At 41.5% G+C, this 131,426-nt stretch overlaps 1 protein-coding gene across 4 annotated transcripts; it reads left to right on the top strand.

The window, feature by feature from the left end:
- The first annotated feature begins 37,483 nt into the window (after positions 1-37,483).
- Positions 37,484-104,288, top strand: RNASEH2B (ribonuclease H2 subunit B). Of its 4 annotated transcripts, none has more exons than XM_027064781.2 (11): positions 37,484-37,617; positions 61,508-61,576; positions 63,460-63,567; positions 68,003-68,079; positions 72,624-72,738; positions 82,357-82,421; positions 84,004-84,109; positions 86,436-86,517; positions 88,087-88,129; positions 92,330-92,410; positions 94,123-94,572. In XM_027064781.2, exons 1-11 carry the CDS (start codon positions 37,566-37,568, stop codon positions 94,228-94,230), a joined length of 906 nt encoding a protein of 301 aa, XP_026920582.1. In that variant the 5' UTR covers positions 37,484-37,565; the 3' UTR covers positions 94,231-94,572. The 4 variants fall into 4 exon arrangements, with proteins under 4 accessions (XP_026920582.1, XP_053070946.1, XP_026920581.2 ...); XM_027064779.2 differs by lacking the exon at positions 37,484-37,617 and adding an exon at positions 37,731-38,221; XM_053214971.1 differs by lacking the exons at positions 37,484-37,617; positions 92,330-92,410; positions 94,123-94,572 and adding exons at positions 37,717-38,221; positions 104,161-104,288.
- Positions 104,289-131,426: the final 27,138 nt, after the last annotated feature.

Here is a 131,426-nt window from a genome sequence, read left to right as displayed (position 1 = left end):
ATGTAACCGATCTCTTCATATTGCTTTTGTATCCTTTGACTTTACTGAATTCATTCATCAATTCTAGTAGTTTCTTGGCAGAGTCTTTAGGGTTCTCCCTATATAGCATCGTATCATCTGCAAATTGTGAAACTTTTACTCCTTTCTTACCGATATGGATACCTTGGTACTTCTATTTTTAATTTTTTGAGGAAACTCCATACTATGAAAATAATTCTTCCAAAACACGAACAAAGTCTGGAGTCAGGCCGATATGGAGTTAGGCCCAAAACATCTATCACTAGCTGCGTAAATTGAGGAATTTATTTACTCTCTGTGATTCAAGTTCCTCATCTGTAAACTAAGAGTAATATTAGTTTTGTATGAATTAAATAAGAAAAAAAATATGTAAAACACCTAGTACACAAAGCAATCTCTGAATTCTTTTTTATTGTTTTTTCCCCTCATAAATTTCCAGTTGCACTCTTTATAGTGGCTTCTTTCCATCAGATATGCTTGTTATTTTTCACATCTTAAAAATTCCATCTTCCCTCAGTCCAGTTTCTTTTCTTCCTTCACCTCTGCTATTTCAGAATAGCAGAAAGACCTGCCTATTCTCTGTGTGCTCACGTCCTCACTTCTAACTCTGTTCCCATGCTGCAGGGATTTGCCTGCCAAACTTCCTCCACTCCAGAAACAGGCCCTCCCCCAGGTCCCGTCAGCCTCCTGTTGTCAGTTCAGTGGTCACTTGTCAGTCTCTTAACCTTTCCATTCTTGGAAAGCTCTTTTCTCATGGCTTCTGCTACCTTTGTGTATGGATGCTCTCCCAGATCTCAGGTTGGGCCTTCCCAGTCGTCCTTGTGGGATCCTGTCTCTTTGGCCTTTAAAAGCCAGTCTTCCTCTGGCTTCAGTCCCTGGCCCTCTTATCTCATGGCTCCAATAATACAACACCTCCTCAGAGAATTCCTTCCCTAAACACCTGATCTGAAACACAGAGTCATTCACTGTCATATTTTTAGCACTAGGACGAATTGAAAATCTTATTTATTGATGCGTTTACATGTTTATTTTCTGTCCCCAGAGGTTCCCCCTCTGGATTGTAACTTCAGTGAGAAACAGATCTTGCTTCTTCAGTGCTTTTTCCTAAATGCTGACAGTGAGTGACCAGGTTGATGAATGAATGAACTCTACACATTCTTTTTGAGCCATTTCTTTACTTCAGGCATTACCTGCTACCTTTATGATAATGACATCCCAAAATAAGACTCACTTAGCTCTCTCTACAGTTCTGTGGATGAATATCAACTTGCCATGAGACATCTCTCCCTGGATATATCATGATCACTTCAAACTCAACTTATTCAGGACTGACCTAATTTTCTTCACTCTTTGTAACTACTCTTCCTGCTGTGTTTCCAGCTCCTCTTCCAGTGTCCCAGACAAAAAACTAGATGTCATTCTTTACTCTTCCCTGTCCTCACCTTCTCCATAAACTCAAGCCTTGTGATTTGTCCATCTGCCTCTGAAATATCTCTGTAACCAACCCACTTCTCTCCACCCACTACCTACACCCTACTCTTACCCATCATCATCATCTGACATCTGGGTGGCTACTACTTTGTCCTGTTTTCTCAGCTTCTGTTGTTACTACCAGCTAACTCATCTTCCGTATGGCACTCAGAATAGTTTTTCTAAAATACAATCCAACATTTAGAAAAGCAAATGTTCACTAGCTTCTCATTACCCTGAAGATAAAGTATGAACACAGTAAGACAGCTTATATGATCTTCATGAACTTGACCATGTTCCAGCATGTGTCAGTTTCCAGCATCATGTCTCTTTCTTCCTCTTTCTCATATTACACTTTGGCCACTTAGTGTCCCATTCACACTCAGCTCTTCGGATTCAGTATACTTTCTCTTGCCATTGGAGCTTTTTCCTATGCCGTTCTTTTTGTCAGGAGCAGGGAGCCATTCTCTTCCTAGTCTAACTTCTATTTCATCGATGCTTAACTTAAGTATCACTACTTCCAGGACACCCTCTCTCACCTTCTAAGGATGTCTAATTGTCTCTTCTATATACTTCAAAAACCCCTATCATACCATTATATTAATTAAAAGCTAAAACAAGTAAATTTCAAAAATTCAGTAGTTTAACACAATAGCAGTTTGCTTCTTCCTTCATTGACTGTCCAGTGAAGATGCTCCTGGTTAATGGGGACAAGAAAGAAGGGCACTCACTCTGCACTTTAGGTGCCAGTGAAGATGAGAGCTGTGGAGATTTTTAGCACCCTCAGTAACTTTGAAAGCTTCACAAGAATATAGCACGGATTTCCATCTCAGGGATGCCATTGTTGCATTTTGGTCCTGCAGGGATCTGAGGACTTTCAGTTATGAAATTTTAGCTCCAACCTAAAACTTTAGTCTGTGTTGTGGTTTCATGGCTAAATATTTTGCGTAAGATAGGATGTTGAGCATTATATGGCTTAAAGAAGTATCAGTCAGATAAAAGTAATACCCCTCACAAAGGAAAGATAAGTGTATGTGGCAGAGTGGGGTAGGATGTTTTCTTTATCCTCATCAATATCACCTCTAACTTGCTAGTACCCTGGGTTCTCACAAGGCCCGAGGTCTAGCTATGTCTCTGTAACTCATCATATGTGAGATCTTGAGCAGCGAATTAACTCTTTGGTCTTCGTCTTTCCGATTTGCAGCCTTTACATGTGTGATTTCCAAATATCCCTGCTGGTTCTGATTTATATTTTGTTAATTTTTTCATTCTTTTATTCATTCACTCAACAACTATTACTGAATGTCTGTTATGTATAAGGCATTGTTCTGGATATAGCAGTGAACAAAACCAGGCAAAATCCATACCTCTTGGAATTTATGTTCTATAAATCTGCTTCTTTACCATTAATGCAATAAAAATTATAAGTGGTCAGAATGCAAATTTGTTGATGCCTTAGTTGATTGTGACTTACATTTCTTGATTTTTCTGATTCTAAGATGAACCCTCAATTGATAATATCCTGGATTAGTGAGGATGTAGAAAACGGAATGAGCAGTCTCTGAGCCTATAGGTACAATGTAAATTAAGTCAGCCATTTTAGAGGATGGTTTGGAGGTATTATTAAGATGTCAACCAAAATTTCAAATGTACATATATTTTGATCCAGCAATTCCCCTCTGTGGAATATTTCTTATGTACACACCATGTTACCATTCTAAAAGAGGAAAACTATATGATTGTATCAACAGATACAGTAAAGGTGTTTGACAGAATCTCACATCCATTCCTGATAAAACTTGCAGCAAACTAAGAGTGGAAAGGAATTTCCTTAATCTGAAAAAGTACATCCTTGAAAAACTTACTGCTACACCATATGAATGGTAAAAGACTGAAAATTTTCTCACTAAGATTTGAGATGAGGAAAGGATATTATTCACTGTTACCACTTCTATTCAATATTGTTCTAAGAGATTCTAGCCAGTGTAATAAGGCAAGAAAAATAAATTATGCATCTAGTTTGGAAAAGAAAAAGTAAAACTATTTTTCTGTTTGCATTCAACATGATCATCTATGTAGAAAATCCAATGGGAACCTATTAAAAAATCACTAGAAGTAACATGAATATAGCTTATTTACAGGATAGAGGTCAATATTCAAAACTCAATTGTATTTTTATACATTAACAACAAATCATTAGAAATTGAAGCTTTAAAAGAAGTGTCATTTATAATACATCAAAAAGTAAGAAATAACTAGGGATACATTTAACAAAACATGTACAACACTTGTGTGCTGAAAATGATAAAACATTGATCAGGGAAATTAAAGAAGATCCAAATAAATGGAGAGATATGCCATGCTCATTGATCAGAAACATTAAATATTATTAAGATGTCAACTCATTGTAAATGGATATACAGATTCAACACAATCTCATTCAAAATTTTAGTATTTATTTGTATAAATTTACAAACTGACACTAAAATTTATATGGAAATGCAAAGGCCTAAAATAGCCATAATATCTTTGAAGAAGAATAAGGTTGATTTCACAACTTTTTGTAAGCTACAGTAATCAAGACAATTTGGTATTAGAATAAGCTAGGCAAAGAGATCAATGAAACAGAATAGAGTCCAGAAATGGACCCACACATATAGTCAATTGATTTTTTGACAAAATTGCTAATGTAATTATGTGGGGAAAATCATTTTAACAAATGGTGTTGGAATACTTGCAAAGGATTTATAATAGTGAGAATTAATTCTGAAAAAGAAGAATGAAACTATAGAACTTCTATACAGACATTTCAGATAATTTTTTTGACAAAACATCTATCCATGGGGGAAAGGAAAGTCTTTTTACTAAAATAAAGTGCTAGAAAAAAATTGGATATCTATGTTTTAACAGCAAACTTCAACCCTCATGTCATTATAAAGAAGAAAATTAATTTAAGATGCACCACAGCCTTAAATGTAAATAATATGTACTTATACAGCTTCTAGAAAAAGAAATGTTCTTAGAGAGGGCTCCAAAAACACAAAAAATAGTTGCAAAACTATTGATAAAATGGACTTCATGAAAATTAAATTTTCTGCTATTTAAGAGCTATTGTTGAGAAAATAAATAGGCGAATCACAGACCGGAGAAAATATTTAAAATTAATATATGACAAAGGACTTGTATTCTGATACATACATGTTAATAATTGAGAAAATCCTATTTTTAAAATAGGCACAAAATTTGAACAGACATTTCACAAAAGAAGCCATTAATAGCCAACAGGCACAAGAAAAGTAGCTGAACATCGTTAGTCATCTGGAAAAGACAAATTAAAACCACAACGTGCTACAATTTCACACTCACTAGAATGGCTTAAAAAAAAAAGAAAGAAAGACTGGCAATAACAAATGTAGAGAGCATATGGCACAGTTGAAACTCTCATACATTGCTAGTGGGAGTGTAAAAAAATTGTACGAGCAACTTGGAGAACGGTTTGGCAGCTTCTTATAAAATTAAACATACATGTCCCCTATGACTCAGCAGTTACATTCCTAGGTACTTACCCGGAGAAATGCAAACATATGTTAACTAAAGGACTTATAAAATTATATTCACAGCATTCTTATTCACAATAGTCAAAAATTGAAAAAACACACATGTCAATCACAGGAGAGTAGATAAACAAACTATGGTATATTCGTGGAACAAAATACTTCTCAAGAAAAAAAAACAGTTTAAAACTATTTATGATTGCAAAATATGCCTAAATCTTACAGGTATTAATCTGATTGCAGCAAATGAACCAAAAAAGAGGACTCACCACAGGTGACGGAATTTTGTCCCCATGACCTTGGTCATATGGTTATTCTTGTGAATATGTTACATAACTTGGCAAAGGGACTTTACAGATGCAATTGAGGAAACTCATCTGTTGACTTTGAAACAGGGAGATGATTCAGGATTATCCTGGGAGGCCTAATTAAGCATATGAGCCCTTAAAAGCAGAGGCTGAAGGGAAAGTCAGAGAGGTTCAAAGCTTGAGAGGAACTCCGACTGGTTTCAAGGTGGAGGAATCCATGAGGAAACTGCGAAGGAATTGGATTCTGCCAACAACCAGCGCTTGGAAGATGACCCTGAGCCCCAGACGAGAACTCCCCTCAGCCAACACCTGGATTTTGGCCTTGTGAGCCCCTGAGCAGAGAATTGAGCCATGCGGTGACAGATTTCTTACCTACAGAAACTGTGAGGTGATAAATGTCTGCCGTTTTAAGCTGCTCAGTTTGTGGCAAACTTTTATGCAGAAGTAGGTAACTAACACGCTATGTGATTTCATCTATTTTAATTACTAGAACAGCAAAATGGATATTATCTATGATAATAAAAATCAGAAAATAGTTGCCTGTTAAAGGAGAGAGCTAGCTAAAAGGGGCACAAGGCAAATTTCTGCGGTAATAGAAATAAGTGTTCTATATCTTATTTTACACAGTGACTGCATGGTTTAGAAAACCTTCAAAATTCAATAAACTTTATATGTCCATCAAAAACAAAGAAACACAATGAGTGCCCACCAGAATGCCTAAAAACAAAACGAAACCGAAACCAACCAAACAAAATACTGACAATAAGCGTTGGCAAGAATGTGGAAGAATTAGAACTCTCCGGCATTGCTGGCCAGAGTATAAAATGGTACAACCAATCTGGAGAATGTTTGGAGGTTTCTTAAAAAGTTAAATACACATTTTCCCCATAACCCAGCAATTCCACTCATAGGAATTTACCTAAAAAAATTAAAACTCTGTCCACAAAAAGACTTGTGCAGGAATGCCTGGGTGACTCAGTCGGTTAAGCATCCGACTTCAGCGCAGGTCATGATCTCGTGGTTCATGGGTTCCAGTCTCAGGTCAAGCTCTGTGGTGACAGCTCAGAGCCTGGAGCCTGCTTCACATCCTGTGTCTCCCTCTGTCTCTGACCCTCCCTGTCTCTCTCAAAAAATAAACTGCTCACACTGTCTCTCTCAAAAAATAAACACTAAAAAAAATGTTTAAAAAATATATTTGTGCATCAATATTCAAAGCAGTCTTATTCGTAATAGCCACAAATTGAAAAATAACCTAACATTCACCGGTGGGAGAATGGGAAGACACATTGTGGTATATCCATACCATGAACACACTGTATACTAAGTGGCAAAGAACGATACGGCCACATGGATGAGTCTTCAAAATGGCATATTGAGGGGTGCCTGGGTGGCTGGCTTAGTTAAGCATCTGACTTCCTTCCGCTCAAGTCATGATCTCGCGGTTTGTGAGTTCGAGCCCTGCGTCGGCTCTGTGCTGATGATGGAAGCCTCCTTGGGATTCTCTCTCCTTCTCTTTCTGCCTCTTCCACGCTCTTTTTCTCTCTCTCAAAAATAAATAAATCAACTTTAAAAAATTTAATACTAAAATGGCATAGTAAGTAAAATAATTTCGGCACAAAAGAATGCATACTGTTGATTCAATTTATGTGAAAGTCCGTGAACAGGAAAAACTAACTATGGTGATAAAAATCAGAAAATGGTTGACTCTGGGTTAGGGGGATGGGTAATGAATTGGAAAGGGCCAGTAAGAAACTTCTGGGGTGATGGGAGTATTCTATATTTTGTTTTGGGTGATGATGACACAGGAGTAAGTAATTATTAACAATTATTAGACTGATAGCATAATGTATAAACTTGTCAAATCACTAAATTGTACACCTGAAACTAATGTAACATTGTGTGTTAACTATACTCAGATTAACAACAAAATTATTGGACCGAGCACCTGAGTTCTGTGTATTACATGTCAACTGTATTTCATTAAAAACGAAAAAAAAAAATCCTAAGGAGGCAGGGATAGTATTTATTTAATCAGCATTCACTCTCTTACATAGTTAATTGAGTCCCTTCTATCTGCCCAGCCCTGTGCTGAGCTTTGCATTGGAAGACCATTTTGTTTTGACATTCTCTGTCCTGTTTTCCAGACAGATGTGCCTCACACCAGACATATTCCCTTCCTTAATGGCAATTTCATAATTTCAAACAGATCTCTATCACATCCATAGTGGAAAGCTACACATTATAAATACACTACTAACATGTAACATTTGTGTTTCGCAACAACTATGGTATGAAACAGGACGTAGCTTATTTTCCTAGGAAATGGAAATTGTGTATCTGTGAAATGATTTGATTTAGAATTCTGGGTCCAAGCAAACCTTATGGGTTTGAAAGTTTTGAGATTTACGTGAAGGAAGACAGTGAGATTTATATTCCTTTTTCACCTATTTTTATGCGGCAGGTGTCTACTATGGATTATTTATTTACTGCTTCCACCTTTGCTGATACCATCCAAGATGTTTTTAATATTATATTGCAGTGATTATAAAGATTTGAAAGTTTGCTGCACAGTAGAGGGATTATTACAGAGATAGAAAGTTTACTTAAAAATTCCGCTCAGCCTTTGCAGAGCATTTTGCTTCAAAATTTAAAGCAGTTCAGGAAAGGAGAAATACAAACGATTAATAAACCTATGACAGATGTTAAGGTCTTCCAACAATAAAAGAAAACTAAATTACGAATTGGATACTATTTTTTTGCCTCTCAAACGATCAACGATTTTTAAAAGTGACATTATTCAGGTTTGGCTGGGATGGACCATAGGTTGCATCCTATGGTACCACTTTGGAAAAGCAACCTGGCATGTGTGTCTGTAGCCATCCGAAGGCAGGTGGCCCTCTCTTTTGCACACTGTTGTGTGACACTGAAACTCAATCATATAAGAACCATACAAAGTGAGGGGTGTCTTCACGGCTTTAGACACAAAAACCTCCACCCCCAAGCATCTGTGTCGAGGTATTAAATAGGGATGCCTGAAAAGATTAACTATATTTATTGAGGCATTGTTTATAATAAAAAATGGGAAGTAATCCACATGTCCAACAATAAGGAATTGGTTAAATAAATTCTGATGCTTCCATACAGTGGAACAGCACACTTCCATAAAAATCATGTTTTCAAACAACAGCTAAAGACATTTGGAAATGCTTATGATACAGTATTCAATAAGAAAGCAGGATGCAAAAAATTACATACAGAATGATCTCAATTTTATGTGCATCCGTGCAATCGTGCTCCCAAGGAATATACACACATGATACTATTTTAAATTGAACCAAAATGTTAAGAAAGCTCTTTCTGAGTGATGAGATTATGGGTAATCTGTAATTTTTCTTATAAGTTTCTGTACTCCCTGAATCTTTGTTATGAAACCGTACCTTTTATAGTACATTTTAAAAATCTGGACCTATACAGAGTAAAAAGTTCAAATTTCCAGCCTACCTCCCTGTACAGAGGTGATGGTCCAAACCATTTTCTATGCTCTTGCATATGTCTGAAGTTGTATATCCATATTAAAAAATGACTTCAGTGAGGTATAAGTTACATATAATAAACTGCAACTGTTTTTAGTTAATTTATTAGCAGAGGAGACAGCATGAAGGGGAAGATCAGAGAGACAGTGAGGAGAGAATCCCAAACAGGCTCTGCTCTGTGCTGTGAGCACACAGCCTGAAGCCAGGCTCAATCCCAGGAACCATGAGATCACAACTTGAACCAAAACCAAGAGTCGGACGTTTAACCAGGAGCCTCTAAACTACATCTATTTAAATTGTACAGTTTCATAAATTTGACAGATGTGCATCCCTGTTCAACTGGCACCGTAATTAAAACATAAAACATTCCTATCACCCCCCCCCACAAATTTTTTCACGTCCCTTGGCAATCCAATGTTCCCTCCACTAATCAATTTTTTGCTACCATAGATTAATTTTTTTCTAGAACTTTATAGAAACGAAATTGTACAGTATTTAGTCCTTTGCATTTAGCTTATTTTACTCATCATTATGGTTTTGAGAGTCATCTATGTGGTTGTAAGGGACTCCTCTTCTAGAAAGTACCTGATTCTTTCTAACATTTAGTTAATTTAGTTATTTTTGCCTCACGAATTCTCTGATGGGTATAAAACAAGTAAACAAAAACAGCAACAAATCCAACTATGATTTTTTAGCATTTCTGGCCTGTTCTTGTTAGGGTAAGAGTGACAGACTTGAGGGGTTCCTGAGTGGTTCCATCAGTTGAGTGTCTGACTCTTGATTTCAGCTCAAGTCATGATCCCAGGGTCATGGGATCAAGTCCCATGTGTGGCTCTGGGCTGAGCGTGGAGCCTGCTTAAGATTCTCGGTCTCTCTTTCTCTCCCTCTGCCCCTCTTCCCCACTCACTCTCTCTCTCTAAAAATAAGATAAATTGTAAAAAAGAGATGAGTGACAGACTTGTAACTTTCTGCATCTTATACAGAAATTAAGTCTTGTCCCCTCATTAGATGTGCATTGTCCTCAGGGGGTAGGTTGTATACCTGTCACAAGTTTACCTGAAATACACACACACACACACACACACACACATTCCTTTTAAAAGTGGCTAAACAATGCTTTAAAGCCTCAAAGTTCAACATCCATACTAATGTAAAGGAGCTTAAACTTCCCTTTGTCTTCAAAAATGCCCTCTAGAATCTCCCATATTAGTGATGGACTTTATTCACATAATTCTTTACCCAACAAATGCTTGTTGTGTGCCTACTGTGTGCTGGGGGCCATCTCAGGGCCTGAAGGTATAGGATAAAAGTCCCATGGAGCTTACATTTTAGTGTGCTTGTAGAAAAATAAAAGGATCATGATTTAGATGGGAGAACTCCTACAATATACAAGTTCACCATGCTCTAACATTGGAAACAGCCATTTCAGGAGCCAAATTATTAAGGATAATTTATTCCAGATCTCTGCTGAAATAAACAATGCTTCTGAGTTCTGTACAAATGTGTAGCCAGCAGGGAGCCGCCTGACTCCATCAGTTTCTAGGCATCTTTCAGCAAAGTCAGAGCTCCACAAGGAAAGCCGAGTATTCAGGGCCTCTGTGCATATGCAGGCATGCCCTGGGGTCTCAGGCTAATGAGGGGATTACACTCTTCTTTGTGTGCCATTATTTCATTGGTGACAGACTTAATGTGGACAGTAATGCTCACTTAATAAGCAATGCAGTATAATTTAACAGGAGTTATGAGTGTACGTTAAAGTGAAGCTTCATCTGCAATTTGAAGAGCTTCATGTCTATGACAGAACAGTGAATGGAGAACTCACCTAAAAATAGTGACATCCCGAATTATGTTATTACATTCAGTTCTTTTACTTAAACTTCTTAGACGACGAAAAGTGGAAAAATATATTTCATGATTCGGGTATAATACTAAGAGCTTAAACCAGAAGATGGTACTATTCACCGAACGTATCACAAGACATGAAAGCATGTTTACTCACACAGTTTTAGCTTACCAACTGAATCAGGGTCATGCGTAATTTGTATTGATCCATAGCTGGCTACAGGCAGAAATCAGTGGCTGTGTGTTATGCATAAAATATGACTCTATCATGCAGATATGTATGCAGACGTACATGATGGAATTTATGAGTGAGTATCATATCAGTACATAATGATGCTGTGCCTGAAGGTAGTCAGGGAAATAGATTTTCAATAGACTCTGATGTAGTAGCTTTCCTCTGGGTGGGGAAGAATTAATTAGATTAAGGTCCCTTCAAAGTTAGAGATGTTTTCAACACCATTCCTTCATCCGGCCAGCACTGGTGTTGTTCACATCATGCTAGGATCTGGGGATTCACAGATAAATAGAAAACAGTATCTGCTCCCAAGGGGACACAGTCTAGTGACAGCAAGTGATGAAAAACTAAGACTTAGAGGGATCTGGTAAGTTCCGTAGTAAAAGCATGAGCAAGGTACTCTGATATGGAGAAATGGAATCTCTCGACTTTTCCTGAAGATATTAAGGAAGACTTTGTGACAAAGGTGTCATTTATTTGGTCTTACAAGAGTCAGTATTTGCCAGGCAGACAAAGGGAGTAGATAATTTCAGACAGGCGGGCAAGTTCATGTCTCTTTCTTCACTTTCCTTAACTCCCTGCCATTTGGCTTTTGTCTCCGTACCTTAAAGTATTCTGTCCTGAAGGACACCAAGCCATTAACAGTTTCTCGGGCTGCATTCTCTCCTTGACTGTTCTGTCTCGTTTCACTTTATTAACCACCATCTCCCTCACGCTTCTTTAAACAGATTCCTCCTTTTGGAAGATCACTTAACCTGAAGTATGAAAATGACTGCAGGGAGTATTGGTTAGGATTTTATTGTGTTAATCAAAGTGAGAAATGATAGGGCCTGACCCGAGACTTGGAGTGCTAATACAGAGGGGGAATAGGTTCTAGAGTGATTCGAAAAACAGACCCTAGGGAGGAAGGGCAGATTGGAAGTACACTGTGGGAGGTGGGTAGGGTATGACCCCACCAGACTGGACTTAATGTCTTAGAACCTTGACAGAGCACTTAACTTCTCTCTCAGACGGGCTGTCATCCCTGGACACGTTATAAAACGGCTCCAAAAAATAATGTTACTCATTTCTTTAATTATTTTTAAAACTGTCTTAAAACACACATAACAAAATTTATCACCTTCCCTATTTTTAAGCGTGCGGTTCAGTGGCAACAGTTACATTCACATTGTTGTGCCACCATCATCACCATCCATTTCCAGAACTTTTCTCGTCTTTTACAAAACTGAAACCCTGAGTAACTCCCCTAGCAACCACCGCTTACATTCTAGCTCCATGGATTTGACTGTTCTAGGCACCACATATAGATGGGAGTCATACAGTGTTTGTCTTTTGATGACCGACTGATTTCACTCAGCACAGTGAAGCCTCCTGGTTCATCCGTGCTGTGGCACGTGTTCAAATTTCCCGCGAAAGCGGAACAATATTCCATTGTACCTATTTAACGGATTTTGTTTACCTGTTTAATCATCGATGGATACTTGTGTTGCGTCCGCCTTTTGGTTATTTCCTTGCTTCTTAAGGCTGAAAATAACATTTGAAAGATGCTTATACTATTCCACACTGAAAATATCTGCAAAGTACCCATTCTTTAGAAAAAGCATAAATCTGTTATTTTTTTTTCTTACTAACTCACATCATGGAAAAAAGAGGAAAGCACCAAGTTTGATCTCAACCAGCACAGATTTCTCAGGATCTTCACCTTCTATTGAGTCTTTCTGTTCTTCTCTCTGCTTTGCCCTTTCTTACCTTCTATGATATCGTTAAGAAGAGATTGGCTGTTAAATAATGGTTGGAAGAGCCGACGTGTATTATGATCATTGCTTGATGGTCGGTGCTTGTTTGTTTCAGTTACATCTTTGCCAAATAAAGCAACGATGCACAGCTTTTCTTGTATCTTAATTCTCTCATCTGGTTTCAATTTTCTTCTGCCAGAGGGGTATCTTTCACAGTAGTTCTTTTAGCAAGGATCTAGTAAATGTCCCAGGCTTTGTTTCTCTGAAAGTCTACTTTGCCCTCGCTCTTGAATGAAAATAATAAGACCATAGCTAGACCTGTGACAGTGAAACTTCAGAACGCCAAAGACAAAGAAGTCTAGAAACTTAAGAACTTCGATATAGACATTTGAAACAGCATTACAAGTTAGCAGTCTTGAGGAAATTGGCTATTCAGACGAAACACCTAAACGTCAGAAAGCAATATTGTAAAAGTTTGGACGAGAATAGAAAAATAATATCTTTATGGCATTAGAATAGAGACGTAATTATTATGTAAAATTCAAGAGCATAAACCATGAAAAATATAATATACTTGAATATCTTAAACTTTAAAAAAATCCTCCACCCAGTACCATATAAAAGTAAAAGTAAAAACAAAAACAAAAACAAGACAAACAAAACAGAAGTAAAAGTAAAAGTAAAACAAAAGTAAAAGTAAAAACAAAAAGTAAAAACAAAAACAAGACAAACAAAAAGTAAAAGTAAAAACAAAAACAAAAACAAGACAAACAAAACAGAAGTGCAAAAGCAAGATGCACACTAGGATATTTGCATAGTACACAGAAATTGTTAGTATGTAAAGAATTCCAACCAATCAATAAAAAAAAAAAAAAAAAGCCCACAGCCCAATAGAAAACCTGGACAGAGGATGTGAATAGGCAATTTACAGAAGAAGAAACATGAGTAATCAGTAACCAGGTGAAACGATGGCTAGTCTCACCAGTACTCAGAGCAATTAAAACTAAAACAACATTGAAATGCCCAAGACACTCATTGGCTTGACAGAGAATACATTGTAACCTGACAACACAGAATGTTGGTGGAGATGTGGGAGAAGAAGAGCTCCTGAAAATCACTGGTTCTAGAGTAAATTGCTACACTCACTTAGGAAACAACTTAGCACTACCACAGGAAGTTTACTGGGGAGTGACCGCAGGATCGACACCTGTAAGGGAACGAGAGGCGCTGAACCGGCAGAGGGGCAAGTTGAATCGCAGCTCAGCTGCAAAAGAGTCTGTGTTAATTCCATGGGGTGGTCTGGAGCTGCCTCTCCCTTCAGAGTTCCCCTGCATTGAGGCAAGAGACCAGGTCTTTCCATTGGCTCTCCTCCCCCATTCAGATGCTCCCAGGCAGGAGGTGTGACTTTGGGCCAGGTATCCCCCTTTGGCCAATGGAAATTTTCAGAGAGGGAATCAACTATGGCCAACACTACCAAATAGAGGAAAAGTACCTTGCATCTGACTTCAGCTCAGGTCATGATCTCACAGTTCGTGAGTTCAAGCCCTGCGTTGGGCTCTGTGCTGACAGAGCAGAGCCTAGAGCCTGCTTGAGTTCTATGTCTCCCTCTCTCTCTCCCGTTCCCCCGCCTCAAAAATAAATATATTTTAAACAACTTTCATAAATAAAAAATAAAATGAGGATAATAATAATAATACCTATTCTATTCTACATGTCTCCCAAGGTTATAATGAGGATACAAAGAAGCATTGTGTGTAAAAATATCTGGTAAATGGGAAACAAATATTCTGTAATAGTACAAAAAGTTTTCCATTTGTAGTCAGCAGGGCAGTATTGGTGACTTGAAATCTGTTTTATCTTTTCTGAGAATGTATCATGACTATTGCAGCCTTCAGGCCTTCCCTGGCCTGGAATGGCTTCTCCTCTTTCCTCCACATAGTGAAGTCCTCAGTGTCCTTCAAGCACACTTTCCCCACTAAGGTGCCCTTCTTTTGAGCTTTTCTGAGTCTCTTTAGTGGAGTTTGTGGGATCACTATTGCATACTATCTTTCTCTGGCCATTGCTTTAAGTCTCTTTCTCCCTTGTCAGGGACATTATTTTATACACCTTCTCCTCCCACAGTACATGACAAAAACAGCGGACTCACAGTAAGCAAATGTTTGTTGAGTAGCGTTAAAAGGTAAACTGAGACATATCAAAATTTTTAAGAGCATGAGCCAAAATTAATTCGAATCAGGAGGTAGCCAGGAGGTGGAAAGGAACTCTGAGGAGCCATACAAAATGAAAGACTTTTACAGCCAATGTAGCAGGATCAAGGAAATGACACTAGGCAAAAAGGATGTTGGTGATTGCAAGATTATTTTCCTTTGGGGGAGAGCATTGTTCCATCAGGCAGCCTACCTAACTAGTACTGACCAGGTGATTCCTGATTGGTTCAAGATTCCATTTCTGGGAGAAGATTCCATTTCTGTAATTAAGTCTCAGTTTGGTGATGGGGGGCTTAGCATAAGCAACTCCATTTTGGATGTGTTGTTTTTAACAGTAGTTTAATAATCTCTGAGTTGGCTCGTCTCCATTCCCAAGAGCCCATTATGCATATCACTTCCCAATTTTTCACTTAGTGATGTCAAGTTGGTAGCTTGAAAGTGGCATTCTGGGAGTGTTTCTACCACAGGAATTGGCAAATGCTACAAATTATAGCCCCATGCTCTACCATAGCCAACTGTTGACATTTATCAGCACACCATCCACGAAGGTTCTGCATGAAGATGGTCTGCAACGGAGAAGAGAACACAGTTCCTAAGATGGAGTCACAGCTGGTAAAGGGTGCAGAAGGGTGGCCTGAGCCTTTAAAGATAGCCTGCATGGGGTGCCTGGGTGGCTCAGTTGGTTGAGCATCCGACTTAATTTCAGCTCAGGTCATGATCCCAGGGTTATGGGATCAAGCCCTGCATTGGGGCTTAGGATCCTCTCTCTCTCCCTCTGCCCCTCTCCTCGACTGTCATTCATATATATGTGTGTGTGTGTGTGTGCATATATATATATATATATATATATATATATATATATATCTCCATATTACAAGTACATGTGAGAAGGCTGCCTGATCTTTCTCCTTGAATTCCACTGATGCCCTCTTTTAATCAAGAGTATTACAACTATGATAGACATATAGGAATAGGGGAGGCAAGGTATTTTTATCATTACTGTCAGGGGTGTAGAAACAAAAAAGCAGTTTAAAAAAATCTTTAAAAATATAGGTGGGGGGAAAATATAAAGGTTTGACCAAACTGTACAATTACACAATTAGTTATGGGGGGAAATGTGATTGCTGGGTCTTCGTATTTTAGCCTTACTATTCATGGCATTGAATATGTTAGCATATAAGAGATTTTGTTTAGAGTGAACAGGAAGTGAGAGAGGATATAATCTCCTGGAGGGTCCAAATGACAGCCTAAAGAAGGAGGGCATGGCGACCAGCCTGGGGTGATCAGGAGGAGAGTAGGTTGGGGCATGATCCACAACCTTTTCTACTAGGTTTTTCAGTCCCTTTTCTTAATGCCAGTTATCCATTACCTAAGGCAAGATAAAATAGAGATTTTCCCCTCAAATTAGGGAATAGGGTTAATCTAAATCGTATGTTCCCCTTTTATGAATTAATACACTTTTTAAAGGCATTGTAAGAGAAGAGTACTTTTTGGCAAACCTCCAGCCAAATGCCTATCAAGATAATGCTTTCCACATAAGTTTAAATCTTCAGTCACCTGATTGATTTCAATGTAGAAATTACAGTATCATAACCTATCACCCTTAAGGGTAAAATCAAGAATAAATAAAGGCCAGCCTTTTGGTCCAACCACTTCCCACTCAATGAGTGATCTCATTATTGTCAAAATATTGGCCTACAGTTGTGGGCATCTGTGCTGCTGTGCACAGTCTCGTCCTCACTGCCACACAGGAAACAAGGCGGAGGGGGTGGTCCCTGGGCAGTGCAACATAGCGCTGGGATGGTGCCCGTTGTCTCCTTGCTCCTGCTCTGCTGTGTGGGCACTTGGCTGTAGCTCATTTTCTCTGGGAAATCTCATTTTCTCTGAGAAACCTTTCCCTCTGTAAAAGAAACATGAGTCAAAGAGCAGAAAAGAAATTGAGGTGATGGAGGAGAAAAGCAAGAAAGGGAAGATGAACTACAGAGTGTGGTTTGAAATGCAAAGCCTGGATAACAGAAAATTAAAACAGAATAGAGGAACACAAATTTAAAAGCTTTGGAACAAAGTAATCAGAGAAACCAAATTTTAAATCTGGAAAAAGAATCATCTGATTATAACAACGGGAGATGGAGACTAGAGCATCCTGAAGTCTCCTTGATTACAGAGAAGGCAGAACTGGACCAAAGCATTTCCGATGGTCGTTTTATGTCGTAAGGATGGTCACTAAAATTTTAAATGATGAAAAATAGCCTTGTAGAAGAAATCAAAGAACTCGTGTGAGTTAATATGGACCTGCCTGAATGAGTTAAATACATTCCCTCCCTCCTAGTGCCCTGCAGTAGTCAGCTTTCCAATTCTACGGGACCATGACAATCTCAGCTATGCTTGGGATTCTTTCACTTTATAATGTTGGTACCAAAGCCTTATAAAATGCTGTTTGTGTAGAGAACTCAGTGATGTTAAAAAAGCAATCATTCGTAAGAAAAATTCCGAAGGGAGCAGTAACACAAAATGATGAAAATGCCAAAGATATGAAAAATAAAGACAATTGTTACAAGACGCAATAGCTCTGAATGTTTGCTTTTATGTGACAGATGTTTTTAACCAAAGCTCAACGTTGGCTGTTTGAGTACACTTATGATTTTAATTTGTGCTCTATTCCCTTTTCATATCGATGTCTACTTACAACATCTGTGAAGGCTCTGTAACCTGAATTTGACAGGGGAAAGTGAACAGACTGCTTTTGGAGTGTTTCCATTAAGTCCACATAACAGACTGTTAACAAAAATCTTAAATAGCTATTCTAATCATCAACAGCAATCTTACACAAATTAAATTAGACCCAAAGGGCCCGATTAACTTTAAAATGCCTTACAGGCATGTAACATAAATTTAACTTTTTTTTTTTCCTTTGGAGAAGAAATAGGATTTTTCAGTGTGAGTCAGATATACAGTTAAAAAAAAAAAAAAAAAGCCAGCATGCATGTTAGACTCATAATAACGTGGAGACAGGATTTCATTTTCTTTATCAGGAAACCACACTTATGTGCATAGAAATTCAGTTAGGCCGCAACCAAGCTCCCTGTTTACATGCAAAGTAGGTGCATTGAATGAGGTCTTATTGCTGAAGAAAAGAGGCATGTATCAATTGGCCTTAACGTTAAAATGATGCCATGAGCAGAGGTAAAGCTGAGCCAGAATTTCTGCGGTTCGTCAACCCCACCTACCAAGAAATAGGCTGAATTCATGATTTAAAGCATAATTAGACCATGAATCAAGGAAAAACCATTAAAAAAGATATCTTCCCTTCTCTGCTTTAGCTAAATCCCCAGGGGTCTGTCCAAATTCATTTCTTGAATTTTCACTTATTCCAAATCCCAGCCAGCAGGTTCACCATCTATATATTTAATAGCCTCCATTCCTCACACATGTTAGATACCTTCTCTTAGGCAACTTCCTTCCAGCTGCATGAAACATGTGATTTCTGCCCAAATCAGTAGCAGCAAATGAGAAACTTCGTATTAAAGACCATAAACTGTCAGAATTACCAAAGCTACATTTTGGACAGCCTATTGGTTTGAGGAAACCATGTCCTTTCAACCCTTGGAAAACTATCACAGACAACCTCCTTGGCAGGCAACACCCCCTGTGTTCTGGTGCCCTCAAGGTAAGTGTTTTCAACCACTTGGAGATGCTCTCTTCTCCCCACCTCTCCAGATGCTAGGTAAGAGTCTTGGGAAATGTTCATTGCCTGCAGAATATTCATTGGTACCTTACAGTACAAAAGTGCTTTTCAGAAACCTACCCTCTCCCACACATTGCTGGGGTCTTTGACCGCCACCTGGATCATCAACAATAGAACCCGATTAGTTCAAGTTCACGTCAATGGCCGTCTCCCAGGCACTGTGTTGGGCACATAATCTGAGATGAGATAGGCATGAGGTATTTCATGCCTCAGATAGACCAGGAAGCAAGTAGCTCCCGTTGCCACTGGCAGCCAAACTGGGACTAGAAACAGAACCAGTCTTAGGAGGAGACTAAGGCTTCTCTACCTTCAGGATCTGGGTATAGAAATAAGTATTCTGGTTATTTATGCCAGGTGGAGTCAGGTATTTTGATTCCTCACAGTTGAAAATACTTGGGGCACCGGGGTGGCTCAGCTGGTTAAGTATCTGACTCAGTTTCAGCTCAGGTCATGATCTCATGGTTTGTGAGTTCAAGCCCCGTGTTGGGCTCTGCGCCAACAGTGCAGAGCCTGCTTGGATTCTCTCTCTCTCCTTCTTTATCTGCCCCTCCCTTCCTTGTGCACACTCTCTCAAAATAAATAAACTTTAAAAAGAAAAGAAAAAACTACTCCACTGATGTAAGTGGTCTTCTGAGCAATTTGCACACCAATATCTCAGAAGTTTTCCTAGAATTTAACCACGAGTCCCTAAGTGCTGGACCAAAGAGGCTCTAAATAGCAGACAATGCGCTTCGTATTGTCTCCATTCTCCGGTGTTGGGGAACTGATTGTGAACCGTGTATGTGCGTGACTCTCTAGGACTGAGTTCTTTCCCCAAGAGACTTCCTCGTGCAGCTAGACCTCTTCTGCCCACCTGTCAGATATGTCCAGTGACACCCTAGAATACGCCAGGTTAAACTCAAGCTAGAACCCCAGGTACATATAAATAAATATATTTAATGTATTTTCGTATCAAGTTTGAACTGAAAAATGTTGTTTTGTTTTGTTTTCCTTTATCAGACTTAATCCCCCTTCGTTTTAGAGAAAACCTAGACTGACTTGAGTCCGGAAACACTGAGGAGGCACAGAGGTAGGACAGAGCCCACATTTCCTGCTCTCCACTCAGTGCTCAGCCTGCTGCTCTGCAATCCTGCACCTTCGAGCAGAACCCTCGTGCCCTTTTCCAGTCGCAGATGAGCATTCTACAAGCATTTTTGGGGGGATCTGAAGTAAAACTGTTGAGGTTCTATATTTTAGGAAGTCTGAATTTTTCATGGCTCTGCCGTGTTAAAACTGTTACTGCTACTTTCCCAGAAATTGTCCTCGGATGCGATGAAAATTTAAAGAAATACTAACCGTCAGGAAAAGAGTTTTAAGCTCCAGGTTAAAGCTCAGACTAAACTGAATGATAAGAAGGTTATTCAATCATACCTCGGCTTCTTTCCTTCAGTGTGTTCTAAAGTAATTAAGAGTAGTCATTTAACAATAACAAAAATCCCAAGTTTTAACATGAAAAAGAAGCAGAGGGGCACCTGGGTGGCTCAGTCCCCGGGTTAAACTTCCAACTTTGGCTCCGGTCATGATCTCCCAATTCGTGGGTTCGAGCCCCATGTCGGGCTCTGTGCTGACAGCTCGGAGCCTGGAGCCTGCTTTGGATTCTGTGTCTCCCTCTCTCTCTGACCGTCTCCCAACTGTGCTCCCTCTTTCTCTCTCTCTCTCTCTCAGATCTCTCTCTCTCTCTGAAATAAGTAAACATTAGAAAAAATGCAGAAAAACATGCAGACCTTTTATGTTGTACCTAATCCATATGAAATATTTAACTGTGAAAATTGCTGTCAAATAAATCCTGGACACACGCTTTTCAGTACATCCCTGCCTGACTCAAGAACACACACAGGCTCCTTTCCCCTTCCATCCTTAATTCTAGAATTCTCTGGCTGGTTTCCAAAGCATTCCGTGACCACACACCACTAATCAACCATCTCACTTCATCACCTCCCATGTCCTCTGAAGCATCTGCACGATAGCCAGAAGCCTCCATGAACAACATTCTCTGATACTCATGAATATTCCTCCTTCAGGTCTGAGCCCACATTTAGCTGACATCTGAAATGCCCTCAACTCCCCTGTGATTGTTCAAGCTCCATCCATCCCATAGGGACTCATCATAAACCCCTCCTCAGTGACAGTGAACCCAGCCCATAATCTTTCCTTGCGTTCAGAAGTACTCGCCGTTGATTATCAGTCAGTGTGTTGTTTTTCTAATTATTTCAAACATACGAGTCCTTCCTAAGTTGAGCGTACACTTTTAAGGATAAGCAGTAATGTTACTCTTCCTATATTCATTCTGCAGAGCACTTTGCACAGTATGGATTTCTAACGCTCCTCTACAAATGCTTATTGATGGGTGAGTAGAAATAACCTGGAATACAGATGGAGCCACACCTTACCCTGCATCACGGGTCCCCCAGAGCCCTGGTCACCACTAGTCCGTTGGTGTATGACAGCTTGTCATTAATTAGTACAGGCTCTTATAAGGGCTGAGGACCAAGTTTCTTGTTCTCTTCCTCGGTGTTCTTCCTGCCTTGCTGTAGATTCTGAGATCTGTTGAGATCTTCATACCTGGAGAGTTCACAGACCAAATCTCAAATTTCAAAGGACACCTATGACATTGATAATCCTTTCTAGTTCCAAGTAGGCTAGGATCTCGGCTATTTCAGCAAAGCTCTTGTTCTCCAAATCCCCAGGCAATCTTGAATGTCTTGCAGAGATATGTAGTTATTTCTAATGTCTAATCTAAATCTCTTTGGCTGCAACTCAAGTCTGTTGCCTTTATCCCAATCCTAAGTGGAAACAGGGGCCAGGACTTTCTTTGCTGAAAAGCATGTCCACATCATATAACTGATTTCTTTAAATGTTATTTACCAGCCTGTCTTCTTTACAAATTAAGGATGTGGTATAGTGTTTTATATCTGGTCTCAGTTTTGTTTTTTTTTAATTTTTTTAAATGTTTGTTATTTATTTATGTTATGTTATTTATTTTTGAAGGAGAGAGAGAGAGAGAGCATGAGCGAGGTTGGAGCAGAGAGAGAGGGAGACACAGAATTCAAAGCAGGCTCCAGGCTCTGAGCTGTCAGCACAGAGCCCGACAGGGGGCTCGAACTCACGAACCGCGAGATCATGACCGGAGCTGAAGTCGGACATTTAACCACCTGAGCCACCCAGGCGCCCCAACAACAAGTTATACTTTAAAAAAATAATAATAAAATACAGTAAAATCTCGGGGAAAAAAAGACATTCTAAAAATTTGTGTGCTATCAACAAATTCTTCATTCTTGAGAAATCATTTTGTACTTTGTGCTTTAAAGGCTCAAAATCTTTGGATAAAATTGCCTGTTTAATCCAAAGTGAATCACAATTAACAATCACTAATGATTTTTCTTTTTGTAATTATTCTCAAGCAACTATTTTGGGTTTTTTTAGACTTTAAAAAATTTACTTCCCCATCCATTAACAAGCATTTACTGAGCATTAATTATATGCCAGGTCTTGCTATGGGAAAATAAGACAAGATAGACAGAGCCCCTGCCTCACGGAGCTTACAGACATTAAATAAATATGTAATCACAGGGCCAAGCTTTCACTACCACTGTAATAAGTGCTCTCCAGTGCCCTTCTTCTTAGTCCTCACGTAATGTGGCTTCTTTTCCTTCAGAATTTCATTGAAAATGTCATATCCTCTGAGAATCCTCTCCCTACCTGCCATGATTATCTGGTTTGGTTCAGAGCCCAGATGTAAGAAGCTTATCACAATTTACTATTATTGAGATTATTTATTCTAAAAAGTCCATCATCCTAACTAGACTATAAGCTCCACAAAGACAGAGGGCCTGTTTTATCGTGTTCTGCTGTCTTTGCTGTCACTTGCTAGCATGATGCTTGGCTCGCAGTTGGAACTCTAAAAAATATTTGCTGAACGAATGGGTAAGTGAACCAATAATAGAAAGAGACCTAAGAAATGAATAGGCTCTGGCCAAAGAAATGGAGGACGTGAGAGGCGTGTTGGGTGGGGGTGGAGAGAACGTTCCTGTCAGAAGGAGCAACCTGTGTCAGGTCCTTGAGGGTGAAAGGAGCATGGCATGTGGCAGGAACAGAAAGAAGACCAAGGAACCCTGGCATTACGGGAGGAAAGTAGTGGGCAGCTCAGCTCCTCTTGGCCCTGAATATCAAACTGAGGACTTCAAATTTTATTTGAATCATCATTGGAAGCCACTGGTGTGGTTTAAGTAGGGAAATGACTTGTTCAGCTTTTCTTTGTAAAGCTGCTCTATCCAATATGGCAGCCATTAGCCTGGCATGGCTACTTAGATTTAGATTCATTAAGAATAAACGAAATTAAAATTTCAGTTTCTCAGTCGTACAATCCACATTTCAAGTGCTCAAAAGTCACAAGCGGTTAGTGGCTATCTTAACAGAAAGCACAGTTAGAGTGCTCAGTGGTTCAGAGGACGATTCCAGTTTACTGTAAAACTTGAACCTAAAAACCTAAATGTGAGACGTGAAACCATGAAACTTCCAAAAGAAAACATAAGCAGTAATCTCTTGTACATTGGCCTCAGCAACATATTTATGTGTATGTCTCCTCAGGCAACAGAAACAAAAGTACAAATAAACTGTTGGAACTACAGCAAAATAAGGTTTTTTCTTTTATTTTTTTTATTTTATTTATTTATTTTTTTGCATAGCAAGGGAAACCAATATAAAGGCAACCTATTGGTTAAGAGAAGATATTTGCAAATGATGTATCCAATAAGGGGTTAACATCCAAAATATGTAAAGAACCTATACAACTCAACGCCAAACAATTAAATAAATAAAATAAATAATCCATTTAAAACTGGTTAGAGAACCTGAATAGACATTGCTCCAAAGAAGACATACAGGTGGCCACAGACCCATGAAAAGATACTCTATAACCCTCATCATCAGGAAAATGTGAATCGAAACCATAATGAGGTAAATCCTCTCACACCAGTCAGAATGGTTAGTATCAAGAAGACAAGAAATAACAAGTATTGACAAGGTTGTGGAGAAAAGGGAACCCTTGTGCACTGTTGGTAGGAATGTAAATCGGTGTTAACTACTATGGAAAACAATATGGGGTTTCCTCAAAAAATTAAGAATAAAAATGCCATATGATCCAGTAATTCACTGCTGGATACTTACCCAAAGAAAACAGAAACTCTGATTTGAAAGGATACATTCACCTCTACAGCATCATTTACAATAGCCAAGATATGATGATGAATACATAAAGAAGATGTGGTATATATATATATATATATATACACACACATATATATATACACACACATATATATATATACACACATATATATGTGTGTATATATGTATATGTGTGTGTAATGGAATATTACTCAGCCATCAAAAAGAATGAAATCTTGCCATTTGTGACAACATGGATGGACCTAGATAGTATTATGCTTGGTGAAATCAGTCACACAGAGAAATATAAATATCATATGATTTCACTTATAGGTGGAATCTAATAAAGCGAATGAACAAGCAAACAAAAAACAGACTCAACTACACAGAACAAACTGATGGTTGCCAGAGGGCAAATGGGTGAGAAGATGTGTGAAATAGGTGAAGGGGGTTAAGAGGTACAAACTTCCAATTGTAAAATAACTAAGTCACAAACAAATAAACTGGAACCTATCCAACGGCAAATGTAAGAACTTTTTTTGCAGCAGAAAAAAATATTTATAGCCCCGATTTAAAGCAAATTTTGAGTTTTGACAGAGCAATTTAACAGTTCAGAAAAGGACCAGTGCTTATAAGCTCATAAAAAGAAGCTGCTCTCAAACATGTTGAGAATCCGTCAAAACATCTTGAGATAGAGTTCTAAAATTTGTATTATCTAAAAACAAATACATCTAAAGACTGGTCTGGAGATAATGAACAGGAATCTATTAGCAAATTTACTAATTAGGGTTACATCTATGTTTTTATGGAAACACTAAACATTTGTTTATTTGAAGTCAAATCTCTTTAGCCAACTACCACGAATATTGGCTGCCTGTCAAAAATGATGTGCCCAAATTTCATATGTTTTACATCTCCTAGTAGTGATCCAGCCCACGCAGTATTTTTATATAATGACAGCTGTCATGAAAGCAGAATATCGTATATATACCTTGGATTTTGATTAATGAGCTAATGGTAGTTCTCGGTCAAAGTCATTAGGCCCTGTGTGGTGTCTGGCATGCTCAGAGTTGATGATGTCGAGGACGTCATCCATGTGTTAGGATGTAGCTAAAATGAGCACATTACTGACAGCCATGCTTTTTCAACGGCAGATCACAACCTATTACTAGGGTGTGAAATTAATTTAGTCAGTGCTATCAGGGTTGAATAAAGAACAGAAAACCTAATAGACTAGAATTAGAGTCCATAGAACGTAATGCAAGTAAGTATTGGTTTGGGAAAAGTTTCAGTTGTGTGTCTGTCCTGTGACTGCTGGGTCATACTGTAGAATGTATTTCTTACTGTGGGTTACAGTGAAAATAGTTTTTTCATGTTTATTTATTTTTGAGAGAGAGAGAGAGAGAGAGACAGACACAGCGCAAGTCGGGGAGAGGCAGAGAGCGAGAGAGGGAGAGGGAAACACAGAATCTGAAACAGGCTCCAGGTTCTGAGCTGTCAACATAGAGCCCAAGGCGGAGCTCGAACCCACAGACCGTGAGATCATGACCTGAGCTGAAGTTGGACGCTTAAGCAACGGAGCCACCCGGGAGCCCCCAGATGTTACCTTTTTTAACGAGGCCTGCTATGACTTCTTTATTCAGGACTGCAACCCTCCTCATACTCTTTCCTCGTAACCCCCCTTTCCCTGCTGATTTCATTCCTCCATTGTACCAGCCACCCTCAGTTGTACCATAGAATTTATTTATTATGTGTATTGTTTGCCTTTCTCCCTCTGCTAGATGTAAACTTCAGGAAGGCAGGTATCCTTGTCCCTTGTATTTACTGACAACCAGAGCAGGGTCTGGCACATAGCAGGTGTCAATAAATATTGTAGAATTAATTTAGATTGGGCCCACATCAAGAGAGACCAAGCATCAAATTCAAAATTACCAGATGGATTTTGCATTCATAGGTTATTTTCTGCATTTTATCAGAAACTTCTAACCCTTCTTAAAAAGCAGGCATTCTAACTTACATTTGCTCCTTATAAGGCTCAGTCCACATCTGGTTCTATAAGCCATTAGACCAAGAGCCTCCACTAACTTCTTAGAATCCATCCCAGAGGAGTATAGCATAAGAAATGAGCCTCTGGTGATAATTTATAGATTTAATACAGGTAATCTAGGTAAAATCATCAAAACATGTGCCTCTGCTGAATGCGCTTATTTATCCAACATGGAAAATGAAATAGTAAAGGAGGTCAGAAAATAAATTACAGTGTCACGTGGTTTACAACTTAAAACTTAAGGAGAAAAGTAACCAGATCAAGGTGATGGGCCCTGAAATTTTGGTTTCAAAGCCACCCAGTTCAGGGAATAAAGCCACCCAGTTCAGGGAATAAAGGTCCCCAGTTCAGGGAATAAAGGAGTTGGCTCTGCCACCCAGGTAGGAGGGTTATGTTCTTGGTACATTTCATTTATCTTTCACCTCAAACTTTCCAACATAGAAGCAGGGACTACTCCTGGCATCTAAGGGAATCACCAATGCCTTTTTGTACTTATTCCAAAACAAGTTACCTTGATCTGCTTAGTGTTATGAGCATCATATATGAAGTAGTTTCCATTTTTAAAAAGCTGGAAGATGGTTGGGGCACCTGGGTAGCTTGGTCGGTTGAGCGTCCGACTTCGGCTCAGGTCATGATCTCACCATCCGTGGGTTTGAGCCCCGCGTCGGGCTCTGTGCTGACAGCTCAGGGCCTGGAGCCTGCTTCGGATTCCATGTGTCCTTCTTTCTCTGCTCCTTCCCTGCTCACACTTTGCCTCTCTCTCAAAAATAAATAAAGATTTAAAAATTGTTTAAAATAAATAAGTAAATAAAAAATAAAAAGCTGGAAGATTGTGAATTAAATAAATAATTTCTGGAAGAAATGGTAGAAATATCATTTTGGGTTTGTGCATGATTGCAGTATGGATGCCATTTATAAAATGGCTCACAGAAGACATATTTGATGTTAGAAATAACAAAAGGAGGAGACTTCAAATAGATTGACATCATATAAATAGCAAAAAACTCCAAAACAAGGGCACCAGGGTGGCTCAGTAGGTTAAGTGACCATCTCTTGGTTTTGGCTCAGGTCATGCATGATCTCATGGTTTGTAGGATTGAGCCCCACGTCAGGCTCTGAGCTGACAGCACGGGGCCTGCATGGGATTCTCTCTCTCTCTCACTCTCTTTCTCAAAATAAATAAATAAGCATTAAAAAAAAAAAAACCTTCCAAAACAAAATATAACCAAACACTTCACAAAAGGGATGCCTACACATTTGGCCACTTATTTTAATCATTATCTTAATTTGTGCTTATTTATTTACCACACTGTTGTGAGACACTTAAAGCTATATTATTTTTCCTTTTGTCCCCAAATCTATCCCCCCTTCCTCCCAATCTGTACTGATATTTGAGGAATTTGAACATAAACTCAACTTGAAAGCTTTCTTCTATCTCAGTGTTTATCTCCAAAGCCAGAAGAATTGCACCAAATCTTATTCATACCTCTTAATATTGTTTTTATTTTAAGCTACATTTTAAATAAATGGAAACATGTCTGCATGGTTCCTGTCTACAAGAAAGATGACAGAATCTGTTTCATTATAGGCTTGTCACGGTTCAGTCAATATTGCCAAAGCTGTGGAATAAATATTGCAGCCTTTCAGGGTAGGGCAATTCTTTCACATCTTAAATCAATGTTAAACTTTTAAAATGTCTCTTTTTTTCCCAACTCCAGAACAAGGGGTACTTACTTGGTTACAAATTCTTCACCTCTTGGCATGATCTTGATAAGAAATACATGGGATTAGGGGCGCCTGGGTGGCTCAGTTGGTTAAGCATCAACTTCAGCTCAGGTCATGATCTCACGGCTCATGAGTTTGAGCCCGGCATCGGGCTCTGTGCTGACAGCTCAGAGCCTGGAGCTGTTTGGGATTCTGTGTCTCCCTCTCCCTTGGCACCTGCCCCACTCACATTCTGCACTCTGTCTCTCTCTCTCAAAAATTAATAAATATTAAAAAAATTTTTTTAATAAAAAAAGAAATACATGGGATTCATTTGTTTTGTCTAGAGGTCTTGATAGGGTTTTTTTTAGTGTGTTTCATATTTACACTAAAACATAGAAAAAATATATGAGCACTTTTAAAAGATAATCATTTTATTAATTTAACTAAGTTCTTAAAGAATTAGGGATATTTATGAACTAACAACATTCATTTGTTCTGTCTTGAGACCTAGATGATTTTTTTCATAAATTTTCTTCATGGTTATGCTAAAAATAGAGAAGTTATAAGCTCTTTTAAAGGACAGTCTTTTTATTAAGTTCTTAAAGGATTAAGGATATTTCATGGACTCTGAAGAAGACTCTAAGACCTAAGAAAAGTTACATAGTCAATGTAATTACAAAGCTTAATGTGAGGGATGCCTGGGTGGCTCAGTTGGTTAAGCATCCAACTTCAGCTCAGGTCATGATCTCATGGTCTTGTGAGTTCGAGCCCCTAGTCAGGCTGGGTGCTGACAGCTCAGAGCCTGGAGCCTCCTTTGGATTCTGTGTCTCCCTCTCTCTCTCTGCCCCTCCCCTGCTCTCTCTCTCTCTCTCAAAAGTAAATAAACATTAGAAAGCTTAATGTGAAATTAAATATCCTGTAGAAGATGCAGAAGTTCCTCTTTAATCAATATTACTAATTTTTGCTGTTGAGCAAAATGTCGGGTGGACGTCACACTACCAGGAAAATTGTTCATCTTTGGTGATGCATTAGTCATATTTGGCAGTTGCAGTTCCTGTTTTCAGATGGTTGGACAGGATGAGTTCCTAAAATATCTCATTGCTATTTGAAGAATATTTTACTTGTAGGCAGAGGGCAGCAGAAATGTACTGCTTTGATGTAATCAGTGAACGTGTATCCTCAACCCTCTTAATTGTGAGACCATTGGTAAAGGTAATCGAGACCAAAAGGGAGTAAGAATGTTATTCTTTAAACAGACTGGGGGGGGGGGGCCCTGGGTGGCTCAGTCAGTTGAGTGTTCAGCTTCAGCTCAGGTCGTGATCTCGCGGTCGCTGAGCTCGAGCCCTGCGGCGGGCTGTGTGCTGACAGCTCAGAGCCTGGAACCTGCTTCACATTCTGTGTCTCCCTCTCTCTCTGCCCCCCCCTCCCCAGCTCATGCTCTGTCTTTCCCTCCTCAAAAATAAATAGCCATTAAAAATAACAATTACTACAAAAAGAACAGGAGGAAGCACAGAGTAAAATGAAACTAGAAATTAATAATATATTTTTAGAGTACATTATTTATTTATTTAATTTCAAGTTAGTTAACATACAGCGTAGTATTGGTTTCACGAGTAGATCCCAGTGATTCATCACTTGCATATGACACCCAGTGCTCATGCCAACAAGTGCCCACCTTAATGCCCATGACCCATTTAGCCTGTCCCCCACCTACCTCCCCTCTGGCAACCCTCAGTTTGCTCTCTGTATTTAAAAGTTTCTTTTTCTTATATACTAAATATGATTTATTGACAAATTGGTTTCCATATAACACCCGGTGCTCATCCCAATGTATTTAAGAGTTCCTTAAGCTTTGCCTCCATCTCTGTTTTTATCTTATTTTTCCTTCCCTTCCCTTATGTTCAGCTGTTTTGTTTCTTAAACCCCACATGTGTGAAATCATATATTTGTCTTTCTATGACTGACTTACTTTGTTTAGCATAATACACTCTAGTTCCATCCACGTTGTTGCAAATGGCAAGATTTCATTCTTTTTCATCGCCAAGTACTATTCCTGCGTGTGTGTGTGTGTGTGTGTGTGTGTGTGTGTGTGTACCACTTCTTTATCCATTCATCAGTCAATGGACATTTGGCTCTTTCCATATTTTGGCTATTGTTGGTAGCACTGCTACAAACATTGGGGTGCATGTGTCCCTTCAGACCCGCATTTTTGTATCCTTTGGATAAATACCTAGTAGTGCAATTGCTGGGTCATAGTGTAGATCTATTTTAAATTTGGGGGGGAACCTCCATACTGGAGGTTCTGGAATCACATTCCAGAGTGGCTGCATCAGTTTTCATTCCCACCAACATTTCAAAAGTGTTCCCCTTTCTCCTCATTCTCACCAACATCTGTTGTTTCCTGAGTTATTAATTTTAGCCATTTTGACAGGTGTGGGGTTGTATCTCATTGTGGTTTTGACTTGTATTTTCCTGATGATGAGTGATGTTGAGCAGCTTTTCATGCGTCTGTTAGCCATCTGGATGTCTTCTTTGGAAAAGTGTCAATTCATGTCTTCTGCCCATTTCTTCACTGGCTTATTTACTTTTGGGGGGATGTTGAGTTTGATAAATTCTTTATAGATTTTGGATGCTAATCCTTTATGTGATACATCATTTGCAAATATCTTCTCCCATTCCATCGGTTGCTTTTAGTTATGTTGATTGTTTCCTTTGCTGTGCAGAAGCTTTTTATCTTGATGAGGTCCCAATAGTTCTTTTTTGCTTTTTTTCCCCTTGCCTCTGGAGATATTTCTAGTAATAAGTTGCTGCAGCCGAGGCCAAAGAGGTTGCTGCCTCTTTTCTCCTCTAGGATTTCGATGGTTTCCTATCTCACATTTAGGTCTTTCATCCATTTTGAATTTATTTTTATGTATGGTATAAGACAGTGGCCCAGTTTCTTTCTTCAGCACCATTTGCTGAAGAGACTTTTCCCATTGGATAAACTTTCTTGCTTTGTCAAAGATTAAGCTGGCCACACATTTGTGGGTCCATTTCTGGGCTCTCTATTCTGTTCCATTGATCTATGTGACTGTTTTTGTGCCAGGATCATACTGTCTTCATGATTACAGCTTTGTAATACAGATTGATGTCTGGAATTGTGATGCCTCCAGCTTTGGCTTTTTTTTTCAACATTACTTTGGGTCTTTTCTGGTTCCATTCAAATTTTAGAATTGTTTGTTTTAGCTTTGTGAAGAATGCTGGTGTTATATTGATAGGGATTGCATTGAATGTGTAGATGGCTTTGGATAGTATAGACATTTTAACCATATTTGTTCTTCCACTCCATAAACATGGGATGTTTCTCCATTTTCTTTGTGTCTTCTTCAGTTTTTTTCATAAGCTTTCTATAGTTTTCAGCATACAGATCTTTTACCTCTTTGGTTAGGTTTACTCCTAGGTATCTTATGGCTTTTGGCGCAATTGTAAATGGGATCAATTCCTTGATTTCTCTTTCTGCTACTTCAGTACTGGTGTATTAAAGAAGCAGATGCAACCAATATCTGTACATTGATTTTACATCCTGCAACTTCACTGAATTCACATATCAATCAGTTCTAGCAGTTTTTTGATGGGAGTCTTCCAGTTTTCCATGGACAGCATCACGTCATCTGTGAAGAGTGAAAGTTAGACTTCTTCTTTGCTGATTTGTATGCCTTCTATTTCTTTTGGTTGTTTGATTGCTGAGACTAGGACTTCCAGTACTATGTTGAATAATAGTGGTGAGAGTGGACATCTTTGTCATGTTCCTGATCAGAGGGGGAAAGCTCTCAGTTTTTCCCCGTTGAGGACATGGCCTTCGTGATGTTGCAATATGTTCCTTCTATCCCTACTTTCTTGAGTGTTTTTATCAAGAAAGGATGCTGTATTTTGTCAAGTGCTTTTTCTGCATCTATTGAGAGGATCAGATGGTTCTTATCCTTCCTTTTATAATGTGGTGTATCACATTGATTGATTCGTGAATATTGAACCAGCCCTGCAGCCCAGGAATAAATCCCACTTGATCATGGTGAATAATTCTTTTAATGTACTGTTGAATCGGATTTGCTAGTATCTTGTTGAGAATTTTTTCCTGCAGCTTCATCAGGGATATTGGCCTGTAGTTCTCCTTTTTCGTGGGGTCTTTGTCTGGTTTTGGAATCACGGTCATGCTGGCTTCATGGAATGAGTTTGAAAACTTTCTTTGCATTCTACTTTTTGTAACAGTTTGAGAAGAACAGGTATTAATTCTTCTTTAAATGTCTGGAAGAACTCCCCTGGGAAGCCATCTGGCCGAAGAGTCCTGTTTGTTTGTAGATTTTTGATACCTGATTCAATTTCTTTGCTGGTTATGGATCTGTTCAAATTTCCTATCTCTTCCTGTTTCAGTTTTGGTAGTGTGTAAGTTTCTAAGAATTTGTCCATTTCTTCCAGATTGCCCAGTTTGTTGGCATATAATTTTTCATGGTATTCTCTTATAATTGTTTGTATCTATGTTATTTGCTGCCTGTGTGGCTCAGTAGGTTGAGCGCCCAACTCTTGCTATCAGCTCAGGTCATGATCTCTTGGCTCTGAGACCCAGCTCCATGTTGGGCTCTACACTAGTGTAAAGCCTGCTCGGGATTCTCTCTCTCTCCCACTGCCCGTCTCCCCACCCCTCTCTCTAAAAACAAAATAAAAATTTTTAAAAATATTATCCAATTAAAATATTAATCGCACAATTTAGAAAATACACCAAAGAAAGAAAGAATGAAAGAACAACTGTGGTTAGATTTTAGCCACCAGTCTTTTATTTCTGTTATTCTTCTTAGTTGTGACCATACTTTCTGTACAAGTTTGTATCCTGCTTTTGAACATAAATATTTAAATGAAAAGTAGCCGATATTTGAAACATTTCTCAATTTATTGACTTGCTAGGTAATTCATGGCTTAAAAACACACATCTCAAAAGCATTGTACTGTTGAAATATTAGTATTATATGAGAGTAAATTAAATGAGTAATGAAGACATCAAGTTATCAAAATTTTCTGAAGTGTATGATAATTGCTTCGTCTGTCATGCAGCAAACTATGTAATTATCTAATTATCTGATTCATGTGATCACGGTAGCCTATCTTTACAGATAGTTCAGGCACAAAAGTATATTTTGGAGTCTGAGTTGCCTGAGATTTCTTGCTACCTTGATTTTATGTAAATATATATGATGTTTATAACTCTATATGCACACCCAGACTGGAATGTGTAAGCATAGTGCCAATAAGCTTCAGCCAAAGACTACTAGAAACACACCTGTAGTTGAACAAGTTCAACTTGTCACTTGTTGCAGGGAGGGTGAATACACGCCATGGGAAATCATGGGTCTTAGTAAGATAGTGTTAGAAGGAAGCTTCAGTTGTGTGACCCGGGGGAGAACCTAAGGAAGCAGACATGGCCTCCAGATTGGGTGCTGTTGGAAAGTGGGGCAATTCTGTGATTGAGGGTCTTAATTGAATCTCATCTACAGGAAGGGAAAACTGGAATGAGGATAAAGCTGTACATGGTAAAGAAGTAGCAGTCACTCATTTGGTCTAAGAGAGGGGAGGTGTGTGGCATTTTGTGGGTGGCACAGTGACCTGTTTTTGTCTGTGCTTGGGCCAAAACCATGAAGTGGTCTGGCTTTGTCTCATTTTCTTCTGGTTTCAGGGCAGGCTTGTGTGAGGCTGGTATTCTGGGAAATTGTTTTTGTCTCCTGGCAGAGTCACACGGTCCAGCTGTGAGCCCCGGGCCAGCTTCTCAATGTCAAGGGTGGTTCTTCTTCCTTTCCTAATAGCTTCAGTCATTTTTCTTCTAGAACTGGCAGATCTCACTAGTTTACACGTGCCACACTGCCTGTCTGCAACAAGTATAATCCAATTTTAGGTTGGGTTGGATAAGAGAGTGAACATAAAGGAAACATTCTCCCCAGAAAGGATGGTTCACTACTACTCATTGGTCCCCTTTGTAAACAATTGGCTCTTTTGAGAGCTGATCCTTTTCTCCTCCCCAGCTTATGCTCAGTGTTGTCTTCTCTGTTGTCACTAGATGAACACTTGGCAACAAGACAAAAACAAGGCAACAATCTTTTCTTATGGTAAAAGTGATGATAGATGTGAATTTTCATTCGCATTTTGTTTTGAAAGAAGCATTCTCGTAAGTTTTTAATAATCTCTAAGAGAAAGAAATTGTTTCTCTGCACCTTAGCTCAAGGATTTTGTGCTCTGGTCACCACTAAGCATTGCTACAGGTCATTTGATTCTGAACGTCTTCCTCCCAGTTCCTTTTTTTTTTTTTTTTTTTAAACTAGAAAATGAACATCTCTTGCTTTTGGCATTTAGAAGAGCTTCTGTGATTCTCTATTGCATTCTCTACTTGCTGTTTCTTTCTTATTCTTTGGAGAATGACCTGCTTGACTTTTTGCATGTTAGCATGACTAGTATAAAAATTAATTTCTGGAATATTTTTTGGTATATTGGAAAATCCATGTGTTCTTGTTTGTAAAACTTAGAAATACCAGAAGCCACACTGTTACCATAACTGCCTATTTATCTACATACATATTTATTCAAAAGATATATGCTAAGCACATGGTGTGCCCATAAGCTTCGTCCTAGACATTGGACACCAGGGCAGGAGGGAGGAAGGGTGAAGAGCCATCTAGCGGTTGGTATTCCTGCTCGGTCACTTGCTGGTTGGGCATGCTGAGCAATTAGTTATCTCTCTAAATTTACATTCTTCCTCTGTACAATGTGGGGATCCCACTAATACTTCCCCTTAAGGCTGCAGGAGGATGGAAAGAGATCATCTGAGTTAAATGTTTAGTGCGGTGCTGTCACAGTTAGTACTAAAAGAAAGCCATTGTTATTTTTTGAGGATTAAGTGGTGAATAACTAGATGCTATCCTTCCTCAAGGAACTGGTGGAGGCTTGGGCTCCCCTACCTAGTGATGTACCTGGGAAGACTGGAGGCATCTCACTCATTCTTGGGGAGGGTGTTGGGGGGCAGCAAGACGAGTGCTGTAGAGAAGGAATTGCCTAAATAAGACCTGGCGGGTGAGTAAAAGTTGGCCAAGTGGTGGTGGAGAGTGAGAGAGAAAGTGAAGGAATGCGGCTAGTGGAGAGCGGGGGGTCCCTGCAGTGGGAACACAGTGTCAAGTGCTCGATGTGACAAGGGCAGTTCCTTGTGGCTAGACTGTGGACAGGGAGGGAGGCAGTGGGAAGTGTGGTTGGAGGGGCAAGTGAGGACAAGATCTCAAGGTCCCTCTGTTCAAAGCTTAGTATCTTGGACTTTATTTATCCTGAGGACAATAGGACTCTGGAGTCAGTTTCCTATATCACCACTGGTACCCCTTCTAAGAAGGTACTCAAATTAAACATTTTAAGTGGATAAAGGAAATCGTTTAGAAATGTTTGTTGGAACAGATTTTTAAAAAATGTTTTTATCCCTGGACCGAAATGCCAGAAAGTAAATTATACTCTCATTCATAAAACATAGTGACAGTCGCCCATGTGTGCCCTGGCTCCTCTCTTATTTGACTTTTCTTGCCCCCTCATTCTTTTCTTGTCCCTTATCCCATTACCCTCCATTTTGAAGATGCCATTCCTTATGCGTTCCATCCATGGTCTTAAAACTGCATGTATCCTTTTAAAAGATACAATGTTTTAAGTGGGTTTTATTTTTTGATGTTTATTTTTGACAGAGCCAGAGAGCCAGAAAGCATGAGCGGGGGAGGGGCAGGGAGAGAGACTGGAGACACAGAATCTGAAGCAGGCTCTAGGCTCCAAGCTGTCAGCACAGAGCCCCACGCGGGGCTCAAACTCACCAACGGGGAGATCATGACCTGAGCCGAAGCCGAATGCTTAACCCACTGAGCTGCCCAGGTGCCCCTTATGTGGGTTTTTGATTTATCTACTTGGTATTCTATTAGTCCTGCATCTTTTTTTTTCTCTTGATATGAAGCATCCATGTTGCTGTGTGTACATGTAGTTCATCATATGAACATCTAGTCCATTGCTTTGAACCGCCGCAAAGTCCATGTATAGTATGCACTGTAGCATTATTTATAACAGTTTGAAATAACCTAAATATTGCCCACTAGGGAATGGCTAAGTAACCTTGGTACATTAGCAGTATGAAATAATGCCTCCTTTAACAATACTCTGGATGCCATGGGAAACATGTTTATACAATGCTAAGGGAGAAATGCAGACAAAATTGTCTTTACTCTGTGCAAACTACCTCCTGATAAATACATATTCATACAGCCAATGGCTGGAAAGGATCAGAGAATGAAAACAATTCTGTATGTCAGAGCAAGGGAACTGTGGGTAACGTTTCTCTTGTAGCTGTTAACAGCGATTATGGTGTGCCTGGGAATTTAGCCTTACACACGCTTTTCCCCTAGTATAATCTTGGGGGAGGGAAGAGATCAGAGCAATACTAATCTGCCGCCTGTCCCAGCGTTGGCATCTGGATGTCCCTCCTGAGGCAGAAGGGTGTGTCCTCCAGTCAATTTCAGCTGCATTTGCCACCACCACTCCCCATGGGAAATTGGACTGAAATTAAAACTCCTTTCAGAAGGCTGAGATAGATGGAGTTCTGCCAAAGTTAACTATCTTCAAGAAAAGTGAAGTGCATTAAGCTATGTAAAATATTATTCTTCCATTCGTGCAAAAAGACACGGACTTGTACGTGCATGGAAAATTTTTGGAAGAACAGACAAGAAACTGTTAACAGTAGTTGCCCATGGGGATGGAGATTGGGGATCTGGGGTAGGAGGCAGACAGATTTTTCTTTAAAGTATAAGAGAAGTATTTATTATTTTCTTTTAAGAAACCCTGTACCAGGTACCACTTTTTCAATTAAAATTTTATCTTTCAAAGTTTAAATCACCAAATTTCATGAACTTAACTTTTAAACATCGCTTTGATTAAAAAAAAAAAAAAACAACTTTTTTTTACTTTATTTGTTTAGAGAGAGAGTATGGGGGGGGGGGTTGTGCAGAGAGAGGGAGAGAGAATCCCAACCAGGCTCCACACTGCCAGTGCATGCAGGGCGAACTTACGAACCCTAAGATCATGACCCGAGCGGAAACTGAGTCCCACGCTTAAGGACTGAGCCACCCGGGTGCCCCTTAAATATTACCCTTTTAAAATGTCTTACATTTTTAACTCATTACAAAGATTCTCCCCAAATAACAAATTCGTATTTTGAGCACCTCTTTTTAGTGGTGAGAGCTAAGCCCAATTCGAAGACTACTTACAATGCATTATGAATCCACAAAGCACAAAATACTGTGACCTCAATTCCAACGCAGAATGCAACCGACAAACGAGATATACTAACAAGAATGACATCAGGATTAGAATCTGATGGCAGTTGTCCTTAACACGGATCTGCTGCAGGCTTTTTCCTCCACGCTTGTGTTCGCGCTCCCCAACCCTCCGGGTGCGGCGGCCTCATCCGTCCCGGGCCCCCCCCCCCGCTCCCAAGGGCGGGGGCCGGCCTCGCTCGCTCTCCCACCTGGGACTCCTTCCGCCGCCGGCCGCGCCACCACTTCAAGGGCCGAGGCTCCCCCGCCCGCGTGCCGCGTCACTCCGCGCCCTCGGTGAGGACCTACCACTGGCCGCGCAGCGGAGGGGAGAGGCCGCGACCCTTCCCCTGCCGGCGGGCGACGCGCCACCACTCGGGTCGCCTCGGCCTGGCGCTAAATTTAAAAACGTTCACAGGCGCGGCCGGCTGGCTGCGGAAACGAAAGTTAATTCGTCCCGCTGGCCGCCTCCCGGGCTCCGCCGGCCCCTCCGCGCGTCGCGCTAGCGGGGATACACCCTTTCCCCGCCATCTTCCGCCGGCTCCGGGCAGGTCCCGCGCTCCGCGGGTGAGGCCTGCTCGCGCCCCGCGAAGAAGGCGGGCGGCAGGGACGGCATGGACGGCGGGGATCGGGCTCGCGCCCGGCAGCACGTGTTCCTGCTTCCAGGTAAATACGCCCGCCCCGAGCGGCGGCGCGCCTCGCCCGGCCCTCCGCCCGCGCGGTCCGGCGGCGGCGGCGGCGCGCGGCCGGACTTCACCTGGGGCGGCGGGGCGCGCCCCACGTCTGCTCTCAGCGCTTGCGGCCCTGCGCGCGCACCCCAGCGGGTCCCACTCCCACGCGGAGCCCGGGCGCCGCGGGCACGGGCGCTGCGCGTCCCCGGCCCCCGGTGTGGGACCAGATTCTCTCCCCGACGCGTCGCACCCGCTCTTGGTCACTCCTTACAGCTGACTGCGGGGTTTGCAACCCAACGCCGAAAGCGCAGAAACGGGCCGAGCGTTATTTCTCCCGCTGCGGTGGGCTGCAAGGAGCGGCCCAGGCCTGTGGGTAATGACGCGGGCTCAGGGTCTCGCGGCACGCTGTGGGGCCCGGAAGTGTCTGTTTCGGGGGGCAGTTTGCTGTCCCCCTCTCTCTCCCCACTCGGCAGCTGGCCCAGCTCTGGGTTCCTACTGGATAGGATCCAGTGAGCCCGGAAAGGCCTCAGACGCTGTGCACCTTTCTAACAAGGCCCAGATGATGGTAGGGGTTAGGACAAGTCTTCAAAGAAAGTCAGGTGGGTAGTTAATGAAGTGATGGAGCCAGGCCCTTTGTCAGCTTCTGCCTAGGTGGTGAGGGGCCATCCGGGGTCTGCAGAGGATTGGAGAAATAGATACCGCACGCGATGGGCTCCAGTACGTGTACACCCCTGTAATCATCCCCCAAGTCAAGATGTAGAACTTTTTCAGCAAGCTCATGCTTGCTGCTGGATAGCCACGGGTCAGTGCTGACCTTTGTCACTAGAGATTTGTTTTGCCTGTTTGGGTAAGTGTGTACTCCTATAGGTCTGGCTTCTTTCACTCAGCAGTATTTCTTGAGATTCATCCATATTATGTGTAGCAGTGGTTTGGTTTATTGGTCGATTTGTGTTTTCATTGTTGTGTGTATTTTATTGTATGAATATCCATACTGTTTATTTCCTCTGCCGTGGGTGGACATTTGGATTGTTTCCACTTGGTAACTATTGTGAATTGCACTTTTTTTTTTAAGTTTATTTATTTTGGGAGCAAGCAGGAGAGAGGGAGAGGGGCAGACAGAGAGGGAGAGAGAGAGAATTCCAAGCAGGCTCTGCACTGTCGGCACAGAGCCCAATGCGGGGCTCAAACTCACCAACCTTGAGATCATGACCTGAGCCGAAACCCGAGAGCCAGATGCTTAACTGACTGAGCCACCCAGGCACCCCATGAATTACACTTCTAAGAACATTCTTTTATGAGGCTTTTGGTAGAAAGAGGCACTCATTTCCCTGGCGTGTGTACCCAGGAGTTCCCATTGCTTCATATCTTCACCAGAGATTTGTATAGTCAGTTTTTTAAAAATTTTGTATTTGAGAGAGAGAGAGAGAGAGAGAGAGACAGGGAGAAAGGCAGAGAGAGAGGGAGAGAGAGAGAATCCCAAGCTCAACATGGGGCTCCATCTTGCGACCCTGAGATCGGGACCTGAGCCAAAATCAAGAGTCCGACACTTAAACAACTGAGCCCACCCAGGTGCCCGGAGATGTATATATACTAAAACCATTAAAGCAAATTTCAGGGTTTTGATAGAATCTAGCAAAGGCCTACTCATATACATGTTTTACATTAGAAAAATCTTCTTGTTTTTGTCACATCAATTCAGTGAGATTTTAAGGGTAGGAACTCCAATTCTTTCACAATCAAGTGCATTATTATTATTTGGATACACACAACAGCTGCTGATAATTTGAGTTTCTTATTTTGTTCTGTTTAATTGGTATTGACATTTTCATTCTTGAAAATGCATATATCCTCATCGTATTAAACACAAAAACCTGGGGCGCCTGGGTGGCTTAGTCAGTTGAGCTTCCGACTTCGGCTCAGGTCATGATCTCACGGTCTGTGAGTTCGAGCCCCGCGTCGGGCTCTGTGCTGACAGCTCGGAGCCTGGAGCCTGCTTCAGATTCTGTGTCCCCTCTCTCTCTGACCCTCCCCCATTCATGCTCTGTCTCTCTCTGTCTCAAAAATAAATAAACATTTTAAAAAACCCACAAAAACCTTCATTAACTATTGCATCCCTGAAAATTAAAAAAAAAATTAATGTTTTACCTATTTTTGAGAGACAGAGACAAAGTATGAGCAGGGAGGAGCACAGAGAGAGAGAGGTAAACACAGAATCCAAAGCAGACTCCAGGCTCTGAGCTGTCAGCACAGAGCCCGACGCGGGGCTCTAACCCACAGACCGTGAGATCATGACCTGCACCGAAGTCGGATGCTCAACCGACTGAGCCACCCAGGCTCAGGAAATATATGCAATTTCCATATCCCTGAAAATTTTAGGTTTAATGTGTTTACTGCTGGACTGTGAGAAGTTCAGTCTGCTTCCCGTTCAAAGCTGAGATGTCCTGTGGCCTATGAACTCATTGGAGAGGGCTGAGCCAGCTGCTCAGGAGCTGCGTTGTCTGGCTGGCTTGTTCTTTACCACTACTTGAGCTTCCTGTTCCTGCCTGTCCGGCCGGCCTTTAGTGCCACCTGCAGGCTTTGAGCGTACAAACATTGGTGGTTTCACATTTCCTGCAGTGCAACAATGCCACTCAAACTTGAGGGCGTAGGTCACCTGGGGAACTGGGCCCCACCCCCAGGGTTTTTGATTCGGTGGCTCTCGGGAGAGGCCTGAGAATGTGCATTTCAAACAAGTTCCCAGGTGATGCTGATGCTGTCGGTCTGTGGACACCACTTCGAACCCCTGCACTGAGACAGCCCTTGGGAGTGGGTAGGGAGGAGTAGGAATGGCCAGCCCCAGGTTTAGCTCTCTTTTCGTGGGCCGGAATTTGTATCCTCAGGGGTGTGCGTGTAAGTCCAGGGTATGAGGCCCATCTTCACAGATACATATTTGTGGGTTTTTTCTAGCAGATGAGGAATCAGCTACGGTAAGCTATGCATTTGAGACGAGGAGACTATATCCTCCTTGGAGTGAGCACCTTAGCGCCAGTGAAATTGGGCCCTTAATTAAGAAAACAAAGATTATAGAAGATTTTTCAAGAATATTTGGTGGAAGCCGTTTGTACTCAGTTTTAGGAAATTTCTGGGATCGGAGGAACTTACTCTGTCACTGGAACACAAGCTCATTAGCCAACAGATGAATAGAACTTTAGAGATTTACCCATGAGGCAAATGCAAAGCCACTGGTCCTTGGGATGACACTTTTTTCTTGCCATTTAGTTCATGTTGTTTATCAAGTTGTCTACAATAACATTGTGTTATACGTTGAAGGATATATTAAAAAGGACTATTTAGGCCTCTTGCTTTTTAATTCCTCTGGAGAAGTCAAAATTCCCTGAGAAACAAAAACTGAAACTTGGAAAGGATACTTGTGAGGTAGTAAGGCTTAGGGCCTTGACTTTCATAGGCTGCCAGGGACAGAACTGCCTCCCATGCAAACAAGACAAGCATTTCTTGTAGTTTGGGATGGTCTTCAGTGTTTCTCCAAAAAGGCCTGTAGGTTCTAGCCTATTCACAGTTTTAGTTCCTGTAAGAGACCATTAACATCTCTATCTTTTAGAATTTGGTATAAGTTTCTGTCTTTGCTGCCCTAAAAATAAATGTTTAAGTCATATTCTTAATATTTTTCTCTAGTCTAAGTTTTGTACACTTGTCAGCTCTACTAGGTTGGGATGGACCCTAACGTGAAAGGTGGGCTGGGAACCGATTCACCAAGTATAGAAGTCTGTGTGGATTGTTTGTGTGGCTGCACCCTGTGGCTGGACCATCTCCAAGGAGATGTCAAAACATTGGAAAACCCTAATGTTGTGTGAGGGAAGAAAGGAAGGACAGAAATGATCTCAGGACCACTAAATTGATTTGGGTTAGCTTAGGCTGAAAGCATCCCTCATTCAGCCCCCTGATTAAAAAGCCCCCAGATCAAGGTAGATGCCACATCACATTTTCAGTTGTAGACAAGTTTTGAAATAAAATTATTCACCTTTATCTCCAGAAAACACACGTTCAAACGCATTTTAAGAAGAATTGTATTTGTAATTTCTTTCCCCACAGCATGAATAATGCCAGCTTTTGCACGGTAGAGGATGGGTTGCTTTTGGGGGGGAGGTAAGAATCACAGGCCGGCCGGCCTGCCTACCTTAGACATTCCAAATACATTAATGAGCCTTTTATGAGAGGCAGCATGATGATCACAAACAATACGATCCTCTTTGTCTCTCCAGATAGAATACAGAAATAGATTTGAAAGCATTGTGAGAATGCAGGCTTTAGAACCATGTTCTAATTAAAGGATTAAAAAAAATCAACTTTAAAAGGCAAAAGTAGTTTTTGTAATTAATGGTAGAGACAATTTATATTAATGTTATTTCTGATTCGAGTCTTGTAACTTTTTAATAAGCCCACAAGAAACACCTCTTATTTGAAAAAAAATAATAATAATAGTGTGAAGTATGTGGTAAAGGAAGAATTGCTATAGACCCAAGTGACTTTTTTTTCAGTGACCCTAAGACACATAAATAAATAAAACTTTTTTCCTCCTTTACCTAAAGGCACATGGTTAATGTCAGAAGAAAACTGTAAGCAGAGTTTTTGGTTTTTTGTCAACACTGTTTACACGTATGCATGTTTGTGTTTGGAAATCTAGCGTGTGGGCTGAAAGCTTCCTTACTTTCAGAAGAGCTTATTCACAGGGCGGGAACCTGTACTGTACTTGGTAGGAGATGGGGGCACAATTCCAGCACTGGTTTTAGACAATCTCTGAATAACTAAGCTCCGCTTCTTGGGAGATTTGTCTTTTACTGAATAGTCTTCCACAGGCCGTCGCAGCACGGCAGTCTCTGAGCTCCCCAGCATGGAGCATGTTTAACGTTTTCCACACAAATCCTGAGGCTGGTTTTGTGTTTACGAGGCTTTTTTTGGTGGCGGTTCCACCGACCTTTTCTCAGACGGCCACTGGATCTGCCCTATCTGAGCACACTCTGAAGCGGGTGGACTTAGTCGGTTGTCAGTTGTGCAGTCAAGCTGAGCCTGATACTGTCCCGCTAGTAATTGTCCCGAAAGATTTGGGATATTTATAAGAACTTTTAACTCTCACACATTTATCCTCCAGGGCAGAAAAGAGTTTTCATAAAAGGAAAGTAAGAAATGTTCACAATTTTTACTTGAGTACGGTTGTCACCTAATGTTACGTTAGTTTTAGGTGTGCAACATAGTCTTCCAGCCACTCTGTGCGTTATGTGTGCTGTGCCCACCACGAGTGTAGCTGCTGTGTCACATTGGCTGTCCTCCCCATACCCTACCTTTTATTCCCATGACTTGCTCATTCTGTAACTGAAACCTGGGTCTCCCACTCCCCTTCACCCCACCTCTTCTCCTCTGGCAACCGTCAGTTTGTTCTCTGTATTTATGGGTCTTTTCTGCTGTTTGCTTTGCTTTGTTTTGTTTATATTCCACATGGAAGTGAGATCATACGGTATTTGTCTTTCTTTGTCTATTTCACTTAGTATAATACCCTCTAGGTCCATCCATGTTGTTGCAAATAGCAAGATTTCATCGTTTTTATGGCCACGTAATATTCCATTGTGTATGTACGTATACACATACATTTTACACACACACACACACACACACACACATAATCACATCTTCTTTATCCATTCATCTATTGATGGACACTTGGGTTGATTCCATATCTTGGCTGCCGCAAATAATGCTATAATAAATATAGGGATGGTCATAGCAACCTTTTTCTAGATAGGTCACCTAAGGCAAGGGAAACAAAAGCATGTAAAATAAAAAGCTTTTAAAAAAAGTTTTGACTACATCAAAATAAAGAGCTTCTGCACAGTGAAGGAAACCGTCAACTGAATGAAAAGGCAACTCACTGAATGGAAAAATATATTTGCAAATAATATGTTCAATAAGGGGTTAATATCCAAAATATAGAGAGAACTTCTACAACACGACATCAGGAAAACAAATAATTTGATTAAAAAATGGGCAGGAGACCTGAATAGGCATTTTCCCAAAGAAGACATCCAGATGGCCAATAGACACATGAAAAGATGCTCACCATCGCTCATCATCAGGGAAATGCAAATCAAAACCACAATGAGATGTCACCTCACAACTGTCAGAATGACTAAAATCAAAAAGACAAGAAATAAGTATTGGTGAGGATGTGTGGAAAAAGGAACCCTCATGCAGTGTTGGTGGGAATGCAAACCGGTACAGCCACTGTGGAGAACAGTATGGAGGTCCCTCAAAAAATTAAAAGTAGAATTGCCATATGAGGGGCACCTGGGTGGCCCAGTCGGCTTAGCCTCCAACTTTGGCTCACGTCATGATGCCTGTGTTTGAGCCCTGCATTGAGCTCTGTGCTGACAGCTCAGAGCCTGGAGCCTGCTTTGGATTCTGGGTCTCCCTTTCTCTCTTCCCCTCCCCCACTGCACTCTGTCTCTCTCAAAAAATAAATAAACATTAAAAAAATAAAAAAGAAATGCCATATGATCTAGTACTTCCACTACTGTGTATTTACCTAAAGAAAACATAATTTTTTATTTGAATAGCAGAAAAGGGGGGCACATGGGTTTTTCCCATATCCTCTAAGCTTTTACCATGATGTTAAGACACAAACAACTTATCAGTATTTTCTAAAGTGTTGTAATAAAACATACCTAAAACTAGATTTATGCTATTTGTTGGCTCTATGTCCTTGGACAAATTGCATCTTCTTTGTAAAGCCTCAATTTCCTCATCTCTACAGTGGGGAGAACAGCTCTTTCTCCTAAGCTCCCCTTTGCACCCCAAGATCTTAGTCCCAGACCTGGGACAGAGTGGGCATTCGGTAAACATTCACTGAAGGATGCATGTCTCACGTGCCATTTTTTCCTGCAGTCTTTGCTACACTGCCCTTTGTCCTCCTTTCACACTTCTATCCAAATCCTACCCCTTTCTTCAAGGCCTGGTTCAAAGTTAGTTTCCACAAAGCTAAGCCATTTGTATAGACCACAAATGAATTCCAGTATTCTTCAATTTTTCTCATTTTTCTATTTCTGCCTTTATTTCACTCTGCACTCATACTACTCGCTAAAATACTCAGGGTTATTGGGGTTATACAACATATCTCTCTTTGAATGCCCGTGACTTTGGGTCTGCCTGGACTCTCCTGCCTGCTCATCTTCACGTTCTCTGCCTGGCAAATGCCTGCCTGTCTCTTAACCTCAGCCCCTGGCTCCTCCAGGCAGCCTTCCCTCCGAGCCTCTCCCCTGTGAGTGTGCGAGCTCGTGGTACCTTCTCGGCCACCTACGCATCTTGTGATTATTCTGTCCACTATCCTTGTTATGTAAAGACGTATTGAACCCCCAGTACATGCCAGCAGCTGGAGAGAATCCACGTGCGTTCTGCCTGCATCACCACCACCGGCTCCTCAGTGCTGGGCACCTTGGCCTGAGGCTCCAGAGCCCTCCCCTGCCCAGTGCCTCTGAAAGCAGAGGCGTGCCACTGAGGACTCCCAGCCTTTTTGTTCAGAGGTCCTTTATCTGTGCCTTTTAAATATCTGCCTTTCTAGGTATACCTTGCCTTTCCAGGTATGACTGTTGCTAAAGTGGAATGGGCTGCCTGCTGGAGTGGTCAGATCTGCATGGTCTCATGCCTGTTTTATCATCTGCCTCTGAAACGCCGAGGATCCAAGCTGGCCGAGGTCTCTAGGCGGAGCTAATTTCTCTGCAAGAGTCTAAGACATTTGGTGAGGCTGTGCTTTATCAGTATAGAATAGTATAGGTTAGACTATACTGCGCTATACTATGCTATACTATACTGTATATTTTAATAGTAGAATATTATTAGAACAGTAATACAGACCCAGTGCTGTATGGAAACTTTACCCAGTTCCCAGTATGGAAACTTTAGCGACGCAGAAAAATATAAAGAAGGAAATAATTTATCTATCATCTTGCCACTGAGAAATAACAATTTTGGAAATATTTCTTTCCAGTCTTTTTATATTGTATGTATCCTAGTGTGAACTCAGTGTTTTTCATTTTTTTTCTCATTTTTCTATTTTTAGCTTTATTTCACTGTTTATTCTTTCTACTTATACTATGAATTTATTTCTTTTTTAAGAAAAAATTTTTAATATTTATTTTTGAGAGAGAGAGAGACAGACAGACAGACAGAGCATGAGCGGTGGGGGAGCAGAGAGAGAGAGAGGGAGACACAGAATCAGAAGCAGGCTCCAGGCTCCAAGCTGTCAGCACAGAGCCCGGTGCGGGGCTCCAACTCACAAACTGCGAGATAATGACCGGAGCTGAAGTTGGACACTTAACCGACTGAGCCACCCAGGTGCCCCTGAATTTATTTGTATTGTAACAAATATACCAAATAAGTTTTGCTTCAGGGCACCTGGGTGGCTCAGTTAAGCCTCTGACTCTTGATTTGGCCTCAGGTCATGATCTCATAGTTTGTCCCTGCATCAGGCTCCGTGCTGTCAATGTGGAGCCTGCTTGGAATTCTCTCCCTCCCTCTCTCTCTCTCTGCCCCTCCCCTGCTCATTCTCTCTCCCTCTCTCTCTCAAAAAACAATTAAAAAAAAAAAAGTATTACTTCACAGCATAGACTGCATATTTTGAATGGATTATCTTTAAGAGTGGGTAAAGACTGAAAATACAAATAGATGCAGGAGAAGTGAACATAAATTCACAGAACTGTAATGGCCACAGTGGCAAGCTGGGATTCTTTGAAAGCCATTTGAGGTTGAGGTTTTTAGGACAACCATGGCCTCCTGCAAACATCCCTTGGTGTGCTTACCATAAATAGGATGCCAGTTTGAGTAGACCATGAATCTAGCTTGGTATGGAAATTACTATGCATTTAATGTTGAGACCTTCATCCTAATTGTGTTGCAAAACCTGGCTTATACTTCCTTAGGGGTTCCCTAGCCAGTTCATTGATCCCTGGGAAGGGCCGGCTGTGTGTTGGGGGTAGAGGCGGGGTGGAGAGTATACAAGCATTGGAACTAGGGTGTTGCAGCACTTAGAGGTCCAGGGCTTATGTCCCCCTGAGAGTTTACTTCCTCTGCTCAAACCAACTTCCTCCACTTAGTAGATAATAGGCTGCACGCTGCACCCACGCCTCAAATCCCCCAGTGTCTACTGGGAGAAGCTGCCCCTTTTCTCTTCTTCTCTTACAGCCTTTTGACTGGCCCCACTGTGATCACATGCAACCCCAGCCTCACCCCCTGTTAGCTGTAGCCTTGGAGGGGCAGCCTCCACTACAGCACCAGGTGGGAGACGGGGAGGACAGAGGGGTTCTGAAGGGTAGGGAGCACTTTTCCAGAAGAAGGAATGGCGAGGCTGGGCAGCGCAAGAGCTAGCTGCTGCCCTCACCCCCCGGTGTGCCTGAGCTCTGGCCAGAAGCCTGCACTGCGTGTAACGGGGTGGTCTCAGCCGAGCATTCTCAGTTTCCCAGTTCTTGGGGGTCTCTTTGGCTAGATGGCGTATAGGTGGGGTAGAGGTTTATCGTATGAAGAAGTAGATTTGGGCTGTAACTTGCGCTCTTCTTCGTTTACCCAAGGTTTGTGTAATTTCTAGGAAGCCCAACTTCTAGGTCCTGTGTCTTCTAGCTCTTATACCTTTGAGTACACTTTGATGTCTGCTGTTGTATTTGACCCTCACGATGGCCTTGGGAATTAGTCAAGGCAAGCTTTATCATCACCATTTTACAAGACTTGGAGAAGTCAGACAATCTGTCCCTACACCCCACAGGAATTAAGTGGCAGACACTCCAGGCCCTCCCTGGGTGTCTAGGACCCCTGCTGTAGGCCAGAGGCCACTCTGCTGGCCGAGTGGTGGCATCCCACCAGGATGGGAGAGGCGGGAGGATCAGAAAGGGCTGGGGTTCCCTCTGTCGTCAGTTTGATGACCAGGGACCAGGCACACCGCCTGTCCTGGTGCCAGCCCTGGTTATCAGCAGACATCCCAGTCGGATCTGTCCTTTCTGCCTCTCTAGAATATTCCTGCTTCGCAGATATTTCAAAAGCTTAGCTCCCTCTGTACGTGTCGTTGGTCTTCGTGACTCTGAATTGCCCGCCACCCTGAAGTTCTTCATCAGTTTCTTCTTCAGCGCACAGGTCCGTCCTAGAAACATGGCTATTGATAGGGGCAGCCTTGAGAAAATGGAAAGTCTATCTTCTGTGGCCTTGGTGAAGGCCAGTTTTTGGTTTTTTCTTTTTTCTTCAAAGCTTTAAAATTAAGACATTCTTAGAGGAACCCATTACTTGAGAATTATCTTTCTGGTGCGTGCCTCTGTCTAGCTTTCTTGGTTTGCCTCCTGTGGCATTGAAGGAAACAGAGTGCCCCAAAGCCAGGAAAGTGACCCAGATCTCTTTGATGGCAGTGGTTAACATCTTGGGAAGGGAAGACATATAGCTATTGCTTAAATTAACATTCCTGGAAGTGGCAAGTAACTTAAAAATTATGCTGATTTTTCTTGCGTGCATTGCAAGTGTCCTAGCCAAGTGTTCCCAAGGAGCTGTCCCTGGCGATCAAACCAAAAGGAACCAAGGGGGGTGAATATGTTCTAATGGCTGATGACTGCAAGAAAATGAACCAGAACCTATTTAGGACAAGGTATTGCATGAGCATGAGAGTGATGCTCTCATCTTTTTTTTTTTTTTTTTCCTATTAGATCTTCTTAAGGAAACTGAATAGCCTTGATATAGTATCTAAAAATAAATGGTGCTTTGATGTCTGTCCTTTCTTCCCCATGTAACAGCGGGTGTGTGTTTCTCAGAGCTTATCTGCTGTGTGCCAAAAATCAGACAGGGTCACGGACAAATGTCCGTTGCTTCCAAGTCGTAAGAACACTTGGCAAAAAGGTGGCTCTTTCTGCTGCCTCATGTCTTTGAACTTTAAATGATACGAAGAAACTTGTCTTAACCAAGAGAGGGATAAGAAAGAGCTGCCAAGTTTAAAAACTGGTTGATAAGTAACTTCGTATCAACGGCACAGCCCATACCATGTAGTCTGAAGATGAAAAATAATGTTGCGTTTTGGCTTCTACAAGACTTCCTGACTAACGTTTCAATATTACATAATGGTTAAGTCTGTGCAGTGATACATGCTGTGTACAGGCAAGTTTTCTGTGAAAACTTGGGGGTGTATGTAACTGTGTAGAGGATGTTATATTCTCCAATGGGAAGAGCAGTTTCCTTTTCTTACCTTTGGTCAAACTTCTTTATCTGTTTTTATCACCTGATGTTTCTTGTTTCCCACGACAGATTTCTCTCGTTTGTTCGTATATTTTTTGATCCAGCCCTTTTTGTCTCTCTCGCTTTCCCCAGCACCCCCGCCCCTCTCTTCCTTCTGCGGCACCCCTGGCAGTGTGGGAAGCCGGCTGGATTGGAGTGGGGGCAGCTGATTAGACGACCCTCTGGTCCTCAAAGCCGAACAGGACACAACAAGAGAAGACAAATGGGTCTGCGACGTCTTCATTGTAAGAGAACAGGCGTGCAAGATAGTCCCTGCGCCTCAGAGCTGCCGTTTGTGTTTTCTGAGTTAATGCGGATGGGATTTGAGATTAAGAGTTTCTCTCAAGTGTCTCTTAAATCTTGGCTCTCTGTCCAGCTACATAGCTCTGTGACCTTGAACAGGTTTCTTAACTTTGGGCAAGTTTTTCACCCAAAAGAGTGGGAATCAAAATAGCACCTACCTCATAGAAATAGTATAAGGATGACATCATGTAACTTGTATCAAGGACGTTGCCTGGTGTGGTAGATGCCCAATACGTATTAGCTATTATTTGCTGTTTTACATTCATCGGACACAGTTGTCTCTTGATCACTGGTATGTTTTCTTTAAAGTTCGAATGTCAGGAAGGTAGCAATGAGACTTTCCTTTCTGTTGAGGTGTTTAGATCGGGATGGTAAACAGATGGAGAATTTGCTGCTAGAGTTAATGGTGACCAGTGGGACATAAAGTTGGGTCTTTATAGAAAACACAAAGGCCATAAGAAAACTGCCGTGGAATTGGTTAGACAAAAGCTAGCAGGGCTTGAGACAATTGGCAATTAGCAAGTTTGAGATATCACTGAGTCCAAAATGGCCCAAAATACCAAGTACCTATGTCTGAATTTTTTTATTTTTCTGAAAACACTTTTGGCCAGCATGGCTTAAGTCATCTCTTACGTAAGAGAAAACAGTCAGAAAAAGAAGGGTGGGAAGCTTACCCTTTAAAAAATGCAATTTGAATCTTATTTTATTCAGTGTAGCTTTAGGTGTTTCATATGAGTCAATTTTCTAGATAAATGAAGTTCAACTTGTTGGGTATCAAAACTTGTTTTACTGTTTCTTACTGAGCTTTTTCTAAAGTCAAACAACACATTCATGTAACATTTATTGAGCACATTCCATGTGCCAAAAACTGCTGGGTACTTTACTATATATTGGATTATCTTCATTTTCGCACCTAAAATGAATATTGTGTTTTGGCTTTTAGAAAAGGATATCCTGGTCCTAACTTAGTCTCTTCTTAAAAAGCTAATCATTAAGCCCTTAGGTAATTCTGTGTTTAGAATTTTTAACCTTTATATTTTGATCTTATTATTCCCTGCATATTCTTAATGTTTCCATGTCACTGAGAGAAAGGGAACTGATTTTTAATTGTTTATTACATGCTCTAGGCACTTTGACATATATTTAAGCTTAAGAAAAACTTATAAAATTTGAGGGTGCCTGGGTGGCTCAGTCAGTTAAGCGTCCGACTTCGGCTCAGGTCATGATCTCGCCGTTTGTGAGTTCGAGCCCCACGTCAGGCTCTGTGCTGACAGCTTGGAGCCTGGAGCCTGCTTCGGATTCTGTGTCTCCCTCTCTCTCTGCCCCTCCCCTGCTCATGCTCTGTCTCTCTCTGTTTCAAAAATAAATAAAACATTAAAACAATTTTTTTCTTTAAAAAAACCTATGAAATTATTTTATAAATGAAACAACTGAGGCACACAGTTCATACTGTGTCCAAGTTCATACTGCTGAGCAAGAAAAGAAACTGAGAGTGGGTTATGCAGACCTCTCTGTCTCTGGATCTTGTACTCTTTTTTGTGCTGACATTATCAAAGAAATAGGCCTTAGTTACAACTAGGTTAATAGAGGACAACCCTTTTCCAACTCCCACTCTCATACACTTCTTATTCTTTCTAAAAGCAGATTTTTTTTTTCCTTCTTTAATTAGTTTTGCTATCCTTCAGCCGTGCTAGATGCAGGTAAAAGTTAGAAAAAAGATAGAACTTTTAAGCTTGTGGGTAAGGAAATAGTCCATAGGATGACCCAGAATTTTCCAGATTTAAATGAAAATAAAAAAACTGTAACTTTTATAGAGCCTTTAATTTATAGTCGCAAGTAACTTTGTGTGCCTAAGGCCAGGTATAGACTAAAGAATTTATCAGAAGTCTTATAGCAATATGAGTTCTTTCCTCATGCTAAGCCTTCAAGATTCGGTGGGGGTAAATCCACCCCTCCATAAAAGCAATGAAAACGTTGGCAAAGATGGCCAAAATCAACTTTTTCAAAACTCTTGAAATTAGCCAAAGTCTTCCAACAATCTGAGAAGTGTTTATTCAAGAAAAACTGCTGAATCTCATTAAGCAGGGTTTGTGGCATTGTAACTTGAACTGCTCACATCTCCCTCTCTCCAGGTCTACAGGAACCTTGAAAACCAACAGTCTTGCAAACATGGTACTTGTAAAAACCATCAGCATTGCAACCCCTGGATGGGACAGGCCTTGTTGGAGCTTCTCCAAATGTTCCATTCCCAGAGCATTGTCCCTATTTGACCTGTCTTGCAGTTCCCTAGAAAAGCTAGATTGGAGCTCAGAACTTGCTCTGCAAGAAATACCCTGTCCCCAGGGCCTTTGTCAAAAATAATCAGTGGCAATTGTTAATATATCAGCTCCTGACGGAGCAATAGCAGTTGGGCAAATAAGAACCTGGCCAAAAACTTAAAAGGAAGATATGAGGAGAAGATATCCATAAGGGACTTTGAAAAGCTCTGACATATTCCTAGGAAATTAAAAGGCCGAGCACATATTCAGGACGGTACGCATGCCCAGGAAAGACCTGAGAGGGCCCTAATCTCTCACAGTTAGGTAAGCAGTAAATAAAAGGTAAGGTAGAAGTTTAAATTGGTTGAGTGTTGAGGGCATGTCCCAAAACACATGAGAACTCCTTAGCAAATGTTGGAAGGCTTCTTTGTTCAAAACATTTAAGGGAATCTCTGACTACTCATTAGCTAACCACTAAACTAACTGAGACATCAGTGGTTACAAGCGTAACAGACTTTATAGGATTAGTCCAGGAAGGTCACTAAAAAAACAGCAACAACTACAATGATGACAAAAAGTAGCAACAACAATACATCTTAGGGACTTGGGGCAGGGGGTTCTGATTTTCAGAATTGTCACATCAATCATTATATTATCTAAAATGTCTAGCTTTTTGTTTTTTTTTTTAAGGGCATGGGACATCTGAAGAAATAGGAAAGTAGGTTTATACACAGGAGAAGAAAAAAGTAGTCAATAGAAACTGTCCCTGAGGGGGCCCAGTTGTTGGACTTATTCTGTGAAGATTTTAATCAGCTCTTATAAATACATTCAAAGAACTACAACCAATTATATCTAAAAAATTAAAGTATGGTAATGAAGTCTCACAAAATAAAGTATATCAATAAAAAGAGATAGAAATTATAAAAGAATATATAAATTCCAGAGTTGAAAAGTATAATAACTGAAATGAAAAATTCATGAGCAGGTTCAATAGCAGATTTGAGCTGACAGAGGAAAGAATTAGCAAAACTTGAAGATAAGCCAATTAAGATTATCTAGCCTGAGGAACAGAGAGATAAAAATATTAAGAAAACTGAACATAGTCTCAGAGACCTATAGCATACCACCAAGCATAGCTGACATATGTATAGTGGGAGTCCCAACAAGAGAAGAGAGAAAGAGGTAAAAAGAATATTTGAAGAATGGCCAGACCCAAATTTGATGAAAAACATTACATATCTAAGAATTTCAACAAACTCTAAGTAGGATAAACAGAAAGAGATCCATGCCTACACACAGCATAGTCAAACTGTCAAATGACAAAGAAAGAATCTTGAACGCATCAAGAGCAAGTGATTTATCAAGTACAGAGATCCTCAGTAAGATGAATAGCTGACTTCTCATTAGAAATCAAAGAGCCCAGAAGTTAGTTGGATGACATATTCAAGATGCTGAGAGAAAAAGATACTCAACCAAGAATTCTGTATCTGGCAAAACTACCCTTTATAACTGAGGGATTCTCAGATACAGAAGAACTGAGAGAATTCATCACTAGTAAACTTGACCCTCAAAAATCATGAAGTTAGTCCTTCCAACTGAAAGGAAAAGAGACTAGATGGTAACTTGAATCCACACAAAGAATGCAGAGCACTGGTAAAGATAAATATAGATAACTACAAAAGACAGTAAAAATGTACTTTTGTTTGTAAGTCTTTTCTATCTGATTTAAAATATAACTTCATAAGCAAAAAATATAAAATGGTTGATGGGCTTATCATAGATAAAGATAATTTGTGTGTATATGTATATATGTACACACACACATAGATATATGGCACATAGTAATAGCACAAAGGAAGGAGGGGAAAAGGAATATATTGTGGGAAAATTTCTAGATACTATTGAAATTTTCAAGTTAATATTAATTTGAGCTACATTGTTGTAAGTTAGGTTGCTAATTATAACTCTCAAGACAACAACTGAGAAAATTGCTCCCCCAAAAATACAGTAAAAGAAATGACAAGGGAATTAAAATAATGCCCTAGAAGATATCTATTAAACACAAAAGAAGGCAATAATAGAGGAATACAGGATCAAAACCATATGACATATAGAAAATAAAGTTAAATGGCAGATATAAATCCTACCTTATCTGTAATTACATTAAAGGTAAATGCATTAAACATTCCTATTAAAAGGCAGAGATTGGCACAATGGGGAGGCATGATGCAACTATATGTTATCTACCAGGTGCACACTTTAAATTAAAAGACACAAATAGGTTGAAAATAAACAGATGGGAAAAGGTATAATGCAAACAGTAACCAAAGGAGAGTTGAATGGCTCTGCTAATCATATGAAATAGACTTTAAGACAGAAATTGTTGCTAGACACAAGAGTGGATACTTTATAATGATAATAATGTTAGTCTATTCAATAACATATATACACCTAACAACAGAGCCCCAAAATATACAAACCATAAACTGATCAAATTGAAGGTATATATACACAATTGAATAATATTAGTGGGAGATCTAAATAATCCATTTCCAATATGGCTAAAACAACTAAGAGGAAGATCATCAAGGGAATAGAAGACTTGACCAACACTGTAAAACGACTAAAGAGACATCCATAGAACACTCAATAATTGTGGAATACACATTTTCCTTAAGTGAACATGAAACATTCTCCAGAAAAGACCATATCACAGGCCATAAAACAAACCTCAGTAAATTTAAAAGGATTGATATTATACAGAATATGCTCTCCAAAAACACTGAAGTGAAAATAGAAAGCAATAACAGAAAGAAATTTTGGAAATTCACAAATACGTGGAAGTTAAACAACACACTCTTAAAATAACCAATGGATCAAATGAATCGAATGAAAATGATACATTATATATCAAAAACAGAAGAGATGCAGACAAATGAGTGTTTAGAGTAAAATATGTAGTTGTATATGGCTATATCTAAAAAGGAGAAAGATCTCAAATAATCTAAACTTCCAGTTCAAGAAACTAGAAAAAGGAGAACAAACCAAACCCAAAGCAAGTAGAAGGAAGGAGATGAAGACCAGAGCAGAAATAAACAAAGGAGAGAATAGAAAAACAACATAGAGAAAAATCAATGAAGCCAAAGTTGGTCCTTTTGAAGAGATCAATGAAATTGCCTAATCTTTAGTTAGAATGACCACAAAAAGAGAGGGGAGGGGAGAGAAAGAGAGAGAAGATTCAAATTACTAAAATCAGGAATGCAAGAGGGGACATCACTAATGATCTTACAGAAATTAAAAAGGACCATGGGGAACGCTATGAACAACTGTATGCCCATAAAATAGATAATTTAGATAAAATGCACAAATTCCTAGAGTGGCATAAATTACCAAAGCCAACTCAGGAAGAAATAGACAATCTAAATGGACCTATAGCAAGTAAAGAAGTTAATAAATTAAGTTTCCCATAGGAAAAAAAAAAGCCCAATCCTACATAGCTTAACTGATAAAGTCCACTAAACATTTAACATATTGGGGCGCCTGGGTGGCTCAGTTGGTTAAGCGTCCGACTTCGGCCCAGGTCATGATCTCACAGTCTGTGAGTTCGAGCCCTGCATCGGTCTCTGTGCTGACAGCTCAGAGCCTGGAGCCTGTTTCGGATTCTGTGTCTCCCTCTCTCTCTGACCCTCCCCTGTTCATGCTCTGTCTCTCTGTCTCAAAAATAAATAAATGTTAAAAAAAAAAAAAACATTTAACATATTAATATTAATCCTTTATAAACTTTTCAAAAAAAAAAAAAAAAAGGAAAAAGAACATTTCCAAACTCATTCTGTAAGGCCAGTATTACTTTCATACCAAAACCAGACAAAGGCATAGGAAAAGTATAGATCAATATCCCTAGCAAACATAGATGCCAAAGTGCTCAACAACTAGCAAACTAAATCCAGGAGTATGTAGAAAAGGATTATAAACCATGAGCAAGTGGGATTTATCCTAGGAATGCACGGTTAGTTCAACATACCGAAATCAATCAATATACCATTTTAATAAAATAAAAGCCCCAAACCACATAACCATCTCAATAGCCACAGAAACAGCATTTGAAAAAATACAGTACTTTTTATGATTAAAAAAAAAAGTTAAAAAATTAGGAATAGGGAACTTTCTCAGTCTGATAGAGCACATCTATAAAAAACAGGTAACATGCTAACACATTTCACACGAAAGTTTTTTACATGTTATGAAAATACTTTAGGTATATTGGGTTAAATAAAATACATCATTGACACTCATTTTACCTATTTTTAATTTTTATTTTACCTATTTAAAATTTTCTAAGTGACTCACATTTGTGGAATGCATGTTATTTCTGTTCTGGACCCAGGGCCTCCAGGTTCTGGTACATGTGGGCCCTATCCCCTGTCCTGTAGCACTGGATGATCGAGAGGTTAAGGGTAGAGCATGGGGATTGATGAAATGGGGTGGAGAGGAAATAGACGGAGATAAAGGGGTGTAATGAATGCAGTCTTGCTCTGAGAGCCGGGGCCTTGTTTTATTCACAGCTGTATCCTCGGTGCCTAGGTTAATACCTGGGCTGGTAACAGAAAACTGGTAATAAAATAAAATAAAGATTGGCAATAAAACAAAAAAGATTCGGTAAGAGGGTGGTGTCTATTACCAAATGGTTATTCAGCACTTGATACTTGTTAGGTCCTGCTGTGGGTACACAGAATCTAGCAGACAAGAATGCAGTTCAGTGAGGACATATGTGGCATCTGTCAATGGTCTGACCATGGGATGGATGTACGAGCTGCCATAGGGGAATACGGGAACTAGAGAGTGGTAGTTGGGGTTTCACAAAGTTAGCTTGTTCTTGCCAGGTTTCTTTGATTGCACAAGGCAAAATCTTTGCCTAGTAATTTTTTTTTTCACGTTTAGGGAAAATATACTTAATTTGCAGTCTGCACTTTATGTAAAATCACCTGATTTCCGAATATTGGCACCTAAATTCAGATTTTTTTTAAAGGCGCACATCAAACAAAACCCTTCTGTGGCTTGGGTTGGGCCCAGGAGACAAGGGAAGATTTAGCTGGTGAAGTGAATGCATAATTCCTTTGACTTCTTAGCCATCAAAGCAAAGTACTTAACCATTGCTAGGCACCCGAGGCTTTAGACCTCCTTGTCTCTGTTGTTATCCTCTGTCTTAAGGTCTCAAGTTCCATGTCTTTTTTCAACTTAACAGCTGTTATATTTGGAGTCTGCATTTGTGTGATTATTTCACCCAATATCTTTCTCTTCCATGGAAAGTCCAAAAGCGTCTCATGGGTAGAGGCTGGGTCGGCTTTGCTAATCAATAGTTAATAAATGAATGGCTGAAGTAGGGAGGAGAGATTAGTTTTAAAATCCATTGTGTCGTTGAAGAGGAAAAACAACCTGAGTATAGCATCTCACTTGGAATTCTGTGTTGAAAGATTGAGTCCAACAGCAGTTCATTTTATTGGCACGACTGAGAAAAGATGACTTTTTTTCCCTACCAAATAGACATTTCAGCATTATCTACACTAATACCTCTCAAAGTATATTCCAGAGAACCCTGGCATTTGCAGCAGAACACATTGTCAGTATTTATTTGTACTTAGTAAATCCAAAGTTCTTACAGTTTGACATTTTAGGCCATACCTAATCCTCGGACTTAGTGCTCTTCCTGAGAAAAATGGAAACAGTGCTTCCCTTGTCTAGTTGTTAAAAATACATTTTTTGGCCCTTTGGTGTTTGTAAATTTTAATTATTTTAAGCTCTGCAGGAATGGGAAGGCTGAAGGAGACCTGGCAAGAATCACCACAACTGGCACTTTCTATTAAAAAAAAAAAGGGAACAGAAAAAATCAATAATGATTCACCGAGTTAACGGTGAAAGATTTACCGTGGTATTGATATAAAATAAAGGGTGTATTGCCGAAAGAGAGAGGTCGCCTTTTCTGTGCCTGGAGACACAATGGAGATAAGCGAGGCTGGGCAAGTGAGAAACGGCAGGGGCAAGGAGAGAAGCCAAAACCTGTTTTCGTTTTGTGGAAAAGTTTTTAACAGTGCTAAACTTTATCCTGTACATTTTTACAAGTTGCAGAAAGGAAAGTCTTAAAAGATTCTTAAAATTAAATCGGTATGGTTCCATTTGTATCACATTCTCAAAAGCACAAAACTGTAGAGACGGGGAACAGATTTAGTGGTTGCCAAGGGTTGAAGACGGGGCAGAGGGTTCTCTGAGGGTTAGCACGTCCTGCGGCTCTGTATTTGTGAGCATAAACATTTAAGATTATTTCCTCTTGGTCTTTTTCTCATTGTGAAATGACATGACCGGCTTTAAAAAAATTATTTTTTTAAATTCCAGCAGAGTTTTATTGGCACATACATACATTAGTTTCCGGGGTACAATACAGTGATTCTACAATTCTATACATTACGCAGTGCTCATCATAGTACATGTATTCTTTGTCCCCATCACCTATTTCACCCATCCCCCCACCCACCTCCCCTCTGGTAGCCGTCAGTTATCTGTAGTTCAGAGTCCTTTTTTTGTTTGTCTCTTTTTACCTTTTTTCGTTTTTTTAAATTCTAAATATGAGTGAAATCATATGGAAAACGGTATGGAGTTTCCTCAAAAAATTTAAATAGAATTACCATATGATCCAGTAATTTCACTACTGGGTCATTACTCAAAGAAATGTAAAACATTTACTCAAAGAAATGAAAACACTAATTTGAAAAGATATGTGCACCTGTATGGTTATTGCAGCGTTATTTACAGTAGCCAAGATACGGCAGCAACCCTAGTGTCCATCGGCTGATGAGTGGATAAAGAAGAGATGATAAATATATGACAGAATATTACTCAGCCATAACAAAAGAATGAAATCACCATTTTCAGCAACGTGGATGGAGCTAAAGGGTATAATGCTAAGTGAAACCAGTCAAATCAGTGAGATGACCTTCTTCATTCCTGGTAATATTCTGTGTCTGTTATTAGCAGAGCTATTTCATCTTTGTTTTTATAAGTAGCATGATAAGGGCGATGTATCTTCTTCCTTCATTGTAACCTGCTAGTGCTTTCAAGTGTGTCTCTTACAGGCAGCATATGGTATTACCTAACTTTTTTAACCAATCTGAAAACTTCTGCCTTTGAATTGGGGTGCACAGAGATTTATGTCACATGTGATGATTAATAGGGTTAGGTTTGAGTCTGTCAGCTTCTGTTTGTTTTCTCTTTATCTCATCTGCCCTTTGTAACTGCTTTTACTCTCTTTCTGCTTTTTTAAGACTGAGACGGCATACGAAACTCACAACAGTATGCTTTCATTTCCCCCATCCTGGCCTTCGTGCTACTGTCGTCATGTATTTCATTTATATGTAGGTGGTAAGCCCCACACTAACTTGTTATTTTTGTTTAGTCAGTGATCTAAAGAGATTCAAGTAATAAAAAAATTCTTATTGATTTACCCCTGTAGTCACCATTAACGGCACTCTTCATTTCTTTGTTTAGATTCATATTTTCATCTGGTGTCGTATTCCCTTTTTCCGGGACTTCTTTTAGCATTCCTTGGTAGTATGGGTCTGTTGGTGGTTATTGCTTTCAGCTCTTGCTGTCTGAAAAAGTCTATTTTAATCACCCTCATTTTTCAAGGGTATTTCTCTCGAGGATCATCATGTTTTCTTTCAGTGCTCTAAAGATGTTTCTATTGTCTTCTGGCTTGCATTATTTCCAACAAGAAATTTGCTGCCATTTTTAGTTTTGTTCCTCTGTACATAAATGTGTCCTCTTTTCTTCTGTCTGTTTTTAAGATTTGTCTCTTTATTACTGGCTTTGAGCTATTGATTATGATGTATAGTTTATTCCTCTTTCTGTCCTTTGGGTTTATTGAACCTCATGGATGTGTGGGTTTATTGTTTTCATCAGATTTGAAAATATTTAGCCATAATTTCTTCAAATATTTTTTCTGTTCCCCACATCCCCTTTCAGAACTCCAGTGACATGTATATTATTAGGATGCTTGAAGTTGTCCCACAGTTCACTGATACTCTATTTATTTTTCATTCTTTTTTCTCTGTGTTTTCATTTTACATAGTTTCTACTGCTATGTCTTCAGTTCATTAATCTTTTCTCCCGCCGTTAATCCCATATAGTGTATTTTTCATTTTAATTTGGGTCTTTAAAGAAAAAAAAACTACGTGTCTCTATTTAATTTTTTGTGCATGAGGAATACTGTTCTTATGCCCTTGCCTGTTCATTCTAACATCTGTGTCTAATATCAGTACCCTTCCCTCAATATTGATTTCTTTATTTTTCTCATTATAGGCCATATTTTCCCGCTTCTTTGAATGTGCAGCAACATTCAATTAGATGCCAGACATTGTGAATTTTACCTTTGTGGCTGATGAATACTTTTGTATTCCTATAAATAATCTTGAGCTTCATTCTGGAGCACAGAGGAGGTACTTAGAAACAGTTTGATCCTTTTAGGTCTTGCTTTTAAAATTAGTTTGCTGGGACCACAGCAGCATTTAGTCTAGGGCTATCTGCTCCCCACTGTTGAGGCAAGGCCCTTTTGAGTACTCTGAATTGTGAGGTTTTCCAGCCCATCTGGAATTTGGAGCCCTGAGTGAGTGTGAGGTCCTATTCCCTCTAATCCAATGCGGGTGGCTCCTCTCCTGGCCCTCAGGTAGTGTCATCATATGCATGCACTGATCAGTACTCCGTTGAGTACTCAAGCAGTACCTTTGCACATCTATGGCGTTTTCTTTCTTTGTAGCACTCTCCTTTCCCGTAAACCGCCCTGTGAACTGTAGCCGTGGTGTCTCTAGAACTCTCCGCTCCACCTCTAAAAGGGAGTCTGCCAGGCTTCACCTGGGGCCTTCCATTCCGCTCTGTAGACCGGAAACTCTCTCAAAGCAATAAGCTGGGGCATTCACAGGGTGCACCTCGGTTGTCTCCGGGGTCACTGTCCTGCAGGGTTCAATGCCCAGTGTCTTGAAAACAGTTGTTTCATGTATTATTTTATTGTTGTTGTCATTGTTGTTACTGTTTTGGTTGTTTCAGGTGGGAGGATAAATCAGCTTCCTGTGTTGCAAGTAGAAATCTCAAAATTAGGGTTTTTAAAGCTTTATACATTTAGTGTTACTATTATTCTAAGAAGAAAGTTGTATTTTAACCATGTATGAGTAAGCCGATTTCTAATCATGCTTGCTGTATTTAAGTTTATGAAGATCCGAAATGGGGTGAAGGGAACGTGGGCCACAGAAAAGAAAACACACCGAAGTGCCAGTCCTTACCCCAAAGCTCTCCCATTTGCTCTTTGGTAGGTTGTTGCTCTGCTCAATTAGTAGAGCCCCTTTGTTCCTTTTGGAGAGAGATTCTCCAAATGACTTCTATGAACGTGCATTTAAAACGTCTAGAAGAAATGTTATAAATAAAATTGTCATGATCTTTTGTGTTTCGATCTACACAATTAAAACTTGGACAGGAAAATATTGTAGAGGAAACATACTGCGAGAACTTACTTCAACAGGTAATAAAGTGCATTTTAAAGCTATAATAATTGAAATATTGAAGTAATAATGCTAAAGCAGACACAGATTAGTGGACCAAAATAGAATTTCCACAGACAGACTTATAAATGTATTTTAAACATTCAGCATAAAGGAATTGTTTCAGTAATGAGTCCTTCAGAAGATAGTGTTGGGACAACTGGACAATTCACTGAAAAAAAAAAAAAAAAGCTGGATCTCCTCTCCATATCTTACACCCAGATATATTTCAGATAGATTGAAGATACAACGTTAAGGTGTTTGGAGAAAATGCAGGTGATTCACATAAGCTTGAGGAAGAGAAGCCTCTCTAAGTATGACCCAGAAGGTCCAACTCTAATGCAGTTAAAGATTTTACAAAGAAAAACCATATAAACAGAAGGAAGAAAAACCAAGTAAACTAAATAAGGTGAGCAACAAAGCAAATGCCCTTTAATCTTACAGACTCATTGTTTCTTTTCAGAATATTTCAAAGATGCTTCAAAGATGAAAAGTGGGCTTATGTTTGTCAAACTGGTGAACCCGTGTTCAGGTAAGCTTTCCTCCTCTCTCTTCCTCACCACCTCCGAGAACTGTAACTTTAATGTTTTTTAAACACTGCTGCCCCAAAGTGTATATACTTATTACCGTGTATGTTTGTCCTTCCTTAATAGCTTTGAAAGGTAAGCTGGCATTACTGGATGGTCAAAACAAGCTTGACCTAAACATTTTTTGTTGTTGTTGTAATTTAAATCTGTAGACGATTCACTCGTCAGAAATGCATGCAGGACAAAAAAGTGGCATGTTTGGTTTCTCTCGGAAAACGGACTAATTTTCTTTAGCTTTCTTAAGCCAACTCTTCTTAGAGTAGTTATCCAACATTAGCCTCCACTTATATTCATTTTATGTTGTAAAGAAAAATAAACAACCAGAGTGAAAAAAAAAAGTTTTTGCTTGACATGCCAAGATTTTGAGTGGTTTCATTTTTAGCGGTACTTTCCTTATTTTGTTCTGACCAAAAGGCAGTATATTCGTTCCCAGTCAAGGGGTGAATTTTTTATATTAAAAGCATTGCATACGGAGATACCTATTTTATTGCAACCCGTTTTAGTTTAACTTTATATTCAGTGCATTTTGTTTTCTAATTTTTAGGCAAAAATGTTAAAGTATACTGTAAATATACTGTAATATTGATATTTGTCTTTATGTGGGATTGTTTTTTCATTAATTTATTTTACAAGGTTTATGTTATAAAGTTATTTTATAAGGCTTTGAGTAGACACCTAATACTTAGCAAATTAGAGCGTTGTGCTGGCGGGTACAATATTGAATAGTGAAAGCAAGGGAAAGCCAATGGGTAGTGCCTTGTTATTATTGTTGATGGAAAGACATACAAATAGAAGCCACAAGTGAGGCAGAATTTCCTGGCTTCCTCCAGTTTTCTTTCCTCAAGATGAAATTGAATTTGAATTGAAAATGAAATCGGTCAGCTACGTTATGTGGCACTTCTCACTGGATGTGAGACTAAGCTGAGGTGGGCAATTTTTTTCAAGAGAAGTCTTAGGTAGTGGTAAAGGTTGTAAAGAATCAAACAAAAATAAAGGTATAAAAAAAAAAGCTAAGCTTCTTGTAAAATTTCCATTTTGTCTAAATTGTCTGTAAACAACAGAAGAACAAATGTTTGCATCTTCTACGTTGGCTGTGGAAAAATAAAGGCTAACATTTGCTGAGCGTTTACTATGTTCCGAGTACTGTTTTAGGAACTTTACATATATTCTGTCTTTCTACCCCTTACAAAAACCTGTGAGGTAGCTTCAGTATTGCTTCCGTTTTACCGGAATGGAAACAGAGGCACAGAAAGGTTTCCATAACTTCCCCACTCCCCAACGGCACACGCCAAGCATGTGGTACCCACGGATTCAAACTCAGGGTCCTTGACAGTGCTGTGGTTAGAAAAAGATTTCATGCATTGAAGGGCCCTCGCCTTTTCTCACTTCGAGCTGGCCCTGGGGTGTGTAGGATCCATCCCTTTCTTGGGCCCTCTGTGTGCAGAGCCACACGTTGCACTGTTGACAAGGACCCACATGCCAGCTCAGTTCATCTGGGTGAACCATTAGGTTTGGGTAGTTTAATAATGGGCTTCCCCTCATGATCTAATGGAGGATTCAGTGAGAGGCTTTGTAGCAGTTAAGATGAATGGCTTGTACTTTTGTATTTATTGGTTTAAGTTCAGTGAGGATTATAGAGCTGGAAAACAAGCATCTGTATATAATAGCTATAAGCTTTCCTTGGAGTCAGTTTGTGTAGAATATATCTATGTATGTTTATGTTCATATTAGGAACATTCCTCAGAACTATTGGACAGTCTTTTGATTTTGTGTGTGTGTGTGTGTGTGTGTGAAAACTTACAAATAAAAAACAGATTTGTCTTAACAGGGGAAGGAACCATTTACTTGTTCAATATGTGTCTACAGCAGCTGTTTGAAATAAAAGTTTTCAAGGAAAAACACCATTCTTGGTTTATAAATCAGTCAGTTCAATCAGGTAAGTGACTAGCGTATATGTTTCCATTAACTAAACACATACTCTAACTTTTCCAACCTTCATGCATGGTGGGGGTATGGGGGTTGGTACAGGCCTGTCTGCCCAGTTTGGAGTCTGGTCCATGCCTTAGCCTTCCTTGGCACCAGAGCAGGGCTTAATCAAGGGGAAAGGAAAGATAATTTGAGCAAGTTTAAATCAATACCTACATGTCTTAGATAGTAGGAAAATTTAAATGAATACCTCTGCTTTGTCTCCTAAAACACTGACATGTCCTTAGTCAGAAATTAGAGGATCTTCCTACCACTGAAAGTACAAATCTTTCATTTTCACTGCACACATTGCGCAGACTGGGAACTCTTTGCTCTTCTGTTAGACACTTTTGAAGATTTTCAAGTTTTAACATCTTATTTCTTTGCAAATGGATACCGATATTGCTTCTAAAATAAGATAGAATATAACAGATTTTTTAATGCTTTGTCATATAAATCACTGCTGCCCCCACTCCAACATACCCCCAACACACACATATACTCAACACTGAAGAAAGTTCTGTTTATTTAATGTTCTAATTTGGGGGTAGTATTGACTCAGAAGGAAAAAGTAAACCGCATGTTGTTCTGATGGTTCTGGCAGTTGGGGGGAGTCAGGGATAGTTGAGGCATTCTGTATTCTCTCTGCCTATTTTCTCATTGTTTCCAGAGAGTGCTTTCTGTTTCTTTCTAAGCCCTCTGCTTTCTGTTGACTGTGTATGTCTCCACTTAGTGCCAAGGTAGAAAAGCCACTTTGTCTTTCTTCTTCTCAGACATTCCAGAACAAGGGTTTATTGCTGGTGATAAATTTCACATGCTTGTGTGCATGAGAATATCTGAAATGGCTTTCAGTTGCCAAAATGCAATGGCAGTCTGTGTATAGTCTGGCAGGTGGAAAGTATATATTCCCTTTTATTGTCACTGCTATGCTTATTCATTTGGCAATATATGAGAGTTCTAACTTCTAACGTAATACACTTGCAGTTGGGTTTAGCTCGATAGACACAGTAATATCCAGATGAAATTGGGATACATCGGGAGGCAGTGATTGATCATCTCTCCCTCTGAGCTGGTACCTGCTTTTTTTTTTTTAATAGACCTTATTTATTTGAGTGGTTTTAGGTTCACAGCAAAGATGTCTGCTTTTTTCATCATTGTCTTCTTTTAAACTTAGCCTTGAAGAAAGAGCTGTTTTTAAGAATAGCCACCAGGATATTAGAAACCTGTTCCTGATTTCTGACTATCATGGATGCCTCCTATAAAATGAGCTTACAGCTTGTTTTCATACGTTTCTCTTCTACTTTTAATAAAATAATCAACTAATATAATATGAAATTACTTTCTTAATTTTTCTTTTACTTGCTATGAAATGGATTCACATATATAATTTAGGGTTAGAATTTCTTGGCTGTATAGATAGGTTGTTCTGCTAGGGAATAAAAGTAAGTACACGTGTTTCCGAAACCAAAATAAGGATTGGAGATAAAGGAATTGTTTATTGTTCCATTTGATGAAATACCTCTTCTGGCTTACTCCCATGGGAGAAGGAGTCTTGGATGCTTGGAGGGGGCTGTGACAGAGGAAAGAAAAGTGGGGAATAGGTAGGCTAGTTTGTTTGATTCGCCTTTTTTCCCTTCAGCCTGGATGGTAGAGTTAGACTCTTACTGCAGAGTTTCCTGTTTCTTATGCTCAGTCTTGTTAGATTCCTTTCCTCTTGCCTTTTCTTCAGGAGTAGGAGGATAGGGTAGGATGTGGATAGGATAGGGTCTGGGGTGGGGAACCACCTTCTGAGCCTTCGATCATTGGAAGTTCCGAGCTGTGAACCCACAGACCATAGAAGGAGCTATGTATGGAGAGAATACTATTGCTTGCCCATGGCCTCATCCTCAAAAGCGTAGGAAATTACATTTTACTGCAGCTTTATAGATAGACTTCTACAGGTTTCGTAATGTTTTGCTGGTTCACGTTCTGTCCATATTTCCCCCAATTCTTGCCTTTTTAAGGGTGGTGGGAGGACCTCTGCTAAAAATGATTTCTAAATATTCCACACACACACACACACACACACACACACACACACACCCTATCTTCTTTATTCATTCATCCTTCAGTGGACACTTAGGTTGTTTCCATACCTTGGCTGTTGTAAATGATGCTGCAGTAAACATCAGAGTGCACGTATCTTTTCAAATTAGTGTTTTCATTTTCTTTGAGTAAACACCTAGTAGTGGAATTACTGGGTTATATGGTACTTCTATTTTTACTTTTTTGAAGCATCTCCATAATGTTTTCCACAATGGCTGCACCAATTTGCATTCCTGTCAGTAGTGCACAATGGCTCCTTTTTCTCTGCATCCTTGTCAACACTTGTTATTTCTCGTATTTTTGATTCTAGCCATTCTGACAGGTGTAAGGTGATATCTCATTGTGGTTTTGATTTGCATTTCCCTGATGATAAGTGATGTTGAGCATCTTTTCATGTGTCTGTTGACCATCTGGATGTCTTCTCTGGAAAAATGTCTGTTCAGGTCTTTGCCCATTTTTAAATCAAATTGTTTTTCTGGTGTTGAGTTGTGTAAGTTCTTTATGTATTTTGGATATTAACCCTCAGTTGGATGTATCATTTGCAAATATATTTTTCCATTCAGAGATTTCCTTTTTGTTTGGTCGATGGTTTCCTTCACTGTACAAATCTTTTTATTTTGGTGTAGTCCCAGTAGTTTTTTTTTTAATGTTTTCATTTATTTTTGAGACAGAGAGAGACAGAGCATGAGCAGGGGAGGGGCAGAGAGAGAGGGAGGCACAGAATCCGAAGCAGGCTCCAGGCTCTGAGCTGTCAGCACAGATGATGACATGGGTCTTGAACTCACGGACTCTGAGATCATGACCTGAGCTGAAGTCGGACGATTTCAACCAACTGAGCCACCCAGGAACCCCCCAATAGTTTATTTTTGCTTTTGTTCCCCTTGCCTGAGGAGAAATATTTATATACAATGGAATATTTTTTTAACTTGATTTGTTTGGGGGGAGAGAGCACAAACAAGGGAGAGGCAGAGAGAGAGAGAGAGAGAGAGAAAATCCCAACCAGGCTTCATGCTGTCAGTACAGAGGCCAATGTGGGGCTCGAGCTCACGAACATGAGATCATGACCTGAGCCAAAATCTAGAGTCAGACGCTCAACCAGCTGAGCCATCCAGATGCCCCTATATACAATGGATATTAGTCTGCCATAAAAAAGAATGGGATCTGGCCGTTTGCAACAACATGGATGGACCTAGAGGGCATAATGTTAAATGAAATAAGTCAGAGAAAAATAAATATCATATGATTTCACTCATGAATGGAATTTAAGAAACAGAACCAACTGACAAATAAAAGAGACCAAAATAACAGACTCTTAAATACAGAATAAAAACTGGTGGTCACCAGAGGGAAGATGGGCTGGGAAGATGGGTGAAATAGATAAAGGGGACTAAGAGGCACACACTTCCAGTTGTAAAATAAAGAAGTCACAGAGATGGAAAGTACAGCATAGGAATTATAATCAGTAAGAGTGCAGTAACGTCATTTGGAGGCAGATGGTGAGCACTGAGTATAACGTATGAGCACTAATGTATAGAATTGTTGAATTATGTTGTACACCTGAAACTGATAACATTGTATGTGAATTATACTTCAGTAAACAACAACAACAACAAAAAGATGTCTAAAGACAAAAGGAATTTAAAGATCAGTTCATTGTCTTGGCTGTCCTCTCCACATACGGATTTGAAGCTTTTTGGAGTAGAATCTCATGGACCACATCCTGCCTTTTGAAAGAGTCGTGTAGAATCTTGGGCTTGTGGAGGAAAAACTTCTGAATTTGGAGTTTCACATACATTTTTCTTCTTTTTTAAAAAAATTTTTTTAATGTTTATTTCTTTCTGAGACAGAGACAGAGCATGAGTGGGGGAGGGCAGAGAGAGAGGGAGACACAGAATCCGAAGCAGAAGACACAGAATCTGAGCTGTCAGCACAGAGCCTGACACGGGGCTCGAACTCACAAACTGTGAGATCCTTACCTGAGCCGAAGTCGGTCGCTCAACCGACTGAGCCACCCAGACGCCCCCCTTCTTTTTTTTTTTAGATGTTTATTTAGTTTTGAGAGAGGGCACGAGCAGGGGAGGGGCAGAGAGAGAAGGGGCCAGAGGATCTGAAGCAGGTTCTGTGCTGGCAGCAGAGAGCCCAACGTGGGGCTCGAACTCGTGAGCCATGAAATCATGACCTGAACCAAAGTCGGTAGCTTAACTGACTGAGCCACCCAGGTATATTTTTCAGTAAATGGTTTCCACACTGGGATTAAGATGAAATAACTAAGTTGTCTTTCCAAGACATTTAATTCCCTTTGTTCTCTTTTTAATCTATAGGAGGTCTTCTCCACTTTGCCACACCTATAGACCCTCTATTTCTGCTTCTCCACTACCTCAGAAAGGCTGATAAAGAGGTGAGTTCCCAGTTTGGGATATTAACAGTGAGGGAACAGAATACATTGTTTTGGCTTGATCTTCTCTCTGTCCTTTTAATGATCCAAATGTAGATTCCCCACAATTCACATTTGATTCCATTTAATTCAGGTTGGTATAGAACACCTGTATCACATGTGCTGGTGTGGACTCGATCACTGACTCAGATCTGAGAAGCAGCACTAATTTCAGACTAGTTTTCCTGTGTCTTCTGAGAATCGCCTAGCCCTCCATGCTATGTACCTTCCTTGTTTGACTCAGCCTGACAGTGAAACTTTTATCATTAACTACCCTTTGATACTACTCCAAAAATCAACAAGGAGTAGAGGTTTCTGAGAAGTTAGTTGCAATGTGGAATCTGAAATCCTGTTAATGAACTTCTCATGCTCTGTTCACATGAAAATCTATTGGCCTGTCTTGCACTGAGAATGGATTTTTTTTCCCATGTATGACTTTGTAATGTCATGCATTGATCACTTAGAAAATATTGTTTCACGGAATTATGCAGATCTTACAAATGTTGACACGTCTCATTACACACACATAGATTCTCCCTCTCTCACGTTTGTTAATATTACCACTGGTCTCATCAGAAAACTATTATTATTATTTATTAGGAAGCTGTCATAGTGGCAGATATAACTTTTCTACAGTTCTAATTTTTGCTTAGAAGTTAAAGTTGTATCATTGGTTATAAGCACTGTCAGTCTTTTCCTTGAAGTGACAGGTTCACTTCTTTTATGTTCTATCAAATACCTAAGTCTAAATAGCCATTGTTTGTAACGTTTCCTTTTTTTTTCCAGTTAAAAATGGTATCCTACAAAAAATGATTATTTTTGCTCGTGACTCAGTGACGCAAGCACTTTTCCTTGACGTGATCACTGTGCCTGGGTAGTGGCAGAAGGACTTTAGCATCTGTCTTTTTCTTTTTTTTAATTTTTTTTTTCAACGTTTATTTATTTTTGGGACAGAGAGAGACAGAGCATGAACGGGGGAGGGGCAGAGAGAGAGGGAGACACAGAATCGGAAACAGGCTCCAGGCTCTGAGCCATCAGCCCAGAGCCTGACGCGGGGCTCGAACTCACGGACCGCGAGATCGTGACCTGGCTGAAGTCGGACGCTTAACCGACTGCGCCACCCAGGCGCCCCATAGCATCTGTCTTAACACATAGAGTATTTAAGTTTATTTATTTATTCTGAGTGGGGGGAGAGAGAGAGAGAGAGAGAGAGAGAGAGAGAGAGGGAGAGGGAGAGGGAATCCCCAGCAGGCTCTGCACTGTCAGTGCAAAGCCCGCCATGGGGCTTGAACTCGCGAACAGCGAGATCATGACCTGAGCCCAGATCAAGAGTGGGACACTCAACCAGCTGAGCCACCCAGGCGCCCCTAACACACAGAGTATTTAAAAGATTTGTACTCAGGCTCAAGGTTTAACTAAAAGTAGTTGCTTTTGCTCCTTGATCAAGGATATCCTTAAAGTGAAACTGGCTTTTTAAAAAAAATTTTTTTAACTGCCCTGCATGGCCATGAGGAGTACAGGGACTCCTGGGACAGTTTGTTGGCATGGCCGTGACTGGTGCTAAGGAGCCTGCAGTTTAACCCACCTTTGCACTTGAATCTTCAGTGCAAGTGTCAACACAGTGAAAATGTAGATGGCATCTTAGCATTATTGTGGAAATTGTTTTGCGTTTGCGGACCCCCTGAAAGGATGCTGGAGACTCCCAGGGATCTATCAACCACAGTTTGAAAATCTGTGAATTAACAACTTTAAGGAGTAAGTTGTTATTCAAACTGCTCAGAAGAATCTGGATTTTCGTACCCTGGTGTTTACTTACAGTTTAAATGTTTATAGCTCATCTTATTTAGTCCTTAGACCAAATTTCCAAAACTTCCATATTGTAGGTGTGTCAGTTTAATTTGCCGTAAAAACTGAAAGTAATAAAACTGATTTCAAACTTTTCAAGTCCTGCTTTCTCCTGATGCAGCTTAACTTCTTTTGTTCTCCTCTTTTCCTACATCCTCTGTCCTTTAGTGTGGATTAGTGAAGTTGTATTCCTTACTTTATTCACAGTGCTCATTATCATGGAGCCAGTCTATTTAAGGCATGTAAGCAGTGAGGCAAGTAAGTCTTATATCTCTAACAAACAGAAATGGTTCTGGTCACCACCACGAAGGCCCTAGTAGTATTCAGGGGGAAGCTGAAAACTTCCATTGGCTCCCATTTGCTTTCTAAGATACATTAACCGAGAGAAGGCCGTGAACCAGTACCTGTAATGATGCACATTTAAAGTGCCTCCCCACCATGTTGTAGTGATGTTTCCCTAAGACCATGACTGGGGTGAATTAACTCTCACCTTGGCCATCTGTGAGTCCTGAGTGTGTTGTGGCTGGTTCAGAATGGCACAGAATGAAGCAGAAATCCTGCTCAAAGTGGTGCTTGGCTTTCATTGTAAGCCGTCTTACTTCCTCTTCTGAAATACTTGAAATGCCCTATAAAATAACTCATGAGACATTTAGGTATTTCCTTCCCTGCATTTTAGACATGGTCTTTTCCTGTTTAGTTAAAAAATATCGGTATGCACTTTTAAAATGTTGACCATGGCGCCTGGGTGGCTCAGTTGGTTGAGCGTCCAACTCTTGATTTCGGCTCAGGTCGTGATATTGCAGTTCATGAGTTCAAGCCCTGCATGGGGCTCTGTGCTGACAGTACAGAGCCTGTTTGGGATTCTCTGTCTCCCTCTCTCTGCACCTCCCCTGCTTGTACTCCCTCTCTCTCTTTCAAAATAAATAAATAAACTTAAAAGAAATAAAATTAAAATGTTGACCTAGTCTTTTTTTTTTAAGTTTATTTCTTTCTTTTGGGGAGTGGGGGCAGAAAGATAATTCTAACTAGGCTCTGTGCTGTCAGCACATGGACTATGAGATCAAGACTTGAGCCAAAATCAAGAGTCAGACGTTTAACCGACTGAGCCACCCAGGCACCCCAGACCTAGTCTTTTTTAATCCCGGATTTAACATCAGGAAAATTCTTTTTTCTAGCCGTCCCAACTGTTGTTAACTTTATATTCAAAGCAAGTTGCCATTACATTTCCCTTTGGGGCATGTATGGTAAAGAAAATGAGAATAAAATGTTAGTTAATTATGAAATTATTATATCATAACTGTGTGGCAGTCCATTGTACATAATTAGAATATTTTTTTAATTGCTAAATATTTAAGGTATTGGTTGATCATGGGATATAGATTAAGGTAGAAGTCTAAGAGAAAGCCACTAACCAGCCTTAGTACCTATAATGATGCACATTTAAAGTGTCTCCCTCCTATGTAGTGGTGATGTTTCCCTATGTCCCCTTAAGACCACGGGCAGGGGGGCGGAATTAACCCTCACCCTGGCCGTTTGGAAGTCCTCCGAGTGTGCTGTGGCTGGTTCAGAAGTCACAGAATGAAAGTAAAATTAAGTAAGTAAGTGAAAGTAAGACTTGGAAAATCCCTGGATTATTCTTACTATCTGAAGGAAAAAAGATAGCATTTAAATTGAGGCACTTCTTGCCACTTGTTGACCTAAGAGAAAGTATGACAAGCTTTCACATGTGCTGCTGAATGAATGAGATTTCATCTCAAAACCAAAGAAAGCTGCATTTGCAGAAAGAAAGATGATCAGTTTTTCTGTCTTCAAATGGAGTTGTCACTAAAACAGAAAAGCATAGCGAGCTAAAAGTGGGACATGGGCAAAAGAATACATTTTTTATAAAGTCTGGTATCATTAAGTCAGGGAACTAATCATTTAGACAGACTTCACCCCTCCATGCTCCTGTACAGTTAAGTAAAAATAAACCTGACTGAGAAGAAGAATGTTCTGAATTCCTATGTTCTGCCTTCTGGCCCATTGGCTACCAGGCCTTATACATGCGTATATAGATGAGCCTGATTTAATATGCATGCACCTTCATTGTACTCATCCATCCGGCTATCTTTTCTTTTATTACGGTCTACATTCGGAAGTACTTCAGACAGCTCCGGCAGGAGTGGATTCATTTTGATAATTTTCTTCTTGCTGTGGGATTTCTTTCTTCAACCTGGAGTAAGGATAGGGAGCGAAGCAGTTTGCTCCGGGCATGATCTGGGCTTATTCCCAAGTGGTGGTCAGGACTCCTGCTCTGTTCACTCAGCTGGTTCTTCTTCATGTTGATTGGGTCGGAACGGCCCCAGGTAATATCTACCATCTTCGCAAGCTTCCGTGGCTTCTCGCATTTTGTTCAGAATTTTGTTCCCCTGATTTATCCAGTGGCTATGCCTTTGATGTGGGTAGTATGCTGCTTGGAACCCCAGTGCTTTCAAGAGCTTGCTGAAGGGAGCCGAGAGTCGGTGCTGGCACCAGTCCCAGTGTAGGGGTTCCTTAGGTGGAACCAGTGGCTTTGAACTTAGTTTAAAGGTTCAGTTACAAGATGATGTATCTTTTCCTCTTTTTTATGTGTGAGTTTGCCGACTGGAGTGCCTACATTCTGACCGAATAAAGTCTTTTTTCAGGGCAAGTTCCAGCCCCTAGATCAAGTCGTGGTGGATGACATGTTCCCAAATTGCATCTTGTTGCTGAAACTTCCTGAACTTGAGAAGTTACTTCAACATGTGACAGAAGAGAAAGGTATAGTACGTAGCCTTTGAAATGAGGCTTTGGCTGCTGGAAAGGCTGGGCGTCCGTCCCACTGAATGTAATACTTGCTCTAGTTTGGTTATAGGGGAGGCCGACATTCAGACTTGCTTCCCCTTGTCAGTACTGGTCCTCTATTCTACTGGATTGTTCAGCCTGTGAAATTCCAACCAGTGGAATACAGTGGCCTGTCTCCTACAGGGCCAGGAATCGTGAAGGTTGGGCTTTGGTCTCAGTTCTTCTTTTAACTAGTCTGTGACTTTAGTTAAGTTTCTTGCTTACTTTCTGCCTTGGATTTCTCACTTGTAAAATTACATAAAATCTATACCTTCACCGAATCAAGAAGTGTTTATTGAGGGCCAACTAAGAAGCGTATGTTGAGCACTAGGGTTAGACTCTAAGCTAGTTATAAATAAGACATCATCCTTTCCCTCACTAAGCTTTGAGTCTGCTGGGGACAAATGCAAGTAGGGCAATGACAGCAAGGAGTCACAGAAGTGAACTCTCGGTTTTCTGGGGATGCACAGGACAGATTCATACCCGGGCAGGTAGGGAGTGCAGAAAGTTGGGTATTGTGTTGCTCTCCTGGGGGAAATGACCTCTAAATGGATCCCTGAAGTGCTTTTAGAGCTCTAAGTGGAGCTCAAAGAATAGCAGCATGACAGGGGCATCAATATATGGGAAAGTGTCATGTTTAGGAAGCTCCAAGGGGTTCAGGGTAGCCAGCGTATAGGATGCCTGGGATGCATTTAGGTTGGTAAGGAAGGAATGGGGTAGGATGTAGGGCAAGGGCTCACATGGTGAAGGGTCTTGTATGTGTCTGACTCTACCTCGTGGTAGTGGAGTGTCGGCAGAATTGGAGCAGGGCAGACCTATAACGTGGAAAACGTGCTAGAGAAGCCAAGTCCAGGTCCATGGAGGCTGCCGCAGCGGTCTCGGCAGGAATGGTGGTGGCCTGAGCTTAGCGCCTGCAGAAAGTAGCACCGAAAGGGAAAACCGGCCTCATTTAGTGTTGGGTGGTAGTCAAGGAGAAGGAGGAGTCAAGGATGACTGTAGAGTTGTGCCCTGACCCGCAGTGAGGTTGGCGTCCTGGAGACACAGGTGAGAGGAGCAGGCTGAGGGTAAAGAAGAGATGAGTAGCAGATACTCTTCATTTGAATTCTGAGAGGGGGAAGTGAGTCGATAAGTTGATAAGTTAGAAACACTACAACCTTAGTGTCAGTGTCTCAAAAAAGTCATGCAGGTAGTTTCAGGGTTAACATGGAAATATAGCGTGGGACCCAAAACAACAGGCTGATGAGCTGTGGTTGTTCGGGGTCACGGTCGGTTTGGCAACTATGACGGATCTGAGACCAAAGTAGCAGTGGTTCCAAGAAGTGTGAGTTTACTGCGGGAGAGGGGAGAACCTTACTGACTGCATTTCACATTTTAGGTTCTGCTAAATTCACATTTGGCCAGGCCCAGGGCTCCATTCTGGATATGGTGTGTGGCACCAAGGTTTTATTAAAACAGGCCCGTTAAAGACATTCCCTGATGCTGAGCTCGGAGAAGATGTCCATCGTTTTGTGGATGACAAAGAGCCATTTCTGAAAGCTTAAGTAGTGACGAATAATTACAAGTCATTTTAATTTCGCCAAGTTACCGGAAATTGAAAATGCAATTAATTCATTATCCCAGATTCTTACGTTAGCTGAATCCAGAAACCCAAATTCAGAAGCAACGTTAACACACTGACATTTGTTAGCTTACAGCCTGAATTTCAAAGCAAGATCTTCTGTCTCTCTCATTCCTTCCTTCTTGTGTGCTGAACTTGTGACCATTTACTGAGTCATTATCTGAACTCCTGTCGTCATCTCTTTCTGTCCTCGACATCGCCTGATCATTGGAAGTTCTACTGCAATAGAAAGTACGTGCCCTACACTTCTCTTGTTTGACCAGCTCTAAATAAACTTCAAAATACGATGCCTTTCCCTTTGGATCTTCCTGGAAAAAGATGTCTGACTCAGTATGCTGTCCTTGTATTCAGAACTGATGTAAAGAAAATATTTCACATATTTGTGTTCTGGATTAGGGGTGAAATAAGTAATGTGAGATTGCTTATGTGTATTTTGATGAAGAGGCCTTTTTGAGGGTGAAAAATAAGAGATCCTACTATTTCCTTTTTTTGTATTTGTTCTTAAAATTTTTGGTGTTGCTTTTAAGCCTTCCATTATTTTAAGATTTACAGAATGCAGTTCTTTAGGGGAAGAATTTGATTATGAAGAAACTGTCAAGGCTTTTAGAGAATTTCATACATCTTTTAGTATATGAAATGTAATCTGAATTACTTTATGTTTTGCCTTAATATCACTGAGACAGAAAGAAAAATTTGAGGCCTGGAATGTTTAGAAACCTGGTTTATGTATAGGCTGATACTATATCTGCTTTGAAAATGAAAGTTCATGGGCAGGTAAAATAATTATTTTAATTAAAAAAATCAAAGATGCAGGAAAAACTCAAGAAAAAAAAACTGCAAATATTATTTGTACCCCAACCCCAATAATCAACAAATGTTAATATTTTGTTACAGTTGCTTCAGATATTTTTGAGGAAAGAATTTTTTAAGAACAGTCTGGTAATCTGATCTCAGGATCTGATGGCTTGCAAGAAAAATTAGAAGTGTATTTACTATATAGTTTTGAAGGAATCATTCAAATTTTTCATCATCTTTGGTTTGTAAGATGAAGAGTTTGAAGGGTTGAGAGTGTCCCTCATACATTGTATTTACTACCTAGCAAAGTTGTTCTAAACCACAAAATAAAGCTTTTTGCTCTTAGCTTTATAGCATTGAGGTTACTGAATGACCAGGAATGACCAGAATGTGAACATTATTTAAGTATTGCAATTAATAGTGTCCGGTATCTACCTTAAAGAGATGTGTCTGGAATTAATAGTGTCTGGAATCTACCTTAAAGAGATGTGCCATGTCCTACAAGTAACTGAGTGCCAAGAGAGTACTGGATATATAGTAAGTGCTCAATAAGTGTTCATACCGTTAAGGCTGCTAAATTAGAAATTTTAAATTCTTTGCTGATGTTTAAGTACTATATACACTGATACACATGTGTTTTTGAAGGTCCATTGCTAAATTATATTCAAATGGTTTAAGTAGAATGGGGATAATCAGATAACAATAAAAATATCTATCTACCCTATAATGAGAAATTATGATGTATCATTTCTGTGCCTGCTGCTTTACATATGTTTTGGTATCCTTACAGTAATTTCCTTTCACTATTATTACAACCTGCATTTTTACAAATGAGGAACAGAGGCTCAAAGAGTTGAAGTTACTGGACTAGAGTCACAGAGGTAGAAGTGGTAGAATCAGGATTTGAACCCGCGTCTGACAGCAACTCTTTCCTTTCCTTCTTGCAACTGCAAAACACTTCCAGAACACTCCATTAGGATTGTCAGTTGGTGTCTCCTGTAAAAATAGAAACATCCAAAAAATCTTGTATACCCCGTCTTAAAAGGCAAAAAGAGATAGGAAAGAAGACAGAGAACTTCAATAACTTAAGGAAAAGACGTCTAAGTTTCTCATCCCAACAATGAGCTTTCTTCCGTTCTCAGGTACCCATTCCCCTCTTTTCTAGTGATTGCCTTGGGTACTGGTTGCTTGTTTGAATTTGGCTTACTGTCCATTTATAAGTTAGTGTTTGGTTCTGTTCTGTGTTTTACTGCTAGGATTTTCAAAATAAGTAACAAAGAGGACTGCTAGGGAGTGGTCAGGTGATATCCATGAGAAGGAGCAAAGATAAAGAAGAGAGCTGATTATCTCTAATGTCCTTCTTTCCCCAGGCACTGTGCAGACAGAGCAAAACCTGAAACACTCACATTCCCCAGCCAGATGTTTTGATATTAGACTCCAGATGCTGTCTCAAAAGTCTATGGCATTAAAGACCTGGTTAAGCCTGCTAGGTTTATGACAACCTCCCCCTGCTCGAGTCGTCCCTGCCGTCCCTGTGTCCCTACCGAGTAAACCCAGCCATGGTTGTTTGCATCCCAAATGATGATGGTGGTGACCTTAGTTAACATCGCCTGCTTTGTTAGTGAAGGAAATGATGTGTCTCTGTTTGCTAGCTCTGGGGCCCAGTATATTTTTTGCCAAAGAAGCTCACATTCAGTGGAGGGATGACAGAGGAAAGGCCTAATAAAGGCTTATGAACTTCATCTTGAGTGTAACACTGTTTCGTATTGCAAGCCAGAGCTGCGCTGGGCTGTCCGATGTGATTAACAGGAAGAGCCAGGAAAACTTACCTGATTAAAATACCCCAAGTACAGTTGCCAAGTTTCTATCCCCAAGAGGCAGGAAAAAAAAGAGACCATATGAGTTTCTCCGTTATGGAAAACATTGAGAAAGTAGATGTGAGAATGTGCTCTAGGCAGTTTGTTCAACAATACATCAGGGAAATTCAAGATTGTGAGCCGATTACCCAATTGCTGAACATGTTATTTAATTGTGGACTCACTTTTATTCCATCTTTATTTTGTAAACCCAATCTTTCCAGATGTTTGAGACCAGTTTTATCGGCACCAGACACATTAGGGAAAGAAACCTTTCCAGCATGTGCACATATTATCTAACGCACCAACTCTTGCAAATATTAAATTTAAGACATGAGCAAACATGTTATGGTATTTTTCATAAGTGTGGGTAAATTCATAATTGTGAGCCTTCGTGGATATTTTGAACTCCCTTGCTTATCAAAATTTGATAATTTCAAAATTAAGCAGTAGTTTAGCACTTGATCCTTTTGTAGCATTCTGGGATATCCGAGCTGGATGTTTTTTAGTGACCATCTTGTCCTGGGAATGTTTAATTAGAAACAAGTTTATAATTAAAACCTTCCTAGAAAAACTCCTCCAGGCCCAACTAGCTTCATTGGCGAGTTCTGCCATACTTTAAGAAGAAATAATACAGTGGAATAAAAACATACCATTCATAATATTATCAAAGATCATGTAGTTTTAGAAATAAATATAACACAGTATGTGTAAGACCAGTACACTAGATATTATAAAATATTGCTGAGAAATTAAAGAATTAAATAGAGAGATATACCATCTTCATGAATTTGAAGACTCAATATCGTTAAGATGTTCCTTCTCTCCAAATTGATCTATACATTTAATGTAATGCCTATGAGGCTTTTTTTTGATGGGAAGTAGAAATTGATGAGCTGATTCTAGAATTTATATGAATTTGCAAAAACCTGCAATATCCAGAACAATTTTGAAAAAAGAAGAACAAAGTTGTAGAACCTACACAATCCGATGTCAAGACTTACTCTAAAGTTATAATAACCAAAGTGTGGTATTGGTTTAAGAGTAAATATATAGATAATGGAACAGAATAGAGAATGTAGAAGTGGACCCACACTTATATAGTCAATTGAATTTTTGTCAGTGGTGTCAAGATAATGGGAGAAAAGACAGTCTTTTCAACAAATGATCTAGAAAAACTGGATATTCATATAAAAAACAATGTTAACCCTCACCTCACAGTCATACAGAAAAATGAACTCAATATGGATCACTAACTTAAATGCAAAATCAAAATTATTGAACTTCTAAGAGGAAACTTTGTGACCTTGGGGATAGGCGAGGATTTCTTAGGACACAAACCCACTAACCATAAAAATTGTAAATGTAACCATAAATTACATTTCATCAAAATTAATATCTCCTGTTTTCTGAAAGATACCATTAAGAAAAAAGAAAAGAGAAGTCATAGTTGAAAGAAAATGTTTACATGGCACATCTGATAAAAGATATGTATCTCAAATATATAAACTCTTAACGCAGTACTAATATACATATACAGCCTAGTAAAAATGCAGCAAAAAGTTTGAACAGACACTTGGCAAAAGAAGATTTATAAATAGCCCATAGGCACATGAAAAGATGTTCAATATCATTAGTCACCAGGGAAATGTAAACTAAAACCACAAGGAAATGTCATTAGCATTCACCAGAGTGGTGTGAAATAAAAAGAAAAACTATAAATTGAGGAACAACTGGAACTCACCTACCTGGTTGATGGAAGCATAAAATAATATAACTACTTAACAATTTCTTATGACTCAGTAATTCTAATCCTAGAGATTTACCCAAGCCTTACAAAAACATGTCTCCATGTAAAAAGACTTGTGCAAGGATGTTCAGAGCAGCTTTTTTGTTTTTATAGCAACTTTTCCAAAATAGCCCCAAACTGGAAAAAATCGAATGCCCTTCGGTTGGTGAGCGCGTAAACAAAATGTAGGATATCCATACACAGGATACTACTCCATAATACAAAGGAAGGAACTATTACTAGCTGCAACACAATGGGTGAATCTCACAGAAATTATGTGGAGCAAAAGAAGATGATCACAAAAATATACTTACTGTATGATTCCATTTCCATGAAATTCTAGAATCAAGCAAAAACTAAACTCTAATGACGGCAGATCAGTGGTTACCTGAAGTCTGGGTAGGTGTAAAAGCATTGACTACAGAACGGCTCAAGAGAACATTTTGGGGTGACAGTTACGTGACCATATGTATACATTTGGCCAAACTCCTCAACTTGTACACTTAAAATGGGTGTATCAACCATATGCACATTATTCCTAAATAAAGGTGATTTTTAAAAAACTAAAGTAGTTACTGATCCAGCACAAGAAGCTAAGCCTCCTCATTTCTGATACAGTGTGTTTTGTGTTTTGTTTTGTTTTGTTTTGTTTATTCCTACCCCACAGCTCCCACAAGGTAATGCTGGGATCCAGTGATAGAATGTGGGAAGCAAGGCAGGAGTGAGTAATGGCTTTGAGATTCAAGCCTGGTTGACCAGGAGGATGGTTTGGGAGGAAGCTGAACTGTCTGTCTTTAGATACAGAGCCTCAGCTCAAGCCTTTGGACTTCCTGATTGGGTTTGTTTAGTCTGAAACAAAATGAACTCCCCCCCCGACCCCCCTGCAGAGAAAGGTATAGTTAGCCTTGGAGCAGGGGGAAGCAGAGCCAGGAAAGAATCAGAGGAAAAGTCATCAAAGACAGAAGAACCAAGAGGAAAATTTTTGTAGAACCTAGAACCATGGAGGAGTTTTTCCCACAAAGAACAAAGTCAGAAGTACTGAGAAGGGTGAAGACCTAATTGATCTCAATAAAATGAGTATCAGATCCACAGCTCTGAAGTCATCTGGAGTAGGAATCTGGTGCCTCTGCTTACTAGCTCAGTGACTTTGGACAGTCTAGTTAACTGCACTCTAACCCAGTCTAGGAAGGTAGGGACAAACAATGGTTTTGACCTGAGATCTATTCTGAACATTCAGTGAGAAATGTATATAAAGAACTTACAAAGGCTTGACTGTATATTTGTTTCTGATGCTGTTATCATTAGCAAGCTGTCATTTAATCTTTTTTTAAAGTAATATTAAGTATTTGTTACATGCCAGGTGCTGTGCTATTGGCTTTGTGTGGATCATGTCACATAATAGGTGACACTGTGCCCTGGGTGGGTCGGAACCCAGGCAGTATGGCTCAGAGCCTGTGGTCTCCGCTTCTTCTGGTAGAGTATTAAGGAAGGGCCTACAAGGGGCTCAGGGAGTGGGAGAGAGGAAGGAAACTGTGGCAGACTGTGGAATGTTCTTGCAGGAAATGCGGAGGTGGAGGCCAGAGAGAAGTGAGCAGCCGAGTCAAGGTGGGATTTCTTAGGAGAGACCTGCACGCTGAGCTTCTCTGGAGATTTGTCTCGGGCAGTGACCAGAGCTTCTTTAGAAGTTTTAACCCATGCAGCAGCATACATTTATTAAGTGATTGCTGTATGCTCTCAGAATGCCCCTTACTCTTGCACATGGGTAGGACACTGTCTCCAGGGAAGTTGAGTCCAGCCTCGCCTGGTTCCACAGCAGACTGTTGCCCCCGGTGGTCCTGGCTCCAGCATGACAGACTTTGCCCCTTGGAATTCTCGGACTCCTGACAGTGCCACTTGCGGCGGTCTCCTTTTCATTACGCCAGTGACACATGCCGAGGGGATGGATGCAAAGGCCCAGCCCGTGCTCCATCATGCCTCCTGTTGCCCACAACGTGAACAACCACAGGCTGCAATGGGGAGGAAGACTACAGGTGCTGAGGCCAGCCCCTCTCCCATCTAAGCCGTCCCAGGAATGCAAGCAATTTAACAGACTGCAGGAAACGATCCCTCCCTAAGCATTTCCACTTCCCACAATGATTATGGAAGAAAGAGAAATTGTCATTCTGCATGGCTAGCAGCATCACATGGGGCAAGTCTGCATCTGGCCTTAGGATATTGAAGGGTCCCCAGGATAACTCCTGCACTGGGCAGGAGGCTGGGAGTGCAAGCCCCGCCTCTGCTGACTTCACAGAAAGCAAGAAACTCCATGAATGAAGTGTTACCAAGGAACTAACAGCTCAGGTCACAGTATGCAAAGCTGGGTGGATTGTAGGGTGGGGGGGCAGTATAACTTCCAAGAGGGGAACCTTTTATCCCCCATTACGGGCCAAGTCAAGCCTATCATAAATCTAAATTCCCCTGAATAGCTATGGTTAGACTGGTGATGTGTTCAAAGATAGGCATATCTTTTCTTCCTTCTCACTAATCCCACCAGGACAGTACTAAGTAGTTAACGAGATTTTTTTTTCCCTGAATGTTTGCAACACACTTCATATGCATCTCCTTTTAGTTTTTGTTTTCTTTCTTGGGATTTCCATTTTTATTTTAGAAAAGAAGTCTTTCGGGGCGCCTGGGTGGCTCAGTTGGTTAAGCATCTGACTTTGGCTCAGATCGTCATCTCACGGTTTGTGAGTTCGAGCCCCGCGTCGGGCTCTGTGCTGACAGCTCAGAGCCGGGAGCCTGCTTCAGATTCTGTGTCTACCCCTCTCTCTGTTCCTCCCCCTCTGACACTCTGTCTCTGTCTCTCTCTGTCTCTCAAAGATAAATGAACGTAAAAAAAATAAATAAACATTAAAAAAATTTTTTTAAAAAAGGAAGAAAAGTCTTTCATTGAAAACACTGAGGTAAGCTTAAACTTATGTCGACAAATGAAGGTTGCTTGGCATGTTCATTTGCTGAGTTTTAAAAATCACAGATTTTCTACAGATTTGTTGGTAACCTTTTTTCCAGTTTTACTGAGAAATAGTTGACACACATCACCTTATAAGTTTAAGATGTACAGCATAATGGCTTGACTTACATATATTATGAAATGATCCCCACAATACGTTTAGTTAACATCTATCATCTCCTATAGGTGCATTAAAAAGACAAGAAAGAAATTTCTCTTTGGGATGAGAACTATTAGTATAATTTGATGATTTTCTTAAATTCCCATTCATTTAACGGTTGGATGAAACCTGAGTCACCCAGGTTCTGGCTTGGGATGATTTTTTAACTTCTCAAGTATGTTCTCAGGCTTAGGGATTGACTTCTTTAAGAATATAAACCGTTACAAAACATTTTTAAATTATTGTGGATGTTACATACATACCTTGTATACGATACAACCTTATGAGTCTATTTTTTTTTTGCTTAATGCACGCTTCTGTTTTGTTTTGTTTTTCTCTTTAATCCAGAAATAGACAAAAAGAAATATTACAAGTACAGCAAGGAGAAGACGATAAAGTGGCTGGAAAAAAAGGTAGAGTACGCCTCCAGTACCTTACAGCAGAAAAAGTTTTAATGCTCCTTTTAAAAAATATTTACAGAAGGAGGTAAGTGTGAATCTAAAGGGCCATGTTGTTTATCCAGCTAAAATACAGAAACTGTATAGAGATACCCAAATACTCTTCATCCTCCCTAACTCATGTATCTCTGGGTTTAGCTCCATGTTTTCCTTTGACCTGCATCCCCATTTCCCATGATCCTCACCCCTGAATGAAAGAAGCTCCCACCATTTGGTGATGGATATTTGAGTCTTACAAGCCAGATAATACCAGGCGTGACACGCACTTACTGCTTTCAGTCCCTGTCTCAGAGGTTGCTCACACAGCGAGGCAGGGGGCTGAGGCAGACGGGATTCAGGCCTAGGGGAAGTGTGTTTCACCTTCAGCATCCGGATGCTGGAGGGAACTTAGTGATCCTAACATCCCAGATCTAATCTCAGGTCTGGGGCAATGGTTTTCAAATAGATTCTGTGGGTCACAACCAGTATTTCTCTTGAATGGAATGGGATTGGGGTGGGATGGGATGGGATAGGATAGGATAGGATGTATTAAAATGTAGCACAGAGTAAGGGCAAGTATTAACTATGGTTCTATGAAGCATATATATGTGTTGAAGTACTGGGTTGCTGGGTATTGCTTACTGTAGGTGTAGTAGAAACAAACTCCTTTGAAAGCCACTGGTCTAAGAATATTGTGGACTTTCATACTGATTAAGAATCTCACCAGTCTAGGTCTACTGATGACAGAGTTTTTCAAGTTCAGTATAGTACTGATTCTGAAGATTCTCTTCTGTCTTGTATGTGGAAAACACACTTGTCGTACCATGTTACTGGGCACACGGGGAACCCAGAAACATGGAAGTGAGCCTTGCGGAATTAATCAGGCTCCAACTATACAAAATAGTGGAAAGATTTTACAAGTGCCCCCATGGTTCAGTTTTCATTTGCATTAGTAGTAGGTGAAAAATAAGGGTGAGTGCTGAGCAGGGTCTCGGCATTTATGTTTTGTTGTTAGCAAGTGGTGATGACGTGAATCGCAAATTCACATGTATATTTATCAATTGTGTTTCTTTTCTTAAATTCCTAGGAAGTGGGATATTAACATGATTTATTCCATTTAGAAAAAAATTATTGCATATAAACTTTGTGCCAGGCTCTTTTCTAAAGGCTTTACATATATGAACTCATTTAAGCCTCACCACAATACCGTGCATTAGGTACTATTTTTGTCCCCATTAGATAGAGGCACAGAGAGGTTAAGTAAGTAGTCCATGGTCACAGAGCACAGCCAAGTAGCCTGACTCCGGAGGCAGTGCTCTCATACTGCGTAGGCATTTAGAGGTCCATGTTTTGACATCATCCCCAAATGCTGCCGCTGTTGCTCAACTCCTGTCCAAATGTGCATCTCTCTCTCATCTTCTGGTATCTGGTCAAGACATTTCTAGGTCCTCAGTTACTTCTTCCTGGGTCTTAAATGGATCGAGGATCATCTGGAAGGTTGTGGATCTCTAAAGTTCCTTGGAAATACCCTGATGTTTCCCTTTTGGTTACTTTATAGGTTAATCAGATTGTGGCAGCCTTAAAAACCAATAATGTAAATGTCAGTGCCCGGGTACAGGCAACTGCATTTTTCTCTGGTGACCAGGCTTCCAGCGACAAGGAAGGTAAGGAAATCAGTTTTGTTAATATTATGTATTTATTTATTTATTTTTAATTTGAGAGAGAGAGAGAGAGAAAATGAACATGAGTGGGGGAGGGGGCAGAAGGAGAGAGAGAAAGAATCTTAAGCAGGCTCCACACTCAGCATGGAGCCTGATGCAGGGCTCGATCTCAAGAATTATGAGATCATGATCTGAACCAAAATCAAGAGTCTGACGCTCACCCAACTGAGCCACCCAGGCACCCCGGTAAATCACTTTATCAGAAATTACTTTTGCCTGGAGTAAGTTGCTGATTTACAAATGCCTGCCTTATGATTTTAAAATCTTAATGTCCCAGAAGCTTCGCATTCGTGGCCATGTGTTCTCATAGGTCTTGTGACAGTGTGCACTTCGTTTCAGAACCAAGTGGTACTTCTACCATAGATCGCTGCCGTCACTAATCGATGCTTAAGTAATTCCCTCGGCAAGTACTTATTTTGCAAAAACAGTAATGGCCACCCTAACAACTCTGGCCGTCATTCGTTGAGATCATGTTGTGTGCCAAGCCCTTGGCTCATTTGCCAGTATACACACAGTATCCCAGCTAACACTCCCCTTAAGCCTCACTTTACAGTGAGAGTCTGGAGGCTGCACCCAAAGCCACACAGCCAGTAAGTGGTGAAGCCGAGCCTGCCTGACTCTGGGGCCCACACGCTTCCCCTTTCCGTCATACTGCTGTGTGTCCCTAGGCTTCCAATGGGCTGCTTCTGTTTGCATCTTGGTCTCCAGAAGTGTATGTCCTACTATGGATCTTAATATTTTGATCTTTGATGGAAATTGATGCCCTTGGCAATTTTTTTCTTTTAGATTCTTAAGGTACGTTCTTTTGCTTTTTCCAGTGTAGTGTCCCCTTATTTTTGTACGCATAGTTGAATAAAACAGCTGTATAATACAATTAACATTCTCAACTGTGGGACAGAAATTATTCTGGGGGCGCCCGGGTGGCTCAGTCGGTTAAGCGTCCCGTTCTTGATTTCAACTCAGGTCATGATCTCACGGTTCATGAGACGGAGCCCCGCGTCAGGCTCCGTGCTGACAACGCAAAACCTGCTTGGTTTTGCCCCTCCCCTGCACTCACTCTCTCTCAAAATAAATAAATAAACGTTAAAAAAGAAAAAAACTTACTCTGAGTTTAAACTCCAATTCAATGTTCCCCTGTTCTAGACAGGCATACCACTCCAAAGCATCAGAATTTCATCATTAAAAAAATTAAAACTAGGACCAGAGATCTGTTTGTGATTGAAGGTAATTCAGGCAGTCCTTGATTTGCAGAAATCTACCTTAAAACACCTTACACATGTAGATGTTAGCAGGCTCCAGGCATTCAGGAAATGGTGGACAGCTCTGCTGAGCTGAGTTTACTGAGTTTACCAGCTATCACTGGTTTTGACTGGCTTTAACAAAAGAGAAGGGGTTGAGTCAAATGGATGGATGGACCCCAGATTTTTTTTTTTAAGTAGGAGAAGGGATGTTAGACATTATTTAGATAGACCTCATTTTAAAAGTGAAGACTCATGGTATCAGAGAAGGGGATGACTTATCCAGCGTCACCCGTCATAGCTAGTAGACTTCTGTCTCTGAATTCAGTTGCGCGTCCGACTTCGGCTCAGGTCACGATCTCGCGGTCCATGAGTTCGAGCCCCGCGTCGGGCCGTGTGCAGACAGTTCAGAGCCTGGAGCCTGCTTTGGATTCTGTGTCTCCCTCTCTCTCTCTCTCTGTCCCTCCCCACTTGTGCTCTATCTCTGTCTCTCTTTCAAAAGTAAAATAAACATTTAAAAAATAATAAAAAGAAAAAGATGATGAAAAAGATCGGCCCCTCTTTGTTATGCCTAATTTTTCTACCTTGAAGTCACAGCATTCACATACCACAGACCATAGCGACTATTAAAATATACAAAAACAGGGGCGCCTGGGTGGCTCAGTCGGTTGAGTGTCCAACTTCGGCTCAGGTCATGATCTCGCGGTCCGTGAGTTTGAGCCCTGTGCCGGGCCCTGTGCTGACAGCTCGGAGCCTGGAGCCTGCTTCGGATTCTGCGTGTCTCTCTCTCTGACCCTTCCCCGCTCGTGCTCTGTCTCTCTCTGTCTCAAAAATAAATAAACGTTAAGAAAAAAAAAATTGGGGGTTTTAAATAAAAAAAGAACAAATGACGAAACTGAGGCTGTGAGCTTAAATGAGTCTCTAAGGCCAGCTAAAGCCAGAATTTTAACTCTGGTCAATGTGGTTGTAAAACTATCATAATTGTTACTAATTTTTTTTTTTTCTTTCTCTCTCCATTCTGTTTCTTTCAGAGGATTATATTTGTTATGCCCACGGTCTGGTATCTGATTACATCCCTAGAGAACTCAGTGACGACCTGTGTAAATATTTAAAGTAAGTATCATTCCTCTTCAGTCGTAATTAGGAAGTACCTCGGCGCTTCCTGGTCCCAGCAATAGGTCCTTTATGGCTCATCACATCACATCACTATTTTTGATAAGAGAGTATTCTCGACTTACCTCCTGGACCGTGTGGTTTGAAGGTAATTTTTAGTGGACACTGGTGGATTGGAACAAATTGATTTGGTGGATATTGGTTGCAGAAACTTGTGAGTGTTAGGACTGGATTTTTGGATTGGTATGATTTTAGAGGGTAAACAGTAATAAAATTGATCCCCAGTTACACTTAACTAATTTGGTTCTTTGTGATGATTTTAAGAGAAATAAAGGTTAGAAGGAAAGAAGAGATGGCATGTGGAATATTCTTGAAAGCTACATGTAAAGGCTTTGTACCATATTTACCGTCATTGGATACTCACCAAATACCTTCATTTTGCCCAGCACTTGAAGCTGAAAGGATGAAACACAATCTGTGTCAGAGGGCAGAAAACGGGTTTAAGAAGGACCTGATTTGTGTTATGTCCTTCATAAAGATATTTAATATACTATAAAGACTTTACCTTAGGCTGAAAAGAATGTGTTTATTTTCTAGATTTTAGCAACTATTGTTAAGATTTTATGGGTGTGATAATAGCTTTCCCTGATTCTTCTAGTAGCTTTCTCCTCCGATGCATAAACATAAAGCGACTTCTTAACAGATGCATAGTTGCTGTTTTTAGCAAATGACTTAGGTCCTACTTTAAAAAACAATCAGTGGGGGTGCCTGGGTGGCTCAGTCGGTTAGGCATCCACCCAACTCTTGGTTTCAGCTCTGGTCATGATCTCATGCATCGGGCTCTGTGCTGTGGCACAGAGTCTGCTTGGGATTCTCTCTCTCTCTCCCTCACTCTCTGCTCCTCCCCAACTCAGGCTGTCGCCATCTCTCTCAAAAATAAACTTAAAAAAAAAAAAAAACAGTGGGAACTAACTGGTTTCTAGTGTAGTTAAAGTGTTTGCAAAGCCTGCTTTCAATCAATAACCCTATCTTTCTGTTTAATATTCCCCTGGGTTTCTTAGTGCCTGTTCGTCTCATTAGAGACCTATGTCTCTGTACTCCCATTATTTTTTAGATTCTTTTCTTTACCCTGAAGGGTTTGAAGATTTGGGGAGAAAGATAGGTCAATTAAACTTCTCTTTAATTGAAGAAAAGTAAAGTTTGTGTGACTTTTTGTCAACAATTAAAATAATTCTCAATTTCGTGTATGTGCTGCATTCGTCGTTTTTGAAGAAAAAAAAAATCCTACAATGCCAGAATGCAAATTTCTAGAGGCTAAAGTAAAGCAATTCCATTTCAACAATGAGTTCTAATTTTGTTTTTTAGTTCAGACAGTTTCACTACAAGGAAAATGAAGATTTCTTCATTTAGAGAAATTTCATTCCTTTCACTGAGGCAGTTGTACAGTCAGATACATGGAGGTGAAGCTATTCCATAAAAGTGGGGCTTGTAAGTCCTAAGCTGGCCCAGACTCTCTGTTTGCTTGTCTATGAAAAACAATGACTATGATTCTTATTTTTCACTCCTTAGGCTTCCAGAACCTTCAGCTTCATTGCCAAACCCTCCATCAAAGGTAAGGAGCTGTGACTAAGCTATCTATCTTTGGGGCACTTGGAAAAATATTTCATTTTTACCACATAAGTTTAGTTTGTTCTAGTACATTTGAAAGCTTTTTTTTTTAAGTTTATTTATTTTGAGAGGGAGAGAGCACAAGCAGGGAGGGGCAGAGAGAGAGAGGGAGAGAGAGAATCCTAAGCAGGCTCTGAGCCATCAGTGCAGAGCCCGACATGGGGCTCAAACTCACAAACTGTGAGATGGTGACCTGAGCCGAGATAAGAGTCGGATGCTTAACCGACTAAGCCACCCAGGCACCCCCATTTTAAAGCTTTCTAAATCCACCTTGCATGGACTGATGTTGTATGGATTAAAGATTGTAATGAGCTGTCCATCGGTATTTTTTATTTTTGTAGATTTTACCTGAATGATAAAGTGCTGTGAAAACCAGATAAGAGCTGGTTTTAGCCAGATACCTACGTAAAAGTCTTAAAGATACGTGACGAAGTCTTCTTGAGTCAGCCAGATCCTGTAATTAACTTTATTAATCATCAGGAAGCCTCCATGTATAACTTAAACTCACTTTGCCAGATCTAATTGTTACTGGCACAGAGGTGAGCAGAGCATGATTTTTGTAACACAGAGAATCCTTTGAACAAAGATAGCCACACTTTTTTTTTTCCTCCGCTTGAAATGATCAACGCAACTTTTGTGTTGCACAAAACCCTTCCTCTTCCAGCTGTTCTCCGACCGCCACCCACAGCTCCCCTGCTCCGTGGGCCGCAGCTTGTTTTTGTCTCCCAGATACAGAGAGTAGAGAAGGCAGCCATGAACCACACCTGACGGCACACTGTGGCGTCCCTCAGTCCAGGCCTGATCTCAGACAAGCGAGCGCTGCTCAGAGACAGGGAAATAAACACATGCATCAGCTTGTCAGTGAGGCCATTCTCCTGCCAAAAGAATAACGGATGCCCTGAGAATGTACAGTGGACACGTCATGGATGTTAAAGCACTTTCTGTCTTCCCAGCCTTCACGATGGCCAACATACTCGGGGTCGTTTTTGTTTGTTTTTGTTTGTTTGTTTTGCATCATGTCCTGTTAAAGTGCATCAGGAGTAGCTATGGGCCATTTTCAGCAGATCGTCCGAGGAGGGGCATCCTTTTCTCTGGAGGAATAGCACTGGGCAGAGGTCAGTTGCTAAGGTCATTCTAGGTCAGACCCACACTTCTTCCAGTCTGGTAGTTAATCTCTGACAGTAAGTAGCTCTAGGGGACAGAGACATGATTGCCTTCCTGTAACTAAGGAGATGGGCATATCCGTTTCTCTCTCATATCTCTCCTTCCAAAACCTAAGCATCTTTCTGTCTCCCAAATATCCGTCTTCCATAGTAACTTAGAGGTCATTCGTGAACAGATCGAAGCCTGTTCTTGAAGCTTTTGGCCTCTGATAGCATCCGGGGTAATGCATTTCATACGTTTGCTTTTAACCCGGTTTTCTGTTTTCCTATTTTAATTTCCAAAATGTAAATCATTTGTGATGTCATTCATCATTTATGATTTAGATCGGAGGTCAGCAGACTTACTCTACAAAGGCCAGAGAGTGAATACTTGAGGCTTCACGAAGCGGCTGGTTTCTGTCACAACTGCTCAGCCCTGCTATGGTAGCACAGAGACAGCCACAGACGATTCATAAACGAAGGCGGGCGGCCGTGTTCCAGCCAAACTTCATTTATAAAAACAGGCGGCCGGCAGGGCTTGGCCTGCGGGCGGTTTGCTAAGCCCTGATTTAGATCTCCCAGTCCTGTTTCCCCTAAATCTCAGCCTCATCTCCTGGATTGTTTAGTTGCTTTTTGAGGTCTCCCGGTCTATTGTGTCTTCCTGGGGCTCCGGCGTGCAGAGTGTGAACTGCACTGGATGATGTACCACGGCTTAAACAGGCTTAGGGTAATGTCTTCTGCTAGCTTTCTTGTCTGCGTCCAGGATTTGATTGATCTTTACAGTAATAGAGTTGACCGTTTTCAGGAAATACGTTCCAGTGGCTATTAGGTATCTTTGTATCTGTCTGTAATGATGGCACGAAGCCTGTCATCCTTAATATGTTTCGCATTATTTTCTTACTATCACATGTTTGCCTGTATTGAAGCCCTGCTTCCACCCGTCGCCCCCTTCCATCCTTTGAATTTATCGCTGGCAGCTGGCAGAGCCGAATGCAGTCAGTAGGTTGGAGACGCTCCTGAGCTCCTTCTTGCAGCTCGTTTGTAAGAATCAGACCATCCTAGCATGAATCCCTGTGGTACTCTTCTGTTTGCCCCCCTCTCTTTCCAGAACTGTACCCACTTAGGCATACCCTTTGTTACTGTCTTTCTGAGCCCTTTTCTATTTCTTCTGAAACATCCCTCCAAACCTATAGTGATTTGGTCTTTTAAACAACAAACATTCAAGTGAGTGTAACAACTATGACTCTTTCAAGGGTATTCAACGTGAGCTGTGAATAACACTCAAGAAAATTCCAGGCAGAGCCTTCCACAATCAATTTCTGTTATTGTGAGCACTGACGACTGGTGTCTTGCTTAGCAGTGAGCCATTAAAACACCTGGACAAGTCAGTCATCTTACGAAACATTTTATATTTGTAAAGAAGCACTTTTCATCTTAACCTTTACCTTGAACATTTTTCATTTGACTTCCTTTTCAGTGAAAAGTAAATACGCCCAAGGGTTTATAATGACATCTGTAGAACATTTTGCCACAGAGAAGGAAAGCAAACAACCTTATAACGTTAAGCTTTTTGCAGTTTGCATCAGAGCCTTCATCGTTATTCCCTGCGAGTTCCACTCTCCTGGCTGAAGAGACTTTTCTAGTAAAAATATGCATCACCTAAATACCCCTTACTGATCTTAATTTAAGTAGAAACATGTATTCTTAAGTTCCTTGTATACATACTTTGCTGGTAGGTAGTTCATTCGTGATAAGCTAGTCTTTTTCTTTTGAAGGTTCCCTTCTTAGATTGTGGTGTGCCCAAGAGAAGGTTTTGCCTTATAGATTTCCAGGATGCCCCTGTTGTTTTTTTTTTTGAGTGTCACATAATGTTATAGATTCCCAGGAGTGCGTCCCCCCTCCCCGCCCTTATTTAGAATGAAGTATTTCAAGACCTGTTGTTTTATCCCCTTGGGTTTCATTCATGTGCCAGGGTATCTTTTAGCCCTAGCCCTGCAGTTCTTTGTTTAGCAAAAGCTGGGATATGAAGAGGGAAGCCGGGAACAAATCTGCATTTCCCAGGGAAGAGTCACGTTAGATCTTGTCAACCCAGTGTCTCCACAAAGAACCCAAAGATCTATAGAAGACCAGGTTGTGGTCACTGTGCAGTTAGTTCTCTGCGTTAATCATCAAGACTTCCCTGCCCTGTTGTGTGCCTTTTACATAGTAAATGTGTCACGATTCCTTCTATAATGGGACCATTAAGGCCACAGTCTAGCTCTTGACAAGATTCTCCCATTCCTTGGTGCACGAGGCTCATGTGGATGGTGAAAATATGAGGTAGAGGTGGGCTTGGTTGCACCGGGCCTCATGGAAAGAGCACTTGTTAAGAAATGGAGATCCCAGCCCTTGCCCTCTGCTAGGTGGCCTTGATCATTTGTTTAGTCTCTCTGTGCTTCCTTCTGCTGGCTTCATGCTTTGCAGGGTTGTCCTTGTGTGGACAAACTGAGAGAGTTCAGTTGAAAGGAGGTAAGAACATGAAGCTATACAAAAATGGTAACAACAGAATCATGGTGTGCCTTCTTCCTCAGTGGACGTTACACCAGCCCAGATGGTGAATGCAGTGGGGGTTCTGGCTGGACACCTGGACCCCTTAAAGGAAATTCTTGTCTTTGACCCCTGTGCCTGCCTTCACCCCGTTAGACTGTCCTGGAAGTCAGCAGTCACCTAGATGCCTCCTGGTCCTGGTACATACAAAATATGTGATCAGTACCACTAGACTGCCCAAGGGGCTGGGTCGTGGGCTCACCCGATCATATCCCCCCATCACCAAGGCTGCTTTTCAGAAGGGACGTGTGGCTTCATTCCCCAGACAATTGGCAAAATGCAAAGTAAAGCCCTTTGCCGGGTCTGTTGTTCCATTTGGCCTTGATGTGGGTCCAGATTGGCCCTGTTGTTTTCTTAAAAATGGAGTGATGTGTCGAGGTGACATTTTATACCACTTTACTGCTCTAACATTGCAGAAAGTAAAGTTATCTGATGAGCCTGTAGAAGCAAAAGAAGATTACACTAAGTTTAACAGGAAAGATTGGAAGACTGAAAAGGTATGTGCGTCCAGCTGTAGTGGCATATTCTTGGATCCCGTAGGTGATCCTGCATGAGGACACGTAGGAACAATTACATGCTTGATGGTGATTTTACAGTTTTAACCATGAAGAATTGTTAACTTGCATTTCTGCGACTCAGTAATTCAAAATTGTGAATGGCAATGGATATGTCAAGTCAAGAAGACTTGTGAGGCACAAAGGCAATATGCTTAGCAAGAGTGTGCCTACCCTTTGCTCTATATTAAGAGTAGGGGGGCACAAAGAGAGGGGGCCTCCACAGGTCATTTTTTGTCAACTCTACTGCCTGGAAGCTTCCCGGAACTTATGACGAGGACCATAATTACTAATATGAAATAGGGTACAAATAATTTTCTAATCTGTGTTTATCCTTTTCATTTGATTTTTTTTAACAGCTTTAAGTTTTTCTGAGGATTAAATAATAGGAGTTGTTTCTTCTTGTGATTTTCTCATTATTTTTATGCTTAAAAAGACCTTGCCCAATCCAAGATAAATTAACTTCCACTTGGATTTTAACATTTAACCCCCCACCTTAGAGCTTAATGGGTTTTTTTTATAATTTTTTTCTTTGATCTATACGTAATTCATCTGGGCATGTGACGTCAGGGGAAAATCCAGGTTGAGATCTGGCAAGACAGCTGGTCACCTCAATGGCTTCTGTAAGCAGGGAAGTTTGGGCATTCTCTGTGAAAACTGCTTCTGCCCCACCCTTGGAACTGCTGCTTTCTCTTGTATCTATTTGGGCACCGCCCCAGGGACATGAGGGGCTGGACCCGGCTGTCTGTGAAAGACAGGGGATAACTTGTCTCGAAGAGACTGCCACTTTTCACCATCCCGTGAGAAACTAAGCCTTCTAAAATAGAAGTGCAGAACGTGAGAAGCAAGGTTTCAGGGGTCAGACACCGTGCCCTTAAAAGGTTCTCTGTCAGTGACTATCTCACAGTTCAGAGGGAGACACAGGAATTTTTTTCCTTCACTGCTTCCCATCGCGTATGCTTCTGCTGAGAAGTTATGAGGCACTGACGGAAACTCAGCTACTATTTACCTCCTGTTAGTGCCCGTTCCAGGATGTGGCAACAAACCAAAACAAACCAAAACAAAACATACAGTGACCATAAAGAGATAGAAATTTAAAAGGCAGAGTCACTTGAAGTCACCTTTTTGAAAAGTTCTTAGCTGGAGGAATCCCAGGGCAGTGGTCCTGCTGGTCCGGGATGCTCTGCAGTACAGGTTATCTTTTGAATATTATAGTGTTGGCCTTGGTTTCCCGGAGAGCCTATGAATAAACTCCAACAGTAAATTGTTGTGAATTATTCATCGTGCTGTAATACCAGGCTGTAATTCCTCCTCTGACAACCTCAGCCTATGTCAGTTCCTTTGTTGGTGTTATTGCACTGAAAACACCCTCCAGAATTATTCCCCTAAAGTAAACCATTGGTTGCAACATTCCCCTCCTTAGAAGGCGGCCGTTTTGCGTCCTGGTTCTTTTAACGTATTTTGTGTCTTAGGTCTGAATTCTGAATAGAAATCAGAACTTTAAAAAAAAAAAATTATCATTCCCTTATGAAACGCACGTTACCAGCAAATACTTCTCTTAATGAACCTTGAGACATGCGTGGTCTTGTTTGATTTGCATGTATGATTCATAAACGTTACATTTGTAACAATTGTTCTCTTATTTTCCTTAACAGAAAAATAACAAAATGACCGCAGCTCAGAAGGCTTTGGCTAAAGTTGACAAGAGTGGAATGAAAAGTATTGATTCCTTTTTCGCTGCAAAAAATAAAAAAAAAAATTGAAAAGACTTGAAACTTTGAAAATGAAATCTAGCAAAAAATAGTCGCCTTTTCCAGGTTCCATTTTTGTCCTTCCTCCATGCCACTCTACCTCCTGACCCTTAATTACCACCTTTTGAAAAAATAAAACAAAAAAACTTTTTAAAAATGAGGGCAATTTTCAGAGTCGAACATTTCTTGGCATTTGATTTTTGTGTTTCTGAACAAAATATGGCAAAGTAATTGGGTAACTTCATGGCCTGTGGCCTTCAGAGTCTTGTCTGACATCATGAAAAGTCATCAAGTGAACAGAGCTGATCTGTAGCTAGCCTCACAGTTTCCTCAATAAACGAACATGTGACCATATTTGAGTGTATGCCTGTAATTGTGCACAACTTTGCCACATGGTACCTGTAGCAATCTGGTTTTCAGGGTACCAAGAGAATTCAGATAACAGCTGTCAGAAACTACTAGTTTGCTAAAAGCCTTTAGTTTTTGGTAAATCTTTTGTTTAACACTGTCTGTTTTACGAGTACCTGTTCTTTGCAGAAAATAGAGAAAAGTATAAAATTAAAATTCGAATCTCCCACCTTGACACTGGCTGGAGATAATATGGCATGTGTTTTTATAAGAATAATTTTTTAAGGAATCATAGTAGTAATTTTATAATCTTTTTCCTTGACAACATCATTTCGTGAGCATTTTCCCAGGCTGCCAAAGTATTTTTCATAAATATGCTTTTTAAATGATGGTCATTTTAGGGGCGCCTGGGTGGCTCAGTCGGTTAAGCGGCCGACTTTGGCTCAGGTCATGATCTCGCCGTCTATGAGTTCGAGCCCCGCGTCGGGCTCTGTGCTGACAGCTCAGAGCCTGGAGCCTGTTTCGGATTCTGTGTCTCCCTCTCTCTGACCCTCCCCTGTTCATGCTCTGTCTCTCCCTGTCTCAAAAATAAATAAAACATTAAAAAAATTTTTTTAAATGGTGGTCATTTTAAATTATTTAGATACTTGATTAGTTCATGACCATGACATTTAGATTACTTAACACTGTTTCACTGTTTGAGGAATCACATTATAAGTAAATATTTGTCCAAGCCTTTATTTTTTTAATGTTTATTTACTTATTTTTGAGAGAGAGCAAGAGCAAGAGAGAGAGCGAGAGAGAGAGAGAACAAGCGGGGATGGGGGACACAGAATCTGAAGTGGGCTCCAGGCTCTGTGAGCTGTCAGCACAGAGCCCGAAGAGGGTCTTAAACTCACGGACTGCAAGATCATGACCGGAGCCGAAGTCAAATGCTCAACTGACTAAGCCAGCCGGGTGCCCTTTGTTCAAAACGTTTAGTTCTCCCTTAGAATGGATTTTTAGATGTGGGCTTCCCAGTTTATAACTAAACTTTCCAAATACATACTTACGGGAAGATCTTTCACAGAAAGTGTATGGGATCTTGTACTGTATCATATGGTAGTATCAGTTCTTGTCTTATTCATGCCACCTGGTTAGCTTTGAATGTTACCTTTGCAAATAAGTGGGGAAAAAGGCATTTTATTGTGGTTTTAATTCGCATTTCCCTAATTAGTAATAATATTTAATATTTTTTCACATTTCCTTCACCATTTGTCATCTTATAGAGAATTGTCTGATTATGTCCTCTGTTAAATTGTTGGAGTGTCAGGGCACCTGGGTGGCTCAGTCGGTTAAGCGGCTGACTTCAGCTCAGGTCATGATCACGCAGTCCGTGAGTTCGAGCCCCGTGTCGGGCTCTGTGCTGACAGCTCAGAGCCTGGAGCCTGCTTCAGATTCTGTGTCTCCCTGTCTCTGACCCTCCCCTGTTCATGCTCTGTCTCTCCCTGTCTCAAAAATAAACGTTAAAAAAAAATTTTTTTTAAAAATCGTTGGAGTGTCAGTATTTTTCTTATGGACCCTAAAGATATTCTATAACTTAAAGACATTCTTGTTTGTCCACTATATATTCATTGTTAATTTTTTTCTTGGCCTGGAAATTGTCTTTAATTTTGTGTATGACTTTTTTGTCATGCAGATGGTTTTGGTTTTTAAGTAGACTTGTGTGTGTGTGTGTGTGTGTGTGTGTGTGTGTGTGTATAAACTTTTCCTTTACATTGATGTTATACTTAGAAGGATGTTTCCCTTTGCAGGAAGGCTAACCACTTATTTTCTTCTAATTTTTCAATAATTAATTTTTTGTTTTATATTTAATTACTTAAATCATCTACAGAATTTGTGTTTAAATGTGCTGTGAGATAAAGTTCTAATTTAATTGTTTTCTCACCTGTTTATTTTTCCATTGGTTCTGTTGGATTATTTTGTCAGGTTCTAAGAATAAGCTCCAATGAGATTTCTTTTGAGATGTTGTTAAATCACTAATATTTGGAGACAAACAGATGTGTTTATAAAATTCATTGTTGTTATTCAGGCATGTAGTAGTTTTGCATATTTCCTAAAATCCTAACCGTACCTTTCACTAACACTTGGTTCTCCATCTCCATATAGGTTCTAGATATTTCTCTTAAGGCATATCTCTAAGGTATTTTTGTTGCTATTAATGAAATCTTTTTCTTTTTTTTCCTTTAGTTAGATCTTCTAACTGGCTATTTTGTGGCAAAGTTTTACATTTTTACATATTTGTCTTTTAAATGACCAATTTACTAAACTATTAATTTAAATATTTTTATTATATTCATATTGGGGTTTTGATGCATAAGATACGTATCTTCAAAAAATTGTGTGTAACTCTAATTATTATATCTCTTATATCTTTTATGTCCTTTTACATGGGTTAATACCTGGAACAGTTAAAGTGTAATAATGGTAGTCATTCTAATTTGTGATTTGATTAATGTACGTTTCCATTAATTCTGACACTAGCTGTAGTTAATATAAGGAATGTCTATTTTTGAAATTTCCTTTCATACTTAGTTTCCTTAAAGTTTTAATTAGTAATTGGTGTTGGCTGTTATCGTATCTTTCTGGCATCTCTTGAGATGACAAGAGAGTTTTTATCACTATTGAACTGTACTTGAGTTCCTACCCTAAATTCCACCTGACATTAGATAAAGAATACCATAGTGTAGTGTATGCTTTCTATGTGGTTTAGCCATGTCAGTTTGTTTTTCTGGGCTTTTACTTAGAATTTTTGCATCTGTATTCAAAAGTAATATTGCTGTTATGTTTAGCGTTAGAATTATGCCACCTTTCCATATTGACCAATGTTCTGGAAGGAATAATTTTGCATAGGAATATTCTAGTATTGAAACATATTAAAGAAAACGTTTGATAAAACCACCTAGCACTGAGACTTCTTTTTCATTGTTGTTACAGTCTTTAATCTGGAAGAACTTCCCACCTTTTCTTTGTCTTACTTGATCTTGACATTATTGAATACAGGCCATTACTTGGTAGAATGTTCTGTACTTTGAGTTTGCCTAATGTTTCCTCTTGATTAGATTTGAATGATACCTAATGGGCACCCACGGAGGTGATGATGTGTCTTTCTCATTGCACCATATCAGGAGTCACAGTGTGACCCAATACCAATGATGTTCACCTAGATTAAGGTGGTGGTAACCTTTGATACAGGTTTATCCACTGTAGAGTTACTGTTTTTTTTCTTTATAATTAATAGATAATTTACAGGTAAATACTCTGGGATTTTTAACTACACTATTCCTCATCAAACATTCACCCACAAGGTTTAGAATTGACTGGTGATTTTTCTAACTCCTTCATTTCTTCTATATTTATTTCTTTTTATTTAGCTGGCATTTTTAAAATAAGGAATAGCTTTCCCTTCTCTACTTATTTTTCATCTATGAATTTGTATCAGTATGGACTTGTAGATTTTTTACTTTGCCCACTGTGTTATATTAAATTATTTTGTTGTTCATATTGTCCCAGAAGGGCCAGTGGGAGCCCCTTCTAGCTGGCCTCTGTATCTTCTTGGTGTGTTTCTATTATTCTTTAATACTTCCTTTCTTCTTCTGTGACAGTTTATTCCAGGCTCTGGTACTCCTTCTGCCCAAGCCATGAATCGGCCTTTTTCCTAAAAGTCCAGGGTTCCTTATCATGGAGAATGGTATTTAGAAACCAAAATCTAGGCACAAAATGTGCTCATTGCTTCTATCAATCGATGTGCATGGTTTTTGTGGATTTCTCTCCTACCCCCAGTTCACCAAGAGTTTTGATCAGGAATGGGTATTGAATTTTGCCACATATTTTTTTCCTAATTTATTGAGATGATCACGTAGTTTTCCTTTAATAGAGGAATATCTCTTAATATGTGAAGTATAATGATTGATTTTGGAAAATTAAAATATCGTTAAATTCCTGGGAAAAACCCTACTTGGTTTATAGTGTATTATTCTTTTCACATACAGTATTGTGTTTTACTTCCTAATATTTTGTAAATGATTTTTGTATCTCTGTTCATGAAGGATGTTGGTCTGTGGTTTTCCTTACTTGTAATAATTCTGTCTAGTTTTAGTGTCAGAGTAAAACTGACCTTAGAAAATAAATTGAGAAATATCCTCTCATCACCTATTTTCTGAAAGAGTTTATATGAGATTAGTAATTGTTGCTTCCTTTTATGTTTGACAGAATTCACCAAATGGAGCCATTTGGGCCTGGAATTTTGTTTCTGGGGAAATTTTTAATTACTAATTCAATTTCTGTAATAGATAGAGAGCTATCCTAATTTTCTTCTGTGTGTGCACCAGTTTAAGTAATTTCTGTCTTTCAAAGAAATATGTGTTTCATCTGTATTGTCAAGTTTATTGACATAAGTTGTTTCTCATATTTTTATTATCTCTTTTATATCTGTGGATCTGTAGTGATTTTCTTTTTTCATGCCTGATTGGTCGTGTGTGTCTTTTTTTGTTTTTGTTTTTGTTTTGTTGTTTTTTTTTTTTTTTTGGTTGATCCAACTAAAAACTTTTTAACTTCTTTGATCCCTTCAAAGATTCATTGTCTTGTGGCTTGTGTGATTTCTGATGAGACATCTGTGATAATTTTTGTATTTCCTCTAGCTTATATAAAGTGTGTTCCCTTGGGGCGCCTGGGTGGCACAGTCGGTTAAGCGTCCGACTTCAGCCAGGTCACGATCTCGCGGTCCATGAGTTCGAGCCCCGCGTCAGGCTCTGGGCTGATGGCTCAGAGCCTGGAGCCTGTTTCCGATTCTGTGTCTCCCTCTCTCTCTGCCCCTCCCCCGTTCATGCTCTGTCTCTCTCTGTCCCAAAAAATAAATAAATGTTGAAAAAAAAATTTTTAAAGTGTGTCCCCTTTCCTCCCTGGCTTCTTTTAAGATTTTTCTTTATTGTTAGTTTTCAGCAAGTTGATTATGATGTGTTGAGGTGGGTTTCTTTGTGATGACTTGTTTGTGGGCCTATCGAGCTTCTTGAATCTTTGAATTTGTAATTTTTTATCAAATTTGGAAAATTTCTGGTCAGTGTGTCTTTAAATATTTTTCTGCTTTTTTTTTTTCTTCTCACCCCCTCAGCTTCTAGGACTTCTATTTACACGTATGTTAGACCGCTTGATAATAGCCCACCAGTCCTCTCACTGAGTTTCTGGATTTTGTTTTATGTTCCATTTTAGACAGTTCTCCCATTGTGTTTTCAAGTTTACTTTATCTTATTCTGTGTCATCTTCCATTAACCTCAGCTAGTAAATTTTTATTTCAAATATGGTAATTTTCAGTTCCGGATTCTCCGTTTGGTTCTTTTTTATGTCTTTCCATTTCTCTTCTCAAATACTTCATTATAGTTACAATAGTTGCTTAAATGTCCCTGTCTACGGGTTGCATCATCTCTGTCACTTCAGGGTCTCTCTTTCTTTTTTTCTTTACTTTTTAATTTTGGAATGATTTTAAATATATAGAAAAGTTGCAAAAGCAATAGAGTTTACATATACTTTTCACCCAGCTTCCTCTAATGTCAACACCTTATGTAAACATAGTATAATGATCAAACCCAGGAAATTTACGATAATGCAGTAGTATTAACTGATTTACCACCTTATTTGAGTTTCACCTATTTTTACATTAACATTTTTCTATTCCAGAATCTTTTGAAAACAATTTTTAAGTTTATTTATTTTGAGAGAGAGACAGAGTGAGCAGGGGAGGGGCAGAGAGAGAGGGAGAAAGAGAATCTCCAGCAGGCTCTGTGCTTTCAGCATAGAGCCTGACGCAGGGCTTGAACTCATGAACTGCAAGATCATGACCTGAGCCAGAACCAAGAGTCAGACGCTTAACCGACTGACACTCCACGGCTCCCTAGGCGCCCCTCTACTCCAGAATCTAATCCACCATCACACATTGCATTTAGTTGCCCTGTCTCCTCTGATTTTTCTAACATGTGAGTCTCTCAGTCTTCCTTTGTCTTTCAATGGCTTTGACAATTCTGAGAATACTGGTCAGGTCAGTTATTTTGTAAAAATGCCCCTCAGTTTTTGAAACTATGCTAATATCCTGTTTTTCATGTGATCATTTCATAATACTAAGAACTGATGATTCTAATAACCACGCACACTGTATAGCATTTATGTATTTCTGCTGTTCTGAGCACTTTACATATAATAACTCCTTGAATCCCCACAACAGCTACAGTCGTAGGGCAGGGTGACATAGGAGCCAGGATAGTGACGTCTAACCCAAAGAGCTTACTTAAATCTCTTGGTCCTTTGCTTCTGTTACTTAACGTTATTTATCTTTTTTGATTCATGTGCTGAGTTCAGGTAAGCTTCAAAAACTTCTGCAAACTATAAAACCACTTAGGTACTTACACAAGAGCCTCCGTTTTCACCAAACCATACATAATTCTGAAGCGGTTCTCAGAATTCCCAGCGTTCTTTTCTTTTTTATGTCTGGTTTATCTTCGATTTAAATGTTCCCCGTACCCTGGCTCTCAGGCTCTCTCGTCTTTCGAGGCTTATACTTCTCTGGTCCTGCGTTCCCGAGGAGATTCTCCTCCATCGGCTTTAATGTGGATGTCAAGTGGATTGTGTTGTGTTAGTTCGGGTGTGTTTCTCGTGTGCTGTGCCCATTCCCAGGATCATGTTTCTCTCATGAGGAAACTTAGCGAGACACGAAGGCAATTTGGAAGTGAGAAACTAAAAAGCATCCATTTACTTACCCAATGTACAGTGTTGCTTTTGTTATATGTGAACTTATGACACTAACAGGAAACAGATATCTGAATCTGTAAAAATGTAATAAAGTGAAAAGTGACCAACAACCACCGTGTTTCCAACTGAACTAAAAAGTTTTAAAAAGTAAGAATAATTGGTCTAAAAAGACCGGTTAATTTACAGTAGCTGGATTATACTGTCCCTGGAACCTGCCTTAACTCTGTGGGCCCGGGAGCAAATCACTAGCTTTGCTGGCCCACAGCCATGTGTTCCCTGTGAAATGAGTCTCGATCAGTGAGTCCTTTTATGTCCTTCCCTGCAGTTGCTGCTGGGGGGGGAGCCTCAGCTCCTTTATACCTAGGAGAAAAATGCTTCAGAGTTAGTATCCATCCAGTACTTAGCATGCATCAGGCACTCCTCTGAGTTCTTTAAGTGGATTATCTTACCTGTTTGACTGGAAGAAAGTCTGAAGGAAACCTGCCAACATGCTCGTTCCGGCTCTTGCGGTGTGCCTGGTATAGACTTGTCTCTTTTCTTCATTTTCCTTAGATTACATTACCTTGCAGCAAAAAAAACCCGTGAAGAACACCATTTGGGGGAAGTAATAACAAAGGCTCACCAAGTGCTCAGCAGATGTTAAGCACTTTTCACGTGGATTGATGTGATTGATCCTTCCAGAAACCGTAGGGCACAATTGGTTATTATTTCCCCCATTTTACAGTTGGAAAAGCGAAGTTCACCTTAGGTGCCTGAGGTCACTCGGATGATAAAGAGCTGAGCCAGAAGCTCACCTCAGGACCCTGACTCCCAGACCAAACTCCCTCTCTCCAGAGGAACTGACTTTCGTCACACTCTAGGAAGTCATGCCATCGCTAGATTTGAAAGATAGTCTCCTCACATGGTTAGGACGGACTTCCTCCGTTATTAAAGGTGATGGAACTTGCTAGACGCTGTGTATCACATACGTCCTCCCACAAGCCCTCGCTCCAGGACTAATGCAAGCTCTGGAGAGCTCCAGAGTCCGCTGCATTGAAGAGTCAAACCTCTCAGTAGAAGACAAAGAGCTCCTGGTCCAGGAAGGGAGGTGTACTGGTATTTTCCTGGTGTCCTTAGAGGATGGCCACAGGCTTTGACTCGTCTGAATAATGGGAAGAAGCGATCAGGCTTATACACCTTTCATACACTGGTGTTTATACACTGCTCAGGGTCATTAGACTGACAGAGCAGTTTCCTACCTTGTGTTTGAATAGCCCTTTATGGTTTCCGCAGCCAGCACTTCTCAGTAGCTGCACTGATCCTTACAGCAACCCTCTGACGTAGACCAGAAAGGGAGGGTGTCCCTGTTCCATGTTGGTCACGGTGGGTGGCACAGACTGAAAGTGGCTGAGCCCACCGCTGCCCTTTTACCCTCCGGCCCAGGCCTCTTTCCTTTCAGCCTACTTCAAAGGTACCTTACTCATACCGTTGTGTGTGTAGCTTTATGGCCGTTTCTCCTTCGCTAGTCTGTTTTAATCGTGAGTTTTATCTTAAGGAAGGGACACTCAGATTTCCTGGGCTTCATCTTCTTGCCGTATTCAAAACGGGTTCTGCAGGTCCGTGCATCCTCAGCAGTGGTGAGCCAGAATTTAAGGAAAGCCTCTACTTAGCTGGTGCCTCTGCACGTCAGATCTTCAATTCAGCCTCAGCATTTTAGCCTTTCCTGTACTTTGGTTAATAAATGTTATTTTGATGGCCTCACGTTAGTCAAGCCCGTGTGAGAGGGAGGAAAAACACCGTATGTGATTTATAGAGGAATCGACTTCTTCACACGTGTTAGAAGAGGTGTTACCTTACACGTGTATTTGAATCAGAAGATGTGTAAAGTTAAAGTTAGTCATGGTATTTGCTCTTTGAAAAGAGAAAAAAGCCAAGGGACAAGCGCAGATTCATTTATTCCTTTAAAAACATATACCGAGCACCTGCTACACGCCAAATGTCCTGGGCGCTGGAAATGCTGTTGTCAACGTGGCCAACAAAAAACACCTGCCTTCAAGAAGTTTCTGGTCTGTGAGCAGAGAGGTGGGCATGTCATGTGGTGCCAGGGCTATGGCAGAAGGGGAAGGGAGGGTGATAGTCCTGGGGAGGCAGGTGCTTAGGGAAGGTCATCCCCCATTACGGCACGGAAATCTGATTTCCATTAACTTAAAAAAAATCTTTGAGAACACAGCTCCAGAATAAATGATGTTTGAACTTGGACACGGAAAACAGCGGATCGTAATTACACGTGTTCAGAGTCTTCTTTAGGGACGACAACTTCCGCCAACAAGTCTGTAAATACCTATTTTTTATACACTGGAGTCCACATAAGGCCTCCCACTGTCTCATACAAGGATCTGCATTTAACAAAAAAGAAAGGAAAAGGCAAAGAGTAGAAAGGATTTAAGAATCATTCGTCGTAGAACCTTGTTTTCATAGGTTTCTTATATTTTTTTTGCTAAAAGGATGGTGTCCATCCCATAAATTCGGGTGAGCTGAAGATTCGTCTTTCACTCCATTTGAACAGTGGAAAGAAAATACACTTCCTCCCCACCCCTGCTCCTGGAGGAGACTAATACTAGCTCCAGAAGGAGCTTGGGGATGGAGGCTGGCCACGACAGGAGCCCTGGCCCTTACCTGAGGTCTTCCCTCAGAAGCAGAAGTTTAACCGCTGCTGTTTCTCAGAACTAGAACAGCCCGCCTCGCTTTTCTGTTCTAGAAGGTGCAGATAGTGCTGGGGGTGTCAGGTGACTGCTTCTCCTCGGCGGAATACAACATATGTTTTCCTTTTCTCTCTAGGTGGCAGCACAAAGACAGAGAAGGGACAAGTGACAGCCGTTCCACTCAAAGCTTGGCTGCTGCTTCTAGAACTTCAGATACTCTCAAAGGGCTAAGACTGTTTCTTCTGCGCCTCCTGGAAATTCTCCAAATGCCAAAAGGTGTATTTTAAAGAACTACCCACTGATGATTCATTTCTTCTTTGACTGCTACCGCCCGTCCATTGGTTAATGGCATGCCACCCTGGAGGCAATTCCGTCCCTGGAACTTGAGAGCAGCCTCTGGGTGTGAATCCGCCTGGGGTCTGAGGAGCTCCAGCCACACTGCCCCTCTGCCCGCAGCCTGTCTTCTCTTCCACAGCCTTGTGCTCCTGATTTCAAAGCAGTGGGAGGAGAAGGCTGTTTGTGAGATTGGGGTCCTTTCGAAAACCTGACCATGCTGGCCTAGAAGCAATGCCTCCCTGGGGCCAGGTGAATGTGTTTTAGGGATGTGTGTGCTGACCATAAGTACTTGATTTCCACACACTAAAAGCTCTGTTGAACCAAGTTTCTACCCTTACTTAAAAAAGAAAGAAGGGGAGGGGAGGGGAGAGAAAGCCTGACTTTTCTTTACTCTTTATTAATTTGTCAGCTTCTTCTAATTCAACGTGGTAGCTGAACATGGGTATCTTACGACCTGCTGGAGTTACAAACATTGACATTTTTAAAAGAAGCCTAGTATGTGTGTTATTACTATTTTTAAAAGTGAGGACCTAAGACATGGGGGAAAGTGGCAAGTACCTGCCAGAAAATTTCATGGGGAAATCGATGCACAGGGAGTATGTGGGGCAGTGGAGGGATTTGTGCAAAGACACCCAGGGATTTGAGCGGGCTCGTCCACCGGACACACAAGGGGAGCAGAGTAGAAGCCACTCGGTGATCTTCCTGCATTCAGACAGGACCCCGAACCTCTTCTTCTTGAAATAGCTTTGTTTCTGATTCTCTAACTCCAGCAGGTAAGTAGAGCCTGGTTCTGGAAAGTACTTTGTAATTTTTTTACACATCTCCTTCCACACAGAGAAATTTGCATTAGCCTTGAAGGGCTTTTAATATTCCCATGCTCTGTAGTTGGTACATGAACCGTCCTCTTCAGAAACCCAACTCTAGAGAGTCAGCTGTGGAACGAGGGTGTACCTACAGGCTTCCAAGAGGGAGCACTTGGCAGAAATCACCTGTTTGGAATCCAGGCCATTTGGGTAAGAACCAAGAGCCTGACACCTAGTTCAACATATGGTTGTAGAGTTAAAACCTGGCCTTTTCCGTCCTCTCCTTGCATAATCTCAAGCACTGTCCTTGGGGTCCAGTGTATATTTTGGCCCAGAGCAACTGCCAGCCCTGGAGTTTTATTGCAAAGTGTGCTATGTATCCGGGAGCAACTCGGTTAGCCTCTCAGGACCTCGTACCAGGGCAGGAGAGCCAGCGGATGTGACAGCTGTCCCTTATCTCTTTCTCCTCCAGAAAGACACTGCTGGGAAACCTTGCGTGGGCACCAGGCTCCCACATGGACGAGGCTTCCCCAGCTTGAGAAAGTCTTGTTGGAACAGTTCTGAGTCTTCCACTGGATCCACTTATCAATTGTGTCCTTGCTCCTCTGATGCTTTCTTTTCTCCTCTTCTCCCCTCCCTCCCCCCTCTGTCTCTTGCTACACACACACACACACACACATACACACGTACACATACAAATACACACACAAATATACACACACACATATGTACACTTACAAATACACACACACACACACACTACCTCAAATATAACCCACTCCTTGGTGGCCAAAGTCATGAACACAGGTGACACCTAACTTGTCACCGGAAGCCCCACTCTCTTACCTGTGCCCCGACCTCAGATTGATGTCATTGACCTCGGAACTGTGAAGAACTACCATCACTTTAAATTCAACACACCTAAAATTCTAAACATTCGTCACCTTTTTAATCTTCACGCAGCAATTCATGAGACATTCCCAAAAAGTTTAAAAGACAAGAGAAGGTGAAAACAATCCCTACCCTCACCACTGCTCAGGCTCCTCTAGGTGACTGTTTCATTGGCCCTGAACCCGCTTCTTTTCTTAGCTGTTCAATTTCCAATATCGAGTTTCCACCCTTTTCCAGCGGGCAACCCCACACTCACTTTTCATGCAGTCTCTTTCATTGTTTCATCTACGTGGTTTTCATGTCATATACTTATAAATGCCGTATATATTGTATGTGACTATGTTGTCTTACTGGTTCCTTCTTCAGAAATAGTTCACAGGGAAACTAAAACTAAAGTAGATCAATGGCACTAAAACCCCAGCACTTTCAAAAAAAAAAAAAAAAGCCCATTCCTCCACACGCCCGCTGCCCCCAGGTTTAAGGCTGTTGCCCACCTGGATGGTCGGCAGTCTTGAGGGTAGAGACCATGTGGCCCGTGTCTCTAGTCCCCACAGAGCTGAGCGTGTCTCACGTGTTCCCCGCTCAGTACAGGAGTTGCCGACGCACAAATACAAGGAGATCCTCCTTCCTCGTCAAATTGTCAAGGACTTTTAAAAAACAGTCCCGCGTAGAGCCAGAGAGGGTGCTGGAAGTGAACACTGCTGGGAAGAATATAAAAAAGGACAACTTCGGGAGGCCGAGTGGGAAAATAATATCAAAGGCCTTCAAATGCTGCATTCCCTTTGCCTCAGCTGTGCCCACGGTGAGCCACAGAAGAAATAATCACGAATGTGTACAAAGATTCAGCCACGCTGTGTGACCCCCTCACTGGAGAGACAGAGAGAGAGAGAGAGAGAGAGGAGCATGAGAAAGCCTGCACAGGATTTCTCCCGACCACCTGTGTCTTTGTCCCTTATGATCTGGCTGTATTCCCTCCATATGCCGCTGTAATGAATCTTAGCTGGGAATACGGCTATTTGCCAACTCCCGTGAGTCCTTATAGCAGATCTTCAAACACGGCAGTGGTCTTGAGGACTCTCCCAGCACCATTGTGTCCCCAGAAACTTGCACAGTATTTGACATTTATTAAGTGCTTTATTATCTATTTTTTAAATGAAAGTGAACATGACTTCAGAGGGCTGGGGCTTAATCTATCCTGTGGAAATTCTCAAAAGAACTAAGAAATATTATAATTTATTAACTATATCCCCATGACCCAAATAAAGAATGCACAAACCTCCCAAAAAAGCGGAATAAGAAATGATTCCGGAAATTTAATACAGTCAAAGCCAGTCAGAATTTTTTCTCAAGACAATGAATTTTCTGTGTCTAAAGTCGGGGGAGGCACGGGGAGCAATGGGCTAGAACCTTCACTCTGGCCCAGATGCGTCTTCCCTGGCTTTCCTGTCTCCCTGCTGCCCCACCACCCATTGGCTATCACATAGAGTGACACTCAGCGTGGGGAGCAGTGAGTGCGTCCCAACTTCGACTGCGCATTGGGAATCATCTGGAAGTTTTAAAACACCATGACACTGGGGCCTCTGCTCTAGGAATTCTGATAGAATTGGTCTGAGGTGTAGTCTGGGCACCAGGATTTCAACGTGCAGCCCCTCCTGACACCCGCACTGCCCTTCTCCCCCCGCCCCCCAGGCCATGTTTTTTTGACAATCATATTTCACAAGGCCCAGGCTTCCAGTCAAGGCCAATTTATCCTTATTTTTGAAAGACTTCTTAAAACTTCTGTTTTCTGGCATCTTCGCTCACAACCAATAGGCAGGCACACTGATAAGAGGAAGAAATGACACCTCGTAATCTCAGCAGGGCAAGAAGAGGGGAACAGTTAGGACATGCAGTTAGAAGAACTCAAGGGGCGCCTGGGTGGCGCAGTCGGTTAAGCGTCCGACTTCAGCCAGGTCACGATCTTGTGGTCCGGGAGTTCGAGCCCCGCGTCAGGCTCTGGGCTGATGGCTCGGAGCCTGGAGCCTGTTTCCGATTCTGTGTCTCCCTCTCTGTCTGCCCCGCCCCCGTTCATGCTCTGTCTCTCTCTGTCCCCAAAAAAATAAATAAAAACATTGAAAAAAAATTTTTTTTTAAAAAAAGAACTCAAAACCATAAAAATCAGGATGATTTCAGAGTGGGTCACTCCTAAGAACATCCCTGTAGGGCTGAACATCCTTCGTGAGAAGGTTGTGTTCAACAGTGAGTGTCTACACCACTTAGTGCCATGCCCATCATACTACCTCACTTTACGTATAAGCTAAGGCCAATTAATTTTAATATTGGTTGTATTCGGCAAGAGCTCAATATCAGTAATAAGGATGCGTATGTTACATACTGTCTTGGGGAAGCTCTCTCCTCCAGTAAATGTAAACCCATGCATTTGCTATTTTTAAACTTTTCTCTAGGGAAGACCCAGACGATGAGGCGCAGCAGCCGTTAATTGGCAAAGCTGTGAGCTCTCCTTGCAGGACCCAGCATGGCTGCTCAGGGAATCTGGGAGCAACGTGTAGCAAATTGGGTGAGGTCAGGTTATCCAGGTCTTGAAAGCCAGGCAGAGGAGTTTGGCTTGGAAATGGATGGAAACATAGGTTCTCAAACAGAATAGAAGAGCCACAAAAAGAGATACGGATTGTGGGATACAGACTGGAAGGTTCCATGGCGAAGGTGCACCTGAGCTGGGATGATTGGGATCTAGGCAGGTGCGGCCTGAGGCGAGGCCCCAGGGAGAGTGAACTGTCCGTGCGTGCGTGCGTGCGTGCGCAGACTGCGTGCGCCCCAGCCCTTCCTCAGGATGAGAAGCAGATGAGAACTCAGGAGGAAACAGTCTCATCACCTAAGGGCTTGGAGAACCTCTTTGGGATCTGACGTCACTTTTCTCTGCCTGGTGCCATGGCCTAAAGGTGGCAGCGATAATTCCAAGTTGAGTGGTGGTTCGAACCCGTGCTCCAAGGAGACACCACAAAGGCTGACTAACAGGTCTGTGAGGAGCGCCTGTCCAGGGGCCCTGGAGTCGGGCAGGCCCAGGCAGGGCCCCAGGAGACCCCATCTACCCAGGTGCGGAGGAGGAGTCAGCTTTCAAAGCCCCTCAAGTCAGCTCTCCGTTGTTAAGCCCAGAGGTAAGTAATCACTAAATGGGCACTAATCATTTTACTGCTCATTTATCTTCCCAGGCGATGTTTTTCAACACAAGTGTTTATATTTCCAAAGAATAAAGACTTGTAAAAAAGGGTAGTGGAGGTTATGGCTGCAGGAAACTGGCTCCCAGTTTCCTCTGCTGACAGGTTTATAAGGCCAAGGAAGTTCATAAGGTAAAAAGAATTTCTAAGCAAATGTATTTTGAGGAAATGAATTTTTCGCCTTTTTATTCTTTTAATAAACATGAAGGTTATTTGCATTGATTTCATTAGTGAACAATAAAAAGGTCGAAATGAAGTATGGAATAGTTTTTAAATGTGAACCAAAGTGCCGATGGGTTTTTTGTTTGCTTTGTCTTGTTTTAAGAGATGAGCTCCGTGAAAGGTGCCTTGGGCCTTCTAATATATGTAGTTTGTCTAGTTTAAAAATGGCTGATTTGGCTTAAAATTAAAGTTTTAGTAAACGAATACCGTGTTGTTTAGAATGTAGTTTCCAGAGCATTAGCCTGAACAGGCATAATGTAGTTACCTTAACACAGCCTAGATGTGGCCATTGGGGGATTAATAGCAGAGTGCGTCCAATTAACTTGGTTGCATCCATGATTATATCAATATGATGTGTATTAAAACATCTGGTCTTTTAAATAATTACCATGGAGATAGGACAGAAGGCAGGGAAGCAGAAGGCCTTAGTGACTGGGAATGTTACCACGGCCCATGCATTTCAGGCAGGACAGGCCTGCACACCAAAGAGAATTGCTCTAGAAAGAGCACTGAGCTCCAAAACCAAGAAGGCCAGGATTTCTGTCTTGGTTCTGTCATCTTGAATAAGTTATCCAACCTCTTAGAACCTCATTTTCCATGACTCTAAAATGGAGCCGATAATAATACCTGCCCCCGTGAACATTAATGTATGTTAAGTTCCTAGCACAGAGCCAGGCAGATGGTAACTTCCCCGTACAACTTAATTCTCCTCTAATTCAGGGCCCCAAACTTCCCCCCCATCCAAGTTTCCTCATGCCCAAGTTTCACCGCTAGTCATTAATTTCTTGGAGTTAAGCCTGGGGTTGTCCACTCTGTCTTAAGGCTTTAGAGATCCTTTCCCTTCATTGGAGAAATGAGGTCCAGAGAGATAACTTGCCCAAATGATAAGCTAAGGAAATGTCCTGAATACTTTAAACCCATCTTGAGACTTCAAAACATCACATGCTCTGGAAAGTGAATCCCGTATTGTTTTTCCTTAAAAGATTTTCGAAATTAGCTGCTTTAATCCTTTAGACTGTTGGCATTGAATCTGAAATATGAATGTCCATGAACTTTTCTTATAGGAGTGTAAAGATGGAAGGTCTATCTGTCTCTCTCCCTTCTCTGAAGTTGTGGAATGCAAAAGTAAAATAAGAAATGAAAATAAAATACCCATTTTCAGCAAAAGGAGGAGGGAGTTAAGACTAAGAACAGCAAAATAGAGGGAAGGCCTGAAAATTCTGGAGAGCAGGGAAGGGGAGAGAGGAGCACGTGGCTTCAAATACCAGGATGAATCAGTAAAATACGTTTGTTAAAAGGGCACAATGAGGTGAGGAACAGAATCTGGGGCTCGTGTTTTCCTACAGAGGGAACAATGTACAAATAAGGGTGGCAAGAACTTTCTGGACCCAATTTGGTTGTGATAAGTAGAAATGATGGGGTTAACACACACACACACACACACACACACACACACACACACACACACATGCAGGGAAAGCCCTATCTGCCAGCAGCAGGAAAGAGAGGAGTTTTTTGAAAACCCTACTGCTGCCTGTCTTTATTGGCTGGGGAGACTAGATCTAAAACTCATGCACAGGGGCACTTGGGTGGCTCCGTCGGTTAAGTGTCCGACTTCGGCTCAGGTCATGATCTCACAGTTCATAGGTTCGAGCCCCGTGTCGGGCTCTGTGCTGACAGCTCAGAGCCTGGAACCTGTTTCCAATGCTGTGTCTCCCTCTCTCTGCCCCTCCCCTTTTCACGCTCTGTCTCTGTCTCAAGAATAAATAAACATTAAAAAAAAATTTAAAACTCATGCACAAACTCTTGATTCATAAAAAAAAAAATTCCTACTAGGCTTGGATGGGACCCTGCAAATATTTGGTACAAGAAAAACTCACTGGCTCCAAAAGCGAGACATCAAAAAGAACCCACCCAAATTATTCCAGAGACGCAAGACATAAAACAAGATCAGGAAAAGCAAATGGCAGATAAAATGTTGCCAAAGAGCAGATGAAAATAGTATAAAGTATTGTACTACAGATGTGAAATATTTAGTGATGAGGTCACCTCTACAAAGTTGGGGCACAACACAGAGGCACAGCCCTCCGTTAGCAGGGACGGCAAGACAAGAGACCGAGAGTGAGCTGGCGACATCCAGGGTAGAAATGGAAGAAAAAAATGAACCATCAAAGAAAGAGGATGAATTGGGAGAGAAAATGGATAATAATAAAACATAGGAAGGAGCTTAGAGGGTCAAAATGAGAAAAGCAAACAAAATGAAATGGATATGGGTATAGAAAAGACGTATTATGAAGAACACAAAAGTGAGCATAATATTGAATTTAAAAACCTGATAATAACTGTAAATTTTTTTAAATGAAATAATTTTAAAATACTGATGCAAAAATACAAAGCAAAGTTCTACCGAGTAGACTCAAGCAACTCCTTAAGAGAATAGGATAGCATGAAAAAGGGGCATTTATTCCATGCAAAGATGGTTCAATTTCAGGAAGTCTACTTATATGAATTCACCATATAAATGATTAAAGAAAAGAACTATGTATTTATCTCTTTAGGTGCTTTGAAGATATGTAGTAAAATTAAATTTCCATTCTTGATCTAAAAAATTCAGTGAAATAAGAATAGATGTGCACCCGCTAGGATAAGCCAACTTGAAAGTCAACATATGTTTAAAGGAGAAATACCGGGGCTCAGTCAGTTGAGCATTTCTTGATTTCAGCCCAGGTTATGATCCCAGGGTCTTAGGATTGAGCCCCACTTTGGGGTCCATGCTGAACATAGAGCCTGCTTGGGATTCTCTCTCCCTCTCTCTCTCTCTCTCTCTCTCTCTCTCTCTCTCTCTTTCCCCCTCTGCCCCCTTCACACTAACGCTTTCTCTCTCTGTCTAAAAAATAAATAAAGTGGAAATATCAATATCATCCCCACTAATGTCAAGAATAAGCTAAAAATGTTACAAACAGGAAAGAGAAATTAGACACAGAAAAATTGAAAAGATATAAAATTATCATTATTTGCAAATTATATATTTGTATTTTTGGATGTCCCAAGAGGATTATCTGAAAAAGATTCTGAAAATAAAACTTGAGTAAGGTGGCTTAATATAAAATCAATATATAACTTTCAAAAGCTTTCCTTCATTTATGCAGCTGATTAGGAGACGTAATGGAAGGCCTTTTTACACTTAGCATAACAACAAAAAAGCTAAAATAACCAAGAATAAGCCTAAGAAATGTTCCACATCTTTATGAAACAAAAACTTTAAACTGCTCCTGAAAGACACAAAAGCAGTTTTAAACAAATGCAGGCATACCATATGCTTGGATAAAAGGAGTGACTATCTTCAAGATGGCAAATCTCCCTAAATGAAATCTCCCTGTGTTGTAATTCCAACCCATATACTGCCAGATTATGTGTGTAACTCAACAAGTTGACTCGAAAGCTCACGTAAGAAAATAAGTTAAGAAGAACATTCAGGAGAATCCTTTGAAATAAGAATAACAAGACACGGGGCGCCTGGGTGGCTCAGTCGGTTGAACGTCTGTCTGACTTTGGCTCAGGTCACGATCTTCTGAGATCTCATGGGTTCGAGCCCTGTGTTGGGCTCTGTGCTGACAGCTCAGAGCCTGGAGCCTGCTTCGGATTCTGTGTCTCCCTCTCTCTCTGCCCCTCTCCTGTTTGCTCTCTGTCTCTCTCAAAAATAATAAACATTAAAAAAAATTTTTTTAATAAAAAAAGAACAAGACGTACACTAGCCGTCTCACATATTTAACTATAGTTCTATATTACAAAAATTAAGAGTGCAGTAGGAAATGAATAGATGATAAAGAATCAGAATAAACATACTACGGGTAGACCTAAATGCATACTAAAACTTAGTATATGATAAAGGTAAAATTTCAAATCAGTAGCAAAAATATGGATCTATTTCATACATGATTTTAAGACAAGTAGCAATTTAGAAAAAACAAAGTTAGATGTGTGCATCAGGATGAATTCTAAATGGATCAAAGATTAAATGATAAAAGATAAATGAAAGAAATATGGGAGACTTAAAAATAGAATTCTTCCTGGCAAAAATCAATATAAGCAAAGTCCAAATACAAAATAAATGGGAAAAACTATTTGTATCTCATTTCACAAAGACCCAAGTTTCTAGAAACTGAGAAGTAAAAGAACAAGCCAATAGAAAAATGCACAAGGAATTGGCACTTTAAATGAATGGAAATTCACCAAATTGCAAATGCATCTGTCCTTTGACTCACTATCCGGTTCTGAGAATTTATAAACCTGCAACTGTGCAAAACAGTATATAGGTAAGATTATTCATGACCTCATAGGCTGACACAACAGAAGATTGGAAACAACCCTAATGTGTGTTTATAAGGGGCTAACTAAATAAATTATGCATATCTGCACAATGTGTTCCGGTTATCAGTTGCTATAGCCAAATGACCCCAAAATACAATAGTTAGAACAAAAACACATTATCATCTCTCAGTGTTCTGTGGGTTAACCGGACTCAGCTGGGCGGGTCTCACTTCGGAATTCTCGTGGGGTTGCAGTCAGATGTTGGCTGGGCTGAAATCATCTGAAGCCTCCACGGTCTTCATTGCCATGTCTGGTGCACAGGCCAACATGGCTAAAATAGCTGGGACTGGCTGAGATCTCTCTGCACACGGTCTCTCCACATGGCTGGCTTGGCTGCCACACAGCATGATGGCCGCAGGGTAGTCAGATTTCTCCCCAAGCGTCTTTCCCCCCCAGGGGAGTGTCCCAAGAGGCAGGAGGGGGAAGCAGCCAACCTCTTCGTTCCTGACCTACATGCACGGCCTCACTCGCACTGTGTTCTGTTAACTGAGCAAATCACTATGACCGGCACGCCTTCGAGGGGAGGGAAGTAGAATCTACCTCTCGGTGGGAAGAGGAGCGAAGAATGTGGGGCTGTCTTCAGTGTGTCACCTCATGAAAACCTACACAGTTGCAAGAAGAAGAATGAGGATGTTCTCTAGATACCGACATGAAAAAATGTCAGGTTCTAGTGTTAAATGAAAAAAGTAAGTGTAGAACCATGTAGATAATATCTCTTGGGGAAGGTAGGTAGGTGTGGGGAATGAAAACACCTATGTGTGTGTGCTTCTAGTTTCATAAAGAAAATATTAGTGAGAAGTTAATTTCAAATGCTGATCTATAATGACAGCAGTGGGTGGATAGGTTCAGAGATTGGAAGAAGACATTCTCACGTATGCCACTTTATGGTATTATTATTATTATTTTATGGTATTACTTATCTTGACTTTGGAAATAAATTGGAAAAAAAATACTTAAAGAAATCCGAAGATGCTCCACCTTGCTCCTTTCCTCAGGGTGCCAGAGCTATCTGGGGACCCGTGGAATGGACTCTGCTTTGACAATCCCATTGGTTTCCAAGAAATCTTCATCTCACCATTGCAATAATAAAGACCAACCCAGAAAATAGTCCATTTGGCCACATGTTTAGTTATGGCTAATGGCCCCTACTAGTAATATTGTCCCCAAATTCACTGCCATATTTGTGCTGGCCCGGGGGTATGGAGAGGGGAGTTATTTTTTCTTCCCTGTGAATCCCAACCTGCCATTTAAAATGCAATGTTAGAGGTGCCTAGGTGGCTCATTTGGGTAAGCATCTGACTCTTGATTTGGGCTCAGATCCTGATCTCACGGTTGGTGAGATCAAACTCTGCGTAGGCCCCCGTGCTGACAACACAGAGCCTGCTTGGGATTCTCTCTCTCCCTTTCTGTCCCTTCCCCACTTGTGCTCTCTCTCTCTCTCTCTCTCTCTCAAAATAAATAAATCAACTTTAAAAATAAATCCATCCATCCATACATAACATGCAATTTTCAGATGTAGGAATCGTCAAAAGAGAAGTTCGCCAGTGGCATGCTGGTTCATGAGAGCGAATTATTAAACATTCAGGAGTTTCCCAAGCCGTTTGCTAAACCACTGGTAGCTTAAAATCAACCACGGTGACTATTTCCAGCACATATAAACAAATCAGCTAGGGTCAGGCTGCAATGGGCGTATGAATGAAAAACACAGGGGAGTGTGGAAGAACAGGAGGCGGAGGAATGCTCACTTACACCAGGGATCAGGCAATGTGGCAAATGGAAATTATATTTGGCTTCATCAGTGAGACTTGGGGTTTCCGCTTTTTCTATTTCTGTAAGAAACCGTACAGACATGGGCCGTTAAAGGATTTTTCTTAAATGGTTAACGTTTATTGCACAGTTCTGTGCCCGAGACGCTATGTGTTTTGCAAGAATTATCCCACTAGCCATCCTAACAACTTTCTGAAACAGGGACTATGATGGTTGCCATTCTACAGATGACATGGAGAGCCCAAAGGTGGAAAGTGATTTGCATAAGCCAATGAGCCACAAAACCAGACTCCAAACCTGGGTGGCTTGGCTCCAGTGCCCATTCATTTAATCAACGTGCTATAAGCCCTTTACATTATTCCTTGGAAAACTCAGAAACTCATGATGAAGAAAAAGAAAGCCAGCCATAATTCTAGCTTCTAAAGATGACTGCTATTAACATGTTGATCTAAATCAGTGGCTTTCAACTGTTCCTTCAATTCGATCCATCTGAGAACTGTGACTCACTTCTGTGAGTGACTGTGGCTCCCTTTGAAAAGATTTTCTCAAGGGTGTGAAGGGTGTAATCTGAAAAATCCCACATGTGTTTTTTTATATGGTCTGCTTGCTGTCTCATTTTATTTCTTCTTCCAATAAATGGCACGGTTTTTCAAAGTTCACATTGTCCATAATCACGTATAAAGAAAGTTGATATGTTTTTACTAGAATGATTAATGGAAAGCTTTCCTGCACTGTTGCATTCCCACTGTACTCTCATTATATAGCAATCTGCTTTACTTAAGATGCTAAGTACTGTGGTGATATGCACACAGTCACATACAGAGTTATGATACCTAGATGACCTGAGAGCCAGGTTCATATTCAAACACACACACACACACACACACACACACACACACACACAATTTTTTGGAAGAGATGGGTCAAAATCAATTTTGATTTTGCCAACCATACTCACTTTGAAAAAACTCACAATCACAAGATGACCGTAATATTTACAAACAAATGTGTTAGAGACAAGAAAAAAGCAAAACCAAACGTAAAACAACTTTTTTATTTTTTTAACTTTTTTTTAATTTATTTTTGAGACAGAGAGAGACAGAGCATGAATGCGGGAGGGTCAGAGAGAGGGAGACACAGAATCTGAAACAGGCTCCAGGCTCTGAGCTGTCAGCACAGAGCCCGAGGCAGGGCTCGAACTCACGGACCGTGAGATCATGACCTGAGCCGAAGTCAGCTGCTCAACTGACTGAGCCACCCAGGCGCCCCGTAAAACAACTTTTTTAATCAGAGGTGGTTTTTTAAAAAAAACTTTCAAAATGGTAAATGGTTGAACCTGAAAAATTTTTAGAGATTTCTCTGTGAACTGATTTATTTTTTGTCAAATGTTTAATTAAAAATACTTTTGATATGGGGGTGCCTGGGTGGCTCAGTCGATTCAGCGTCCAACTTTGCCTCAGATTATAATCTCATGGCTTGTGAGTTCGAGCCTCGCATTGGGCTCTGTGCTAACAGCTTAGAGCCTGGAGCCTGCTTTGGATTCTGTGTCTCCCTCTCTCTCTACCCCTCCCCTGTTCAAGCTTTCTCTCTCTCTCTCTCAAAAATAAATAAACATTAAAAAATACTTTTGATAGTTAAAGAACATATAATGAAGATGTTAAAGTTCTTTGTGGAAAGATATTATAGGCTAACTAATCATGGACACTAGCCAGTGTCCAGCTAGTTAGCTATGGCATATATTTTGAGGCTCTTAACCTCTGTTTTAGCTCTTTTTGATTTAAAAGAAAATTAATGTTTATTTATTTATTTTGTGGGGGGTGGGCAGAGGGAGAGGGAGAGAGAGAATCCCAAGCAAGCTCTGTGCTACCAGTGCAGAGCCTGACATGGAGCTCAATCTCATGAACCATGAGATCATGACCTGAGCCAATATTAAGAGTCAGATGCTTACCCAACAGCTACCCCAGTGCCCCAGCTTTTCTTGGTTTTTAATGAAAAAATTTTTAATATTTATTTATTTTCGAGAGACAGAGACAGAGAGACAGAGTGAGAGCCCAGGAGGGGCTGAGAGAGAGAGACACAGCATCTGAAGTAGGCTCCAGGCTCCAAGCTGTCAGCACAGAGCCCAACGTGGGGCTCGAACCCACGAGCCGTGAGATCCTGACCTGAGCCAAAGTCGGACACTTAACCGACTGAGCCACCCAGGTGCCCTGATTTTTTAGATTTTTTAGTTCCTGATTTTTAATTAGTATTCCCATTTTCTTTGCTCCTATTTTTCCTCCCTTAGGTCCTTAGTGCTTGGTCTCTATGACACAAGTCCTTGCTGGGCTCATGGGTTCCTCAGGACGGCGGGCCCACCCAAGGGATGAGGTTCCTGCTGCTTTGCTGAGCTCCTGAGTGGCCCATTCGCGAGTGATTTGTAACTTCAGTCTCTTGTGCTTGTCACTGGTGTTTTCAATCCTTTTTAATTGAGGTCTTTATGTAAGAGAATACTTTAATGACATTTTTTCACTTCTGCAATGCAAGCTTACCATTCTAATCTAATATCTTCAAACAAATGTGTTCAGCAGAAATGAAAAAAGTAAGACTAATTTTCCATAAGCAGAAATGTAATTTATTTCCTAGCCTACGACAAAGCTAACAGTGCAAAGAGTTGTCAGTCTCCTTAAATGTTCTTCCTTCCTCGGACAGGGTAGAACAAGTCACGATCAGAGGGCAACGTGCGTGTGACTGGTGTTTACTGATCACCAGCAAATTAGTAAACCTTTTGCCTCCCACCGCCTCTGGTTTTGTTGGATTAATGTTTTCTCCCTGTCACGGTGCTTCAGGCACTTTCAAAGTGGCATTTGCTGATCTGAGAACGCGTCAGCGATTCCTATGTAAAGCTGTTTTATTTCTTTCATCATATGCTTAGTTTAAAAATACGGTTTCTGGAAGATAAAACGTCTTCCCTTTTTTCTCAGTGTTATTTGGCATCCGCTTTCATGTTAATTTCCTGTTAATCCAAGGCAGCCGAGTAACGGGGGATCTTCAGGGACTGCTCAAGTCCAAAGCGATGGGCCAAAGCCTGCTCCGAGTTGTTTCTTCCCCGACAGGAGAGAGCAATGAGCAGGATTTGGGGACACTTTACTTCTTGGTAATATAAATGAATTTGAACTCAGTTTTAGACACATCGAGCGATGAATCTTACGGCATGCTTCAGGCTCCAACTAACCATTCGTTTAAACTGCTGGATATTCTATGAGGAAAAAATTCAGTCTTAACTTTCATGTAGGTCTCTCCTATTTAGTTAACTCCAACTATATGTGTCTGACCTCGGGGGCTTTGTCGAGGGAGCAGGCACGAGCACGCACCTTTCCTCCTACCGTCTGTGGAAGCATCAGAGAGGCTGCGAGGGGCCTGAGCCAAGACCAGAGTTGGGGTGGGAGTCGGGGGCTAGAGCCGAAGCCCCGTTCTCACACTCAGCTCTATGCCTCTTTCCCCAGCTGTAACGTCGGATGGTAACAGTACTCACCTCACACTCACAGGACCGGGGCACCCGGCTGGGGCTTGGAGCCTAACGCGGACACAACCCCGGGTGGCCGCGAGAGTATTGCCACCACGGTTCCCAGCCAGCATGAGCACTCCATGCCTAACGCTGCATGTCGACAGGAAGCTGCTGGTCACGTAGACCTCAGGCTACAACCAGCCCCTCTTGTCTTTAAGCCGACTGGAGCCCCCCGCGAGAGGGAGGCAAAACAAGGGGAAACACTCTGAAGCCGTGCATTGGGAAACTGAAAAACATGCAGAGAAGGGCATCCGCCCGTGTTTGAATGCACATTGTGGTCGGTTTTCTAATGCTGCCTTCACAGGGATGAGTTAAGCAGTTCGTTGACATATCATTATCACATTTTGAAGTTAAACAGCCACAGGAGCTATGAACTCGCATCACACGGCTCATTATTCCTCGATTTTTCTGTACTCCTGCAACATATTCTATTTATTTCACCATCTCCTGGGAGCGCTGGTCGCCTTTGTCCCCGTGACACAGCCAGTGGTGTAAAACTTCTGCATCTGTCAGATGTCTCCATGTGGAGCATAATTGCCTGATTTCCATTTGAAAGTACGGCCCTGACGTTACAAGTACATAGACCCACCAGTGATAACAATGATGCCCTGACACCTACAAGGGGGCGGGGAGTGCATAATGCTGTAACAAACGTGTGTACCAAACGCGGGCTCGCCTTCGGAGGGACCAGGTCTCAGTTTACAGCTGCAGATGAAGTGTTCCTCGGGAACAAAAAAAATGAAAAAATAATAATAACAAAATAAAAAAAAAAAGACTAAAGAAAAAGAAACCAACGGATTAGCATCAGCGTGGGTCTGGTGCAGCCAGATGGCTCTCTGTGGAAATCGAGCTTTCCCGCTTTCTTCCAGTAACCCCGACTAGCAGACAGCAAGCCTGCTAAGAGGGGAGAGAAATGATCTCATTCCTCAGCCAGGCGCGTGATTCGCCTTCTTTCTCGGGCTGAGGGAAAGCTGGAAAAGAAGACAGGGTGAGAAAGAAAAGGTGGGGGAGTTCGGGCTGTTGTAAAGAATGAGCACTGGTACCTAGAGGAGGGGTGAGACCCCAGCCCCTGCCAGGCCTCAGCGTTCAAAAACCAGGCTCAGATGGCCCTGGAGAAAGCCAGGTGGATGGGCAAAAGGGTGGCGGGAGGGGCATCCCGGCATATTGTCGTCCCCTCCACCCGCGCCCATGAACCCCACCTCCAGAGGCTGGTGTGTAAGGGTTGGGAGGTCAGGCTGGCTGTAGAAGCCACAGGATTAAGCTCTGGGCTCCCGTGGGGAAGGACGGTAGATGGTGTTTTCAAGTTCTTGCTAATGAAAACATCCACCTCTCTCCATGGGCTGGAGGCCAGCGAGTCCGTAATAGCCCTTGGCTAGCTAGACCGGGTCAGAAGCCATCTGCTTGGATCTAAGTCGGCCGTGCCCAGGACTGTGGCCTGCGGTGCAGGGAGCCAAGGGGCTGGCACCAGACAGGGTGACAGGATGAAATGAACCTAACAGGTGGTAGGTGTGGGAGGGTCCCTCTCCCCCCAAGGTCCTAAGGCCTGGAGGGGGCTCCGTGTGGACTCGTTGCGCCTTCCCTGCTGAGCAAAGCATTCGCGGCTCATAAACAAAAGTCTGTTTCTGGAGTGACAGCCAGATGTTCAGCGGATGGGCATCAGGCAGACCACCAGATGTTGTCGGGAGAGCATAGCACTTGCAGAGGTGTGCAGAGGTACAGGCGTCCCCCAAGCCGACCTGCCCTCTTAGTGGACGGGCACACGCCCCAGCTTGGCAAGGGGTCCCTGAGGGCTCCAGCGGCAAGGAGGGCATCCAAGAAAGAACGCTCCCTTGAGAGTGCCAGGGGCTCACAGAGCATGTCGGCAGCCCGGCCGGGTTTCTCTGGGCGCCGAAGTTCGTCTCCACCAGTGTTTACTCCCGAGTAAATAGCAGGCTCCGGAGGGATACCAAATGCACGATGTAGTCATTCATTTACAGCTGGAAATAATTATTTCAATCATAATAAACACTGAACAAAATCCTCTCCATTTTCACGCAAGGCGAGGGCACCTGCTTCCCAGTCTCTGGCGGTCTTAGGTATAACTGAGCGTTCAAGGGGCACATTCTGCTGGGGCCAAGGAAGCAAAGCGAGCTGCGGGTGGGGAGCCCTGGCTGCAGGCTCCCGCTCTGCGCCCTCCAAAACCAAAACAAAAAGCCGCCACTCTCTCAAACAGCTGTTTGCTCTCCTGTCTCCAGCCATGCTGCCACCTAACTGTGTTCATAGTCTTGGGCTGGGTTCTTGTGGCTCAAAGCTGAGCTAAAGGACTTCGAAGGAAAGTGTGCGCGGAAAGTGACAAGAATTGTGAGCCGGATCACTTTTGCTTGTTTCAGAGGCGCGTTTCAAGAACGTAAAAATTCCTCGCCTCTGAGGAGGGCTTGCAAAGAGTGGCTACCTCTTCTGAATGCTTTGCGTGTAGTTCGTGACATTCCTATGAGGCAGGTCCTCTAATTATCCCCGTTTTACACAAGGGACACTGAGGCACGGAGATGTTAAGCAACTTTCCCAAACTCACACAGCCGGGAACGTTGAATCCTGAAGCAGGACTCAGACCTGGCCCCACCTGGCTCCAGGGTCCATACCTCCAGGCTGTCCTGCCTTTATTTGACCTAAGAACGTTGAGCAGGGTGCGTCTGGCCTGGGCTATTTGCCAGCACCGTCAGTGTGATCTCGGGCTGCTGAATCTGTGTGAGCTGGTTCCTCGTCTGTTGAGTGGGAAGGGCAAGACCTGACTTATTATGGGATTGTTGCCAGGAGCAGAAGTAACGTGTAACGTACATGTGCGGCCAGTGCCTAGCGTGTGTTTGGTGGTCAACAAACGTCAGTAGCTACTATTATTGGAAGCATCACGGGCATATTTGTGCTCTTGTATTTCCCCGAATCCTCACCAGAAAACAAAACAAAAACCCTGTGAGGTAGGTGGGGCAGCTGTCACTAACCCTATTTTATAGCTGGAGAGATTGAGGTACCAAGAGGTCAAGCGGTAGAGTCAGGACAAGAACGCACATCTTTTGACTGAGCACTTTGCACTCATTCGAATCCTGGCTTGCTATAGCCCTGCACCTGCCCGTTTCTAGACACAAAGCACTTGCTTTGTGGGCCGCACCTGCCCGTTTCTAGACACAAGACACGGTTGCCTCCTGGAAGGATAGAGCAAGGAATTCAGCTCTTGTTGCCTTCCCCTTCCCTTCTGCCCCTGGGATTGGCTGGGGGACGGAGTCGGGTCCTGCCCGTGCCCTCCTGGGAATCGTCGGAGACAGTTAATGCCTCTTGGGACAAGTCAGGTCCTAGCAAGGATGAATCACAGAACCATGCGTGCCCTCAGATTTTCTTTATTATCTAGGTGAAACATACGTGCTAAGTTTCTGGCCATCCCCAAACGCAGATGCATAGTCCAAAGACCACATCTCTGCCTCCCCCCTGCCCGGGCCCACGCCTCTGAGAACATCTCCGGCGCTCTCTGCGGCAGAAGGTGTTTCCATGCTCGCAGCGACGAGTAGTAGAGGGGCCTTCTGTGTCGTGAAGGTGGCTGGCCAAGGGGCCTGGGTGTCTGGCTTCATTCTGCTCTGCTTCCCTATCTTTCCTAAGTCTGCCCTTCCTGTGATTTTCACATTTTCCCCTCCATCCTACTTTCAGAAAGTCTCTGGGGAATGCAGCTTTCGTTCTATTGCTTCACATAATTCCCAGGGCTGGGAATGAAAATTATTTCCTTTCACAACCCCTGGCCGAGTGCCTTTCACGTCCCGGCTGTGTTATGGGGTGATTTATAAACTGCAGGGTCTGGGTCTCTTTCCTCCGCCTCTTCCTCCCCCTTCCCTCCCACCATCATTTAAAGCAAGACATTGCACACAACGCGCTCAGAGGTCAGGGTGTCCTCTGAAGCTGGCCACTGGGGCTTTTTTGCTCAGAGGCGAAGATTCAGTGAAACCCTAGCAATGAGAGCATGGAAGCCATTCACCCCTGTTAGAAGAAAACAGAAAGGGGCCCCTCAGCCGAACTTCTCATCTGTGGGAGCAAACAAGACGCAGTCTCAAAGTTGGCGGGGGGGGGGGGGGGGGGGGGTTGGCTTCGAACTGAGAATGTAAAAGACACTTTCCAAACCTGTCAGGATTGGGTTTCGTTTCTAGACTTCTATTCTCAAAGGGACAATGAGGAAGAGACGCAGCTTAAGACGTTCTGAACTGAGAAATGAAAAGAAGTTACTTTCCTTTGTCTCCATAAAACTAAGTTGGGGAAAAATTAAGCCCAGGCGTTCGTTTCCCCTCTGTTACAACAGAGCACAGAAACCAGACGGCAGAACGTCATTAGGAAAGCGAGGTGTCTCTGTCTGATCTGAAGACCGCTGTCTGTCAGCTGCCTCCACGGAGTCCTGTCCTGCCTCTGAACTCCCTTCAGGTGTCATTTCATCAGAAGCTGAAACAAGACAATGAGGTGAGCAAATCAGTCAAGCTTCAGACTGGCCTCAGTCGTCAGGGGGCTTCTGTCCGAGCCAGGCTCTGGGCTCCCTTTCCCACCTCCCCAGCCGGAGAACACCTTTGTAGCCGAGGCTGAGGAAGCCCAGGCAGACCTCGGCCTTGTTGCTGTTGTATTTCTTTCGTCCCATATTGTGTCATCTTGTTGGTCACATACCGAATCTCTACTTGTGCGTAGCTCACATAATCGCACCTCCAGACTTGCTGGCCTTGGGACTGTCTATGAGGTCTGAGCATCAGCAGGACACAGGCCGAGGGTCACACCCGGTATGGCCACAGTTCATTGTTAACCTCCCTGGGCCTCGTTTGTCCTCATCCGAAGAGCGGGGAAATAATGATTACACCTATCTCCCAAGATTGTGGTATTAACTAAATCAGATGATTGATATAAGGTGATTAACACAATGATAACGCAGAGTGTGAACTCAAAATGCCAGTTCTTATTCTAAGTATGGAAAAGAGCCCGGGGAGAGAAGGCACTGGAAAAGAACTACCTTGGGGAATGAAGCACGCAAGGAGGGAGGGTGGGGAGCAGGACTCAGAGAAGGAATGGAAGCAAGAAGGCAGATGGAAAGCCTTGTCTCGATCTCTTCCTGCTTTCCCTGTGGTTTCATTTGGAAAAGTTAGCATCTAAGATTTTAAAGTTATATATCATTCCTGCTTCTCTCTTTCTTTCCCTTTTTTTTTTTTTTTACACTAATCATTGCTCCAGAGACAGCCGAGTTCAGAGAGGTTCACGTATTAGATTTGCGGCTCTAGTGTTCTAGAAATTAGGAAATGCAGGAGGGGTTTCTATCTTCAGCCTTCTGCTCCCAAATTAATGAATTAATGAGTGACTTCTTTTACCGTTAGGGACTGTTAGCATTTCAGACCTCTTCCTGAACCCGGTTCAGTGATTAACCTTGCTTTAAGATCTTAAAAGCGATGGGTAGTTTTCAGCACAAACAATTTGCTAATGTACTGGTCGTTAAAGAACATTAGTTCATGTGGAAAAATTTGGACTTACTGGGTCTGTCCCCAGTTTCTCCCCTGTCTCTAGCCCCGGATGAGGTGAGAACTTGGGAAAGGACCCTGGAGCAAACAAGGTGGGAGCTCCATGATTCTAGAACCATGTCACTGGGGCAACTCCTGGTGATGGCTCATATTGGAGTATTCGGCTCATGCCTAAGGTGGGGCTAATCTGACAAGGAATCAAGGTTTGTAACACCCTCAGATGTGACATTCTTATAGGGTATGGCCAAACAGGAGTTACTTAAGTGGAGATGTCATTAGCTATACGTTCATTGAGCTCCATAGTACGCCCTCCCCCTCCCACCCTGCCTTGCAAAATACTGAATCGCCCTCAGCAATATTTTATGCTCTTTGGAAACTGTTAATTATTCAGATATGGGGTTTTTTTTTTGTTTTGTTTTTGTGTTTTGCTAATTCTCTACAAGTTTTTATTATCCCTTTCACTTTGAATCACAGAATTTATGGTGGTAGAGCTTTTCTTTGAAATATAAGCACTATTATTTTTTTTTTAATTAATGTTTATTTTTGAGAGAGAGGGAGAGACGGAGTGTGAGCAGGGGAAGGGCAGAGAGAGAGGGAGACACAGAATCCAAAGCAGGCTCCAGGCTCTGAGCTATTAACACAGAGCCTGACGCTGGGTCAAAAATAGCCCCAGCACTATTATAATTTTTAAAAGAAAGCAAATTTCTCAAAAACAGAATATGCAAGATTAAGTATAAGCATAATATGTTTGAAAAGTTTGAGGGGCACCTGGGTGGCTCAGTCGGTTAAGCGCCTGACTTCAGCTCAGGTCATGATCTCACGGTTCGTGTGTTTCAAGCCCCACATCAGGCTCTGTGCTGACAGCTCAGAAACTGGAGCCTGCTTCAGATTCTGTGTCTCCCTCTCTCTCTGCTCCTCCCCCACTCGTGCTCCCTCTCTCCCTCTCTCTCTCTCTCTCTCTGTCAAAAATAAATATCCATTTAAAAACTTTAAAAAATGAAAAAGAAAAGTTTGAGATCAGTTTTGCTGTGGTATTATGGCAAACAGAGAGGAAAGTAGTTGATTACTATTGAGAGGACATGACGGCAGCCAGGTCTGTCTCTAACCATCAGCACTAAAAGGGGCAACTGAACTCCCCAGCTAATGTCTCCCCATGCCTCAGTCTCTCCAGCTGTGAAAGGATCACTGCACAACACATCTGCCTCCCACTCAACTCATAGGAAATGTTATGAGACCTGTAAGAGAAAATCTCCACAAGATAACATTGTGAGTGCAGAAATTTGTTTCGTGCCTTCGGAATTGGTACCAAAAGTGGGGATCACCCTGACGAAGACACAAACCGAACAATACAGGGTTGGAGTTGCTAAAATAAGAGAATCCAGCAAAGGAAACCTTTTTGTTTACCTATCCACAGGGAGGCTCTATTTATGATGTGCCCCTGCATCCTGGCAGCACCATCATTTCTTTGTAGCCAAGGTGAATAATCTATTTTCTGGCTTACCTCTCACAAAGAATTTTGGAAGTAAACTCAACACCAGGAAATAATATTTCACAGACCCTTTAGTTTCCCCATTCTTTGACACTTTCTCATGTTTTTCTTCCTTCTAATTTCTCTTCTTAGAAAGTTTTCAGCCTACCTTTCCTCACAGTTTCATTTCTCTTGCTCCCACGGCACATTTTTCTCTCTTCTAACTGGGTTGTGTTTTTTGTTTTGTTTTGTTTTTTGTTTTTTGTTTTTTACTTTCTCGCTTGTGTGTGACTGTGGTCCTCTTTCTCCTCCATTCCTACCCATGTTTCCTTTGCACTCTTATTAAACTCACTCATCTTCCTCTTTCCCTTTTCTGCCCCTGGAGAAAAAGTCCCTGATGGACAAGGGGGGAAAAATGACCAAGTAGCATTGTGTTGGGAAAACTGAGACAGCATATTGAAGGCTACCAGGCCAAACACAGCTTCATTTGAGTCAATGCCACCTGACGATTCAAACAAGCCTTGATCGGCATGGAATTATAAGACTTTCCTGGAATTTCTACACATATATATTTGACATTTTACCCCAATCCCATTCCACACTCTAGATGGTGAAAGACTTTCCTTGTTTATTCGGGATGAATTCTCATTCATCATCTTTCACTCTTACAATACTATTGCTCACGACCCCTGAGGACTGCCTACTGGTACCGTCATTTTGCTACAAGTTAATGTTTATTATTGCGCATCATTGGGAAAGGTAGTGCTGTGGTTGTGTCCTGATTGAGTATTACAATGTGCGTCTCCCATGGATGACTGATATCTAAGTACCTGAAATATTCTAGACATCAAAACTAAGTTGAACTAGGTTAGACTTTCTTGGAAACTTCAAAGGCAACTTGAGGACTCACAGAACATCAGCTACCTCACAGATGTATTCCGAATGTGCAGAAGTACACAATAATTGGAGTTTCCACTTGATATGATGTAAATTGGCTTTTGGTGTACCACAGCACAAGTCGCATGGGAAACAACTATACCATAACATGTCAAGCTCGTTATGTCTTTTCCAAATATCCCTCTTCTGTTTTGAACTGTGTTTAAATATTCAAAGGAAAGAAATCCATCACCTCCCAAGTTACAGAGCAATGTATGTGTGACAGTCCCCGTTCTGTGCGGAGAAGCATCCATGCATATACACGCACGAGTACCCTAACACGCACAAGTGTGGAAGACGGGCACCAAACATTAGTAGTAGCCTCTCTGGGTGGTGGAATTACAGGTGCTTTTGCTTGCTTCTTTTGGTTTATCTGCACTTTCTGGTTTTAACGTAATGGTAATAATTAAATATTACTTCTATAATATAAATGAATAAACAAATAATCTTCAGTTGAACAAACCAACACAACCCAGGAAAGAATTAAAAGCAACACCAAAACCCACTTCGATATCTATTAAACATGAATTAAGTAAAAAAGAATGGTTGTAGAAAGAACCTTCCCTGGCTTGGGGAACAACCATCGCTGTGTATCATTGTCAAATGTGAACGTAGGGGATGCTGTAGTTCAGTAGGGACAGCAAAGGCGAGTTCTGGGAAATATTGTTGCCTTGGGATATATACGTGGAATTTGGGTCCGTGGCTAATCATTACAGACAGGACTCCATGAGTCATAAAGGATATGACATGGGGTTATAAGAAGGAATTCTTACATTTGCGATTGAAATAATTCCTTGTCTGCATTCTGCATCTGTATTTAACCTCCTAGATAGAATAAGATGTGGGAAACCATATCTTGGTTTCAGTACTGAGTTTCCATGACTGGGGTGGGGGCTTTGGCCTGAGCCTGAAGTCTGGCTCTCAGTTGAATCTTCTCAGTTGTCCCCATGACTTCACCCTGTTGGAGTGCTCCCCACATGGAGCCTGCAGTTAGGCATCCCCTCCCACCTGTACGTCTCACCCTGCACCCGGCCTGGCCTTTACCCTGAATGGTCTCCACGTGTGCAGAACAATTTATCTCCTCCTACTTGGTTCCATCTGAGTTCATTTTCCAACGAATCCACCTGATCTGGGGGACGGTCAGTCTGACCACACCATGCCGTTCATAAGTGTGAACAGAAAAAGGAGCCATGAATTCTAGAAGTGATATTCTTTGGGGGGAAACTCCACCAGTGATAGAATTTTATTCTAGTGATAAAAATGGTGCAGTGGGGTCACCAGGTTTCATGGGGGTGGTTTCCATTCTAGAATTCCTCTCCCCCTTGTCTCCTATTTCTGTCCATGGGCAAAAGAGGTCATGACCCGAAGGAATGAGATCTCCAGCTTCCAGAAGCCCCTGCTTTCTCCAGAGATCAGAGCAGAGGCCTCATCCTGGATCTGCCTGTCCCTGCCATCACATATTTGTCAAGTGAGTGAATTCCCAACAATAGGGTCCCTAATTGACTAAGCAGCTGGCATATGTGACATGTCTTCAGCACTTTACAGTTTCCAGATCATACACAGCCTCTCCCATGTCCCTCAAAGCGACCAGGTAAAGCAGGCACTCTGCCTACAGGCTGAGAAAGATGAAACAAAGCAGACTTGCCCAAACTGACACAGCTGGTTACTGGGCACCAGGATGTGGACATGGGCCCAGGAGTTCTGATTTCAAGCTAGTGCTCATTCTAACATGATGGTGGTTCCCTAGCCTGGCAGCTTGTCAGAATGCCCTGTGAAGATGGTTAACAAACCAGAGTTGGAAGGCCCCCTCTGAGCCCACTGAGGTAGGCTCTTGGGGTGAGGCCCAGCCATCCGAGTCTGATGCCTTCCCATGCCGATCAGCGCCTGATGCCACATCCCAGTCGATGATGTCAAGGCTGACAAATGATTCTCGAGGCCAGTCCTAACACTGACAGTGTTCTTCCATTAGGAAACTCCCTGCTTGTAAAGAGTTCATTTATACTTCCCAGGATCTTCCTTCTACAGAACATTGTTGGGTTGACAGCGCAACTTCTAGAAAGCCTGAGGTTAAACACAGCTATGCCTCAGGGATAAAAGACACAACACGGGGAATATAGTCAGTGGTATTGTAACAGCACTGCATGGTGACAGATGGTGGTGACACCGCGGTGAGCACAGCATAATGTACACATTCTCTTCGAATCCCTGTGTCATACACCTGAAACTAATGTGACATCGTGTGTCAACAATACTTCAATATTAATAAATAAATACATATGAAGACCAGTCTTCTAGCAAAAAACAAAACAAAACAAAAACAAACAACAACAACAAAAAACACCCAGCTATGCCATTCATCAGCCCCAAAGAGAAGAGGTCAGGAAGATCTGACAGCCATGCTTAGAAAGGCCTCAGATGGGCCGCTGAAAGGTCTGAGGGCCAGGAATACAGGCCCAGGCTCCTTCGCCTGGCTCCCAACCAGCGGGGCACCAGCTCACTGGACACGTCTGGGAAAGACACTTGACTTGTATTGTCAAGACTCTGCAAAGTGAGGGGCGAGGACCTGCCAGTTAAGTGACCACAGACTCCTGCCTGCGAGAATCACCCACGAGGAGGATGGCCCAGGGTGGGGAAGTTCCTCCTGTCAGGAAGACTGAGTCAGACTTGGGGGGGAATCGGCGGAGCCCCCAGCAGGTAGACGGCTCAACTCAGAGAGGGACCCCTGTCGCCACCACCCTCCAGCGGAGCTGGTAGGAGTTGTGTAAGAAGTCCTTCAAACTGACTTAACCTGCCATGAACCCAGCAAGTGGTCTGGTTTATAAGACTGTGGGCTGATTTATAAGAAGGGGTCACCTCCAGAGAGGAGCCTGGGCTGCATGCCTAAGTGCTGTATACAGGTCAGCCTGGAACCCATTATTATAATGGTTGGGAGAATCAGTTAGGAGACAAGTCGAAGCAAGTCGAAATTTGAAAAACACAGTAACAGCGGTCTGACGAGATGCCAGAAGAGCCTGCCAGCAGGGACAGCTGGAAGGCCAATTTTTTAGTCAATACTGAAAGGTGGTTGCTTAAATATCTGAGTCAACACACACTGATTTCTCTCCGGCTCAATACTCCCGTTTAATTGCACTGGGGAGTCTCTCCACCGACACATCTAACACCCAAAACCATAGTGGAGTAGAAGAAAAGAGTGTTATTCAAGTGCAAATCAGGTCCTGGGTGCAGCCTGCAGGCCTGGGTCCTGCTGGAGTGTTTCCTATTGCCAGGGCAGGCAGACACTTGGGCTGGGCCTCACAGAGATTCAGGGAGGCCCCCCCGCTTTGAAAGAGGGCCAAAGGAAGGGGTGAGCATCACATCTCAGCCGGCCCTCAGAGAGGGGTCTGTGTGGTTTGCTCCCCGCCTCTGCAGCTCTGTGCACAGAGGGGGAGAGGGAGGCAGGGAAGCGCCTGCTTCCCACATCTGGGAGCCAAGTCAGATGGGAATGGATGCCCCTGGAAAGCGATCAGAAGTGTGGCAACCAGGTGACGACCTGGTGAGGTTGATGGCGGATGTGATGGATGAGGTGAGTCTTCAATGGCCTTCCAACTGCCTAGAGGTCGGGAGGCACGCAGAACCCTGAAGTACCAAGAGCCAACAGCCTAATATTCAGGGTCCTGACAGGTTTTGGCTCCTAATAGAAGCACTTTCCCGTAGTGACGCCCACGTAGGGGCCAGCCGGAATGGCCCCGAGGCTGGAGGTGATAGTGGGGGCTCCTGCAGTGACCTTCTGGCACCCTCAGTGCTAAGCGTGACATTATCACGTGTAGCCCCAAACCCACCAGAACTGAGACCTAAATCACAATGACAAGGCAGGCCCTGGGAGCAGGTGACATGAATCCTTCAAGGGGAAACTCTACGTCCGCTGTCCACCATCAGAGATGAGGAAGAAGCCTGTGTGTCGTGCTAAACTCAAACTCCGATTCCCTGGGGAAGTTGTGCAAAGCAATTTCTGATCTGGTAGGTCTGAGTCTGGACGGCCAGAGTGAGGCCCGGCGGCTCAGCTGCCCTCTGTCCTCATTTCCAAGCCTCTGGCTCATACCACACGTGTTATCATTCACCCACACTGTGTGAGCTGGTCCTCACTAATACGCCTGCTAATCACACTCAGAAACAACCAAAACGCTGCTCAGTCGGGGCCCAGAGGATCTGAGAGAAACATGGCGGGGCACCGTGAAGTCTGGAGGTCCCCAGGCCTACCACCTGGGGAAACCGAAATCGTTTGGGTCCATTGCTCACGTGAATACAGGCTGCTGAGACAAACAAGCATAAGGATCAAGTCCTACTTCTTCCAATTACTAGCTGTGGGACT

This window comes from Acinonyx jubatus, chromosome A1 (assembly GCF_027475565.1).
Source record: "Acinonyx jubatus isolate Ajub_Pintada_27869175 chromosome A1, VMU_Ajub_asm_v1.0, whole genome shotgun sequence".
In the NCBI taxonomy this organism is placed as follows: domain Eukaryota; kingdom Metazoa; phylum Chordata; class Mammalia; order Carnivora; family Felidae; genus Acinonyx; species Acinonyx jubatus.
Note: the sequence above shows the minus strand (reverse complement) of the source record. Positions and strands in the feature narration are given on the sequence as shown.

Coding starts and splice junctions, on each gene's coding strand:
- RNASEH2B (XM_027064779.2), top strand. CDS start 37,999: ATGACGCGGGCTCAGGGTCTCGCGGCACGCTGTGGGGCCCGGAAGTGT. Junction 72,739..82,356: donor ACATGTGACAGAAGAGAAAG/GTATAGTACGTA, acceptor TCTTTAATCCAG/AAATAGACAAAAAGAAATAT. Junction 84,110..86,435: donor GGCTTCCAGCGACAAGGAAG/GTAAGGAAATCA, acceptor TGTTTCTTTCAG/AGGATTATATTTGTTATGCC.